We start from the raw sequence: 144,179 nt of genomic DNA on the forward strand, positions 1-144,179 counted from the left end.
AAAATAAAAATGGCGACAAAATTTTTTGGCTACAAAGAACTTCCAGCAATAACCTTAAACATAAATGGATTAAATATTCTAATCAAAAGACATAGGGTAGCTGAATGGATAAGAAAACATGACCCATATATTTGCTGTCTATAAGAGACCCACCTCAGAACAAAGGACTCATTCAGATTGACAGTGAAGGGATGGGAAAAAATTTTTTTCAGGCAAATGGTAATGAGAAAAAAGCTGGGGTAACAATACTTACATCTGACAAAATAGACCTCAAAGTGAAGGCCATAACAAGAGATAAGGGGGTCTATTTAATAATACTAAAGGGAGCAATTCAATAAGATATAACTCTGGTAAACATATATGCACCCAATAGAGCAGCACCCATATACATAAACCCCCCCCCCCAAAAAAAACCCACCAAACTTCTGCAAGATATCAAGGGGGAGATCAACAGCAATACAATCTTAGTAGGGGACTTTAATACCCCATTGACACCAATGTATAAATCCTCTAAACAAAAAAATCAGCAAAGAAACATCAATCCTAAATGACTCACTAGATCAGATGAAATTAATTGACATCTTCAGAACATTTCACCCCAAAGCCACAGACTATACATTATTCTCAAGTGCACAAAGGATATTTTCAAAGATAGACCACATATTAGGAAACAGGAAAATCTCTTCAAATTCAAGATGATATAAATCATACCAAGCATCTTCTCAGATCACAATGGCATAAAACTATAAATCAACTACAATAAAAACAATGAAAAAAATCAAACCCTTGGAGGCTAAATAGCATGCTATTAAACAATGATTGGGTTACCAAATAGATCAAAGAAGAAATAAAAAGCATTCTGGAAACAATTAACAATGAAAACACAACAATCCAAAATCAATGGGACACAGTGAAAGCAGTCTTGAAAGGGAAGTTCATAGCTCTCCAGGCCTGCCTCAAAAAACCCCAGAAAAAGTATAATAAATTATCTAACCCTACAACTTAAAGAATTAGAAAGAGAGCACCAAGAAAAGCCCAGAGTAATAGAAGGAAGGAAATAAAAAATATTAGAGCGTAAATAACTGACATAGAGACAAAAAACAAACAAAAAACAAACAAAACAAACAAATAAACAAAAAACCCAATACAAAAGATCAATAAAACCAAGAGCTGGTTCTTTGAAAGGATAAACAAGATTGATGAACCTCTAGCCAGGCTCACCAAAAAACTAAGAGAGAGGACCCAAATAAACAAAAATCAGAAATGAGAGAGGTAAAGTAACAATTGACCTCACAGACATACAAAGGATTATAAAAAAATACTACCAATAACTCCAGTCCAACAAACTGGACAACCTAGATAAAATGGATATATTCCTAGAAAAATACAAGCTTCCAAAACTCAATCAAGAAGAATTAAAAAATCTGAATAGGATGACTACTACTAATGATATTGAAACAATAATCAAAAAACTTCCAGCAAACAAAAGCCTTGGACCAAACTGCTTCACAGGGGAGTTTTACCAATCATTCAAAGAAGTAGTAAAACCTATCCTCGCCAGACTATTCTAAAAAATCCAAGAGGAAAAAACACTTTCTAGCTCTTTCTATGAAGCCAGCATTACCTTAATCCTAAAACGAGGTAAAGACACAACAAAAAAAGATAATTACAGGCCAGTATCCCTCATGAACATAGACGCTAAAATCCTCAACAAAATTCTAGTAAATCTGATCCAGCAATACATTAGAAAGATCATATACCATGACCAAGTGGGATGCAAGGCTGGTACAATATCCCCAAATCAATAAGTGTGATATATCACATAAACAAATTGAGATACAAAAATCACATAATTGTATCATTTGATGTAGAAAAAGCATTAGACAAAATTCAACACTCTTTCCTCATAAAAACTCTCAGCAAAGTGAGAATAGATGAATAACACCTCAACCTAATAAAAACCTAATATGACAAACCTACAGCCAGTATCATACTCAATGTGCAAAAAATAAAAGCTTTCCCCCTAAGAACAGGAATAAGAAAGGGATGCCCACTTTCACACTCCTGTTTGACATGGTACTGGAAGTGCTAACCATAGTGATCCGACAAGACAATGAAATAAAAGGCATTCAAATTGGAAAAGAAGAGTAAAACTGTCTTTATTTGCAGATGACATGATATTGTACATAGAAAACCCTAAACTCCATCAGAAACTACTGGACCTAATAAATTAATTCAGTAATGTAGCAGGACGAAATTAACACCCAGAAATCTACGGCTTTTTTATACACCATTAATGAACTTACAGAAAAAGAAACTAAAAAAAAAAATCCCATTTACCATTGCACCAAAAAAATTAAGATACGTAGGAATAAACTTAACTAAGGAGGTAAAATACCTGTACTCAGAAACTATAGGACGTTGAAAAATGAGATAGAGGAAGGCATGAACAAATGGAAGAATATACCCTGTTTATGGATTGGTAGAATTAACATCATTAAAATGTCCAAAGCAATTTATAGATTCAATGCAATCCTCATTAAAATACCAATGGCATATTTCACAGACCTAGAACAAACTCTCCAAAAATTCATATGGGAAAACAAACAAACAAACAAACAAAAAAAAAACACCCGAATAGCCACAGCAATCCTGCGAAAGAAAAACAAAGTTGGAGGGATCACAATACCAGATATGAAGCTATATTACAAAGCCACTGTTCTCAAAACTGTCTGGTACTGGCACAAGAACAAATATATAGACCAATGGAACAGAATAGAGAATCCAGAAATTGACCCAATCCATTATGCTCAATTAATATTTGTTAAGGCAACAAGAGCATGCAATGGAGTCAAGACAGTCTCTTCAATAAATGGTGCTGGGAAAATTGAACAGATACATGCAAAAAAATGAAACTAGATTGCCAACTTACACCATACACAAAAACAAACTCAAAATGGATAAAGGATTTACATGTAAGATGGGAAACAATAAAAATCTTAGAAGAATCCACAGACAGCAAAATATCAGACATATGTCATAGATATATCTTACTGATACAGCTCCTAGGACAATAGAAACTAAGGAGAAAATAAACAAATGGGACTACACCAAAATATAAAGCTTCTGCACAGCAAAATAAACCATCAACAAAACAACAAGAAAGTCCACTGCATATGAGAACATAATTACCAATGTTATCTCTGATAAGAGTTTAATTTCCAACATTTTCAGGGAACTCATACAACTTAACAAAAGGAAAATAAACAATCCAATAAAAAAAATGGGCAAAACACCTAAATAAAGATTTTTTGAAAGTGGACATATAGAAGGCCAAGAGACATATGAAAAAGTGCTCCAAGTCACTAGTCATCTAAGAGATGCAAATAAAAATGACAATGAGGTACCACCTCACACCTGTCAGAATGGCTATCATCAACACATCAACAAATGACAAGTGCTGGTGAGGATGTGGAGAAAAAGGAACCCTCGTATACTGCTGATGGGAATGTAGACAGGTGCAGCCACTGTGTAAAACAGCATGGAGTGTCTTCAGAAAATTAAAAATGGAACTCCCATTTGGCCTAGTAATCCCCATTCTTGGAGTATATCCCAAGAAATCAGAAACACTGATCAGAAAGGATATATGCACCCCTATGTTCATAGCAGCACAATTCACCATAGCTAAGATTTGTAAACAGCCTAAGTGCCCATCAACAGATGAGTGGATTAAAAAGCTGTGGTACATCTACACAATGGAATACTATGCTGCTGTAAAAAAGAAAGAACTGTTACCATTTGCAATAGCCTGGATGGGCGTGGAGAGCATGATGTTAAGTGAAGTAAGTCAGTAGAAGAATGATAACTATCACCAGGATCTCATTCATTTTTGGAATATAATGAACAACATAAACTGATGAACAAGAATAGAACCAGATTCATAGAAGCATTGAACAGACTGTCCAACCTTAGAGGGAAGGCAGGGGAGAGGATGGTAAGAGATCAATTAAAGGACTTGTATACATGCATATGAACATAACCAATGTACACAGACAGTACTGGGATGAGGGCATGCATTGATGGTGGGAATGCCTGGGGAGAGGTCAATGGAGGAAAAAGGAGACGTATGTAATACTTTAAATAATAAAGAATTTAAAAAAAAATGAAATCCAGAAAAAAATACACAACTATTACATTTTCTGAATATCTCAGCACATTTTTCCCCCCCACAGATCTTGACATATTCCCTCACACTACTAGGCACTCTTATTACTGCATGGTTCTAAATCAGCAGATTTCTATCAGGTACACAAAACTCAGATGTCCCCTTGCAATATTCTACACAACCACATAGATATTTAATCTTCCTACATACATGCCCTTTTTTAGTCATCTGTGAGATGATGAACAACACATTTTTTAAAGTAATAAATCAAATATGTAAGAAAAATCAAATAGAAGCATTGCATTTGTAACTATCATTTTCATTATTAATATATACTTAGCTACTTAAGTTATGAATTTACCTAAAAGCTCTAATGAAATAAATTGAAAATAACTCAAATGTCCATCAGTGGATAGAAAGACAAATTATGATATAAACATGCACTGGAGTATTTTCAAACACATATAGGAATGGAGAATTGATAAATGTTACAAGCTAGATGAACCTTGAAATCACTGTATTAAGTGAAGAAAATCAGATATAAAAGGTTATATATCATATGGTTCTACTTACATGAAATATCCAGAATAAGTAAATTCATAGACAGGATGAAGATCTGTGGTTGCTAGAGGCTGACAGGAAGGGGAAAGGAGATCAGGTGCTTAATGGATCAGGGTTTTTCTGTTTGGATCATGAACATATTTTCAAACTAGATGGAGGTGGTGGTTGCACAACATTGTGAGTATACTAGATGTCACTAAATTGTTCACCTGAAAATGATTAATTATATGCTATGTGATTGTCACCTGAATTTTTAAAAATGGCTCTAGTGAAATCTCTCAGAGTTATAATGTGGATATCTTGAATATTTAGTTCACGATCAATGGGAAATCTCTATATAGAAAAGGCTAATATGCAAAGCGTTCCCTCAGGAGTTAGACTGGGAGACTGGGAGCTGGATCACTTGTTATGATGGGGCAGCGTGGAATGAAGGAAGGCCCTGGTGGGCAGCCAGCAGCCAACAGCCAGAAGAAAGACCCAGCTGGCAGCTCGAAGGCCTTGATAGGCCCTGATCACTGGCCAGGCCTAAGGACCCTACTGGTGCGTGCCCTCTAGTAACTTATATAAAGCTCTCCATATTTGTTTTTCAACTTTTGATTCTTGGGGACTAATTGCACTCCTGAAATGCTGGGCTAATTCAGATGCTAGTCTTTACCATATTTCTAAAACGTTGCTTAATGGGCATTTTTTTCATTTCAAGTAATTTTTCTTGCAGGACCTACTCCACCTCTACCATGAGGGTGTTATAAATCATGAATCTGCTTCTGACTCAGGATGATAATCAGAACACTTCTCCCTAGACACAGGGAATGGAACGGTGGTGGAAATTTAACTTAGCAGGATCAGTCATGGTTTCCTCCATTACCAAGCATCGAGGCAGATGTAGGGAAAGAAAGGATCTCCTACTCTTCTGAAATATTGTACTATGGACTAGAAAAGCCCAAAGGTGCAATGAGCTATCTCTTGTTTGAGACCAGCCAACAAAAATGTAAGGATATTCAATAGATGTATAGAATGAGAATTTTATTGTTCTGTTTTGATATCCTCACCTGACCATGAAGTTAGACTCAGCTTTTATGTAAGCTTTATAAGTATTTGTGTTTTCCTTTGCTTGGCCATTTATCAAGATGCAACTGGCCAATCGGTATTATACAGTATGGGGTGGGGGTGGGAGGGAGGGGTGGTGGTGGTGGTGAGAGAAACAACAATGTGAAACAGGCACATCGATTGGTTACCTCTAGCACATGGCCATACCAAGGCCAGGGATCAAACCTGCATCCCAGTTATGTGCCCTTGACCGGTAATCAAATCTGCAACCCTTCAGTGCCTGGGGCAATGCTCTAACCACTGAGAACACTGGCCAGGGCCCAATTATAATTTTTTAAAATATATTTTTATTGATTTCAGAGAGAAAGGGAGAGGGAGAGAGAGATAGAAACATCAATAATGAGAATCATTGATCAGCTGCCTCCTACATGCCCCACACTGGGGATCAAACCCATAATCCAGGCATGTGCCCTAATCAGGAATCAAACCATGACCACCTGGTTCATAGTTCGACATGCAACCACTGATCCACAGTGGCTGGGGAACAATTACAATTTTTTAAAGTACATATAGACATATCTGAGTACTGGTTAGGAACACATTATTTACTGTTTTGTTTTCACAAAACAGCTCTTTTAACTATTGTCCTCTATATCTTTGCAATTGGATTTGTGTCTATCTAAATTGAAATTTTATTTTTAAAATGGTATCAATTCACCTAATTTCAGAAAAGGACTGGTGGGAACTAGCCTACCTTAAAGTAGATGAAGAAGAAAATAGTATTTTATGCATATGGCCAAATTGAAAGAGAACAGAGTATAAGACACTTGTGAGCATTTAGATCACAGCAAAAGCCAAAGTCTATGCTACAACACATAATAAAATTAATGTAAACTAACATAGTACACTTAGTTGCTTCCCTTAAGCCCTCTTAGCAATATGTACTGTGAAATTTCACTCAACCAAATGTAGTGATTATCTGCATTTTAAAGAACTCTCTTTTGGGATGTAGGTAAAGGGAAATGGACTATTCAGAAAAACCTGTTGCTTAAGTCTACTAATTTGGAGACCAAGGTCAAGAGAATATAGACATTTCTCTGTAGAGGACATACAGAGGGTCAACAGACACATTAAAAGATGCTATAGATACTTTTTACCAGATTAAGGATGTTTTCCTTCACTCCTAGAGTGAATGTATATTGACTTTTGTCAAATGTTTTTCCTCCATCTATTTAGTTGATCACTATATTGTTGTTGTACAATAGTCTTCTAATATGGTAAACTATATTGATGTATTTCTAAGATTGAGTCAACTTTGTGTTTCCTGAAAAACAAAATACATACTTGGTCATGATGTTTACTATTTTTATATATTATGGTTGCTAAAATTGATTTTGATTGGTTGAATTTGATTTGTTAAAATGCTGTTTACGTTTGTTTTGCATCTATGCTCATGAAGCATATGGATCTGTAATTTTCTTGTCTTATTTATTAGCCTGGTTTTGTTAATAGGTAAATGCTGGCCTCATAGAATGAGTGTTGAAGTGTTCCATTTCCTCCAATTATGTTGAAGATTTTGAGTGGAATTGTATTGTTTCTTTTTGTAATGTTTAGTGGAATTCACCAGTGTAGCTATGTGGACTTCAAGATATCTTTCTAGAACAGATTTTTACTAAAATTTTAGTTTCCTTAATATATATAGGGTAACTGAAGTTCTTCTTGAATAAGCTTTAATAATTTCTGTTTTTCAAAGAATTTGACAATTTCATGTGAGTTTTCAATTTTATTGGCATGAATTTCTGTCAGCATCCTTTTATTGTATGAAGTCACAGTAATTATGGATGTTCTCTTATTCCCAATACTGGCAGTTTATGTCTTTTTTTTTTGTCCTCAACAACCTGCATATATATATATATATATATATATATATATATATATATTTCCTTAAAAAAATGCTTTTTGTTTCACTTATTTTATATCCAGGGGTGGGAAAAAGTAGATTTACAGTTGGTTGTATAGAAAAAGACATGCAGGTTATGATTATTACAATAGCTTTATTAACTCTTTGTTTTGCATAATTACAACTGTTAACCTACTTTAGGTCACGCCTGTATATTGTTTCTCTGTTTTCTATTTTGTCATTGTTGTTTTACAATAGACTTTTCTTCAGAGCAGTTTTAGGTTCACAGAAAAATTGAACACAAGTACTAAAGTTCCCATACCCATTTCAATCTTCTACATGCACAAACTCCCCTACTACTATCAATAATCTCCAGTGGTCGGCAAACAGCGGCTCGTGAGCCACATGCAGCTCTTTGGCCCCTTGAAAGTGGCTCTTCCACAAAATACCCGTTCTTCCACAAAATACTGACTTCTGTGCATGGGCCACGAAGTTTCAATCACACTGTACGTGCGCACCCGCACGTGGTATTTTGTGGAAGACCCACACTCAAGGGGCCAAAGAGCCACATGTGGCTTCTGAGCCGCGCTTTGCCAACCACGGGTTGATACCATAGTGACACCTTTATTATAATTGGTGAACCTACATTAACATATCATTATCACTAAAAGTCTATAGTTTACAAGAAGGTTCACTCTTGGTGTTGTACATTTATTTGATTTTGACAACTGAATACTGGTTTTGTACCCACTGTTATATTATCAGACATAATAGTTTTACTTCCCTAAAAGTAATTTGTACTCTGCCTATTTATTCCTCCCTCCCTGTGACCCTGGAAATGACTAACATTTTTCTTGTCTAGATAGTTTTGCATTTTTAGGATTTCATATAGTTGAAATCATATGGTATATAACCTTCCACATAAACTTTTTTTCACTAAGTAATATAATATACATTTAAATTTTTTCTATGACTTTTCATGGCTTTATGGCTCATTTCTTTTTTTAACACTGAATAATATTCTATTATCTGGATGCAACACTCACCTACTAGGTTGCTTTTATACATATTTAAAATGTATATTTTTCAGTTGTTGAATACAGTGTTTTCTATATCAAGTAGGTCATATATGGTTTTTAAATCACTCACTATGTTTGATGATTTTTTTTTTTTATAAATTTTATTGAGTTTTTACAGAGAGGAAAGGAGAGAGATAGAGAGTTAGAAACATCGATGAGAGAGAAACATCGACCAGCTGCCTCCTGCACACTCCCCACTGAGGATGTGCCCGCAACCCAGGTACATGCCCTTGACCGGAATCGAACCCGGGACCTTTCAGTCCGCAGGCCGACGCTCTATCCGCTGAGCCAAACCGGTTTCGGCTGTTTGATGATTTTTAAAATTCTTTTTTTTTCTGACAATATCTATTTCATATATGTTGAAGCTATATTAAAAGATATAAAAATATTTTTGTGTCATGGTTAATATTTTGTGTCAATTCGACTGTGCTAAGGGATGCCCAGGTAGTTGGTAAAACATTATTTCTGGGTGTGTCTATGGGGGTGTCTCTGGAAGATATTACATTCAAATTTGGAGACTGAATAAAGATCACTCTCTCCAATGCTCAGAACATCATCTAATCTTTCAAGACTTTGAAGAAACCAAAAAGGCAGGGTAAGGGTGAATTCACACTATGCGGAGACTTCCAGACAATGGCACTTCTGGTTCACAGACTGGGACTTATATAAGTTCCACCCTCATCCCCATTATTAGACTTTTGGACTTGAACTGGATTATACCACTGACTTTCATGGTTCTCTAGTTGGCAGATGGAAGATTTGGAGACTTCTTGGCTTCCATAACCACATAAGTCAATTCCTATAATAAAACCCATATAACCCTTGCTAATACAGATTTGGTAATTTTAAGGATGAGTTTTATGAATTGGTTCTGGGATTTCTGGAACTATTTCTTTAATCCTGTTAAATGTAAAGATGCTAATGACTATTTTCAGTAGTAGAGAGAGCACTGATAGTCAATAGCATTAACTCTTTACATAGATATACAAAAATAACTGCATTGAATACTCCTAATCAAACACTTATCAGCAAGAAAACAGTTGCCTCTGTTTGATACTTTTGAACATTTTTGCAAAACTAAGGAATATTAACAACACTGGTTGGTTGCTCCTAAAGATGAGCTGAAGGATTTGAATTCCCAGGTAAGGCATTTCATAAAAAATCTAAGAACTTCTAGGTATGCCATAAGGAAATATTTATCTCCTGTAGCTGGAGTCTCAAATTGCTTAAAATTAAATGAAGAAACTCATCCTGTGATTGGCTGAAGTACAGGGCAAGTTGAACTCCCAGCATCACAGAGTATTTACTCTTAAAGTGGGAGCATTAATTGGGAAACAATGGGATCATTTAAGTTCATATGGGGATGTTTGGGAAGACTCAGATGAAGTTGGGGAAACTGAGCCACTAAATTCTGATGAATCTTCCTTGTGGAAGAGGCTTCTCCACCTGCAGTGGAATTGGCCTCCTCATCTTTAGCAACAGTATCCCCCCAAACCCCAGTGGAAGTGACCTTCCCACCCAGTGTGGTATCATCTTTTCTACCTCCATATAAGGAGATTGACCCTGAAATGGTAATGATCTCCCTTCAGGCATTTGCCTGAAAGATACTATTGATTATTTTCAAGAACCACCCCTACCAACATTCTTTACTTCTAGGCCTATAACTAGACTTAAGTCCAAGCAGATCCTTAAAGGGAAAGTACAAAGTGTGACCTATGAAGAGGTTAACTACAATTAAAAGGATTAATTAAATTTTCTAATTTATACAACCAGAAATCTAGGGAACCTCTGTGGAAACAGATACTAAGAGTGTGAAATAATAATGGAAGCAACACCTAATCCAACTTTTCTTTTTTTTTATATGGGCCCACAAAGCAGGATCATTTAAGGTTGCATCTCAGGGAAATACAAGTGCTCTAACTGTTTGTTTGGTTGAATGAAGCATGGATTAAAACATGGTCCACTATGAACAAATTTGAAATGTCCAACCTCCCTAGGTTTGATGTTAAAGAACATCCCCAGAAGCTGGTTTTACCATCAAGAACTTTAAAGATGCAGAGGTGGTGATTCCTACTACATACACATTCAACTCTTCCATGGTCTGTGCAGAAAACAGATGGATTATGGAGAATAACCATGGATTACATTAAGCTTAGTCAGGTGGTGACTCCAATTGTATCTATTGTACTCCAGATGAGGTTTCATTGCTTGAGCAAATTAACACATCCTCTGGTTCCTGGTATGCAGTGATTAATCTGGCAAATTTCTTTGTCTCCATCCTTGTCTTTAGCATCCAGCAGAAAGTTTACTTTCAGCTGGCAAAGCCAGCAATACGCTTTCTTTGCCCTACTAGTACTTCAGGGGTCTATCAACTCACCAGCCCCAAATAGATTTAATCTTTCCCTTCTATAAGATATCATACTTGTCCATTACATTCACAACATTATGCTCATTGAACCAAGTGAACAAAAAGTAGCAACTAATTTAAACTTATTGATTAGACATTTGTTGTCAGAAGGTAGCCTATCTCCATTTCTAGTAAAATTTCTAGGGGCTCACTGGTGTGGGGCATGTTGAGATATTCTTTTTTAGGTGAAAGATAATTTGCTGCCATAGACTATCCTACAATGAAAACCAAAAAGGCATAATGCATAGTGGGGCTCTTTGGATTTGAGAGACAACATATTTCTCATTTGGTGTGTTACTCCAATTCATTTACCAAGTGAGTCATGAAGCTGCTAGTTTTGTGTGGTGCCCAGAACAAAAGAAATCTCTGCAGGAATCCAAGATGGCTGCTCATGGGATGGCAAGCTGCAAGATAGTTTGTGAGTGAGAGAACGAAAAGAAAGTGTGTGGATGTGTGGGGAGTGTCTATTTCTGAGTGAGGGACAGCTATATTCCACATGACTGTTGGGGATGGGCAGACCAGGTTACCCTGGCTGGGAAGCCTCTACTGCTGCTGAAATCTCTCCCAGAGTGGCTGACTCTGCCATGGAGACTGTGCTATATTGACGGGGAGACAGCTGTGATTGGAATCCCAGCCTTACCTTCAACCGGGGAGACCTTGGATATCTCCTGGGACCCTACAACCACAATGCTCAGGGACCAAGTGCCTCAGCTGTGAACACATAAACACTGAGACTCCAGCCTCCCCGACTGTGGGTGCCTGAAAAATCTGTCCAGGGGGAGACAAAGCGGCGCCAAATATGTGCCTTCTCACAGAGCAGATAGAAGGAACAGCTGAATTGGTTAACATCCACACAGAATTGGTGAATTAAACACAGCTGGTGAGGCAATCCGTGGACAGAAAGGTCAGATATCACGCAGTGGTTCTCAACCTTGGCTTCACATTAGAATCACCTGGGAATCTTTTTAAAATCCTGATTTCTGGGCCTCATCCTCCGGAAATTCTGTTTCTTTGTTACTAATGTTGTGGCCCCACCCCATAACAAAGAAACAGAATTTCTGGAGGATGAGGCCCAGAAATCAGGATTTTAAAAAGATTCCCAGGTGATTCTAATGTGCAGCCAAGGTTGAGAACCACTGACCTAGAGAAAGGTGAGACCTGGGATCCAGGCTGGAGGAAGAAACATGCGCAGCAGGGACTAGAGTCTCAGAGGGAGACAGCACCCCACAAAATCCGCAACGTCAGTGTAGCCCTTGAATGTGGAAGGGGGTCCACATGCCTGCTGGAAGAAGGGGATTCTAGCTATTAGCCCACAGATGGCCTGGGCCCAGAAAGGCAGCCTGAAGTTCTATACCGGCTGTGTAGTGCCAGGGGAAAAAGACGCGAGTTGGTGTGGTTCCATTGTCTTTTTTATATTTTCCTCCTTGCTTTTGCTTGCTAAGTTCAGTACATAGGACCTTCCAATTAAAAACACTCACCGAGACTGCAGGGGAAAGTTGTTTATACGTGGACACTGGGGATCAGAATAAGGAAAGACGAGCAGGAAACCAGCTCTGGGGCAGTCCGCACCTCCAACGTAGTATTAAGAGTGTCAGGGAAAGAAGAATGTAAACACTGGGTAGAGGGGCCATTTAGTCCAGGATATTAATACAGAAACACTGCCACCCAGAGGTTGTGTCATAAATTGACTCTTGTGTAAATACAACTGAAGGCAGGCTGAGAAACAAAGTGATTGAAAACAAAGTTGTGGCTTATGACACAGAGGAGTGGTGGATCACTGGGAACTTCAATACTGTGCTTACTACCTCATAGGAAACTGACATGACAAGCAAACAGTAGAGGAAGTGAACAACATTCACTACCTCACTTTTTTATTTTTTATCTTTTACTTGAGAAACTAACTTGTTTTCTCACTTGATTTTACTTTTTTATTATTATACTAGAGGCCCGGTGCACAAAAATTTGTGCATTTGGGGGGTCCCTCAGCCCAGCCTATGCCTCCTTGCAGTCTGGGACACCTTGGAGGATGTCCACCTCCTGGCTTAGGCCCTCTCCCTGGGATATCGAGCCCAAGCTGGCAGTCAGACATCCCTCTGGCAGCCCAGGAGCCCTCGGGGGATGTCCACTTGATAGCGGGGAGCAGGCCTAAGCTGCAGTTGGACATCCTTAGCACTGCTGAGGAGGCGGGAGAGGCTCCCACCACCATTGCTGTACTGGCAGCTGTCAGCCTGGCTTTTGGCTGAGCAGAGCTCCCCCTGTAGGAGCACACTAACCACCAGGGGGCAGCTCCTGCATTGAGCGTCTGCCTCCTGGTGGTCAGTGTGTGTCATAGTTACCAGTGATTCCCAGTCGTTCTGCTGTTAGGGTCAGTTTGCATATTACCCTTTTATTATATAGGATAGAGGCCTGGTGCATGGGTGGGGGCCTGCTGGTTTACCCTGAAGAGTGTCCCGTATCAGGGTGGGGGTCCCACTGAGGTGCCTGGCTAGCCTGGGTGAGGGGCTTATGGATGTTCGCAGGCTGGTCACACCCACTTCAGGATGGGGGTCCCCACTGGGGTGCCTGGACAGCCTGGGTGAGGGGCTGATGGCTGTTTGCAGGCTGGTCACACCCCCCCACACCAGTGGGGACCCTCACCCTATGGAGGTTTGGCCAGCCTGGGTGAGGGGATGATGGCTGTTTTCAGGCTGGCCACACCCCCTTTAGGGTGGGGGTCCCCACTGGGGTGCCTGGCCAGTCTGGGTGAGCAGCTGAGGGCCATTTTCAGGCTGGCCAAGCCCCCCGGTGACAGAAGCTCCCACCCTCTCCTTTTTTAAATTTTTTTTTTTATTCTTGGATTTATTTACCTTCTATAATTGAAACTTTGTAGCCTTGAGAGGAGCTCAGAGCAAACCAGGGTGGGTGGGAGGGAAGCCTCCTGCTCATTCCAGCTCATGGCCATGGCCAGCTGAAAGCAGGTATCTGGGTTTATTTACCTTCTATAATTGAAAAGTTGTTGTTTTGAGTCGAGCTCAGAGCCGCCCACGGCAGGCAGGAGGGAAGACTCCTTCTCGCTCCAGCTTTGTGGCCACGGCTGGCTGAAAGCAGGTATCTGGGGATTATTTAGCTTCTATAATTGAAACTTTGTTGCTTTGAGTGGAGCTCAGAGCTGGCCACGGCAGCTGGGAAGCTTGGCTTCCTCCATCATTGGGGCAACCAAACCTCCTGCTTGCTCCATCTCCATGGCTGCCGGCCGCCATCTTGGTTGGGTTAATTTGCATATAGTTGCTCTGACTGGCTGGTGGGCATGGCTTAAGCCATAGTGAAGGTACAGTCAATTTGCATTTTTGCCTTTTGTTAGTGTAGATTTTATTTTGGGATTAGTGTTCTACATTCTATTTTTACTTTTGTTTAGCATTATTTTACCCTATTGTAATTTTTCCTTTATGCCAACACTCTTCCTTACTTTTCCCCTTTTTTGTCTGTTTATCTTACCTGTTCCTGCTTTAATTTTTCTCTATTCTGTCTTTTACTCCCTGTTAAAAATTGATCTTACTCATATATCTAATTTTCTCTCCCCTGCTCTAAGTCCGTGCACTCTCTTCTCTTCTCTTCACTATCCAAATTTTTTTCTTCCTTTCTTTTCCTTTTTCTTTTCCTTTTCTGTCTTGTTGTTTGATAATTTTTCTTTTCTTTTTTTTTGCTTCTGTTTTTCCTCTCCTCACTTGCTCTTCTTCTTCTACTAATAGCTTAATTAAATCCAATCACCAATGCAGACCTATCTACTCACTATTCTCCTTTCCCAATAATATATGAATACATAGGTATATAGGTTAAAGAAAGGGGAAATTTATATATATATGTTTTAATTATATATTTTTTTCTTGATTTGTATTTTGTTTTTTACTTTTCTTCTTATACACTCATTCTCTTCCTACCTCCTCTATACTAAATTGTGGCTATTTCATTCAATTCCTTGATGTTACCTTTTGGAAATAAACTCTGCCTCCTCAGATTCATGTGGGTGTTTGTTGTTTGGGTGTTTGTTGCTTGCATTTTTTGGATTAGTTGTGGGTTGGTTTTTTTTAGTTTTCTCCCCATATACATATATTTTCCTCTTCTTTTTTCTTCTCTTCTTTTTCTCTCTTACATTTTTACCTACTCTCAATATAATTTTTGCACTCTTTTCTATCCCCTAATTCTCTTTTCTCTGGTGGTCACCGTTATTTGGGGTTATTTTTATCATGAATACATTTGTGTTTGGTACGCTGTGCATTGTGTCTTGTTGTGTTGTATTTTGTGCCTTCAGGTCAACACAGGAGAGAGAGCTACATAACCAGGCACCCTGAGAGAAACGATCATGGGGAGACAAAGAAACAACCCGCATATGAAAGAAAAGGCGGAATCACTGGAAAAGGAGGAATCACTGGAAAAGGAAGTAAATGAAATGAGGTAAGCAATATATCAGAGAAAGAATTCAGAGCAATGGTCATAAGGACACTGAAAAGGATGGAAGACACATTCAACAATATGTGTAACAACCAAGAGGAAATAAAGAAGAACCAAGAAGAAATGAAAAATGACATTGCTGCAATAAAGAACTCAATAGAAAGCATCAATAGTAGACTAGAAGAAGTGGAGGACTGCACCAGTGAGCTTAGAAGACAAAGTAGGAAAAAATACACAAGCAGAGCAGCATCTAGAAAAAAGAATACTAATAAAAAAACAAAACAGGAGGGGAGCCTAAGGGAACTTTGGCCAACACAACACAAAACAACATCTGCATAATAGGGGAGCCAAAAGGAGAGGAAACTGAGCAAGGAATAGAAGACGTGTTTGAAGAAATAATGATGGAAAACTTCCCTGATACTGGGAAGAAAAAATTCACACAAGTCTAAGAAGCTCACTGAGTCCCAAATAAGATAACCGTAAAAGACCAACACTAAGACACATTATAATTAAACTGGAAAACACCAATGACAAAATAAGAATGTTAAAGGCTTCCAGAGAGAGACAGAAAGTTACTATAAGGGATCTCCCATCAGACTATCAGCTGATTTCTCAACAGAAGTACATCAGGCAAGAAGGGAATGGAATGAAATCCACAAAGTAATGCAAATCAGCAGATGTGTGGATTCAAAAATTGATACATCTACACAACGGAATACTATGCTGCTATAAAAAAGAAGGCTAGTACCATTTGCAGCAGCATGGATGGAACTGGAGAACATTATGCTAAGTGAAATAAGCCAGTCAGAGAAGGATAAATATCACATGATCTCACTCATGTGTGGGATATAATGATCAGCATAATTTGATGAACAAGAATAGATCCAGAGACAAATGGCAGAGGAGGGAGGGTTAGAGAGCAACCAAAGGACTTGTGTGCATGCGTATTAGCATAACCGATGGGGTGGTGGGGGCTTGCCCAAGGTGGAAATGGGTAGGTGTGTGTGGGGGGGGTCAATTGTGAAAAAAGGAGACATGTGTAAAACTTTAGAGACTAAAACAAAAAATCTCTGCAAAAGGTCCAGGCTTGATTGCAAGCGATTCTGCCACTTGGGCCACATGATCCAGTAGATACAATCGTCTTTAAGTATCAGTGGCAGATAGGGATGATGTTTGAAGATTTTGGTAGATCCTATAGGTATATCAGAGTAGGCCTTTAAATTTAGGAGAAAAGTCCTGCAATAAATTGCAGATAACTGCTTTTCTTTACAGAAACAGTTCATTGGCTGTTACTGAACCATAGTAGAAACTGAACATTTAACCATGAACCACAAAGTTATCATGCAATCTCAACTGCTCATCATGAACTGGATGTTTTCAGGTCCACAAAGCCATTAAATTAGAAATAGAAATGGTAAATATGCAATCAGAACCAAGTGGTACCTAAAGGCACAGGTAAGTTATATGAAGAAGTGGTCCAAATACCATGGTCTCTATTCCTGCTACACCGCCTTCTCTATCCCAGTTTGCATTTATGGCTTCATAGGGGGTTTCATACCATTAGTTGGCAAAGGCAGAGACGATTTGGGCCTAGTTTACAGATGATTCTGTATTTTATATAGGCACCACCTAAAATCTAGACAGCTACAGCACTATAGCTCCTCTCTTAGACATTCTTGAAGGACAGTGGTGAAGTGAAATCCTCCCAAGAAGGAAGAAATTCAGGCATTGTACCTCATTGTGCACTTTGCTTGATAAGAGAAATAGCCAGATATGTGATTATGTAACAGTGTGGTTTGGCTGAATGGTCAGGAACATGGGAAAAAAACATCAATGGAAGTGTCAAATTTGGAATGAAAGTATGTGGCTAGATCTCTACGAGTTGGCAAAAAATGTGAAGCTATTTGGGTCACATGTGGATGCTCACTAAAGGGTGAGACCTCAGTAGGGGAAGATTTTAATAGGTGGAAAAGAAGACTCATTCTATGGATACTAGTCAGTCTCTATCCATAACAACACCTACTGTCTCCCAATGAGCTCACGTGGTTATGATGGCAAGGGTGGAGGTTATAGATGGGCTCAGCAACATGAAATTTTATACTCCAAGCCTGACCTGGCCATAGTCACTGATGATTTCCTAATCTGTCACCATTGAACTCTAGATATGACACCATTCCCCAGGATAGTCAGTGAGCTAAACTGGTGGCATGCTGATTATGTTGGACAACTTTCATAGTGGGAGGGGCAGTGTTTTATCACTCATTTGTGGAATATAATGAACAACATACTAGTAAACTGAGGAACAAAAATAGATCCAGAGACATTTAGAAGCATCGAACAGACCCTCAAACCACAGAGAGACGGAGGGTGGGTAAGAGATCAACCAAAGGACTTGTATGCATGAATATAAGCATCACCAATGGACACAGACAGTAGGGGAATGGGGGCTTTTGCTGGGGGGTGGGAATGAACGGGAAGAGGTTAATGGGGGGAAAAGGAGACATATGTAATACTTTCAATAATAAATCATTTTAAATAAATAAATAAATAAATAAATAAATAAATAAATAAAGCTAATAGTCACCTAATAGCCAACAGAAGCTACTAGACAACTAAATTCTTTGAATTATCTTGAAGAAATTTTATGTACCCAAATCCAGAAGTATGTAGCTTAAATAGGGTTCTGTTACCATTATGTTTATTTTTTAAAAAGGTAGTTATAAATATCAACTACAACATGACCAGTTACAGAAAGGAGGACTGTAGTGTCATGAGAATTTTCTCCTTATTTTGTTATGAATACACTGGAGTGTATATCTACATATATTAAGGAAATATCTTTGTTTTAGTTCCCTTCTCATTCCCTTACCATGTAACATAAGATGTATTTATTTTACGTTTTAAATATTGTTAATATTACATCATAGTATTTAAGTTATGCCATATCTGGAGAAGAGTAAACATCATTCAAGGATTTTATCTCCTCTTCTGGGGAAGAAATTAGTGCAATTTTGGTTGCATGTAAGAGAGTTATATCATGTTAGGCAGAATTATGTTATGTACTTTATTTGGAGATTAAGTATGGTTTAAGGAGGAGCATATGAGTGCCAAGTTGACAAGGGGTGTACTTGTGATGATTAATTTTGTGTGTCAACTTGTGGATGCCCAGTTATCTGATAAAACAGTATTTCTGGGTGTGTCTTTGAGTGTCTTTGGGAGAGATTAGTATTTGAATTAATAGAATGAGTGAAGATTATCCTCATCAATGCAAGTGGGAATCATTTAATCCCTTGAGAGCCTGAGTATAGCAAAAGTGGAAGAAAGGTAAATTTGCTCTCTGCTTGAGTTGAGGCATCCATCTTTTCCTGCCTTTGGACATCCATTGGCACTCTGTTCTTGTTTTTTTGGACTCAGACTGAGACTTATAGCAGAGGTTCCCCAATTGTCAGGACTTCAGACTTGTACTGAATTACATCACCAGCTTCCCTTGATCTCCAGCTTATAGATGACAGATCATAGGACTTCTTGGTCTCCATAACCATGTGGATCAATTCTTATAATAGATATCCTCAACTATATATCACTTATCTATCATCTACCTATCTAATCTATCTATCTATCTATCTATCTATCTATCTATCTATCATCTATCATCATCTATCTGTAATTATCTATTGGTTCTATTTCTCTGGAGAACACTAACTAATGCATATATATTATTGTAGCTTTCTCTTAGGTTGATGATTTGATTTACATTATAATATATTCTTCTTCATGTCTACTAAATCTTTCAATGTTAAATTATATCAAGTTTTCTTTTGACTGGCTATGGACCATCATAACAACATAACAACATAACTACATAACTCTGCAATAAAAAATGTAGCAGGGGCCTTTAATTATGGCATTGCATTTATTATATTGTAACCTTTCCTCATTTCATGCCTGTTGATTAAGTTAGTTTCTACTGATTAACAGAATTAGCATTAGATAACTTTTAAAATGCGTATTCTAAAAACTCATCTGTAGAATTAAATATATAAATGCTATATGATATATAAACAATACAATATAACATAAATTATATATGAGAATTCTATTTTTTCTTGTCAGGTCAAAACAGTAGTATGCAGGTTTTGAATCTGAGGCAATCAGAAAATACATGTACTTTTTCTTTTCCATTTTTCTTGTTCATCAAAGATAATTGCTCTGAAAAAATAAAGGGGAAAAGTCACCTGTATGCCCAATAAAATTAAAAATTGTGGTTAATTCAACAAATAGCATAAGGGTAACCTCATTATAGAGTTCTATAATGTAATTTATTTTAACCAATATTTGAATACATAAATGCTAAAGCATTAAATCATTTAAAAATGTTAAAAGATAACACTGCAAGAAATTTTAAATGATGAATTGAATACCATTTATGCTTACTAATCGTGATGCAGCCTACACCATTGAAAAATATTCTCCAATTTGTCATTATACCCATCTATATGACTACCGCCATTTAATATATATTTGTATTATTTACATTTATCTAATACATTAAATTTTCTCTGTCTCTTCATCTTATCCTTAAAATATTTTATACTCACTATGATATTATGGAGTCTCTGTTTTCCAGGCTACTCTGGGGTTCACTCTCACTTTCAAGTTCCCTATACATTTAAAAACAAATATAATCACTTAAAATTATATTTTCTTTGAAAATTACAGTACAAAACTCTGCACTATCTGTCTGTACTGAAACAGTTTTGAATTCCTTTCTGAGATCTGGGAGCAGCCACTACTTGAGACTACTTTATCACTGAAATAATCTCTCACTGGTAATTAAGAGTAACATGAGAAAGAAAGCACAGTAATATAAGTTTACCTGAAAATGAACTTAGATATTTTTACATTTATAACGCTATTAGCTAAATAACTTTAAACTTTTTTGACATTTATCTTCTGCCCTGTTTCTTTTATTTATTTATTTATTTAATTTTTTTCAATTGCAGTTTACTTTCAATATTATTTTGTATTAGTTTCAGGTATACAGCCTAGCAGTTAGACAATCATATCTTTTACAGTGCTCCCACAATATTCCCAGTACCCACCTGGCACCATACATACATAGTTATTACAATATTATTGGCTATTTTCCCCATGCTATACTTTACATTCCCATGACTATTTTGTATCTACCAATTGTACTTCTTAATCTTTTCACCTTTTTCACCTAGCTCCCAACCTCTATCCCTCTGGCAACCATCAGTCTATTCTCTTTATGAGTCTCTTTCAATTTTGATTATTTACTTATTTTGTTCTTTAGGTATCACATATTGGTGAAATTTATATGGTACTCATCTTTCTCTGACTGACGTATTTCACTAACTACTCTCCTGGATTTCTTTGCTACCTTTTAATAAAATAGTGTATGCAAAATTCCTTGAAATATATAAATATCAAAAATAAAGTGGTAATGTTCAACACATAGTTAATAATTAAGATGAAATAATAAAAAGAGGTAAACAAACATTAACTAGAAGTAATTTTGACTTAATTTTACCTCTAACAGAGTCCAAGTTGTTATAAAATTAAAATTTTGGACATTTAAAAAAATTATGTTCATTATTCATTATATTAATCCTTAATATATTAGGAAGTATTAAATTTCCATATAAAGATAAAATTAAATATGAATTATTACTTGTAACATTTTCATAATGTTATTTATTAATAAGTTACTATGAATATTAACAAGTTATAAAAATAATAAATCTTAGATATAAAATCAATATACTCATCGCTTGTATAGTCCTCAGTTTTCCATTTCTTTCTTTGTAAATAAACTTTTACCAGGGTTATTATCATAATACTGAGAATAACACAAAAAGGAATGAGTAGGAAAAATGGCCATCTCGTAGGTTTGGAAGGATAAACATTCTCAACATAGAATCTTTCTAGGAAAGAAAACAATGATTTAAAAGTAATTATGAGGAATATAGCAAAGACATGTTTGTTTTTCAATATAACTATTAGAATAAACTTTTAGCTATTTAATAATTTTATAATTAATATTTTAATGAAGTAGATAAGTTGACAGTTTTAGTGCCCAAGGAGATTTCTAATTCTGACAATAGTAGTTCTATCCCTTGCTTTTGATTGAGCATCTTCTATCCATGTACTCTGTTTAGAACTGTTTGGTAATATAGATGAAAAGAATGAAAGTGTGATCTTTGTATAAGTGAGTTTTTCTCAATTTCTATTTTTAGTAAGAAATAATGTATATTTAAGAATATTTTAGTAAAGTCCAAATTTTCTATTATTGCATTGATATATATTTTTATATTTTATCTATGAAATTATTTTATATCCCAAGATCATATAAATTTTTTTCTGTTTCTTTCAAGAAGATTTATACTTTCTGCTTCTTTCTTTAGATTTATTCCATATCAATAGTTAATTAACTTGAGATTTTTTAGGTTGTTTTGGCTTATGTTGGTATCCAGTTGTAATAGTACAATGTTTTGAAATGTCTTTCCTTACACATTAAACTATCTTTGTACTTTTTTTGAAAAAATAACTAACCTTATATTAATGGATAAATTTATAGCCTCCTTATCTATCTATCTATCTATCTATCTATCATCTATCTATCTATCTATCATCTATCTAAAACCATAATATGCAAATTGACTGGATAGCAGAATGACTGGCCAACTATGATGTCCACTGACCACCAGGGGGCAAACGCTCAATGCAGGAGCTGCCCCCAGCCCACAGGCCCAGACCGCTCGATGGAGAACCGGGAACCAGGGGTGGGTGGTGGCAGACACAGGAGGCACCGGGGCCCTGATTGCCCTGCCAGTTGCCCCACACACAGAGGTGGTGGGGGGAGGGGTTAGCTAACAAGCAGGAACAGCCAACCTCTCAGTCCTTCCTCCCAGCCAGTAGGATCCAATCGCCAATGGGGAACTGGGAACCAGGGGTGTGTGGCGGCAGATGTGGGCTGATTGCCCTGCCGGTTGTCCCACACACAGAGGGTGACCAGCAGCAGCAGCAGCAGCAGTGGGGGGTGGGGGAGGGTGGGGGAGGTGCGCCTGGCAGCTGGAGAAGATTGGCCCTGATCACAGGCCAGACCTAGGGACCCTACCTGTGCATGAATTTCATGCGCCAAGCCTCTAGTTTCATTATATTGATCTACTTGCATATTTATCCTATACAAATGCCACACTGTCTTGATTAATTTAACTCTAAACTAAATTTATACTATACTAAATTCAATATAAGGCAATGAGACAAATAGACTAAATAGTCCTTCATTTTCATTCTTTTTCAGAGTTGTTTGATTATTCTAAGTGCTCTTTTGTTTATTATAGAATCAAACTATTAACATATAAAAACAAAAACAATCTACAGATTCAATGCAATCCCCATTAAATACCAACAGCATATTTCAAAGATCTAGAACAAACTCTCCAAAAATTCATATGGAATAAAAAAAGACCCCGAATAGCCACAGCAATCCTGAGAAAGAAGAACAAAGTAGGAAGGATCACAATACCAGATATCAAGCTATATTACAAAGCCACGGTTCTCAAAACTGCCTGGTACTGGCACAAGAACAGACATATAGACCAGTGGAACAGAACAGAGAACCCAGAAATCGACACAAGCCATTATGCTCAATTAATATTTGACAAAGGAGGCAAGAGCATACAATGGAGTCAAGATAGCCTCTTCAGTAAATAGTGCTGGGAAATTTGGTCAGATAAATGCAAATAAATGAAAGTAGATCACCAACCTACACCATACACAAAAGCAAACTCAAAATAGATAAAGGACTTAAATGTAAGACTGGAAACCATAAAAATCCTACAAGACTCCATAGGCAGAAAAATAGCAGACATATGTCATAGCAATATCTTTACTGACACAGCTCCTAGGGCAATGGAGATTAAGAAGAAAATAAACAAATGGAGCTACATCCAAGTAAAAAGCTTCTGCACAGTAAAAGAAACGGTCAACAAAACAAGAAAGCCCACTGCATGAGAGAACATATTTGCCAACGTTATTTCCGATAAGGGTTTGATCTCCAAAATTTACCGAGAACTTATGCAACTTAACCAAAGGAAGATAAACGATCCAATCAAAAAATGGGCAAAGGTTCTAAATAGACACTTTTCAATAGAAGACATAGAGAAGGCCCAGAGGCATATGAAAACATGCTCAAAGTCACTAATTATCAGAGAGATGCAAATCAAAACAACAATGAGGTACCATCTCACACCCGTCAGAATGGCTATCATCGAGAATCAACAAATGACAAGTGCTGGCAAGGATGTGGAGAAAAAGGAATGCTCCTGCACTGCTGGTGGGAATGCAGACTGGTGCAGCCACTGTGGAAGACAGTATGGAGTTTCCTCAGAAAGTTAAAAATGGAACTCCCATTTGACCCAGTAATTCCACTTCTAGGACTATACGCCAAGAAGCCAGAAACACCATTCAGAAAGGATATATGCACCCCTATGTTCATAGCAGCACAATTTACAATAGCTAAGATTTGGAAACAGCCCAAGTGCCCATCAGCAGATGAGTAGGTTAAAAAACTGTGATACATCTGCTGGGGTCCTGCCCCAGCAGGTCCAGGGATCCCCAAAGGTGTGGACGGAGTTGGTGAAGAAGGAATGACATGGAGACAGCGTTCAGTTGATCAGCAGCCTAGCCAGGATCTCCAGCCAAGTTCTGGTCTGGATCTCCAGAGAGGTTCTGCTTAAGATCTCCAGCCAGGTTTTTTGTCCATGTTCTCTTGCTAGGTTCTCCAGGTTCTCCAGCCAGGTTCTGTGTCCATGTTGTCTTGCTAGGTTCTCCAGCCAGGTTCTGTAGCCATGTTCCCTCACTAGGTTCTCCGGCCAGGTTCTCTCCAGGTTCTCCAGCCAGGTTCAGTCACCAGGTTCTAGTCAGGTTCTCTTGCCAATTTCTGTAGTCAGGTTCAGTCCAGGATCTTTTGCTATGTTCTCTCACTAGGTTCTGTCTCTAGGTTCTGAGGCCAGTTTCTGTCCAGGATCTTTTGCCATGTTCTCTCCAGTGAAGTTCTTCTGTCTCTAGTGAACGTTCTGTGTAGGTTCTGTGCCAATTTCTGTCTCTCTCTCTGTCTTCTAAGTTCTGTCTGTTGTTGTCTTGTTTCAACTGTATTTATACCAGTTGATTCCAATCCTATCAATCTCTATTTCAAAGGTTAGGGCGTTTCTTATCTCCATTCCAGGGAGTAAAGATTATGTAGCTTAAGCATGATTATTCGTAGTTAAAGTGATTAATTACCCGCCTGGCACTTAGTTAAGGGATTTTATTCCCTCCCTAACTTCAGGGGAAAATCCCTACTTGGGGAAACAACCTTTCTCAGAGAGGCATCCCCTCCCTGACTTCAGGGAAAAATTCCTACCTGGGGAAACAACCTTTCTCGGAGAGGTGACCTTGGTTAAAACACACAGCGCTAAGGGGAGCAAACATATTAAGAACAGTATGCTATATACGCCAGGTCCCTTGAAACATATGCTGTGCAGATGTTTCTTTCCTGCAGCGACTGTGTCAAGCAGCAAGGATGCACCGGCTTCCGGCATACATCTACACAATGGAATACAATGCTGCTATAAAAAAGAAGGAACTTTTACTACTACCATTTGCAACAGCATGGATGGAACTGGAGAGCGTTATGCTAAGTGAAATAAGCCAGTAAGAGAAAGATAAATATCACGTGATCTCACTCATGTGTGGGATATAATGATCAACATAATTTGATGAACAAGAATAGATCCAGAGACAAATGGTAGGGGAGTAGGGGGTTAGAGAGCAACCCAAGGACTTGTATGCATGCATATTAGCATAACCAATAACACAGGAACTGTGGCGGTGGAGGCTTGCCCAAGGTGGGAATGGCTGGGGGGAGGGGTTAATTTGGGGAAAAGAAGACATATATAAAACTTTAGACAATAAAAATCTACACTAATAAAAGACAAAGATACTAATTGACTGTACCTCTGCTAAGCCCAAGCCATGCCCACCAGCCAATCAGAGCAACTATATGCAAATTAACCTAACCAAGATGGCAGCCGGCAGCCACGGAGCTGGAGCAAGCCGAGGCTTGGTTGCTCCCGCGATAGACGCAGCCAAGCTTCCTGCGTGCCCTGGCCGGCTGTGGCCTCCATACAAGGCGACAAAGTTTCAATTATAGAAGCTAAATAAATCCCAGATACATGCTTCCAGCTAGCCTCCACTGGGAACTTGGGTGCCTGGGGGCCGTGGCCAGCAAACATCCATCAGCCCCTCACCTAGGCTGGCCACACCCTCATGGGGTGAGGGTCCCTGCTGGGGGGCTTGACCAGCCTGCAAACAGCCATTGGCCACTCACCCAGGCTGGCCAGGCACCCCAGCGGGACCCCCACCCTGATCCGGGACACCCTTCAGGGTAAACCAGCTGGCCCCCTCCCATGCACCAGGCCTCTATCCTATATAATAAAAGGGTAATATGCAAATTGACCCTAACAGCAGAACGACTGGGAATCACTGGTCACTATGACACACACTGACCACCAGGGGGCAGATGCTCAATGCAGGAGCTGCCCCCTGGTGGTCAGTGCACTCCCACAGGGGGAGCTCTGCTCAGCCACAAGCAAGGCTGATGGCTGCTAGCACAGCGGTGGTGTGGGAGCCTCTCCTGCCTCCTCAGCAGTGCTAAGGATGTGTGACTGCAGCTTAGGCCTGCTCCCGCTGGCAAGTGGACATTCCCTGAGGGCTCCCAGGCTGCCAGAGGGATGTCTGACTGCCAGCTTAGGCCCAATCCCCGGGGAGTGGGCCTAAGACAGCAGGTGGTCATCAACCGAGGGGTCCCAGACTGAGAGAGGGAATAGGCCGGGCTGAGGGACCCTCCCGAGTGCACAAATTTTTGTGCACCGAGCCTCTAGTAATAATAATAAAAATATAAACAGTAAACTTATTTAAAAACCAAAAAACATAAAATGCTGCATGCTTTTATGCTTTTTTAAATCTATAGATTTAATTTGCTGAGAATTTAAATTTTAATAATAATAAGCCTTGCAATTGATTAATATGGCATGTTTCTTCATTTATTCATGTGTTTAATATTTATCTACATTTTGTTTTAGTTCAGTGCTAAGGTTTTGCGTATTATTTGTTAAATTCATACCTAATATTTTTTATTTTTATGGTATTGTAAATCGTTGGTTTTCATTTACTACTACTATTATATAATAATAGTAATGATTTCTGAACATTGTTTTTGAACTTTCAGAAAATATTATTTCTGGAAGAGTTTTTGTAGACTCTTCAGGACTTTCTATGTAATTACCCATATCATCTGCAGTCTTATTTAATTCTTTCCAATCTTCATGTTCCTAATTTCTTGTTATTTTGCAATGTATTTCACTGGCTAGAGCTTATTGTGAAATGTTGAATAGACATAGTAATAGCAGACTTTATTCTCTTGTTAATATTTTGGGAAAAATAATATATATGTTTCATTATAAAATATATTAACTATGTAGTTTTGCTGCTGCTTTTTTATCAGATTGATGAAGTTTACTTATATTAGTAGTTTACTGTTTTTTTAAAATAATCATGACTAGGTGATGAATTTTTGTCAAATGAATTTTCTGCATGAAATAAAAAAATAATATACTTTAAAAATTTTTGTTGATTTAGAGAACTGTACTGATTGACTTTCAAATGATAAAACAGTCCTGTGTCCCTAAAATAAACCCCAGATAGTCTGGATGGTTATCTTTTCAATATAGATAACTATATATCACAAGGAAATGTTTTCTTGAGAATGTTTATATCTATGTTCATGAAATAAATTATTCTGTAATTTTTTAAACTTCGTCTGGATTTGGCACCAGGGTTATGTTTACCTCATGCAATGACATACTAGGATTTCTCCAACCTAGCTATTTTAAATAGTATTTCTTCCTTGAAAATACTTAGTGGAATTAATCTGTATGTTTTCCATTTAGACTTGTATTTTTTAAATTTGTGTTGGTGGTGATTTTTAAAAATCATAAACCTACAGATCTAAAAAGTTTGTATTTCTGGTTTCTTGGTACTACCCTTTATTTATAACTATTTCCATTAGAAATAGCCCCTTTCATATCTGAGTAGCTTCTTTCCTGTAATTGATTGGACTCAAAGAGCATACATGCTATTCAGATCACTTTCAGTCTGAACTGATATAATTTCTCTTAAAATGTGTGAATATTTTGTGTATCAAATAAAAATACACCCTGGGAAGCAGTTGAGTATTTGCTCCCCAGCATATGTTGTCAATTTGGCTCTAATAAACACATATAAAAAAAAAACTTATATAAGAATGCAAGACAATAATAATAATAATAATAATGCCCTATTAAATAAATGCCACACCCACAAATCTTTTTGAGATAAGCATTTTTCTATATTGGGCTGGTGAGGCTGCCATGGAATAACATATTTAAGTAGCCTTTTTATTTGAGAGTTTTGTAAGGCATTCCAATGCAATACTTAGAAGGATTTTTTTTAGATAAAGATATCTAAGAGGCATCACTTCAAGTTTTACTGAGATTGTCACAGAAGGGTTTTTACATTCATGTGCTTGAGTTAATTTTATTTGAGAACAAATTTTATTGCTTAATATCTCAAATTTGGCTGTTAGACATTTTTTACTTTAAGAAAATTTTTCTAGAACATATAGGAATAGTTATTTTCTTTTGCAAACCCAAAAAATAAATAAATAACTGCTTTACCTTTGCTCTACATTTTCCTTAAAAATTGATTATTACCATCTTCTTATATTTAATCATAGGTAATGTAAGTTACCTACCTGCAAATCTTTACAATCTACCGAGTAATCTTGAAAATCAGAAATATGAATTATATTTTCCACCTTACCACAGGCAGTAATGATGCCAAGTAACTTATTAATTCATAATAAAACTAAATTTTCCAACTTATAATAATATTATTTTGAATTGCTCACCAACTGTCTTCTGAGGACAGTTTTATCATATACTGATAGCTTTCAATAGTTTCCTACAGTTCTTTCTACCACACATCATCCAATGCCAAAGCTAATGCCACACATATTTAGATACTTGTTATATAAGTACACCTTCTGGTGTCAAATTATTTTCATTTATATATCAGAAAGATATATAGATGTGATAGATATATGATGATAGATAGCTAGATACTAGATAGATAGATAGATAGATAGATAGATAGATAGATAGAGGGAGCTGTGTAAGCAACTACAAATTTAATAACTTAAAACATTCATTTAAAATTGATCATTGTGTGGGTCATCAATTTGGGAAGGGCTTAGTTGTGTAGTTGTGGTTTTGTGCCTCAATGTAATCAAATTTCATACAGAGCAAATGAGTTTCAACAGAATAAGTGGTCCAAGAAAGAGAACCCAGAATTTATATTCTAAAAGACCCAGTCAGAATCTGTAGTAAGACTATGGCAGTCCCAGAATCTCACTTCTGAACATTTTATTGATTAATCATATCACTAAGGTCAACCTAGATTCTAGCAAAAGAGTGGTCTCCTCTGCTCATTGGGGAAATGGCATGTGTGTGGATGAACAGAAGCAATTAATTTCAATTGATTTCAACATAAGCTACTGCCGGTTAATTGTTACTACTAAAATGGAAACAGTTTGATAATGCTTAAATATTATATTGTTATAATTTAGTAATCTATTACACATGGTCTTAAACAATGAAATGAATGTGGAAATGTTACGAACTACCTTTGGCACAAAATCTGGTAAAACCTGCTTTAATTATATGCAAATTTAGATTTTTATATCAAGTCTGGCCCTATGCATCATTGGATATGCTGGCTTGCTCCAAGGTCCATTCCTGCAGTGAACAAAAACAATTATAGGATACTACATTCCCCCAGTTCATTGACTTTTTGTCTTCTCGTTAGATTTAGCCAATGGAAGTCACTGGATAAAATTTAGAGTATCAGAAGAGTAAAATATCCATGGTTTTTATCCCCTTTCCTCTCCTACATCACTAATAATGGCTGTGAATGCTCCATATCTCTACCTCATGCCAGACAGCACCTCTCCTTGTAATTTACATACTAATATATAGATTTGACTAAAGTTCTATGTCATTCCACATGGCTCAGATTCTGGTTCCAGAAATGCCACCTCCTTTTATTGTCCCAGTAGGCCCAAGAAGTAATGAATTTCTGCTCTTGCTAATCTCTCGTTTGCTTCACCATTCTCTGATTGGTTTTTATCTCTGCTATTACATTACTCTCTGTAAGTAAAACATAAGTTGAATAGACTGTCAAACCTCAGAGGGAAGGTAGGGGAAGGTAGGGGCAAGGGGGAGAGATCAACCAAAGGACGTGTATGCATGCATATAAGCCTAACCAATGGACACAGACACCAGGGGGGTGAGGTCATGAGTAGGCGGATGGAGGGGCAATGGGGGGATAAGGGCACATATGTGATACCTTAATCAATAAAGAAAAAACATAACTATATATGATTTATTATTTGATGTTCAGACATAATCTAAATATAAATCTATAGACAAAGCAGCATGTATTTCTTTAATTTAATAAGTTAAAATAAGTTAAGATGTGTTTTAATTGTGTTTTCAATTAGCTTTTATTACTTACCAAGATTACGGGCCTGGGCTGGTGTTGTTGCAACAGCTAGAAAATTGCCACTGTCAACACTCCCGCCAGGAAATGAATCTTTTTCACTTTGGCAATCTGGTGGTAAATATTTGGGATTACAGTGGCAGTGTTTTTTATTATTGCATACCTGAAAACAGGAAAAAATATAAATAGTTCAAATTATTTGTGTACAACTAGAATTTTAAAATAATACTTAAGTCAGATAAGACCGATTTTCTTATGTGGCTTATGAATACATGAGTGCGTGCATGCGTGCGTGCGTGTGTGTGTGTGTGTGTGTGTGTGTGTGTGTGTGTGTTCAGCTGTGTGTGTGCTTTCCGAGGATCACTCTCAGTGATACCTATTCTTGTGTGTCATAAGACTGGTACTTACACCTTGATTGTGGCATTTTTGTGGAGTACAGTCATAGCCCAAGTCATTATTTATACACTTCTGTTTCCTGCACAACTAAAAAGGAAATAAGCCAAAATAAGTCAACTGAAATGGCATCTATATTTGTCATCTAATTAAGAGATATTGGTTTAAGAATAAATATTAATATACTAAGAATCAGTAATTTATAGTGCTACTATGTTTTTAGCACTAGATGAGACTCTGATTATCTGAGAGTAAACAAAACATTAAAAACATCTTCCCTGCTTTTGCTGGGATGGACGGTACAGACCTGAAATAAATAAAATCAAAGATTAACATGTGATAACTAGTGTAATGAAAAAAATAGTTATACTAAAAATACAGGGAAATAGTATGGAGCACTAACATTGAACAGAATTTAATCAAGCATAGAAATGAAAGGTACTTGTAGAAAAAGAAATAATATTTAAAATGACCCTACATTGGAAATAGTATGGGACCTTTGAAAAATATTAAGGGCAATGTAGCTGTTACACAGAAAACAGCCATTGAATGATTGATTAATATTTGAGTTCTTCAATGTGCTTGGCCCTGAACACACACACAGAGACACACACACACACACACAATTCTATTGTTCATATTACAGTAAAAAATATAGAAACACAAACACAGACCCCCCAAAAATATCCCTAAGCGTGATGAGACTGAAATTGTTATGGTAGGTTTGTGTAGGACCTTCTGATCTCAGTCAGAAAGTTGGCCTATTACCTATAAGCAATTGGTTTTTTTTAGAGATTTAATTGAAAATGGGAAGCCAATAAAAGTAGGTTTTGGAAAAGAAGATGGAAAGGCAGAAGAAAATGTAGAGAGATAAATTAGAATGTCATTACAATAGTCCAGGAAAATAACCATAGAGTGAAATTGAGTGGTATTAAACTTTAGATGAAAACCAGTAGTTGTATTTGAGATATAGTTAAAAAGTTTAATCCACCCAAGTTTAGTGATATATATGATGGAAAGACAGATGGGTCAATGACAACAAGGTTTCTAGCTTGTCTAACTCTTTTGGTTGCGGCACAATTAATTGAGATAGGGAAAGCTGGGCATAAAGTTCAAAAGTTTAAAATATTTACAATATTTTTTAAGACTTTTTTCAACTTGTAATATTACGTAAGACTATGCTTTAAAAATGAAAAATAATGTTTACTGCATTCATAGAAAGCCTTAGGGTAACTGATAATAAACCAAATAACACATAATTGGAAATACTATTTTTACAAAAGTTTTCTAAGTAACATTGGCAATATTTCTTTGGGATTCTTTTCTCTTGAAATATGTATGACCATAATGTACTAATTTTTAAGGCCGAAGAGTGAATAGAATCTGCTCACATAGATTTTGCTAAACATTACTGAGCATGGGGAATACATTATTGATAGTGTCTGATAATTATAGCAACACATAACTCTAAGACTTAGAAAGAAATATACTGATGACAAGTATAGTCAGGTTATTTTGAGTGGATGTGGAAATAGTCTAAACGTTCTAGCTCTGGATAGAGATTAGTGTTCCTGCAGTTAAAAACATATCTGTTCTGTTAGAATGATCCCTTAACAACTAACTAGAACTTAGGCAGAGAAGTTAGATATATAATTATCATAGCTGTTGTCCAGAAGAAGATAAACCTAATTCTCAGAATTGTTAAATAAATTCTTTGAGTCACACTAGAAAGTTGAGAAGGAATTATTGATATTGTTTCTGTGCAATGAAATTATTTTTTTCTGATTTAGCCTGTTTACTTCTGTTATACCATGGAGGAAGGCTAGGGAGAAACACCATCCAAAGGAAGAATCCATAAAACTGCAAAAATTATTTATCTCCACGTAAGAATAATGAAAATAATTGTTCTTCATCAAACTCTCTTAAACATATATATTTTTTAATTTTTATGAGACAAGAAATATAATGCATCTTCTTATTCTTGTCACTTAGGCATAGTAGGTTTCTGTAGAAACATTCTTGTATGGAGTGCCTAAAATGATGAGTAACACAAACAATATATATATATTCTTTTAAAATAAACACATCGTTGTTACCGAAAATAATGTAAAAGTTATTTTTAAGCTCAGAAAATGCAAGACAATGTGATTTCTCAAAGAATCAAATACTGAAGCCAGCATTATTCCAGTGGCCATCAGTGACCAGACATATAGGATTTAAATGATCATGTGCACCCTACACCAGTGACACTTATGAGCAGGTTTTACCTAATCTTGAAAAAAAAAATCTGAAGAGTAAAATAGTGCACTAGGAAGTCCCAAATTGTTTTCCCTTGGAGATATTTTTTTAAAAAGAAGGAAGAAAGAGAGGGAGGAAGGGAGATAGGAAGGAAGGAAACCTATAGGAACTAGGGAAGCAGTCTAAGATCTAAAGCAACCAAGCAAATCCCAATCAAGAGAAAGCCAAAAAGGTAGAAACCTTTGTGGCTTTTTTGTTCAACCTTGTGTCGCTCCTTTGGCACAGTCTTGGTTTGAAGAAGCTGAGTTCCCAATTCCCTCCCTACACTGAAGGGAGCAGAAAAAACCATATTTTCAATATTACATCTGAGAAGTTCCTGAGGACTTGTCTCGTTTACCTAATTTAAATCTCAAATGGAGAGATGCAATGGACACTGCTCAGGAAGATAGACTTTGCAGACACCTGGGGCAAGAGATTATTGGTGGAGACATACAATAGATCCCTTAAAGCCCCAAAGAAATGCTTGCATGGGACTATTTGGAATAATAAGACATTTAAAGCATTCATAAATGTGGGAAATCAAAAAAGTCATACAGAGGCCCTGGAAAGATGCATATTACAAAAGTTATCAGGCCACAGCTTTCTCCACAGGCTGATGCCAAGGGTCAGAGCTACCCAACAAATTAGTACAGGACTGTCCCTGCCCAGAGCCAGCCTGAAAACAATGGGGGAAGTGATTGTTTTATTTAAAAGATCACAAGAAATAAAAAGAAACAGAAAAGCATATCTCATTTAAGTGAAGTGGCATGTTATTTTTAAATAACTATACTACATCTGCTGAAGAAGATAAATGAAACTGGATAATGAAAGGAAATTAGCCCCAGCCAGTTTTTCTCAGTGGATAGAGCATTGGCCTGTGGATTGAAGGGTCCTGGGTTCCATACCGGTCAAATCAGGTACCTTGATTGCAGGCTCCTTTCTGGCCGGACCCTGGTAAGGGCGCCTGCAGGAGGCAACCAATCAATGTGTTTCTCTCACATCGATATTTCTCTCTGTCTTTTCCTCTTTCTTCTACTCTCTAAAAAATCAATGGAAAAAATATCCTTAGGTGAGGATTGAAAAAAAAGAAAAAGAATAGAAGGAAATTAGAAAACTGACATGAACAAAATGAGAATATCAACAAAGATATAGCAATTTTAAAAAGCAATAAAAAATGATGAAAAATACAATACAGGCATACCTCATTTTCTTGTGCTTCACTTTATTGCACTTTACAGAATATATATACATATATATATATATATATATATATATATATATATATATATATATACTGAAGTTTTGTGGTAAACCTGCGTTAAGCCAGACTATTGGCACTATTTTTCCAATAGCATTTGCTCACTTTTTGTCTCTGTGTCACTTTTTGGTGACTTTCACAATATTTCATACCTTTCCATTATTATTTTTGTTATAGTGATCTGTGATCAGTGCCTACGATGTTCCATTGCAATTGTTTTGAGGTACCATGAACCATGACCATGTAAGATGGCACATGTAATCAATAAATGTTGTGTGTGTTCTGACCACTCCACCAGACTGGCTGTTTCCTTATCTCACTCCCTCTCCTCAAGTCTCCCTGAGACACACAATTTTTGAATTTGACAAATTAATCACCCTACAATGGCCTCTATTGGAGGCCCCAAGATTTTTGGGACAAAAATCTTGGGGCCCTTAAGAGCCATGTTAACTATACTCTTCCTTTGCTCTATAAATGGAACAATGAAGCCTGATGACAGCACATCTATTTATAACATGGTTTACTGAATCTTTTAAGGCCCCTGTTGTGACTTACTGCTCAGAAGAAAATATTTCTTTTATTTATTTATTTTTTGTCAATTGAGCCTGCAACTGAGACATGTGCCCTTGACTGGACTTGAACCAGGGACCCTTCAGTCCTTGCAGGCTGAGGCTCTATCCACTTAGCCAAACTGGCTAGGACAGAAAAGATTTTAAAATATTACTGCACACCCAAGACCTCTGATGAAGATGAACAATGAGATGTGTGTGTGTGTGTGTGTGTGTGTGTGTGTTTCATGCTTGCTAATACAACATCCATTTTGTAGCCCACAGATCATCTTATTATTTAAGGAATACATTTTGAAAGACTATCGCTGTTATAATAGTGATTCCCCTGATGGGTTTCAGCAAAGTACATTGAAAACATTTTGGAAATGATTCACCATTCTAAATGTCATTAAGAACATTTGTGATTCATGGAAAGAGGTCAAAATATCAACATTATCAGGAGTTTAAAAGAAGTTGATTCCAAAGGCCATGGATGACTGAGAGGTTCAATACCTCAGTGGAGGAGGCACCTGCAAGTGTGGTGGAAATAGCAGGAGAACTAGAATTAGAAGTGGAGCCTGAAGATATGACTGAGTTCCTACCATCTCATGATAAAACTTTAATGGATCAGGAGTTGCTTCTTATGAATGAACAAAGAAGTTGGTCTGTTGGAATGAAATCTATTCCTGGTGAAGATGTGAAGACTGTTGAAATGACAACAAAGAATTTAGAATATTATGTAAACTTAGCAGATAAAGCAGTGCAGTGCTTTGGAAGATTGACTCCAATTTTAAAAGAAGTTTTGTTGGTAAAATGCTATCAAGTAACGCAGAAAAATTGTTCATGAAAGGAAAAGTCAATTGGTGAAGCAATCTTTATTGTCTTATTTTAAGAAATTGTCACAGCCACCGGAACATTCAAAAATGATCATCCTTATCAGTCAGCAGCCATCAACACCAAGACAAGACCCTTTACTATAAAAAAGATTATGACTTGTTAAAGACTCAAATGATGGCTAGCATTTTTTAGCAATGAAGTATTTTTAAGGTGTGTGCATTGTTTTTTAATTATTATGTAACATAATAACCAGTTGCATTTCTGTATATCAATGCTGCACAATTTAAAAAGGAAATTAAGTAAACAGTCCCTTTTTCAATAGCATCAAAAAGAATAAAATACTAAGGAATAAACTTAATCAAGGAGTTGAAAGACTTATTGCTGAAAATTATGAAACATTCTTGAAACATATTAAATAAGACACATACAAATAGAAATATATCTTATGTTCATGCATATTTTACATCAAAAATAGTATGTTATATCCAGTTCTTTATAAACTAGGGTAAAAGGTAATAACACTAAGCTCATATTATAAGAACAATATAGTTGATCCTTGAACAACTCAGGGGTAATGGTGCTGATTCACTTGCAGTTGAAAATTAGAGTATAACTTTTGACACCCCCAAAACTTAACTACAGTCAGTTCTTGGTATCCATGGAAAAATTAGTTCTAAAATCCTTGGATTCTCAAGTTCCTTATGCAAAATGGCATAGAACAATACATACCTTCAGCCCTCCACATCTGTGGTTTCTCACCCGTGGATCAAAAATATTTTCAATCCACTGTTAATTGAATCCACAGATAAGAAACTGTGGATATGGAGAGTTGGCTGTATTTATTGAAAAAAAATTCACATATAGCTTTATAATGTCCGAGAATAAAAATAATATGTATAGGATTCAATACTTCTTGCTATTTTTTTGGTTGATAAAAGGAATTTTGAAATTTCTTGTGACAAAGTGTTCATTCAAATCCAAATGAACATTTACATATTAGTATGTAAAAAATGATATTCTAATTTTCAGAATACATAAAAGTTTTTGAGCACTAATATGCAGCTAGCTTGATCATCTTTTGCTAAAAGCAAGATATAATATACATGAAGCCAACATTTTGCGGCCACCGCTTGGCTAAGACCTTCCAAAATTTCTACCCAGCCTCTCTATCTCTCTACCTTGAAACAGAAACTTCTTCAACATCATCATGTATTTTTTTTTTAATGATAAACAGTAGCATGATTTCAAACTGCTGAAGTAAATGTCTATTTGATAAAGTATCACCTTGGTGCACCCTTTCCTCCCATTCCCTCTTTACAATAATCCTTCTTGAAATGTGAAGATAGTTGGAGTTCCATTAATCATCTTGAAAACATAAGGAAGAGTATCACTTTACCAGAAAAGGATCTATAGCTGAAAAACTAGACTGAGTCTGGATCATTGATGATATGATGAAACCCCATGACATCTCTAATGGACAATTTTTTACATGACAAAAGAATGGCTTAATCCATATCCTGTTTAAGCCATTCTTGGTGGATAAAACCATTCTCGGTGGTTCTTGTTCCCTGTGCAATTCCTCACTTATACAGTCTGTGGTAGATTATTTAGAAATAATAGAGAGTTAAAAATTAAAGACAGTTTATGCAATAATTTGGGAAATTTTTGCAAAGTGAATTTTATAAAAGCAAACTTATTACAAAGTTTTTTTTTGTTTTATTTTTTAATATATTTTTTATTGAATTTTTACAGAGAGGAAGGGGGAGGGATAGAGAGCTAGAAACATCAATGAGAGAGAAACATCGATCCGCTGCCTCCTGCACACCCCCCACTGGGGATGTGCCCGAAACCAAGGCACATGCCCTTGACCGGAATCGAACCCGGGACCCTTCAGTCCGCAGGCCGACGCTCTATCCACTGAGTCAAACAGGTTAGGGCTACAAAGTTTTTTAAATGTCTGAATTTTATGTGAGAATTTGGGATAACAATTCTTCATTTATAATTTTATTCCTAATTTTTAAAATTAATATTAGTAATGTAATAAGATTTTATTATGTATGACAAATCTATATATATAAAAGCCCAGCAACCATTACTGTGGAACCAGAACAACCAGAACAACTGGTGGCTATGCCACACACTGTGGCAGCCAACCAGCCTGATCCAGGCCCCAATTGCCTCCCTCCCCTGCCAACCCAGCCCCCGATTGGCCCCCATCACCCTGATAGGGGGCGGGGACAGCTGCCAACCACCTGAGGCCCCTCCCCCTGGGTGGCCCCTCCCATGGTCAGCCTCCAACACCTCTATATTACTGCCTGGCTCCCTGGTGCGTGTACATTTAGTGTAAGCACAAGAAAATAATTATCAGTCCCTCTGTCCCTGACCAGAGTCTCCAGAGGGCTCTGCTAATACTGCAGCCAAGGTGTGGGATTCTCCCTCCATGTCCCACAGCCCCAGGAGACCTTCCAAGTTAGCCAAAAAGGCAACCTAAGCATTAACGGGATGGCGGCCCTTTGCTGAGGAGTATAGAGAGGCTGGATGGGGATTTTGTGAAATTGCAGTGCCTTGCAAATTAGATGAGCTTTCAATCTCTCTTTAAATGGGGCAGCTAAGAGGACCCACAGGCTACCAGGAGCAACAGCGAAGGGTAGGCAAATTCAAAAACAGAAAAACTTTTAAACAAACAGACATGAAGATCATATTGGAAAACTAAGGGTAGTGCTCCAGGAAGAACATAAAAATCATTAAAGGGTCATCATCCATCTTGATATACATTTGCAAACAACGCATAACCATCTCATGGCTTGTGAAATGCAAAACAGTTCTGTTGTGGGTTTTCTTTTGACCATCCTTAAAGTGTAATTAGATCCAGCTGGAGGAAAGCTATAGCTACCAGCATTAGACACCCCGTCTGGCCCCATCCCTGATTGGTCCCCATTGGGGTGGACCGAATGTACCCCACCCATGCACGAATTTGTGCACTGGGCTTCTAGTATTTCCACAAGATCAGGTGAAAAGAATATATTATACACATGTATACATTCATAATGATTTACAATTAAAATGTGAAAAATTTTAAGATTTCATTTATTCCTGGTTACAACCAAAACGTAAATTTTCACTCATCATTTCCAAAATAACTATTCTGCTCCCAAATCAATTATGTTTTGCCTTTCCCTATATTCTTCATCAAGTAATTTAATGCATTATACTTCTTATTAGATGAGAGAAAATTTGTAACTTAAAATTTAGATTTAAGAATAATTTAAACCAGCTTTGTTGTGTACTTATGTATATATATATACCTTAGTGACATATATTTCACAGAGCAAAAATGTAGGAAGACAGAAATTCTGATACATATACATCTGTACAATCTTATATAATAAAGAGGTAGTATGCAAATTAACCCTCACATCCTCACTAGATGGCTGCCTATGACAAGGCTGGCAGGGGGGTTAGTGAGGGACGACCAAACAACTGGACAGCAGGCTGCATGGGGCAACCAGGCCGGCAGGGGAAGGCAGTTGGGGTCAACCAGGCCAGCAGGGTGGGAACAGTGAGGGGCAACTAGGCTGGTGGGGGTGGGCAGTTGGGGGCAAACAGGCCAGCAGAGTTGGGCAGTTGAGGGTGACCAGGATGGCAGGGGTACAGTAAGAAGAGATCAGGCTAGCAGGGGGTGGGGGGAGCTAAGAGCTACCAGGCTGGCATGCAGAGATAGTGAGGAGCAATCAGGGAGGCAGGGGGGCATTTAGGGGTGACCAGGAAGGCAGGCAGGTGAGTGATTAGGAGCCAGCATCCAGGATTGTGAGACGGATGTCCGACTGCTGGTTTAGGCCCAATATCCAGGGTCCCCAGGGGTCCTGAATTGAAGATGGTATAGGCTGCTCCCCCTTCCCATGCATGAATTTCATGCCCTGGATCTCTAGTGGATAATAAAATTAGATAATAGAATGGGATGTTCTTGTAAAAAACATGCAGTTAGTATAGCTACATAAGTATGTTATATATTGATGTCCTAAAAGAATCTACTTATATTAAAACCATGGGTGGTGTTCATCATGTCCAGAAGAACCGCTGCGACCAAGCGGAAGGAAGTCAGTCCTTCAGGTTGTCTTGGCAATGGCTGCGCCCACCCCCAAGCTGTTTCCTGTAAGGGAGGGGTTTGAGGCAGGAACCCTGCCCTCAGAGCATGGAGGCAGATCTTTCTAAAGTGTGCCGCACGCCAGCATGGCCAGGTTGAACCTGAGTGGGAGCGGCTGAAAGGCTTAGAAAAGACAGACAAGAGAATGAAAGCCGGTTCTCAGTGAGACGCTGCTTCTCTGAGAGACAGCAACCATGCTCACAGCCATGCCTTTATTTTATAGCAGATGCTACTAGGCAAAGTAAGGGTGTGACCAAGATGTTTACAACATTCCCCTGGGCTTCAATCCTACTCAACTACATGCACCTGAACTCTATCAAGCCTACATCACTCAGGCACGTGGGGCCACGTGTTCAGACCATAGGTTCAAGCTTACAACTACAGCTGTTGGCTATAATTGTGCTGGGAGGGCCCTGCCCTCCAAGCTGGGACTTGCACTTGGCAATTAGTCAGTCCAAGGCTTGAACCTGTCCAAAACACTGTAGCGTCTCCCCACAATGAAGTTTAAATTCTGTTTCTTTGTTACTAGTGTTGTGGCCCCACCCCATAACACAGAAGCCATTTCTGGAGGATGAGGCCCAGGAATCAGGATTTTAAAGAGATTCCCAGGTGATTCTAACGTGCAGCCAAGGTTGAGAACCACTGTTATAGATAATATTAAACATATATCTAAATGTACAATTCTTTGTCCAAAAAATGAGCATGTTCAAAAATTAAATGAAGAAATTTTGGATATATTCGATGGAGATTTTCATACATATTTGAGTGATGATTCCATTGATTCCACAGATGATGCTGACAAGGAAAATTTTCTCATCAAATTTCTTAATAGTATTACTCCTTCAGGAATGCCATGTCATAAATTAAAATGGAAAGTGGGTGCAATCATCATGCTATTGAGAAATATCAATAATAAATGGGGTCTTTGTAATGGTACCAGATTTATTATCAAAAGATTACAACCTAACGTTATCAAAGCTGAAGTATTAACAGGATCTTCAGAGGGAGAGGCTGTTCTGATTCCTAGAATTGATTTGTCCCCATCTGACACTGGCCTCCCATTTAAATTGATTAAACGACAGTTTCCCATGATGCCAGCATTTGTGATGACTATTTATAAATCACAAGGACAAACGCTAGACAAGTGATGGTGAACCTATGACACACGTGTCAGAGGTGACATGCGAACTCATTTTTTTGGTTGATTTTTCTTTGTTAAATGGCATTTAAATATATAAAACAAATATCAAAAATATAAATCTTTGTTTTACTATGGTTGCAAATATAAAAAAAATTCTATATGTGACATGGCACCAGAATTAAGTTAGGGTTTTTCAAAATGCTGACATGCCGAGCTCAAAAAGTTCACCATCACTGCTCTAGACAATTAGACATATCCTTACCTGAACCCGTTTTTGCACATGGTCAGTTATATGTTGCTTTCTCTCGAGTTTGAAGAGCATGTGATGTTACAGTTAAAGTTCTAAGTACTTCATCACAAGGGAAATTAGTCAAGCACTCTGAAAGTGTTTTCAATCAATGTGGTGTACAGGGAGATATTAGAATAAGTTTAATCACTTCATCAGTCATTGTTTGCATCACTGTTGTTTTCATATCATGTTGTTGTAGTTTTCATATCATGTTCTTGTTGTTTTCATATCATGCCTCTGTTGCTGTTATATCCTTCTGTTACTGTTTATTTATTAATACATTTATATATTATTTTCATATACATTTTACTAATTTCCTTTCATCTCTCACACTTCTATTATAGAGAAAGGGCAAATAACAATATTAAAATATCTCTGCTAATTAATTACCTTTTTAAAAAAATATATTTTATTGATTTTTTACAGAGAGGAAGGGAGAGGGATAGAGAGTGAGAAACATCAATGAGAGAGAAACATTGATCAGCTGCCTCCTGCACACTCCCCACTGGGATGTGCCTGCAACCAAGGTACATGACCTTGACCAGAATCAAACCTGGGACCCTTGAGTCCGCAGGCCGACACTCTATCCACTGAGCCAAACCGGTTAGGGCAATTAATTCCTTTTTAATGTGCATGAATTTCATATACCGGGCTACTAGTGTATATACAATGTCTGTAGATTCTATTACATTCTCAGAGAGAGAGAGAGAGAGAGAGAGAGAGAGAGATTGGATAGAATGTTCATAAAAATAGAAAGAGTAGTTACTCATCGTATATGTGCCTTCTATTAATTTTTGCTTTACTCTATTCATTCTATACTAGAGGCCTGATGCACAAAATTTTTGCAAGAGTAGGCCTTTAGTCCCCCGGCTGCTGACACCAGCTTCTCTCAGGCCGCCGGCAGGCACCAGGAACCCAGTCTTTCCTTACAGCCCTGGCTTCTTCCGGAAGGTTATCCAGAAGGACATCCAGAAGAACATTTCGTCTAATTAACCTATTGTGCTTTTCTTATTATAGATTATTATAGACTAGAGGCCTGGTGCATAAAAATTCATGCACTGGAGGGGGGGCCCTCAGCCTGGCCTGCCCCCTCTCACAGTCCAGGAACCCTCAGGGGTGGGAGGCAACCTGGAAATCAGGGGAAGGCGACACCCGCATCATACCTCTGCTGCTGCCACTGCCAACAGCACAAGCCTTGGCCAGCCCTGGTTACCTGAGTCTTGGGCTGGCCCTGGGAGGCTGGGCAGATGCCATCCTAGGCTTGCCTACACTTCAGCAGGCCCTGCTTGCATGAGCCTCAGTCAGTGGGGGGTACAGGACGAGCCAAAGCCCCCGGAGGGGCTGAGGGGACTGGGCACCGCCATTTTGTGAGGGTGTGATGGTCAATTAGCATATTCCCTCTTTACTATATAGGATTATTGTTATCACTTAAGTGGTAACATATTATTTAACAGCTATTTTAAAGTAATTATATCATAAGATAGGTCATAACATTAGAAATATTCTGTGTATTATAATTTAACAAAATAAATACAGTGAATGAACGATATGATTCTCAGATCAGTGAATGTAAAAAAAATTAAGAAAAAAGGTAATAAAATATTCATGGTGATATCATATATGCATGAAAACAGATTATATATATATATATATATATATATATATATTTAGTTTTTTCTCATTTAAAATTTTTCTATTTTTTATGAAATTGAATGTGTACTTAAATTATGAGGAAAATACTAATCATGCATTTAAAAATAGAGTATAAATTAGAAAGTCATTTGAGACTAAAAGCATACATACCTTATTTTTACCACAAACAGTTCCATCTTTTACCCACATCTTTTCGCTGTCAGCATGATCATATTTATATTCCAATGCGACACAGATATTTCCATTTACATTAGTATAAATAATAATGGCGCTGTTACTTTCAAGTATATTTTCACCTTCATGTTTACATATTAATTTTCCACACATCACATCACTATAATTTACAAATAAATGAAAATCATTAGTTTTAAATACAAATAAATATTAGAATATCATTTCTAAAGCAAAAAGATTTAAATAAAACACTGAAGTTTTGAAAAAAATTATATGCAATTAATTGTGAAACACAAAAAAATGAGTGTCTTATCTACATTGATAATAATGGAACATTTTAGTAATGATGAGCTACTTCCTAGATAACCTGATATTTTTGTAATGATTCTTTTACTTTTTTCTTAGACATAATCAATTTCCAGTTTATTCTATACTAAAAAATTAACGAAGTTTATCCTTTTCATTTTTTAAACATAATACCTACTTCTCACCATTATGGGTAAAGACTTTGAAATATTTTACTTAATAAATATTAACATATAACCACTAAAATACATCATAATGATAGCACTGTGAAGCACAAAAATTATGAAAGTAACCAGAAAATGAGAAAAAACATTAATAATCTCCAAAATTAATAGGGGACTCATATAACTTAACAAAAGGAAAATACACAATCAAAAAAAAAATGGGAAAAAGAACTAAATAGACACTTTTCGAAAGAGGACATACAGAAGGCCAAGAGACATATAAAAACAATCTCAGAGTCACTAATGATCCCAGAGATGCAAATTAAAATGACAATGAGGTACCATCTCACACCTGTCAGAATGGCTATCATCAACAAATCAACAAATGACAAGTGTTGGCAAGAATGTGGAAAAAGGGAAACCCTCATGCATTGTTGGTGGGAATGCAGACTGGTGCAGCCTCTGTGGAAAACAGTATGGCATTTCCTCAAAAAATTAAAAATAGTAATCCCATTTGACCCAGTAATCCCACTTCTAGAAATATAACCCAAGAAATCAGAAACACCAATCACAAATAATATATGCACCCCTATGTTCATAGCAGCACAATTCATAATAACTAAGATTTGGAAACAGCCTAAGGGCCCATCAGCAGATGAGTGGTTTAGAAAATTGTGGTACATCTACACAATGGAATTCTACACTGCTATATAAAAGAAAGAACTCTTACCATTTGCAACAGCATGGACGGACACGAAGAGAATTATACTAAGTGAAATAAGCCAGTCAGAGAAAGATAATATCACATGATCTCACTCATTTGTGGAATATAATGAACAACATAAACTGATGAACAAAAATGGATCCAGAGATGGAGAAGCACCAAACAGACTGTCAAACCTCAGAGGGAAGGCAGGGGAGGGAAGGGGAGTCGGGGCTTAAGAGATCAACCAAAGGACTTGTATGCATGCATATAAGCATAACCAATGGACACAGTCAGTTAGGTGGTGAGGGTATGTGCTGGGAGGTGGGAGTGGCCAGGGAGAGGTCAATGGGGAAAAAGGAGATATATGTAATATTTTCAACAATAAAAAATTTAAATTAAAAAAAGGTAATTCCACCTTTGGCCTTGGCTTTTGTTGTTGCTGGAACACTGTCACCCAAATCTGCTTTACTGCTGAGCAGTGGTGACTGCAGATGCCCTTTGAGCCCCGGCGCTGCCCCAGGTGCAGCCAGCCAGGGAGGGACTATGGGAGGTTGGCTCCAGGGCCTGTCTGGCCCGTCTCACCCAGTCCCTCCCCACCAGCCATCTTCTAAATAATTTCCTTTCAATGTGCACAAATCCGTTCATTGGGCCACTAGTTTTATATAATGAAAAACAAGAATAAACTGTTTACATTTAAACTCCTAAATAATTTTTATCTAAATTCCTAAATATTTATCTAAACTCCTAAATATTTGCTAAGCTAAATTTAACATCTATTTACCTTTTAATTGAGTACTTTCAAAAGTAAGAGTTCAAGGGTCAAAGTGACATTAATAAACAAAGTAAACAAATTATATACTGTGGGGCTATTGCTATGTCCATTATTTAAAGTATATGCACTATTTTAACAAAATGGATATACTAAAAATCATGTCTAATGGATTATTGTCCATATCTGTTTGTGGCACATGTTATACCATAACATTTTTATTTGGTCCATGAATTCTGTTTGAGGTCATAAGTCAACCACACATCCATTGCTACTTCAGAGGAGTCAACAAATTCTCCTGCACTAGATAGACTAATCCCAGCCCAACTACATACCATATTCTCTAAATAACCTTCTACTCAGCATAAAATCTTAGCAATATTGAAAATATAGATATGTTAGAACAATTTTAGGGGTGGGAGGATCAATTTTCTATTTCTGATTTTTTGCCTTTTTTGCAAAAGAGGAAAATTTAAGAGAGAAAACTAGCCCCTGGCATTCATTGAAGGTCTGATATTACAGCAAGGCCTTGAAGTTGATACAAGCTAAGTTGCCCTCATTGCTAGACCATGGTATTTACCTGTTAAATACAGGCCAGTATAAGAATATCAACTTTAGGTAAAGCCATTCAGTGACTATGCAGATCAAGAAAAAAAAAAAGTCCACAGCATAAATCATCTCTGAACATAGGAAGACAAGAAATAAACATTGTCCAAGCAACAAAATTACCAAACATCCCTCTCATCCAGCCAATATGAGTTACTGTTGTTTTATTACCAACTAGAGGCCCAGTGCATGGTTCTGTACACCAGTGAGGTACCTCAGCCTGGCCTGCGGGGATCGGGCCAAAACCAGCTCTCCAACATTTCCCAAGGGGGTCCCAGATTGCGAGAGGGTGGTTCTCAGGTGACACACCCTGGAATCTGGCTCCCTCCTCTCTGGTTTCAGGTGTATCACCCAAGAACCACTGCTGCCAAGTCACCGCAGCTCAGCAGCTCCAGTGTTGAGCGTATGCCCCCTGGTGGTCATTGCACATCCTAGCTCCAGTTAGACGGTCAGATGGTCGCTTAGCCTTTTAAATATATAGAGTACAGCTTTAGCTTCACTCTCTAGTTTTCCTTCTTCACATATGATTTATTAATATATCCGATCACAGAATTACTTTCACTTCCTGAAAACATCCAATTCAGAGCAATGATCCACTTCCTGAAACCCTACTGAAAATCACTTTAACACAAGCTCAAGTCCTATAATTAGTCTCTAAAACCCTGGAGCTAAGATGTTTCACAGTTTCCCATAGTGTAAAATCCCACTGACTAGAAGCTGTAAGAAACCAAACTTGTTCAATTGCAGGTGGGTTCCTTGTGGTTTTTAGCTGGAAGGTATTAACACAGAACTTGACTTAAGAATCATTTATACAGTTAAGAAGTAGGTTAAAGTTGGTTGGAGTTAGAGTAGAATTCTAATCTAACACACACACACACACTGAAAGCTTTGAAATGTAAACAGAGAGGGAAGAATTGAATGATAATTGAGCCATAAGACTAGAAATTCCATATGAGGCATTTTGGACTGTGGCTTTAAAAATAATCTATGAGAAAAAAAACACAAGATAGTGGCATAGGTAAACACCGGGAAATTGCTACCTCCCACAACAACTTCAAAAATACAACGAAAAGACAAAACGGACATCATCCAGAACTACAGGCAGGCTGGCTGAGTGGAAATTCTACAACTAGAAGGAAAGAAAAGCACACTGAGAGCCAGAGGAGCTGAGGAAGTAAAGTGCAGAGGTAAGGAGGCTCGCGCGCACGATAAGAGGCTGGCACCTGAGGACGCGGCTGTCTTTTTTAATCAGGAGGGAGTCACAAGCTCCAGACTGCTCTGAATTCAAGTTCCAGGAAGTCTCTGGGGACCCAGGACTCATACGGGGAGAAACTGGACTGTCTGGCAGCAGGCAGAACTCTGAACTTGAGGGCAGCTTTCCCTAAGAGGTGCTTGCAGCAATTATCGGGACACTGAGACGCACGGCCCCTTAGGGCAGGGCTGAGAATCCGCCATAGCTGCTTGCTCCGCCCTTTGATTCCCTGAGACCCTGCCCCACCCAGGCTGCAGCAGAGGCTTTTGCATATGAATGCCCCGGCCCTTTGCAACCTGAAAATTACCTAACAAATTGCAGCTGGGCCAGACAAATCCAGAACTTCCAAGAGAAGGCCCAAGGCCCCACAGCAGCTTGCATTGCTTCAGAGCTGGGCCTCATCAGGGCACCTCCAAACTCCAAAAAAGGAAGGGAAATCTGCAGTTCTCTTCGTAGCTCCTGCCGGGTAACCTCAGGCAGAGGCTAAATTAGCACCTCCTTAGATCCAAGAGCCACTGTACCCAGTGGTCAGAGGGGGACCATCTGGATTACAACTCCTCAGATCCATAAAGGACACACTCAGGGGGCAGACTCAGTGAGCACCAAAGCCCCACTGAAGCAAGTCTTGCCCCAGAAGGGTGTCTTCAGCACAGAAGTTCTCCCACTGCAGACACAGCTGATTCTCACTGCCAATTGGCCTGGAGGTCAATTCCTCTCAGTGATCCTACAACAATCAAGGCACAACTACAACAAGACTGTGCACAAAGCCCACAAGGGGGTGCACCAAGAGTGTCCACCTCAGGTAACTGGGGAGGCTGAGCCACTGGGCCCTACAGGACACCTGGCGTGCAGGGCCACTCTATCAACACAGGGAAGCAGCCAAAATGCGGAGACAAAGAAACAGGTCACAAATGACAGAAATGGAGGAAAGCAAATGACTGAATATAGAGTTCAAAACCATGTTTATAAGGTTTTTCAAGAATTTTATGGAAACCACCGATAAATTTAGTGAGACCCTGGAGGATATGAAAAAGACCAACTAGAAATTAAGCATACACTGACTGAAATAAAGAATAATATACAGAGATCCAACAGCAGACAAGAGGATCCCAAGAATCAAGTCAAAGATTTGAAATACAAAGAAACAAAAAATACCCAACTGAAAAAGAAAAAAGAAAAAAGATTCCAAAAATATGAAGATAATGTAAGGAGCCTCTGGGACAACTTCAAGCTTACCAACATCAGAATTATGGGGTACCAGAAGAAGAGAGAGGGCAAGATATTGAAAACCTATTTGAAGAAATAATGACAGAAAACTTCCCCTACCTGGTCAAAGAAATAGACTTCCAAGTCCAGGAAGCTCAGAGAACCCCAAACAAAAGGAATCCAAAGAGGACCACACCAAGACACATCATAATTAAAGTGCCAAGAGCAAAAGACAAAGAGAGAATCTTAAAAGCAGCAAGAGAAAGACAGTCAGTTACCTACAAGGGAATACCCATACGACTGTCAGCTGATTTCTCAACAGAAACCATGCAGGCCAGAAGAGAGTGGCAAGAAATATTCAAAGTGATGAATAGCAAGAACCTACAACCAAGATTACTTTTTCCAGCAAAGTTATCATTCAGAATAGAAGGTCAGATAAAGAGCTTCACAGATAAGAAAAAGCTAAAGGAGTTCATCACCACCAAACCAGCATTATATGAAATGCTGAAAGGTATTCTTTAAGAAGAGGAAGAAGAAAAAGGAACTCTTACCATTTGCCACAGCATGGATGGAACTGGAGAGCAGATAAATACCACATGATCTCACTCATTTGTGGAATATAATGAACAACATAAACTGATGAACAAGGACTGATCCAGAGACGGAGAGGCATTGATTGGACTGTCGGGTCTTGGAGGGAAGGTAGGGGAGGGTGGGGGTAAGGGGCAAAGATCAACCAAAGGACTTATATGCAAGCATATAGGCCTAACCAATGGACACGAACAATGGGGGGGTGAGGGCATGAGCGGGGAGGGGGGTAGGGGGTAATGGGGGGATAAGGACACATATGTAATATTTTAATCAATAAAAAATATATTGAAAATATATAAATAAATAAGAAAGAAAAATAAAAAAATAAAATAAAATGGTATAAAATTGGAAACAATCCAAATGTCCACCGAAAGGGACTGAATATAGAAACTGTAGGAGAATAGCACAATGGAAGAAAAGGCAACCAAAGAAATTGATGTGGAACAAGATTCAATACCATGGGAACATTTTCATGAAAAATTAGATTGTAAGATGTTTTGTCCAGTATGATACAGTTTTTCTTGAAAAAATATGCGCATGGAAAAAAGATTAGAAAAGTATTCACCCAATTATTAATAATTGTTCTCATTGGATTATGGATTTAGAAGTAATTTTATTCTCTTCTTTGTACTTCTCAGATTCCCCCCAGAATTTCTACATTAAAAGTTTCTAATTTTTGATAGCAAAAAAAGTAATTAATTTATTAAATGTTTTAAAAAGCCATTTGTGGAGGTGGTAATGAGAATTAACTGTAAATGGGTATTATACCGGGGTGATGAAATGTTTTAAAACTGGATTATGTGATGGTTGTACAACTTGGTAAATTTAATAAAAAATGTTGACTTGTTCATTCAAAATAAAAATAAAAATAAAAATAATCCATGAGAACATTTTAAATATCCTTAGCTTGAAAAATCAAAAGGCAGAATTAGAATATGAGCCTAATATCAATTTGGCGACTGAAAATTAAAAGGGACTGAGCACTAAGATGTGCATATGAACTTCACCCTAAACCCTTTCTGACTACTAAACTAAGCATGTACAATGAACACTATAGGGAATTATTAAAGTGTATCTTAAAGATAAAGAACACTATTTTCAGCTGCTGCTCATAGAGAGATGCTATTTATGAGTCCAACTATGTTCAATCCCTTCCATATCAAAATTCATTAGCCTTCTGAAATGCATAAAAAGAACACAAAATTTCCATTGTATATTATTCTTAGTATTCATTATAAAATAAAAAAGTGCTAGGCATATAAAAAATTAAAATGTGACATAGTCAGGATGCAAATAAATCACTGGATACCAGTATCAAAATGACCTAGATATGGCAATTAGCAGAGAAGTACTTTGTAGCAACTACTATAAAAATTACCAGGGATTTAAAGGAAAACATAGTCATATTAGTTAGAAGGTTTTCTTTGGTCAGTATGTGCTTTAGCAATTATAAAACACACTTCTGTGTATTCTGGATTTGAGTATATGGAAAAGCAATTTGTAAATGTACTGAGATGTACTTTGTGGTGTGCATACCATATGTCAGTCCCATTTTAAGTGCTTTTCCTAGACCACTGAAACTCCCCACTGGCATCAGACCAATGATGTTAGTGAAATTAATATTTATATTTTATATATGTGAAACATATGTCCAAGGTCACTCAAGTAGATAAATGGTATGGTTAGCATTTGAAACCATGGTGTCTAGCTGTACAGCACATGTTCTTGAGCACATGTTCTTAAACACTGCTTTACTACTTCCTGGGTAGTAAAAATGCATGTGTTGTTTTCGTTTCATTACTATAAGAATGCTCATCCTTTGTAAAATTAAAGTGATGGAATGAAAAATAAAAATAATCAGTCAATCTAACTAATGGGCAGTTAATTAATCTATGTGTAAATTAAACAGTGTATGGGAAGATACAAAGGGTAATTTGGATATATGAGAAACAGAAGCACAGACATTCTGTATTTCAAGTAATTCTAATTTGATTAAATGAAGTCTTTGTGGCCAGGTGAAATTTTTATTACACATAACCTTATGTGGTGGTATTTTCAAATTTAAGGCAAAAATAAAGTTTCTTAGGTTTTGTAAAGCATACTCAGGATCACACTTCTTGTATCCTGAAGCATCTGCACCACAGCTGCCAGATCTATCAGTCATAGAATTAAGGTATTTAAAACACTCTGGAGGAGCTGCACCTAAAGCTGAAAAAGAAAAGTATGGTTAGTCACATTGAACTTATATTAATCTTAAAATAATTACCAAATGAATTTGGAATTTTAAAATAGTTTACAATATATATTGCACAAAATAATGTGATACTATAAATTGAAAATAAAAACTAGGTTTAAGATCACACAAAACCACTTCAATGAAATATTTAGAAGTTAAAATATTCTTACTATCCAAATACCTTAGATATAAACATTGCATTCAGTTTATTTTTAAATTTTTAGTAAGTTTAGAAACACATGTCTGTAAGAAATTTAAAGAATACCTTATTAGTCAATAATTTGTGTTTGCATAAATATCTTTTCAAGTCAAGCCAGTCAATTTATATCTTTGGTTTTTATCATAAGTACTTCAGACCAAAAAGTATTGGAGTCACAATTGATTCATTTTCACATTTGCTATCCAATCCATAGACAGAATGTATTTAATTCTCTTAAGATACAACCTACTTAAAGGGCAGTTTACTTAACATAACCCTCCATCATCAGTTCTATTCTAAGATGAAGTCAAAACTCCTTGATAGAAAGATTTAACCACTCCATTATGACACACCAAAAGAGAAGCCCCAGTAGACACAGTAGGATATCTGCTGGCACTCCTAACAGCAGCAGTGAACAGAAAATAAGCAGTTGATTTTGTCCAGAGGTCATTTGCAAACCTGGCCTGGGTGAGAAGTCAAAAGTGTCAGCTAAGCAAGAGAAGCTGGCAATTGCTGGTGGACACAAAATATGACAAAGTTGGAGACGTTTCATAACTATAGTGACAAAACTAGAGTCTCAAGGGGCATTAACATATAGTTTAGTCTCCTTTCAAGGCTTATTCCTGATTCTAAAAATGTAAAAAGCAGGGGATTAAAATATAAAGAGATAACTTCTATAAACCAGTGCAGATTCTTATGCACTTTCTGTGCTCTGGTAGCAGGGCTAGGAGTTTTAGTAAATATATCACTCTTAAAAGAGAAAGACACATTTAGACTTAAAACAGGGCTTCTCAAAGGCAAAAAAGTTAAAGTTAAGAATATAAAATAAAAGAATCTTTTAAAAATAATTAGGAGAACCATGCTACATATATACTGAAACACACATCTAAAGGCTTACTGTAATCCTTTAGAAACCTCAGAGGACGGGTGCACTCTGCCCTGCTCCAAAGTACCAGTATTTTCCAGAGGGGAGCTTTTACACAGGTCTAGTGCCTCTTGGCTGTACCTGGAGCTTTGGTCTGAGGTAAAGGCATTTGGTTTGGCATACATTTAGGGATTTACTGATGTTCTCTGAGGGGATGGAGGATAGTGGACATCATCTTTGCACTTTCCATCTGCTTTGTTTCAGCTCTCCAGTATCTCTCATAAAACAAACAAACATTTTATCCTCAGAATTACATAAGCTAATTCCTTAATTTTGATAGGTAGTTGGATTGCAGTTATACATATAGAAAAAATAATTTAATTTTTTCAGATTTTGTTTCTCTTGTGGAATCCTGGGTAAAACAGTTTATAGGATAAAGGGAACTGTGACGTTTTACTTTGGAAATATTCTTATATCTCCTCTATGGTAGCCCAACGCCAACAGCTTTTCAGTTAATGAAATGGCCTGACCTATTTTGAACTTTTGTAAAAGTGCCATACTTAGAGTACATGGTTGATGTCTGCCAACTTTTCAATAATGAATAGAACAAATAAACAGAAGATCAGCAATAAAATTCAAAATTAGAACAATACTACCAATAAACTAGACATAACAAATATCTATCCAACAACAGCAGAATGCCTATTCTTCTCCATGCATTTGGATATTCTTCAAGATAGACCATACATACAACTAAAAAGTCTTGAAATTGTACATATTATGTCCTCTGAATATAATAAAATTGAATTTAAAAATCAATAATAATAGTACATAAGAAAAATGCAATAATGTGGAAATTAAACACACCTAAATAAAAGAAATAAAAATGAAAACTTATCGGAAATTTGAAGATACTTTGAGTTGAATGGAAATAAAAGCATGGCATACAAAAATGTATAAGAACCATTGAAAACAGTGCTTAGAAATTTATAGCTGCAAATAACTAAATTAGGAAAGAAAAATTATTTAAAATCAATAATCTAGCATTCCATTTTAAGATACTGAAAAAAATCTAAGCATAAAGCAAAGAGAAGGAAAGAAATAATAAATATTATAGCAGAAATAATAAAACAGAGAAGAGACAAATGATAGAGAAAATCAATAAAACAATTTGTTTATTTGAAAAGATCGACCACATTGATAAATTTTAATTATTAACAGAAAATTTTCCACAAAAAATGTCTGAGTGCAAATATCTTCACTAGTGAATTCCATAAAAATTTCAAACAACTAATACAGTGCATCACAGACTCTTCCAAAAAATATGAATAGGAAATACTTCAATAAATTATTCAATGAGACTTGATAGTAAAACAACCCAAAGACATTTCAAGAAAGAAAAATTTGAGAATATTCCTCATGAATGTAAACATAAAAATCCTCAAGAAATCTATAGATTAATGATCACCATGAATATGAATTTTTAAAAAGACAACAAAATACTTATAAACAGAATTATAGAGCATATTAAGAGCACTATAAATACCAAGTAGGATTTATTTCTGAAATGCCAGGATGGTTCAAAATACAAAAATAAATCAGTCAATTAGTCATATACCAAAATAGAAGAATGAAAGAGAAAAAAAACCCACCACATAATCATGTTAATTGATGCAAAAAAAACATTTGACAAAATTCAACACCCTTTAATTACAAAAAAAACCACTCAACTAACTGGAAGTAGAAGGAAAGTACTTAGTATAATGAAGGCCATTTATTTAAAAAAAGCCACCATACAGCTGAAATAATACTTAATGGTGAATGACTGAAAGCTTTTCCTCTATATAAGGAATAAGACAAGGATATAAGCTTTCATCCTTCTATTCATCACAGTAATAGAAGGCCTGATTGTTAGAGCAATGGGCAACTAAAAGAAACAATATACATCTAAATTGGAGTAAAATAAGTAAAAAAGTATGTGTTCATAAATGTGATAATTATATATTATCAGAGCTGAGTAATATTCCATTGTGTGAACAGACCACAGCCTTTTCATCCACTCATCTACGGAAGTGCACGTAGGCTATTTTCAGATCTTGGCTATTGTAAATACCAATACAATGAAAACAGGGGTTCATATAGTCTTTTGAATCAGTGTTTCGGGTGTCTTAAGGTATGTTTTCAGAAGTGAGATCACTGGGTCAAAAAGCAGTTCCTTTTTAAAAATTTTTTGAAGAAACTCCATACTTTTTTCCACAATGGCTTCATCAGTTTGCATTCTCATCCATAGTGCACAAGGGTTCCCTTTTCTCCACATCCTCTAAAGTTACACACAGACAAACACACACACACACACCTGTTAGAATTAATAACTTCAGCTCAGTTTTAAGATACAAAATTAACACATAAATAACAGTTGCACTTCACTTCTATATATTAGCAATGAAAAATCCTAAAAGGAAATTAAACAATTCCAATTTTCATAATATCAAAAGGAAAAAATTAAGATTAAAACTGTATGGGAGAATATATTTGGCAATAATACATCTGACAAAGGGGTAATATCCAAAGTATATAAAGAACTCATACAACTTAACCAAAGGAAGATAAACAATTCAATTAAAAAACAGGCAAAGGATCTAAATAGACACTTCTCCAAAGAGGACATATAGATGGCCAAGAGAAATAGGAAAAAAATGCTCAAGATCACTAATCATCAGAGAGATGTAAATTAAAATCACCTCATGCCTGTCAGAATGGCTATCTTTAATAAATCATTAAACAAAAAGTGTTGGGGAGGATGTGGAGAAAAGGGAACCCTTGTGCACTATGGATGAGAATGCAAACTGATGAAGCCATTGTGGAAAAAAGTATGGAGTTTCTTCAAAATTTTTTTAAAAAGGAACTGCTTTTTGACCCAGTGATCTCACTTTTGAAAACATACCTTAAGTAAGACACCCGAAACACTGATTCAAAAGACTATATGAACCCCTGTTTTCATTGTATTGGTATTTACAATAGCCAAGATCTGAAAATAGCCTACGTGCACTTCCGCAGATGAGTGGATGAAAAGGCTGTGGTCTGTTTACACAATGGAATACTACTCAGCTGTAAAAGAATTAAAAATAGGAAATCTTACCTTTTGCCACAGCATGAATGGACCTAGAGATTATTATGCTAAGTGAAAAAAGCCAGTCAGAAAATGACAAATACCATATGATCTCTTTATATGTGGAACCTAAGGAGCACAATAAATTAACAAACAAAATAGAAACAGACTCATGGATACCAAGAATGGACTGACAACTGTCAGAAGGAAGGGGGGCGGTTAGGGGACTGGATGAAAGAAGGTGAAGGTATTAAGCAAAAAAATAACAAACACATATAGTATAGGGAAGGCCTAGGAGCGGAGGGTGCAGGGAGGATGGAGTCAATGTGGAAAAAGAGGGAAACAATTGCAATACTTTCAAAAATAAAGATAAACAAATAATAATATCTGGTGATGGCCAGAGGGAAAGGGGTAGGTAGAAGTGGACAGAGGGAGGATAGAGATGGAAAGAGAATTTTCTGTGGATAGTGGGTGCATAATGCAGTGTGTTGAGTTGTACTCTTGAAACCTGTATAGTTTTGTGAATCAATGTCACCCTAATAAATTCAATTAAAAGTCTACTTAAAATATTTTTTAAAAAATTGTGACAATAAATGTAGTTATAATGATTTGACATTGGTTGGTGAGCACACAATGCAATATACAAATCACATATCATGAAAATGTACACTTAAATCCTTATTAACCAATTGTACCCTAATAAATTTCATTAAAAATAAAATAAAAATTTAAAAATATGTTATAAATGTTAAATTGTATATATGTTAAACAACATACAAACACATTCCTTCCCCTCATACTCCTCTAGTCTTAGGCAACAATTAATCTACTTTCTGTCTTTATACATTGCCTATATGCATATTAATGGAAATGAAATCATTTTTTGTGGTCCTTTGTGACTAGCTTCTTTAGCTTGCCATATGTTTTCAAAATGTATTTACATATAACAAATATCAGCATTTTGTTAAATTAATATTTTATTGCATAGTAATATTTTGTACTTGCTTTACTTATTCATCAGCTGACGGACATTTGGGTTATTCCTACATTTTGATTAGTATGAATAATGGTGCAATGACTATTTGTATACAAGGTTTTATGGGAACATGTATGTTCAATTCTTTTAGGTATATACCAGAAATGAAATAGCTCTGCTTAACGTTTTAAGGAAATTCCAAACTGTTTTCTAATGCTGCTACACAATTTTTCTATTCCCACCAGCAATGCATAAAAGTTCTGATTTTGCCACATTCTTACTAACACTTTACACTGCCTGTCATTTTAAATGACAACCATCCTCAAAGGACCTGAACAGATACCTCTCCCAAGAAAATATACAAATGGCCATCAGATATGTGAAAAGATGTTCAACTTCACTAGCTAATAGGAAAATGCAAATCAAAACTACAATGAGCTATCACCTCACATCTGTTAGAATGGCTATTATCAACAAGACAGATAAAGTGTTGGAGGGATTGTGGGAGAAAAAGAAACCCTCATTCACTGCTGGCGTGTATGTAAACTGGTACAACTATTACAGAAAACAGTATGGTGGTTTCTGAAAACACTAAAAATAGAGTTACCATATGACCCAACAATCCCTCTTCTGGGTACATACCAAAAAAATAAAAACATTCGTTCACTAAGCTATATGCACCTCTATGTTCATTATGGCATTATTCACAGTTGCCAAGACATGGAGACATTCGAGGTGTCCTTTGATAGGGGGTTGGATAAAGAAAATGTGGTACATATGTACTATTATTACTCAGCCATAAGAAGAGACAAAATACTACTGTCATTTGTGACAACGTGGATGGACCGTGAGAATATTATGCTAAGTGCAATAAGTCAGTCAGAAAAAGCTAAGAACCATATGATTTTACTCATATGAGTGATATAAAACTGAAACTCATGGACATAAACAGCAGTATGGTGGTTGCCAGAGGGAAGGGGATGAGGGTGAAAGGGGTCCTAATATATAGTGACAGGAGGAGATTTGACTTTGGGTGCTGGTCACACAGATCAATATATAAATTTTGTAATATAAAAATCCACACCTGAAACCTTATAACCATATTAACTAATTTCATCCCAATAAATTTAATAAGAAATTACATTTAAAAAAATCACAATTATATATCAACACCTATTTCATTTCAGTTTCCAGAAAAATGTATATACAGGAAATAAAATTATAACAAATACCTTCACCAAATGCTTCTGCACATTGTGATTCCATACTCTTACAGTGTCCCTGTACGCAGAGCCATTTATTCTGTTCACATGGATGACCATCCTGAACATAAAAGTCCTCTTGACATTCCCCAGATGATCCATTGCAATATTCAGCGAGATCACATTCATGTATGGAACTCCTGCATGGAGTTCCTTTTGGTGAAAACTGACGGTGTGAGGTAAATTATATTGAATAGAGCAGAATGTAAACATATAGATATTATAAAGAATGATAACTTTACTTATATAGGTAATACCAAAATTTTAAGAAAACTCTTACTTGACACTTGGTACAGCATGGTCCCATTAAACAAGCTGAACCAGCTTTTAGTGCACATGTGGTAGAGTCACAGCAATTGTCTTGGATTTTATCACACTCCTGAAAGGCAAAACAAATACTCTTAAATATCTTCCAACTTTCATTTACATTGGATATATATTTTAATGATATAAACATTATATAATACTAATATATATTATAGACAGATGCTTCACATACATGTTGGCAAACAAAAAATAAATATTTAATCATGCTTTTTAATAGAAATTGATTAGTTATCTACAATGTGCTAGACTGTGTGTTTTTTCTATCCCTAGAGTAGGTTTGACTATATTGGTAATAGGGTTTTCTGAAATGTTGGAGGCTACCAAAGCCAGACTCCAGGAGCTCTCTGGCTCTTCTAGACAGAAATAGTTAAATGCAGGACATGAAATGAAAGTTACAACTTAACAATTTCATTATTATTAGTTCTTACTTATCTTTTATGAATCTGCTGTATGTTAATAAGTCAGTAACTTTTATGAGATATTCAAAATTTATTTTACTTTGAATTCTCTAAATATGAAGAATTAGAAAATGATATTTCTTAACATGACAAATTATCAACTTTATATCACTCATCCATATTTCATGATGTCTTCTGTTTTATGCTATAATTCATCTATGCCCAGTGATTCTGTTTTTTTTTAACCCTTCAAACTTATTGTGACATTTATTATTTTTGTTGTTGTTGAAATTATTGTAGATGTCCCCCGTTTACCTCTCCTTCTACGCCCTCCACTCAAATCCTCCCTCCCTTCCTCCTGGCCCTAACCATGTTGTTGTCTGTGTCCATGGACTATACTTACATGTTCTTTAGGGAGTTTATTACCATGATTCTGTGTTTTTATTTATTTACTAGTGGCCTGGTGCATGAAATTCATGCACATTAAAAGGGAATTAATTAGAGGAAATTTTAATATTGCTATTTGCCCTTTCTCTATAATAGAAGTGTCAGAGATGAAAGGAAATTAGTAAAATGTATATGAAAATAATATATAAATTTATTAATAAATAAATAACAAAATGATATAACAACAACAAAGACATGATATAAAAACAACAGTGATGCAAACAATGACTGATAAAGTGATTAAACTTATTCTAATATCTCCCTGTACACCACATTAAGAGTGAAAACAATATGAGAGTGCTTGACTAATTTCCCTTGTGATGAAGTATTCACAACTTTAACTTTAACGTACACACTCTTCGAACTCGAGAGAAAGCAACATATAACTGACCATGTCCGAAAACAGGTTCAGGTAGAAATATTCCTACTTTTTCTACAGTTTGTCCTTGTGATTTATTAATAGTCATTGCAAATGCTGGCATCATGGGACACTGTTGTAGAATTAATGTAAATGGGAAGCTAGTGTCAGATGGGGACAAATCAATTCTTGGAATCAGAACAACCTTTCCCTCTGCAGATCCTATCACTGTTTCAGCTTCGATAATGTTAGGTCGTAATCTTTTGATAATAAATCTAGTACCATTACAAAGACCCCATTTACTATTAAGATTTATCAATAGCATGATGATTGCATCCACTTTCAATTTTAATTTATGACATGGCATTCCCAAAGGAGTACTACTTAAGAAATTCGATGGGAAAAATTTCCTTTTCAGCATCATCTATTGAGTCAATGGAATCATCACTCAAATATGTGTGAAAATCTCCCTCGAGTATATCCAAAATTTCTTCATTTAATTTTTGAACATGCTCATATTTTGGGCAAAGGATTGCATGTTTAGATATATTTGTAATATTATCCACAGATATAGTATTTCTAAAGGTAGTTTCAATAATAGGTCCATTACAAATCATTTCATAGGGGATTAAAATAATATCCATTCCTAAATGAAAACTGCTATCAAGTTTGCCATCTCCAAGTTTTACTAACCATCCACTATAAGCAGAATCCTCTGATCTCATATTTGTAGTAAGAGACAACTTTCTGAAGCATCCCCAAACATTACAGTACTTTAAATCCATTTGTACTATGGCCGATTGCATAGCATGCGGTACAATACTAAGACATTGTCAAAAATCACCTCCTAAAAGGAGAACTTTCCCGCCAAATGCAACATTCAAATTTGTAATTTCTCTTAGTAATCTGTCTATGGTGTTTATAGCATGACTGGATGCCATGGTGTATTCATCAATAATGAGAAGTTTGGCCTTTTTATTGGTTTTAACAACTTCACTCTTCATATCAAGTCTAGAAATTGAAGTTTCATTTAATGGAAATGGTAATTTATATTGGGAATGAAAGGTTCTTCCACCGAGAAGTAAATTTGCAGCAATTCCTGTAGATGCTGTACAGTACCACCATGACCTCTAATATAATGTATTAAAACTTTATATAGATATGTTTTTCCACTACCATCTGGACCATCCAAGAGAAAGCATTTAGGGTGTAAAGTTTGATCTTCGATGGCTGAAGTTATAGTCTGAAAGGCTGCCAACTTCATCATTCAGAGAATTTATCAAAACCTCTGCCTATTGTCACTTGTATGATTCATCACATGTATTTGTATTCATTAATAAAGGATAGTATGGAAGTCTGAGATGTGAACATTTCATTCTATGCAATGTGAATGCCTCTTGAATTTTGTTAAGGGCATGCATTTCACAGTTCACACAGGCACCTTCTCTTTGGTGTAATTTCCAACAGAAATCTTCAATAAAATGAGATTTATTCTCATCCCATAATTTGTTTGCAGCAGAACATCCAAACACACATATGTATGCAAAAGTTGCCATAGTTGTTTGGGCATATTAAGGATGATTGCATTGTCAATCATATCTTTCCAGATAGTGTCATCAATTAATAGTCCTCGATGTTTTAGCAGCTTCATAAAATGTATCATAAATACACATCCTACAGTTCTCAGATCATCAAAACTTATTGCACCTTTTACATGCAGAAGCAAAAGTCTAAGGTAATATCATTCTGGTTTTCTAAAGCTCACAGTGAACAGTCTACCTAATACTATATTCCCACCCTTTTGGTGTTTTGTCCATAAAGAATTAGTAAACACATAATGCTGTGGAATCTCCCAATAATAATAATTATGTGTGTCAGAATCTTCTCTATTCAATAAGAACCAAGCCATCAAAGTTGAGTTATGCCTTTTAGCCCTATCTAAAACTTCAACAAAATCATCAATATGAAAATACAAATTTTGTTTATTTGGCAAATGAATAGCTAATCTTGTGATTGTATGAGATTGGTCATGCATTCATGTATTGCAAAAGGTCTCCAAACAGCCTCAGGAGCGCTCATATACCTGGAGTCAATGAAGACCTGTACTTCGTCATGATTGATAAATTTTTTCTCAGAAATTTGAATATTTGCACAATCGTGCTTTTTATAGATGTATTTTAATAAATATTTGACACTTTTAATCAATTCAAAGACTTTGTTTATATGACAGTTATATTTAAAGCACAAATATGGGTTTTTAAGGGACATTCCAAGTGTTATCGACAACTTTATTTCCAATAGACATGGTGCTACCAGACCTTCGTTTGTATTTGGGATATCCATCAATATTTCCAATGGTTGCATTTTGAAATTCTTTTGGATATCCCTTTGAGCATTTTCCATTTTCCCTACATTGACTCTTTGGATTTTGTCTTCCACATGGTCCATATACCATATTTGATTTTACAATTTGAAAAGTTGAGGACGCTGGTCTTCATCCAGAATTTCTGCCTTAACTATACTGTCAATGTCATCATCTATTTGTAATTTCGATTCACTACCTAATATCAATATGTGAGTGTGAGGCAGTCCGTGTTTCTGAAATTCAATGACTTGAATTTTAGCTATTATTTTGCCAAATAAATGGAATTTACATATATCATTTAAAAGAGCATTCAGCTTAATATTAAAAACTCTGGTTACCAAGTCAGATCTGTTTTCAACTTTTTGCCAGTGTTGTAAATTGTTTGTAATATCTGCCCATTTGGGGTTGCATGCCATGGTTATGAATAAATTGGGCTTGCCATATTTTATTACAATTTCCATAGCATCCTGTTATTGCTGCTGCATATTTCTGGGACTACCCTCAAAAGATGATGGAAATATTATCATTTTAACAATCAGCACATTGTCATTTTCAGATCTAGATGTGAGATAATCCATCAAACCACGATATTTTTCAACTCTCAAATTAGATTGGTTTGTTTTAGTGAAATTTATTCGATTGGCCTCCATTTTTTAATATGAATCCACAATAAACTGTTGAGTTAATTTTCCTGCATTTAAAATAGGATTGAGGAGGAGAAACCAAGATGGCAGCATAAGTAAACACTAGAGATTGCTGCCTCGCACAACCACTTCAAAAATACAACTAAAAGATGGAACGGACATCATCCAGAACCACAGGAAGGCTGACTGAGTGGAAATTCTACAACTAGAAGGAAAAAGAAAAGCATACTGAGACTCAGAGGAGGCGCAGTGCGTAAGTAAAATACAAAGGTGCGGAGGTGCATGAGGAGAGGGCTGGCGGCTGAGGACACAATTGTCTTTTTCAGTCGGGAGGGAGTCTCAGGCTCTGAGCTCCAGTTCTGGGCTAGTCTCTGGGGGCCTAGACTCATATGGGAGAAACGGGACTGTCTGGCATTGGTCAGAACTTGAGGGCAGCTGTCTCTTGGAGGTGTTCGCAGCTATAGACGGGGCCTCTGAGGTCAGGACTGAGAGCAGCCATACTGCTTTCTCCGCCCACCCTGTTGATCCCTTGGGACCCCGCCCCGCCTAAACTGTGCACAGAGGCTTTTGCATATGAAAGGCCCGGCCCTTTGTAATCTGAAAAATTATTTAACAAATGGCAGCTGCCCCAAGGCCCCAGGGCAACTTGCATTGCTTTACAGCTGGCTTCTGCTGGGTAGCCTCAGGCAGAGGCTAGATTAGCACCTCTTTAGATCCAAGAGCCAGTGTACCCAGTGGTCAGAGTGGGACCATCCAATTACAACTCAGATCCATAAGGGACACACTCAGGGGGCAGACTCAGTGAGTACCAAAGCCCCACTGAAGCAAGTCTTGCCCCGGAAGGGTGTCTTCAGCACAGAAGTTCTCCCACCCTAGACACAGCTGATTCTCACAGCCAATTGGCCTGGAGGTCAAATCCTCCCAGTGTTACCTAAAACAATCAAGACTTAACTACAACAAGACTGTGCACAAAGACCACAAGGGGGTGCACCAAGAGTGTCCACCTCAGGTAATTGGGGAGGCTGAGCCACTGGTCCCTATAGGACACTTAGCACCAAAAGCCACTCTATCAACACAGCGAAGCATAAAAAATGCTGAGACAAAGAAACAGGACACAAATGACAGAAATGGAGGAAAGCAAATTACTGGATATAGAGTTCAAAACCACACTTTTAAGGTTTTTCAAGAATTTTCTAGAAACCGCCTATAAACTCAATGAGACACTCACGAAATCTAGTGAGACCCTCGATGTTGTGATAAAGGACCAACTAGAAACTAAGCATACACTGACTGAAATAAAGAATATTATACAGACTCCCAACAGCAGACCAGTGGATCGCAAGAACCAAGTCAAAGATTTGAAATACGAAGAAGCAAAAAACACCCAACCGGAAAAGCAAAATGAAAAAAGAATCCAAAAATGCAAGGATAGTGTAAGGAGCCTCTGGGACAGCTGATTTCTCAACAGAAACTATTCAGGCCAGAGGGAGTGGCAAGAAATATTCAAAGTGATGAATACCAAGAACCTACAACTAAGATTACTTTATCCAGCAAAGCTATCATTCAGAATTGAAGGTCAGATAAAGAGCTTCACAGATAAGAAAAAGCTAAAGGAGTTCATCACCACCAAACCAGTATTATATGAAATGCTGAAAGGTATCCTTTAAGAAGAGGAAGAAGAAGAAAAAGGTAAAGATACAAATTATGAACAGCAAATACACATCTATCAACAAGTGAATCTAAAAATCAAGTGAATAGATAATCTGATGAACAGAATGAACTGGTGATTATAATAGAATCAGGGACATAGAAAGGGAATGGACTATTCTTGGGGGGCAGAGAAAGGGGTGTGGGGGATGCAGGAAGAGACTGGACAAATTCGTACACCTATGGATGAGGACAGTGGGTGGGGAGTTGCCGGGAGCCGGTCCATCCTTGCTGTTTCAAGGGACCTGGCATATATAGCATACTGTTCTTAATATGTTTGCTCCCCTTAGCGCTGTGTGTTTTAACCAAGGTCACCTCTCCGAGAAAGGTTGTTTCCCCAGGTAGGAATTTTTCCCTGAAGTCAGGGAGGGGATGCCTCTCCTAGAAAGGTTGTTTCCCCAAGTAGGGATTTTCCCCTGAAGTTAGGGAGGGAATAAAATCCCTTAACTAAGTGCCAGGCGGGTAATTAATCACTTTAACTACGAATAATCATGCTTAAGCTACATAATCTTTACTCCCTGGAATGGAGATAAGAAACGCCCTAACCTTTGTAATAGAGATTGATAGGATTGGAATCAACTGGTATAAATACAGTTGAAACAAGACAACAGCAGACAGAACTTAAGAGACAGAGAGAGAGAGACAGAACCTAGGCACAGAACCTACACAGAACGTTCTCTAGGGACAGAAGAACTTCGCTGGAGAGAACATGGCAAAAGATCCAGGACAGAAACTGGCCTCAGAACCTAGTGACAGAACCTAGCGAGAGAACATGGCAAAAGATCCTGGACTGAACCTGACTACAGAAATTGGCAAGAGAACCTGACTAGAACCTGGTGACTGAACCTGGCTGGAGAACCTGGACAGAACCTGGCTGGAGAACCTAGCGAGGGAACTTGGCTACAGAACCTGGCTGGAGAACCTGGAGAACCTAGCAAGAGAACATGGACACAGAACCTGGCTGGAGATCCTAAGCAGAACCTCTCTGAAGATCGAGACCAGAACTTGGCTGGAGATCCTGGCTAGGCTGCTGATCAACTGAACACTGCCTCCGTGTTATTCCTTCTTCGCCGACTCCGTCCACACCTTTGGGGACCCCTGGACCCGCTGGGGTTGGACCCCGGCAGGGAGTGAGGGCGGAGGGTGGGGTGGGAACTGGGTGGAGGGGAGTTATGGGGGGAAAAAGAGGAACAAATGTAATAATCTGAACAATAAAGATTTAATTAAAAAAATAAAATAAAATAGGATTGAATGTGTCCCTCAAAGACAGATGAAATCCATACTACTTCATTTGTGTGACTCGTGTCTTTACATTTTGTCTAGTATCATTGTCGATTACACTGTCATCTCTGAGTCTTAATGCAATATCTGTTCCCCAGGCTTTTTCACCATGTGGAAAAAGAACAGGATATGCCATTGCATCTAATATAGGAAAGAGGATATTGATTTGTTTCATTTTAGTGGCATTCAGATTATTGGGATCTGGTTTACAATGAATAAGCAAGTCCCTTTCAAAAGGAGGTTCTCCATCTTTGTTTCTGAATATGAGAGCAACCTTGGTTACACTGGGAGAATTACACCTACCTGGGTCACTACTATGATCATTTTTAATTGCCATTATTACTTCCATGGGGGCAATACCTTTTGCTGCTGCTTTAGATTGGATTTCCTTTTCTACCTCATGTAGCATTTTGTACGATTTTGTTAATAATTCATACATGAGGCTGTTGATATTGATCGTGAGTCTTTCTGAGCAGCCCTGGTTTTCTGGCATTGCTAATCTTTTACTTGTCACTTTGGCCATATCTACAATATAGAGTTGAGCAAACTTCCAAGAAACACCATCCGAAGGATGTAAAGTTCCAGTACGGTGATAAACTTGTCCATGTATTCTAAAACAGTATGGACCATATCCTGATGGCGATGCAATATTTGCACCCATGGAAGCAAAAGCAAAAGAACTATTTGTGGAATGAATATTTTCCCTGAAATTTTCCCTGTCAGAATCTTTGTCATTAATTTTTTTTAAATATGCCAGGTATTCTGGAAAATGTATATCATTTGGACAAACCTTACCTTTGCTATAACATTGAGTAAATTTTCCATCAGATGGTTTTTATCAAAGAAATTTAGTGATAGTCAAAATTGACATCTAATAGTCATTCCACCACAACTATGTTCAAGAATTGTATCCTCATGTACTCCATTTTTGCTGAGAAGGAAGTTCTTACCAGTATAGGTAGTACTTGTTGATGACTGTTCTTTAGACATATTCTGTTGTCCCTGCAGTCTTCTATCAACTTCAGAGGCACATTGGTCTTCAGACATTTTCTGTTGATGACGCTGGCTTCTTTTGGCTTCAGAGCTACATTGTGTCAATAGTTGTTCTTTAGACATATTCCCACCTCCCTGCTGTCAGGGTCTGGGATGCAGATGAATGAGTTTTTGCTGTCATGCTGCTGAGAGCTGTCTGACCAAAGGCTGATTCTGGCTGATTCTATGAGGGATGAGACTCCCTCCTTCTTGCTGTCAGAGTCTGGGCCGGCGCCCAGGGGGTACAGCGGCAAGTCCGCCTGCACCAGGAGACCCAGAGTCAAGTCCCTACCCACTTGCGTGTGTGCCTCAGAATCCCGTGAGATCTAGACTTGCCTGCGCCCATGCAGACAGATGCAGCATTATCTGCATGGAGACACGGGATCCCCCACAAAGCCATCCCATGGTGCACGGGGCTGAGGAAACCCTGGTGGAAGCTGTGCAGAGCAGCAGCTGGGACCCACCCCCCAGCAGGGCTGGAGGAACTCCGTTGGCAGGTGCGGAGTGGCCGCCAGGCCTCCCTCTGCTGGGCCATGGGAGCTGCCAGTGGCAGGTGCACCGAACAGCCAGCCCCACCCCCACTGAGCACGTGCCCTCTTGTGATGGCATTATGGTGTGAAGGTCAATTTGCATATTACCTCTTTATTATATAAGATTATTAGGCTTAATAAAAGCAGTATATAAGAAAGTAGAAAGCTAGAGAGATGATACATTCACATGCACGCGCGCGCACACACACACACACAATTTTTCAAATTCCCAAGGATTTTAATAATGATAAAATGATTGATTGGGCCAAAAATTTCAATAAGTTACAAAAATAAATCATGGATTTCAGTAATCTTAACATGATTCACAGTATGATACTTAGTAGGGCACATTAATTTGTAGTGCTTTCCAGAACTATTCTGCCTAATCTATATCATTGCTATTACTATCTACATGGGATTCTTGTGAGTTAAGCTATATAATATGGATTTGGGACATAATTATATGATCCTATAAAAGAGTAATATATATGCCGAAACCGGTTTGGCTCAGTGGATAGAGCGTCGGCCTGTGGACTGAAAGGTCCCAGGTTCGATTCCGGTCAGGGGCATGTACCTGGGTTGCGGGCATATCCCCAGTGGGAGATGTGCAGGAGGCAGCTGATCGATGTTTCTCTCTCATCGATGTTTCTAACTCTCTATCTCTCTCTCTTCCTCTCTGTAAAAAAATCAATAATAATATATTTTTTTAAAAAAAGAGTAATATATAAATTAACCATCACTCCATCCCAAAGATGGCAGTGGCCACAGAGCTGGAGTGAACAGGAGGCTTAGGTTGCCCCCGGCGATGGAGGAAGCCAAGCTTCCCACCTGCCCTGCTGGTCCTGAGCTCTGCTCAAGGCTACAAAGTTTCAATTATAGAAGATAAATAAATCCCAGATACTTGCTTCCAGGCCACGTGGCCTCCGCTCAAGGAGGGGCTGGGAACATGCGTTGCCAGTGGGCAACTCAGGCTTCGAGCGGGACCAAGGCAACAAAGTTTCAATTATAGAAGTTAAATAAATCCCAGATACCTGCTTCCAGCCAGGCCATGACCAGCTGGAAAATGGCCATCAGCCCCTCACCCAGGCTGGCCAGGCACCATAGCGGAACCCCCACCCTGATCCGGGACACCCTTCAGGGCAAACCAGCAGGCCACCACCCATGCAACAGGTCTCTATCCTATATAAAAAAAGGTAATATGCAAACTGACCTTAACAGCAGAAAGACTGGGAATGACTGGTCACTATGACACACACTGACCACCAGGGGGCAGACGCTCAATGCAGGAGCTGCCCTCTGGTGGTCAGTGCGCTCCCACAGGGGGAGCTCTGCCCATCCACAAGCCAGGCTGATGGTTGCCAGTAGAGAGGTGGTGGCGGAAACCTCTCCCATCTCCTCAGCAGTGCTAAGGATGTCTGACTGAAGCTAAGGCCCGATCCCATGGGGAGCAGGCCTAAGCCAGCAGATGGACATCCCCTGAGGTGTCCCAGACTGCGAGAGGGCACAGGCCAGGCTGAGGAGCCACCTCCACTGCCCTGAGTGCACAAATTTTTGTGCACCGGGCCTCTAGTATGTAATAAAGCCAAAAGATACTGCTGTTAATATTTATTTAAAAATGTCAAGGTGTTTCCATTTAGATCCAAACAAAGAAAAACAGGTGGGTGCTCTGGAATAATTTCTTAAAAACATATCACCCAACTATTTACCTAAAAACACACTTTTTCATACTGAGGTGAGTACACATGAATGACCCTAAATATTACAGTAGGGAGCATTGAATTCCATTCATATTTTCTTGATTCTCTCATGACCATACTACTCAACTGTGAGTCTCACAATTTTTCTCTCCCTCGTTGCACTCCCTTTTTGTATTTTCTTACCACCTCCATCTATACAGCAGCTTTTTGTAAGATTTCTGTGAGTATGAAAACCAGCTTTTATGGATATACATATGTATGGTCCAAATCTTTTTGAGTTGAATATTGACCTGGATTAAAATACTCAAAGGCAGAAATGTGCCTCCTATATTTTCTTTCTCAAACCTTTATATCTTCCTGAATGGTGGAGGATTTTAGATTCAGAATAAATACAAGAAAAAAACACAAGAAGGGCAGTTTAACGCAGCTATAGGATTAATGATGTTGAAAATCACTTGTACAGATACTATACAAACCACTAAATCTGTACCTCAATATATAAGTGCCTTCATTAGTTTATTAAAATCCCTAAATGCTTTCTTAACATTTTTGCAGAAAGGTAATTGTGATAAATTATGAAAAGTAACAGTGTAACATTATAAAATTAAATATTTTTATGCAATTCTGATATGTATGCCATCAAATGAGTACCTACATCTGCAGTCCCACAGTCACATGTTTCTCCATCTTCCACTTTTTTATTACCACAAACTCCAGCTTTATATGATGGATCTAAACGTGGATGATTTCGAAGACATTGGGATTTTGGCTTTGAAATAAAATGTGCAAAATCTTCCATGCTGCAGTTACTAAAGATCTTCACACCACTGGAATGGCTAAAAATACATTAAACTTCAAATTTTTATATGCGCATTGTATCAATCAACTGCCTACCCTGGGAATAAAGCTATTTAACATTCCACCACAAAAAAAAATACTCAATTTTGTTAGTGTCAACTGTGCAAAAACGTACAGCAAATATTTTTAGTCGGAATAAATAATAAAATTTTGTTGGATCTTATATTAGTTATTTGTGACACTGTTTTCTCTTGCAGCTTCTACCTAACAGAGTGGTCCATCTCTATTTCATTTTTGCTTCCTTTTCTTTTCATGAATTCTAAATATTGTAATACCCTTTTATTGACAAAGGAGATTGGGCTTCTCCACTTCTTTATATTTACTCATAGACAATCTTTTCAGTTCTAGGTTTTAAATAACACCAGAACCAAACAACTCATTAATTTTTTTTCCTAACTCCAACTAATCACCTAAACTCCAGAGTCCCATACCCAATTCTTTATTCAGTATTTACATAGAGATACCTTTTCTAAGCACACATCTAGTATACCACTCCCTTACTACTCTTTGTTCCCTTAGTGACATTGATTTTTCTTAAAAATATTTATTAAAAAAATGGGAATATTAATTATTTATTGATTGGTTATCTTGTCCTGCTCTTTTCTTTTAACTCTAGACAAAAGGCATTTTCTTTCTTAAAAAATATATATTTTTATTGATTTTAGAGAGAGGAAGGCAGAGGATAGAGAGGTAGAAACCTCTATGAGAGAGAAACATAATCAATAGGCTGCTTCCTGCATGCCCCGTACTGGGGATCCAGTCCGCAAACTGGGCTTGTGCCCTAACCAGGAATCAAACCATGACCTGGTTCATGGGCTGATGCTCAAGTACTCAGTTATGCTGGCTGGGCGGGAGAATGCATTTTCGATTTTTTTGTTTACTAGCTCAAAGCTAAGAGCTCAATAGTCACTAAAATAAATAAATAAATGAATGAATGAATGAGTACATGGTTAAAACTGTTGTATAGTAGATTTTTGGTTGCAGTTTCACTATAATTTTAATTATTCTGAAAATATTAACAAGAGATTGCAATCATCGAGGTCTGTAATTTGATGACAGATATAGTTATTGGTTTTTGAAGCTATAGACTCAAACCCTAGTCATTCAGATTATTTCAGGAACATGTTATTTCCATAAGGATGACAAATTAGGGAGTTTTGAACAAACTACCAGTTTTGATATTTTTTGTTATTGTCTCATCCTGGTTGAACATACCCTTCAGTTATATTAACCATTATGAATGAAGTTATTATTACATTGCCAACAATTCAGATGAATTTTATCTAAGTACCAGAAACCAAAAGGAGAGAAAGCAATAGAAATTTAATATTACTGAGAACCGGGCAAGGCAAGGTGTGTTTGCTATGTGTGAACTGGTCCATAGGGTATATATTTTTTGGCGATTTAATTTTTCATTAGAAAGAAAATATCAATAATAATTATATCAAATTGGAGAATTTCTTTTCAGCTTGAATCTTTGAACAGATTTTCTGGATATTCTTATTCCCCATTCTCTCATATTTTCTTGATAACAGAACCTCTGATATTCAGTTCAGTACATAATTCCTTTGCATGCATGACTACATCTTTTAGCTTCTCGCAAAGTTAGGAATGGGCTGCTTAAAGGTTAAGTAACTGGTTTAAAAGGAAGCTATAAGTCTAAATTCTAGGAAGTAATGATGACAACCATGTTTCTAAGTGACCCTTTATTCTATTGGTGACTATAAACTTGGTTAACTTATGTTGTAGTTAAAGCGTCCATTATGAGTATGGCATCATCTTGGAAATGAAAGCCACTATGCAGAAATCAATGTGAAATGTCACACATTTAAGCATGTTTTTATTCCAACTAACATACTGAGAGGACATGTTCTTAAAACAAGACAGCTTTTTTTTTTTCTTGCTCTAGCAGCCAGTTTTAGGGCACCCCCCATTTGAGTGTTGGTGTGAATTGACAGAAATATTGATGCAATAGATGGACATGCCATGGGGATTTACCTAGAATCCCTGTTTGTGTTATTGACTTGCACTATCTGGATTTTTTTAGCTTGTTCCAAAATAGACTCTTTTGGTCATCAGGTAGATTAATATTCCCACTTGATATTATAATTCTGTGGATCTGAATATACCCAAATTATGATGAAAATATTCAACTTCAGTAACATAGTTAACTTAGTGTTTCCTACATGCATGCTAATCTCTACAAGGGTTCAGTGGCCTACCAGGAGCGGAAACAGTACTCTGGGGGTCTGCACTACAAATATTTGATACTTGTCAGAGATTCCACATAAAACCTAATGTACCAGGAATACCTTTAGTTTTTATTGTACCTTAATGGACATACATACCAAAGAACAAGACAATGCCCTGTCTGTACATCATCCCCCGCCAAAAGTATCCGTGTTGCCGTAAGATCACTTACTAATCCAGTTCAACAATCATTTCATAGTAGTTTACTATAGCCACTTCTGGGATAACTATTTTTATATGGGTTCCTCCCAAATCAGAGCCTGAGATAAAAAGTTCAATGCAAGTACCTCTAGGAAATGATTGTGGAAGCAGGAGTGAGGGAATGGAGAAAGTGAGATGTTACCAAGTTTGTTACTGAAAGACATCTGAAAAGCAGAAAATGCCTCCAAAATTGCCCATCAGAAAAATAAGAGGCTGGCTCTTGTCACTGACTGAATAATGGAGTCCCTAATCCCTGACTGTTTGGTCCTAAGTTTATAAAATCTCAGAGTATACTTTAAGAATAATGATGGTAATAGCAACTTCTCTATGTTTTAAGGCATAAAAATGGTACTGCAAAAGGCCTCCTTTGATAACAAAGAAAAAACTGAATAACAGCATCTATGAAAGCAATAGATGCCAAGACATCAGTCTGAGCCAGGGCAGAATGAAGGAGATTTATGCAGACAAGACCATATTAATCAATCATTCTTGTACAGTGATCACAAGCCGGTATTTGGCTTATCTGCTCAGGCTTAAATGATAAAATAATGCAAGTAAACATAGTGATAAATGTAGGGGTTAGATCATATATGGCAAAGCAAGTGTGACATTAGATTGGGAAATTTTGAGATAGATATTTGGGACTTAGATTATGCATTTTGATTTGGATATCATGGGTCACAGGTTATATTCAACTATTTTAATTTATTTCAACAGTTTAGACTTTAAATACACCAAACTTATTTTCATATAAACTATAGGTGTAAGGCATATAAAAGTAAAGCATCTTACATTGCTTCTGGGTTCATTATGCAGACAGCTCCAGAACACTGGCATTTGTCAATGTCATCATAAGCTATTCCCATACTAAGGCTCAGTAATTGAGCTATAATGACTGCAAGTGATTCCAGACTTAGGGTTTTGGGGTGCTGAAAAAAAGCACACAAGTGCACACTAATATTTTATGAGATAATTCATTTACTGGGAGAATAATGTAATTATTAAAAATAGTGTCATGACAAAATGGAATAGAGGCTTCTAATATGTAACCACAGAAGTGCCATCCATGTTGACTCAACTTGTTACAGGTACCATTATCAATATAAAAAGAATATAGTAGCAAAATCTGAAATTTTACCAAAAATTAAATATATAGTTCATTTGGTGGCACCAAAAGAAGATAAAAATTGCTCCAATAATTATATATAATAATAATTATAATCATATTTATACTAACTAAAAAGATTTAAAGATATACACATATACACAGTGTCAAATTATTAACAAATTGTGCCCATTTATAATTTGATTTTTTAGAGATAATATTTTATATCAATGTTTTTATATTATGTTTCATAAAAAAAATAATAAATTAACCCATTGAATTAATTTATATTATGGTAATAATGACTGATAATGAGAATGCTGACTTTCCTTCTGGGTTCATTATGCAGATAGCTCCTGAGCCCTGGCATTTGTCAGCCATCATAAGCTATTCCCATACTAAGACTATTTTCAAAACCCAAAATGCCTTTGTCATTTTCTTTTTGTAAATGTAAGATGCTTACATAGAACATTTTGACCATACTAGACCATAAGAAGTTTAAGAAAAATCCACACATCACACTAGGTCTTCAAATATATCTAATAACACTTTTGTGAATATACTTCAAGAGAGGTTTCCAGGAATACATTTTGGTATATTCTGTTTGCTTCTCTAAATCAACTTTCCATCATTTTCCACCTTGCTCTCTAGTCAAGATGGCACCAAAGGATAATATCAAAAGGTTCTTTCCCCCCTGCTTTACTTTGGTCTGATGGGGAGGACAGGGTAAGAAAATTTTACTAGCATCATTGTCCAGGTGCTTATGGCTGTCTGAATTCTTGAGTGTAGGTCTCTACTTTCTGTGACCCCAGTAGAATGTCTCTGTCCTTTCCTTCTCGCTTGGGTAACAAATTAAATAACTTTATTACTATCCCTGAGACACTGCAAAGCCCCTACACCTTGCATGCACATTGATAAATGGCCCCTTTATCAAATTACCACAGTTGAATATACCATTCACTTTTAGATAGAAAAAGAATAAGAAGATAAAAGAGGAGGAGGAAGAAGACAAGAAAGAGAGAGGGTAGAAGCTGGGGAAGAATGGAGGTGAAGGGAAGAAGAGGGGGTGTACTTGATTCTATGGAAAAGAAAATGAAGGATTCTGCTAAAGTTCAATAATGTAAATAACAAGATATTATAAATAGTAGCATAATGAATAATAGGGTATATATTATTATTATAGTTATTTAAGATTTTTTTGTTTTGTGTTCAGGATATTATAGAAAAGGTGTGGCCGCCATTCAATCAATGTAGCTTTATAATTGTTTCTCTTTCTCTATGACTCTTGTTCCTTGCTATCTTTTATAGCTCAGTAAGATGAAAACAAAAACATCCAAAAATTTCAATTTAGTCATTTGTATAAAAGTCATCTCCTACACGCCCATGTGCCATTTCTCCTTTATTCTCTCTTCTTACTAGCTCATTTACTCTGGTCTTTCATCTTATTGTGAAATTAAAGGCCCAGTGCATGAAATTCTTGCACGGGGGTAGTGGGTCCCTCAGCCAGGCTTGCACCCTCTCACAATCTGGGACTTCTGGGGAATGTCTGACTGCTGGTTTAGGCCTGATCTCACAGGGATCCCTCAAGGATTGGGCCTAAAGCAGCAGTTGGATATCCCTCTTGCAATCAGGGACTACTGGCTCCTAACTGCCCCTCCTTCCTGCCTGCCTGATTGCCCCTAACCACTCTGCCTGTCTGCCTGGTCACCCCTAACTGCTTGCCTGCCTGCCTGTTTGCCCCTAACTACTCTGCGTGCCTGCCTGATCACCCCTAACTGCTCAACTGTCTGCCTGATGGTTCCTAACCACTTCTGCCTCAGCCCTCAACACAGCAGGTTCACCAGGAAGGTTGTCTGGAAGAAAATCCGGAATGACGTCCAGAAGATCATTTGGCTGTCCGGTCTAATTAGCATATTATGCTTTTATTATTATAGATAGAGTCAAATATATGGTTTGTGTTGGAGATGACATTCCTTTGTGGCAATTTGGCATAGGGTTTCTATTACTCAGATAAGGCTTTCATTACAAAATACCATGGACTGGGTTGGTTTAGATAACAGAAATTTATTTTCTCACATTTCTGGAGATTAGAAGCCCAGGTCAAGTTGCCAAAAGGGTTGCTTTCTGGTAAGGCCTCTCTCCCTAGGTTGTAGAAGCCTGTCTTTTCACAGTGCCCGCACATGGCCTTCTTTAGTATATGTATAGAGATAGATATCTCTGCTGTCTTTTCCTCTTTTATAAGGACACCAGTCCCATTGGATTAGAGGCATTCACTCATAAACTCATTTAATCTTAATTACCTCTGTCAGGCCCAGTCTCCAATATATAGTCATATTGGGGATTGGGGTTTCAATAAATGAATTGTAGGAGTACACAATTTAGTCCAAAACAGACTAGCAGCAAAAACTTGAAAAGGTATAAACTGGAGTATAAGAATTTCCTCTGGGATATTGATATGGCTACTTTTGTTTCTAACATAAAATAATGGAAAACTAAAATTATATTTAGCATTGGCATTTTAAAATATTTTGTATAAAAGCGATAAGTAAGCAGACAAGTTTCTTTTGTTGAATCTGCTTACTATAATAGCTGTTAAATAATAGTAGCAGTAGCTGGGATTTATTAAGGGCTTCTTACGTGCCAACCACTAGTATTCCTATGTTGTACACCATATGGTTACTTTCTATAAATATGCTGGTCTGTTTGCTTTGTAAAAACTTCTAGTCTCTGATATTAGAAATCAGGATTCTAAATATGCCTTTTAAATAAAGTTGAATAATACTGTTCAAACTTTCTAAATTTTTGGTCAGATAAATTATCCAAGTATGATTATTTCTGTTAGTAGCTCTTTCAGTGTTTACTTTGCGCATCTTAGTTTGGTATATATGAGTTCATGTTTATTATATATGCTAGTAAAATTTGATTTCTTTCTAAACAGTAAATCACCTAAAAGTAATATCTGTTTTACCTGAAGAACATTTTGCTGCTTTTTACTATTGATACATCAAATTTTGTTTGGTTATATATTTGTTTCTTTTTCTTACTCTTTAGGGTTAAAATTTCTGTAACATTATGTATGGATGTAAAACATATGCATATACATATATGTGTGTATAGAATATTTACTCAAATATATACATTCTTATATGTAGTTTATTTATAATATTATATGTATGTACATACATACACACATATTTGTGAAGTGTGTGTGTGACAAATATCTGCATAACTACTCCACTGTACAAAATATGGGATATTTTTATCACCTAGGAAGTTCTTTCCAGCAAGTTTCCAGGCATTACCTCACCACAATTTGTAACTTCTATTCTCACTTTTAATAAAATGGTTTATCTTTACACATTAAAATGGGATAATAAAGTAAATATTCTTTTGCTTCTGGTTTACTTTATTCAACAGGTTTTGAAATCCATCAATGTTGCATGTTTAATAGTAGTTTATTTTTATTGCTTACATTATGTGAATATACCACACATATTTATCCATTTCATGGATAGGAGAACTCAGTTTTGTTAAAGTGTCAATGTCCCTCAAATTGGCCTAAAGATTCAGTTCAAAATTAATCAAAATCCAAGCAGTTTTCGCTGGAATTGACAAACTGATTTTAAAATGGAAATGCAGAGAATTCAGAATACCTAAATCAGTCCAAAGTAGTAGTAGCAGGGTTTACACTACCGTGTTTGATGGCTTACTATGAAGCTAATAAGACAATGTGTTGTTGGCTGAAGGACAGAAAAACAACCCACCAACAATGATAAAAGAGTCCAGAAAGGAACTAGAAATAAAAAAAGAATACTAGAAAGCTCTTCTCTGAATGCTCCTCTCACAGTAGAGACCACTGCCCTCTGCTCATGAAACACACACTTTCCAATAAATGATGGCATTATTTTACTCTAAATATATGGGGGCTAAACCTTCCTTTAACAGTGGTTCTCAACCTTGGCTGCACATTAGAATCACCTGGGAATCTTTTTAAAATCCTGATTTCTGGGCCTCATCCTCCCGAAATTCTGTTTCTTTGTTACTAATGTTGTGGCCCCACCCCATAACAGAATTTCCAGAGGATGAGGCCCAGAAATCAGGATTTTAAAAAGATTCCCAGGTGATTCTAATGTACAGCCAAGGTTGAGAACCACTGCTTTAGAGAGAATGAGTTCTGTTCTGACTTTGTTATCAATGAAGGCCCTATTTCACATGTGAGTCTTATATTTCAGTGTTTTGACTGCATAAATCAGCCAAATTCCAGTTTTTGAGACTAGGTAATGGCTTGCCAATAAACATAAGTCACATTTTCCAAACTATCATAGGTAAATTTCAAGGTTGACATTTGTGTCTCCATTTGATTGATTCATCTTTTTATATCTTTACTTAGCTTCCCTTGTTCACTGAAATAAGAGTGCTATGCATTGCATCCCTCAAATTCTAGTAGACATTGTACAAACACACACAAAATAAGAAAGTAAATTCCACATGTCAAAATAATCATGGCATTATGAAAGAGGAGCAAAAATATACTAATTTTAAATATACCAAGATTTTCTACTAAAATAAATAATACCAATTAGGGCATTTGATTCTGTTATCCTTCACCTGGGCCCCATAGAGCATTTTAAGGAAATTTATAATTCTCAAAGTTTTATTTTAACCCAGTTTATAATTATGTTTACTACATAATTAAGAAAAATGATCAAAATCTAATCTTGAAATCAAAAGCAATTACTCATTAAATATTGATCACATGCAAATTTATGAAAATTTTCTAAGCCTAAAATAGACCACTATATTAATTTTCTAAAAAGGATATTTTGAACTCATGAGATGAAATGCCAAAAATTGTATGTGTATGAAGTTCAGTGAGTACTTGCTATAGTTCAAACATTTCTCTCAGCAGCAGGGAAAAAGGTTATTATGTTCATTATGCAAATATTAAATACCTAGAAAAATGAATAAAAAATATTGAACTATATATAATCTAAAGAGCATTTCATTTATATATCTTAGCCAAGATTATACCAACCACAGCAATGCCTCCTCCATATTGTCTATCACACATCTTTCCTTGAAAGGTTGCACCAACATAATCTGATTTTTCTCTGTAACTTTAAAAAAACACACACAACACAATCATATAAATTTGTAAAACTAAACACAATTAATATTGTATTTGCCAACTATAAATATATATTTAAATATTTATATAATATATTCATAGATAGTTCCATGTAACATTAAAGTAACAAAGCATAGGAAGTGACTGTGAATGCTTCTTTTGAAAACAATAAAATAGATTTTAAAACAAATATTATAAAGTCTATTATCAGATGGATTTTTTTAACATGAAGATTCAGTTTTATGTAGTATTAACTAAAAATTAAAATATTCCTAAAAGATCATAATAAGATAATTAAGTAAAATTTTTTAAAATTAAGAAAATAAGGCAATGTAGTTGATAAATAAAAAGATTTACCTTATAGAGTCATGCAAAGTTATGGCATACTTGAGGGGCAGAAAGTAACATAAAAGATTATGATTTTAAAATATATAGGGGCCCTGGCCAGTTTGGTTCAGTGGATAGAGCGTCGGCCTGCGGACTCAAGGGTCCCAGGTTCGATTCTGGTCAAGGGCATGTAACCTGGTTGTGGGCACATCCCCAGTAGGGGGTGTGCAGGAGGCAGCTGATTGATGTTTCTCTCTCTTCGATGTTTCTGACTATCTATCCCTCTCCCCTCCTCTCTGTAAAAAATCAATAAAATATATTTTAAAAAAATAAAATATATAGGGTGTCTCCAAAAATGTATACACACACTTTGAATAATTATAAAGGCAGTGTTTATTAAAATACATTTCATTGTAAAAATTGAGCTATCAACTATTTCTGTTTGTATACATTTTTGGAAGGGGCCCCTGTATGTATTATTTTATTTAATATAAATATATATATAGATTCTGGACATTAATAAAAAACAATAAGCTTATTAAATAGAGAGTTTTATACTTTTTTAAAGGAAGCATAGTGTGAATATGGTATATTAGAGATGTTTAAATACACAATTGTGCTTCCATTTCCTTGTTATTTATTATTTCATTTTATGGAAATAAAGCATAAAAAGAAGCCCAAGTTACTATATTCTTAGAATTCAGGTACATTTCTTCAGATAAATATTATTAGTATTTTATGTATAGTTAGGGACATTATACAATAAGGTAAGAAGGCAAGAAGGCATATGGTAACAAGTTTGAAGGAGTAAATTTTAAATACAAACAAATAAATACAGTGATATCAATAATTTTATAAAACCCATGTTTTGAAAAATAATATTCAGATGATGTTGTTTATAAGAAAAATGGCACAAGATGTCTTTCTCTAAAGACCTTTGAACTGTCAGAAATTAGGTCAAATATGTTTTCTTTATATAAGATTTAGTAATGCCAAGATATGCTTACACTAGTAAAAATGCCATGTCATGTGGACGCAAAACAAGATAAGACCTTTTCCATTTTAAAAATTTGTGTAATAATTCATTAACATCTCCTGTTACTGGCATTTTATTTTCATCTATCCAAAGCTCCAGTGAAGACAGAATTATTGTAATATTAAATGAAGTAAAAATCTAAAATAAAACACATAAAGAAAATATATTCAAATATCATGGTCTAAATAGATTTGGAAATTAGGTGTGAAAATAAACACTATCCTGAAGACAAATATTAAACAACTGAACTATAAATCTGTTTTGAATCTTATAATATAAAAAATACATACTACTAATGAAATAAGTTGTAATTAATGTTTGAAAAGCCTGTCCTTAAGCAAGCCCTACCTCAAGTGCTAAATTTAATTTAATCCTTACAGTAACCTAATTAGGTATCTACAATAATTATTATTTCTATGAAATAGTTAGAAAACAAATTTAAAATGGTTATATACTTTTCCTTATTCACACAAGATATGTATTCAGGCAGTGTCATAACAGAAACTATGGGAACTTTTTAAGTATCACAAGCAAATGCAAAAGTTCTAAAAAGCAAACACTTACAGCATTAGTCAATCCAATTAATTGAAAAATTTTTTGAGTGACAATAGCCGTATCAGAACCCATATGAGTATACTGAAAAAGATAATCGTACATTTTAAATCTAAATATATATTGCTTAATATTTAATTATTGTTGTGTTGTTTAAATTTTAATATAATGAGTTTGAAACGTTTTAAGTAATTATTTGTTTTAAAATATAAATTATTATAGAAATAATATGATATTTATGCAGTGTGAGAAATAGGATATATTAAAAAATTAAAAAAAAAACACCTTACAAACTCCCCAAAATAGAAGAGAGGGACACTTCCAAAGTCATTTTACAAGGCTAATGTTACCCTGACACCAAAACCAGACAAGAACACTACAAAAAGAGAAGATTACAGGTCAACATCTCTGATGAACATAGATTCAAAAATCCTTAATAAAACATTGGTGCACTGAGATCAACAGCACATCCCAAGAAACTAAAAACACCAATCAGGAAGGATATATGCACCCCTATGTTCATAGTGGCACAATTCACCATAGCTAAGATTTGGAAGCTGAGTGGATTAAAAAACTGGTACATCTACACAACGGAATATTATGCTACAGTAAAAAGAAGGAATTCTTGCCATTTGCAACAGGATGGATAGAACTGGAGAGCATTATGCTAAGCGAAATAAGCCAGTCAGAGAAAGATAAATATCACATGATCTCACTCATTTATGAAAAATAATGAACAACATAAATTGATAAATAAAAACAGACCCTGAGACAGAAGCATCTTTCAGACCGCCAAACCTCAGAGGGAAGGTAGGGGAGGGTGGGTGTAAGGGGGAGAGATCAACCAAAGGACGTGTATGCGTGCATATAAGCCTAACCAATGGACACAGACACTAGGGGGGTGAGGGCATGAGTGGGGTGTTGGGTGGCAATGGGGAGATAAGGACACATATGTAATACCTTAATCAATAAAATAAAATAAAATATAAAATAAAAATAAAATAAAAGGATCTTACACCAGGTACAAGTGGGATTTATTCCATGGTTGCAAAAATGGTTCAACATTCACAAATCAGTTAATGTGATAGAACACCAAATAAAGGGAAATGTCACATAATTATCTCAATTGATGCATTTTGCAAAATTCAACATCTTTTCAAAATAAAAACTCAACAAAATATGTATAAAAGGAACATGCCTCAACATAATAAAAACCATATGTAATAGGCCCACGGCCAAGATCATAATCAATGGTGAAAAGTTGAAAACTTTCCCCATATAATCAGGAACAATACAAGAATACCCAGTCTCACCACCTTTATATAATATAGATTGAAATCTTACCCAGAGAAAGTAGGAAGAAAAGTAAATAAAATACATCCAAATGGGAAAGGAAGAAGTAAAACTGTCACTATTTGCAGATATCATGTTATAGAAAGCCCCAAAATCATCATAAAAAAAAACCTGTTAGAACTAGTGAACAAGGACAGTAACGTTGCAGAATAAAAAAACAAATATACAAAACTATGTTTTATATACTAATAGAAACTATCAGAAAGGGAAATTAAGAAAATAATCCCATTTACAATTACATCAAAAAGAATAAAATACATAGGTATACATTTAAGCATAGAGGTGAAGGATTTGTACACTGAAAACTATAAGAATTAAAAAAAAAAACACAAATGAATACAAATATAGTTAATGTTCAAGAGTTAATATTGTTAAAATGTTTCTACTTCACAGAACAATCTACAGATTTGAGGCAATCCCTATCAAAATTTCAATGTTAATTAAGAGTCATAGAACATTTAGGATTGGGTGAAGATGATTTGAGAGATTTATAAGTAAAAACTTCAAAGTGCTTGATGTTACTTATATGTAAATTTTTTTAAGAAATTGAAAATCCCAATATGATAAAATTGTATACTCACTGACTAGAAAAATTAAAAAGAAATATAAAACCAATGGTTAGCAGGTATGAGGAAAATAGCATTTTTAGTTTTAACTTAGAGAGGTAAAAAGTTATAACCTTTTCATAAATTTATAAACAGAATAGAAAGTCTACAAAGGTGTGTCACTTTATTAAACACTAAACTTGCATATCTAATAATATACCCTTCTTTCCTTGATGTTACTATGGATGAATTTACATGGTTATGTGTCGATTACATATCAATTAGAGGCCCGATGCACAAAATTTGTGCAAGAGCCGTGGCCCCGGCCCCCGTCTGCCACTGCTGTGTCCGGAAGTAGGGGGGTGGGGGGAGGGAGGCCTCTGCTACCTCTGCCACGGTCTGGCCTGCTGGGGTTTTGTCTGGAAGGAAGGACATCAGGTCTAATTAGCATATTATGCTTTTACTATTATAGATAAATCTGAAGCAAGCAGAAAAAAATATAAAATTATAAAAATAACTAAATGGACACTCAAGTTGAAAAATACAATAGCTAAAATAAAAACTTCATAAAAGGGGTGTTCACCAGCAGAAAAAAGAATAATTGAACATGATGGTATATCAACAGAAATTATCCAACAGAAAAAGAAAGTAAACTGAACAGAATCATGGACATTAATTTGACTTCATTACGTAAGCCAGAATTTATATAATAGGAGCCTTAGAAGGGCACAGAGATTGAAAAAGGCAAAAAACAAAAGAAAGTGGACTAGCTAGTTTGGCTCAGTGGATAGAGTGTTGGCCTGTGGACTGAAGGGGTCCTGGATTCTATTCTGATCAAGGTCACATACCTCAGTTGGGCTGCAAGCTGCTCCAAGCCCCTGACCGGGTTGGGTGCAGGAGGCAACCAATTGATGTATTTTTCTCACAACAATGTTTCTCTCTGTCTTTCCCTCTCTCTTCCTCTTTCTCTAAAAATCAATGGAAAAATATCCTCGGTGAAGATTAAAAATAATAATAATTTTTAAAACGAGCAAGCAGTAGCTTTAAAAAACAAAACAAAACAAAAACCTTTAGTAAATAATGGCCAAAACCTCCACAAATTTAATGGCAATCATTAATCTACACATTATATAGGCTCAATAAACCAAATAAGATGAAATCAGACATTCACACAGACACGTCATAGTTAACTAACTGGACAAAGGTCTTAATAAAATAAATCTTTAAAGTGAGAAGAAAAAATAATGTATCTCACAAAGAAGAAAAATAATGCATAACAAGATTAAGAGATGACTTCTCATCAGAATCAATGGAGAACAGGTAGAGTTATAAATTTTAAGTACCAAAAGAAAACATTCTCAATCAAAAATTCTATATCCAGCAAAATTCTTCTTCAAAAGTAAAGGCAACAGAAGGGCATTCCCAAATTTTAAAAAAAAAATCATTAATAGCAGAGCTGCATTACTAGAAATAAGAAATAATAATTTAAAAATCCCTTGAGGTTGAAAAGAGATGGCAGAAGACTAAAACACTTATATACACAAAGACAGTCAAGAGCTCTGGTAATGAAAATTGCAAAGGTAAGTATAAAACACTATCCTTTCTTCTCTTGATAAAAAACTTGCAAAAAACAATAATTTAAATTTTGACATTATTGTGAAGACATCTAGTTTAGACAGAATGGTGTAGACTGTTGTCTCCCAGTTTCTCCTAGCTGAGCAAAGCTATGAAAAATGGTAAACCCTGAAATAATATACAAAAAAAAAAGATTATAGGAGGTTTCTAAAGAATGGAAATCAAAGGTACCTGTACAGGTATGCTAGGATCAGAGGAATAACATAGCTACACCACATCCACTGGCAACAAGTAGCCCAGGTAGGGATAAAGTGAGAACCCCACTAACATTCTGATGCCTAGAATCTGTGCCCTATAGCATGGAGTCTTCTCATGACCCAACTTGAAACAACAGGTTGCCTGGACCTAGAAAGAGCCATTGTCCCTGCTGGCAGTATCAGTGTAGCTCTGATAATATAAAACAGCTCTACTCCCTGATGTCCAATGTCTCCTACTCCCACATAGAAACACTAGGCAGAATAACCCTAAAAAGGAACTTCCACTCCCACAAACAGCATTGAGAATGTAAATAGGAATCCCACTGGCACTGAGTAGGCTAGGAAAACACTTTGTACTATGCAGGCCCATCATCTACAATCCCCTACGCAGAGGCAGCAGGAGAACAAGGAAGGCTACTATTCCTGCAGGCAACACAGGCAGGTAGCCATGGCATCTACAAAAGCACCAAGTGAACCAAGACTAAAAGAGTATCATGAAGGCTCTGAAAACTTTTGCCATTAAATACCACCACATGACTAGGTCAATACTGATGTGCTAATAAAATTAAAACGAAAAAATTAAGTAGAATCCAGAATCTCATAACATACTAGTCAAAATGTCCAGAAAGCAGTTGAAGATCACTTGTAGCAAAAAGGAGTAAGAACTACTTGTGAAAGTGTCAGGAAGATGACAGATGGTGAGATGCCTGAGGCAAGAGATTGTAGGTGAGGATATACAGCAGGCCATGAAAGGCCCTGAGGAGAAGCTTGGGTGTTTATGACTCTTTGGAAAAGTGAGATATTCAAAAGCAGTTCTGTATATGATGAAATAAGAAAGCTCATCAAGACATATGCTCAGTTAAGACCTGAGAACGTCCTAAACTTCCACCTCAGCTGACCCCTAACTTGAGAGCAAGCTTAACTAATCATTAAAGGACTGCCCTGGCATAAAACCAATCTGCAAAATCTGAAAGAAGTGTTTGTTTTTTTCAAATGCTGAATTTTCAACCCAAATCACAAGATTCCTCAGTCAGGTGTTAAACTAAAAGTATCATAGACTAGGGGCTTAAACAACAAATGAATCTCTCTGTTCTGGAAGCTGTGAGTCTAAGACAGAGGCTCCAGGAGATTTGGTATCTTGTAAAAATCCTCTTCCTGGTTCATAAATGACCATCTTTCCTTCTTGGCAGAAAGGTGAAGGAACTTTCTGGAATCTTTTTTATAAGGGCCAAATCTCCTTGATAAGGGCACCACCTCCATGACTCAAATCACTCTCAAAGGCCCCACCCTCCAAAAATCACCACATTGTATTAGGTTTTGATATGCATTTCAGAGAAACACATGCATTGTTTATATCAGGAGGGAAAGAAAGAAAGGTAAAGAAAGAAAGAAAGAAAGAAAGAAAGAAAGAAAGAAAGAAAGAAAGAAAGAAAGAAAGAAAGACCAAAAATCATGACCCAAAGGAACAATATAAAGTGGGAGAAACAATCCTTGAGGAAATGCAGACGTACCGAAGTCTTTACAACAATTGTCAGAAGTATGCTCAAAGAGCTAAAGAAAAACACAGACTAAGGGAAATCTGGAAAATTACATAGAAACAAAATTACATCTAAACAAAAAAAATATAGAAATTATAAAAAGAAACCAAATAAACTCTGGAGTTATAAAATGCAATCATTGAGGTGAAAATTCACTAGAAAGATTCAACAACAGATTTGAAGAGGCAGGACAAAGAATCAACAAACTTGAGGAGAGGATAATTGAAATTCTAGAGTTTAAGGACCAGAAAGAAAAAAAAAAGAGGGACTTCTGAAATATCATTAAGTAGAAATAATATATAAATTATAGGAGTCACAGAAAAAGAAGAGAGATTATTTGAAGAAACAAATAATTGCTAATTAAATTGACATAAATCAGAATATACTTACCAAATTTTTTTCAACTACAACATGCATTTCTATATAACTAGAGAAATCTGTAGGTGACTGAAAAAAATCGACATGAAAGTTAAAGAATTACTTAAATATATTAGTGTTTATCACTACATCAATTCATTGTTGAAAAATCCAAATTTATATATATTTAAATAATATATATATATATATATATATATATATATATATATATATGTATATATATATATATAACCAAAGCTAGGTGTCAAATAATCATTTTCAGAATATTTCCTTGTCACCTCTTTCACAGTTGATCCACCATTTAATTTACTCAGAAAGTAACTTTCCTTTACTATCAATTCTCTATATTCTCATTGGTTTTGAGCTATCTATATTATTTGCTTTCCTGAAAAAAACACACAAAAAAAACCCCTTCCATTGACTCCCATTATAAAAGATGTGATTTTTTTATTAGCTTACATGATGCTATGATCCATTACTATGTGGTATGGTTTTATATATGATGCTGAAAGTGTAAGGAGCATTTCTGTGTTTAGAGGGATGATATTTTAAATCACTGCAGAAAAAGGTGAGCAACAGCTATTCAAAATGAGCAACTCTCACACTGCACCATAGATGCCTCAAGATGAGTTTCTGGTTATGATATCATACACGTAGATCATAGTGGTTAAGTTAGGCAAAAATGTAAAGCCCGATGGGATTTGAATTCTGCCTTAATATTTATATGACTTAGACTTTGCCAAAATATGAGGACAAAGAAATAATTATCTTCATGATTATTATTACATGAAGATTATTGTTATGTTACCTAGGAGGAATGCACTAGGGAAAACTTGTAAGATAAACTTGTGAACTCTTTAAGATTATAGTGTCAATAATTCAAAATACCTTGTTACTAGAATAGCATAACTACAAACACTGGACAGATCTCTAGAAGCAGAAAAGGAGGATAAAATTACAGAAATTGAGGACACTTTTCTTATATTTATTTTAACGTCTACAGATTTTCCATTTCACATTAAAGTTTAAAACCATCCCATATTAGTAAAACTATTTTCTTTAGCATATTAAGTTGAGCATTGGAGAATAAGAACTATGGGATTTAGTAGAGATCAGAAAAATGATGATAATAGTAATTTAAAGAAAAGGGAAAAGTTGAGAAAGATCGGTAAGACAAAATTAGGGCTGATTGAGCACTCATTTTTGCCCACTATTTCTTGGCCTAACCTTGGAGGTTTCAGGGTTTTGTTTTAAAAAATGCAGATGAAATCCCCTTATGGTCTAACCAGTTTTTTATAATTTGCATTAAAAATTAAGCACCAAATATTTCATGATAGTTTGCTTATGGGACTCAATCCTCTCATTAAAGTCCTTAAACAAGGAAATAACACCACGTTACTGGAGGATAAACATAAACACAAATTAATTGAGATAAACAATGTATTAATGGATTGAAGGATCCAAACCATGTCTTTGTTTTAACCAACATGTGTTGGTTGTCTAACATTGCCTGAAGTAATCCTTGTTCATGTTCTCTTTGAGATTGGGATTGATTATACTTAGTTAATAATATATTCATTCATTTAATGAACAATAAGCCTAAAGGGTGAAGGTACAGTCTATTTTAACCCAATACATTTAAGACAAAGGTACATAAAAAAATGCCAGGAAATGTGTCTGTTGAAGGGTAAGCAGGTCCAAACAACTCAAAAGCCATTTTATAGAGTAAGAGAATGTGGTTATATAAGGGGAAAAAAATTGCTTAGCTAAGTATTATGTAAAGACTAGAGGCCTGGTACATGAATTCATGCACAGGTGGGGTCCCTTGGCCAGGCCAGTGATCAGCCCTTACTCAGTCCCTATTGGGGAGATTTGGGCAGTCAATGAGGGGGGGAGGGATTGCGGGACGTTGGCTGGCCAGCGGGGGTCGAGGGGCAGAGGGACTGTGGGAGGTTGGCCTGCCAAAGGGAGGTTGGATGTGGGAGCGCACTGACCACAAGAAGGCAGCTTCTGCATTGAGCGTCTGTCCCTTAGTGGTCAGTGCGCATCATAGTGACTGGTCGACTGGTCGTTCGGTCCTTTGGTCATAAGGGTCGGCTTAGGCTTTTATATAGAGAGATGGTAATGGGCTGAATCCTTTTTTCCTAAGATTAAGGCAAGACAGAAATATCTCTTCTCACCTATTTATACTGAACATTATACTCAACATTATACTGGAGGTTCTAACCAGAACAATTAGGCTATTAAAAAAATGAAAGTTATCCTAATTAAAAAGGGAGAACATAAACTATCTTTATTCAAATTGACATGACTTTAAAATAGAAAATCAAAATCCAATTAAAAAACTAATAAACAATTTCAACAGATTTGTAGAATACAAAATCAGTACACAAAATAAATAATTTCTTAACACTAACAATGAGAAATACAAATTTGAAATAAAAATTAAATGTGTAATAGCATTCAAATAATAAATTTTTAAAAATAAATTTAACAAAATAAGTTTACTTAAAGACTGAACGATGCAAAACAATGCAGAAAATATTAAATAAAATCTAAACAAAAAAGCTATTCAATGTTAGTAGATAGAAATAATTAATATTGTTCAATGGCAATATTTCTCAGATGAATCTACAGAATCAATACAATTCCAGGTAGCATTTTGAGGAAATTGAAATACATTTTAAAATTTGGAATTTCATAGTAACAAGAATAGCAAGAACAATAGCTAAAAAGAAGAATGCACACTTACTGATTCCAAAAATTGATTCAAAGCTACAATAGTAAAAAAGTTGTGGTTCTGGCATAAGAATAAGCGTAAAGATCAATGGAATGTAATTGCAATTGTGGAAATAGTCCCTAACATTTAGGGTAAACTGATCTTTGAAAAAAGCAAGCCATGAAAATTCAATGGAACAAAAATAGTCTTTTTAACAAATGGTGTTGGGGAAATTAGATATTCATATGAAGAATAATGAATTTAGAATCTTACTCCCTACAAAAATTCAATTGAGTCATATGTCAAAATGTAGCTAAAGATTGAACACTAAAATTTATGAAAGAAATATACAAATAAATTTTGTAGTCCTTGTGAGATGGTTAATTTATTTGTCACTTGACCTTGCCACATGCATGCATATATGCACACATACCTACACACACACACACACACACACACACATATGTTGGTTCTGGAAAATTATCAACCTTAAAAAAAAACAAAAAACCTTACCTACTATAGCTGCATATCAGAGAGGGTTGAAAATCAAACTCAGACTCTCATTTCTATGAGTAGGTTAGTTACAGCACAAATTGAATTTCCAACATCACATGGTGTCTACTGTTAAAGTGAAGGTATTAATTGGGGAAAAAATGAGATCGGGAAAATTTGAATGGGGACATATGGGAAGACTCTGATGAATCTGAGGTTACCGAACTCCTAAATTCTGGAGTCTTCTTTGCCAGGGGAAGCAGCTTTTCTGTCCTTGCATAAGGAAATTAACCCTGCATCTTAAGGAAAATGTGATAGCTGCCCCTGAGGCAGTTCTCTTAGAAGACCCTAGTGATTCTCCTCAGCAAATATCGTCAATATTTATATAAATGTCATATTTGTTATATCAAAATTTTGACATAATGGATATGGAGAAAGGAGTGTACCTGCAGACAATGAAGGTATAGATCATAGGGTGGAAAAGCAGTGTCAATAACAGTTAAAAATAACAGCTTGTAGTTCTGGAAATTTGAATGATTAGTTTTCAGACTTATAATATAAGTCACAAGGTTTCTGGCACATCTAGCACATCTATCTATCATCTATCTATCTATCTATCTATCTATCATATTAACTAATATAAATAATTTGTCAGAAAAATATTGTTTTTATTGATGAATAGTAATAGCCATACAGTTACTTAAATAATCACCTACCTGTACACTTTGTATTTTAAAGGGCAAGTCTCTTGGATCAATATCCTCCTCAGTATATAAAGAAGCACCTGTATTCTTATTATTTACTTGGTAAATCACATGTTCAAAACCAACTGAAGGTTCCAAGGGCTCAATTCCATAACTTACATTTTCAAACTGTAGTAAGCCCCTATGAATTTCAAAACACATTTTTAAAAAAGTACATAAAATGCCATTTAGTCAAGTTTTAGTTGAATAGAATGTAGATAATTTTCAGTCTTAGTCTTAAGTGGTAAAGTGGAAAAAAAATTCCTAAGTATCCACAAACTTACTGAGTGGCACTGAATAGTAATGCAATCGGTATTAGCGTAGCTATTGATATTTCATGGTCTCCAAATCTATCAAAAATCTTAATTCAGAATAAAGGTAGAAAGGATTACAAGAATTTTCATATTATGCTTTTCCTAAAACAGTTTTCCACAATAAGGCATGGCTCACGTTAGAACCCCTGAATATAATTTAACTTTTTTTTAAAGTTATTTCTGAAATAATACTCCATTTTCTCATTATAAAATTATATATCCCAACCTGAGTCCAGTACATGTGCTAAGGATCACCATCGAATTTGGATACCCTTCAATATACCCTTGGTAGTAGCAAAAATTCTGAAAAACAAAAGATAAAATACATATATCTCTATTAGAATAACTCATGTTAAAGGTACTATTTTCAAATATTTAAACCAAATGTTAATTTGTGCATATGAGTCAAATGCTTATTGTTTCTAAAATATATTTAAAGGATTATTAGATGAACATTTAGCTCAATTATCCAAATATGTTCCCACAGATTCCAAAAGTTAGTACATTTTCATATTTTTTCCTATTATAAATTAAATATGACATTCTTGGTCATTAGGAACAAGGTAATAATCTTTCAAAACTTATTTTTTCATATTCTATTGACTTAATTTTGCAAAACCAAATAAAATGAATCCAAGAGAAAAATTGAGTGTAACAGCAGAGTAGCTTGCATTGGGTCAACTCCCTCACCAATTACAAATACAAATTCTGGAAAAATAATTTTAAAATCCAGCTGCAAAGGCTGGCCAAAAAAAAGTGAGAGAAGAGAATCAACATTAGAAAGAAAAACATGGTATTTAGTTTGCATTTATATCACCTGAGGGCACCCCCCAAGGCAAGGCCACACAAGGTAGCTAAAGTTCCAACAAAGAACCCAATCTTACTGACCATGGTTTCAAGTTCCTAGAAGTTGAGGTGCATATCCAGGAAAGGAAGAAGGCACAGAGTGAGGCCCCAAAATGTATGTTATTGATTCAGGTGTAAGTTCTTCATTTACATTTGAACTGAGAATATGTGAAAGAGATCTTAAGTCGCTTAGCAGAAACTAAGGGCAGAAAAGCCAGAACTGAGAAGACATTTCGACTATTTCTGAACACAGGAGAGTAGTTTTGAAAGTGGCACCAGGAAAGCTCATTGTCTGGTGGAATAAGAAAGCTCTTTAGACATAAGAATCACAAACTCAAGAATGTATCATTGGATATGGCCAGTATGATCCTATACAATAAAAGCCTAACATGCAAATTGACCAAATTGTGGATGGACCAGCAGACTGATCAGTCACTATGAGGTGCCCACAGGCCCCAGGCCAGCCAAGGTGGATGCCAGTGGGAGGCGCCCCAGCCACCCCACCAGTCGCCCTGCAGATTGGCCCTGATGGCTGGCCAGGCCTAGGGACCTTACCTGTGCATGTGTTTCTTGCACTGGGCCTCTAGTTTTAAAATATTAGATGTGCCCAGCTGGCATAGTTTGGTGGTTGAGAATCAACCTATGAACCAGGAGGTCATGGTTCGATTTCAGGTCCAGGCATATGACCAGTTTGGGGCAGGCAGGAGGCAGCCGATCAATGGTTCTCTCTAATCATTGATGTTTCTGTCTCTCCACCTCCCTTCCTCTCTGAAATCAAATGTAAAAGAAGTAAATAAAATATTAGATGTGTGAATGTGGCTCATAGTCAAGAGAAAAATCAGAAAAAGAGCTAACCCTAAAATAACCCATGGTTTTGGAATTAATAAGAAAAAAAGAAAAAAAGCAGCCCTAGAGGCAGCAGAAGATAGTAGCTGCTATCTTCTGCTACTTAATAGTCACATGGTCCAGACCTCTGGCAGGCAAAAGATAACATTCAAGTTATGAGTTGGGTTTTTAGAGGCATAAGCTCCCCATCTTCAAACTAGCTAATTCAATATTAAACTACTTTTTTTCTTTCTAAACTGCAAATTCCTGCTCAGTATGCCTTTGGGCCAGTGCACACAGGCTGTCAGACTCAAGAAAAAACATTAGGAATCCAGTAATAACAGTATCAGCAAGAACACAAGTGATGGTGGCTGATTCCCTTGCTATGGCAAGTTCTGAATAAATAGTTTTTGCTTTTTCTCATTTTTTGTTTTTTGTTCATTTCCACAAGATATAAACAACTCAACACATCAAAATAAACTGATGGAAACCAAAAATAAAGAGAAAATTTGAAATAAATCAAATAAAAATAGCACATAACATTCCCAGAAATAATAATGCAAACAATAATATATTTCACTATATATTTCTTTATATGGATATGGATGATATAGAGATAGAGATAGAGATAGAGATAGATAGAGATAGAGATAGAGATAGAGATAGAGGTAGAGGTAGAGGTAGAGGTAGAGGTAGAGATAGAGATAGAGAAATAGAGATAGAGATAGAGATAGAGATAGAGATATAGAGATAGAGATAGATATATAGATATATAGATATATAGATAGATATATAGATATATAGATAGATATATAGATATATAGATATATAGATATGTAGATATGTAGATGTATAGATGTAGATGTGTAGATTTAAATGTATAGATCAGGGGTCCTCAAACTTTTTAAACAGGGGGCCAGTTCACTGTCCCTCAGACCGTTGGAGGGCCGGACTATAGTTTAAAAAAAACTATGAACAAATTCCTATGCACAGTACACATATCTTATTTTGAAGTAAAAAAACAAAACGTAGTTTGAGGACCCCTGGTATAGATATAGGTATATATAGGTAGAGAACCAGATTAAAATGCTTAAATAGAATGAAAGCTCTGGTTCCTAAAATTATGTATTAAGATAAATTATTATTTAAAAATGAAGATGTGGCCGAAACCGGTTTGGCTCAGTGGATAGGGCGTCGGCCTGCGGACTGAAAGGTCCCAGGTTCGATTCCGGTCAAGGGAATGTACCTGGGTTGCGGGCACATCCCCAGTGGGAGATGTGCAGGAGGCAGCTGATCGATGTTTCTCTCTCATCGATGTTTCTAACTCTCTATCTCTCTCCCTTCCTCCCTGTAAAAAATCAATAAAATATATTTTAAAAAAAATAAAAAATAAAATAAAATAAAAATGAAGATGTGGAGAATTGACTTCTAGTATGACAACATGAAGAGCTCCACAAATCTGCTCCCTAGCAAACTAAATGAAAATTATAAGTAAACAACCATATAAATCATCTGGAAATGGTCAAAAGGACAAACTGTCCTAAGAGAAAATGAATAAATAGCTCTTCAATGAAACTTATGAAAATTCAGGAAGAAAAATGGAAGCCTGTGTTAATTGGAGCCAAAACAGATCCCCTTTCCCCACCTCCAAGCTCAGGGAGATGTAGCAGGCTGTTGTGAGGATAACATGTCATCCTCTTTTACTGTTAACTGTTTATTTGTTTGTTTTCTTTTTTAGTAAGTATAAAGAGTACACTCTAAAATAATAATAAAGTGTATAGCAAGTAAGTACATAAACCAGTAATATAGTCGTTTATGATCATTATCAATTATTATATACTGTGCATCATTGTATGTTCTATACTTTTATATGACTAAGTTTTTTTACACAATAGGTTTGTTTATATCAGCATCACCATAAACACATGAGTAATGCATTGTCCTACAACATTATGATGGCTATGGTGTCACTAGGTGTTAGGGATTTCTCAGCTCCATTATAAGCTTATGGGACCACCAGTGTATAGGTAGTCCATTTTTGACAGAAACATCGTTACATGGCACATGACTATACTGGTTACATTTGAGGCCAATATTCAACAACTTACTACATTCAGGACATTAATAAAGCATTCTTTGCTTTGCCTTTTTAATTATACATTTATCTTTCATAGTTACCTCCTGGGAGGTAGGAAGTAGAGTTAGATATTAGGTATAGCAAAAGTATGTAAAATTCAGGCATGGAATATTGTGGTTGTATATCTCTTTGTCTCTCTGATACTAACTCTTTTCTCTCTTAAACACACACACACACACACACACATACATGCCACAAGTGTGCACATGCACACACACACGTGTATGTATATATTTGACTATGTATTATTATATATCTGTATAGATTCTTCCATATGTAACTCACATATATTTGCCTAGTCTGTTCAGTGAAATTTAAAGCAATCATTCACCCTCTCTATTATATTTTTTGTTAAAATCTTCATCTTTATCAAAATGCTTTAATTTCAGAGTATTAGTAGGTTCTCCACATAGAGACCATTAATGCAAATGGGAAAAAAAAAAACACACACAATAGGAATTGCGAGGACAGGGTAGAGGTAAAAAGAAAAATGGCATTTCAGGCATGGGTAATTCATGCAATTCTATGAACACTTCTCTATTATTCTTTCAATAAACTATTGACATGCCCGGCCAGCATGGCTCAGTGGTTGAGCATTGAAATGGTCAGGGTACATGCCTGGGTTGCAGACTGAATCCCCAGTGTGGGGCATGCAGGAGGCAGCAGATCAATGATTCTCTCTCATCATTGATGTTTCTATCTCTCTCTTCTTCTCCCTTCCTCTCTGAAATCAATAAAAATATATTTAAAGAACTACAGACTTTATAAAATGAAGCTCCAAGTGTTCCAAATATATGAAAATTTAATGTATTCTTAAATGTGCTTTCAATTCCATATGTATTCACTAGGTCCCTGAAAATACTTCAGAAAAGTATTTAAATTCTCCTTTTCTTCCCTGATTTAGCTTTCCTAACATAAGTCATGCTTTTTCATTTGAAATGTGTTACAACATAGTCAACCCATTGTCCACATAAGCACATACAGTATATGTACATCATCATTAAATAATAGCTTAAAAACATCAGAATCATTTTTGATTTGGATAATCATCTGTTTAATAAGGCTTAGTTAATACATACATAAAAAAAGAAATGGTTAAATTCATGCCAAAACAAACATAACTTCAACTCTTTGTACTCCAGCAACAAGTGGACCCTAAGTAAGGTGATCACAGAAACTCACCTAATAAAGGTAAAACAGACACTAAAATTCATACCTGAATCTGTTGTTCAAAGGGCTTCATATATCCTGTGCCATTATAACCATAAACTCTAAAACTAGGAGGCAAGAAAGCTCTGCAAAATAGAGAGAGTGTTTAGTGAAAAATTTGTTCCCTAAGCTTTTATTTTTAAAATATATTTATTTTGTTACTAGAGGCCCGGTGCACAAATTCATGCATGGGTGGGGACTCTAGGCCTGGCTGGTAATCAGGGCCAATCAGGGCCAGGCCAAATAGGGCTGGCCATCTGGGCCTGTGGGCTGTGGGGAGGGACAAGGGGAGGGAATGCAGGAGGTTGGTCGCTGGCCCCAAAGAGGAGCTAAACTTTGGCGACCCCTGGGAAAGGGGCTGCATCCACCACCACCCACCCCCAGCTGCCTGTCCCAGCCTGAGGCCCAAAGGCCCTGGCAGGGTCAGGAGAGGAGGCGACGGTTGCTGGGCTGAGTACAGAAGGAAAAGACGCTGGATGCTGACGCTGCTGTTGGCACCCCACCACCGCGCAGTTCCCTGCCTACCCCTCCTCCTTCCCTCACTGCCGTGCCACCATGGTGGCCAGGCAGTGGTTTGATCGGGGCCTAGCAGCTGGGGGAAGGGATGGAGGAGGGGCTGTGGGAGGTTGGCCAGCTGGAGGGAGGGACGGAGGGTGGTTGGCTGGCCTCAAGAGGTTGACTGTGGGAATGCACTGACCACCAGGGGGCAGCTCCTGGGTTGAGCGTCTGCCCCCTGGTGGTCAGTGCGCATCATAGCGACTGGTCTATCGGTCATTCCGGTCATTCCAGTTGTTCTGGTCATTCGCTTAGGCTTTTTATTTTATTTTATCTATCTATCTATCTATCTATCTATCTATCTATCTATCTATCTATCATCTATCTATTATAAACTAGAGGCTCAGTGCACGAAATTCATGCATTGGGGTGGGAGAGGTGTCCCTCAGCCTGTCCTGCACCCTCTCCAATCTGGGTTCCCTCAAACATCCCTCTCACAATCCAGGACTGCTGGCTCCTAGCCGGTCACCTGCCTGCCTGCCTGATTGCCCCCCTAACCACTCTCCTGCTGACCTGATTGAGGTCTAACTGCTACCCTGGCGACCTGATCTCCCCCAACTGCCCTCCCCTGCAGGCCTGGTCATCCCCAACTGCCTTCCCCTGCCAGCCCTGGTCACCCCTAACTGCCCTTCCCTGCAGGACTGGTCACCCCCAACTGCCCTCCCCTGCAGGCCTGATCACCCACAACTGCCCTCCCCTGCCAGTCATGTTGTGGAGGCCATCTTGTGATGATGTCACATAAGGGCATGGCACCACCTAGGCTTTTATTATATAGGATAGGTAGGTTAGAGAGAGAGAGAGAGAGAGAGAGAGAGAGAGAGAGAGAGATTCTCTGATTTTGTTTTCATTTTACTCAAAGATCCTATTTGCCAGTCCTACTCTCACACACTTTATACTTTACTGTCAAACTGTCCTTCTAGCATTTTTGTTTTTGTTTTTAATACAACAGGCAAGCTTTTGCCTCAGGGTATTTATACAAGTATTCCCTGGGATGTTCTTCAGCATGGTTCATTGTCTTATTTACTTCAAGTCTTTCCTTATATATCTTCTCAGGGAGGCTTGTATTAATACGTTTATTTTTTTTAAAAAAATCCAAGTTTCCCAATTATCAAGCATTAGATTTCCAAAAGATATTTTTAATTTTTTCTATAGTTTTGCTTAAACATTTTAAGACTCTTCTTAATCTGCTTATTTATTATGTCATTATTAGAATCATCTACTAACCATATGAACTCAGAGATTCATATCCATTTTGTTTACTAATGCATCTCAAGCACTTAGAAGAATATCTGGAAAGTAGCAAATGGTCAATAAAAACTGAACTAATATGACATCAATTTAACAGATTAGATGGACATCCCATATTAAAATATATTACTTATAAATGATTAGAATATGTCTAAAAGCCTCTATAAAGAGAAAGATAGGTGTAGGTATCCCATTTTCATTTTCCCACACACGTATAACATAAAGACTGTGACTGCCATGGCAGTCTGGATTCATTAAAGAACAGGTCCCAGAACGCAGCCACTGACAAGCAGAGCAAACATTTCTGTCTTCTTGTATACCAAAGGAAACTGACCCATGGTGAGGTGGGACTCCAGGGAAAATAACAATTCTGAGTTGAAAACTGTAAAGAAATTTAGCAGGTGACATGCAGGCACTGTTTTGTGGAGGAAAAAGAAAGAATACATATATCCACGTTAGTCCCAAGGAGGAAGCCACTATTTGGAAACCTGGAAACAAGCAGGACTTTGGGAGTCATGCAGGTATGGGATAAAAACAGTATACATTAAAATGCATCAAAACAATCCTTCCCTGTAAAATCATCACAGAGAGGACAAGGAGCTAAGTAAACTTAAAATTTTAAAATTGACAATACAGTATTACTGAATATACTCTATGTAATTCAAGCATGATAAAAGAAAGAAAAAAATCACACCTAAATATTTTTAAAAGACTAATTAAAACTAAAATGAAACTTTCAAAGTGTCAAGAGAAAAAAAGATGTTACCTTCAAAGAAACAGCAATAAGATTGACAACTACTTGTCAATAGAAATGAAGAAAGCCAGAAGACAATGAAATGATAATTTTAAAGAATTAAGGTCATATTTTTTATACATTTTATTGATTTATTACAGAGAGGAAGGGAGAGAGATAGAGAGTTAGAAACATCGATGAGAGAGAAACATCTATCAGCTGCCTCCTGCAAGATGTGCCCGCAACAAGGTACATGCCCTTGACCGGAATCGAACCTGGGACCTTTCAGTCCGAAGGCTGACGCTTTATCCACTGAGCCAAACCGGTTACGGCATGGGTCATTTTTTAAAACACACCCTAAAATTTGTTCCAGCAAAAGTTTTTAAAAAATAAGATTAAGTAAAGATTTAACAATGACTGCAAACAAATATATATAATTAAAAAGAAGCATACCTGTAATAGGAATACATAGAATTTCTGAGACATGGAAATGAACTGCAGATAAAACCAGAAATGCAAGAAAAAAGGGGAAAAAAGCACCAGAATGAGTACATTTATGATTAAACTAGAGGCCGGGTGCATGCATGGGGGAGGGGTGTTCCTCAGCCCAGCCTGCGCCCTCTTCAAATCTGGGACCCCTTGGGGTATGTCCAACTGCCAGTTTAGGCCTGCCTGTGGGATTGGGCCTAAACCGACAGTCAGACATCCCTCTCACAATCCGGGACTGCTGGCTCCTAACCATTCGCCTGTCAGTTTGCCTGATTGCACCTGATCGCTTCTGCCTGCCATCCTGATCCCCCCCCCACTCCCCCAACCGCTCCCCTGCTGGCCTGATTGACGCCTACCTGCTCCCCTGTTGGCCTGATCACCCCAATTGCCCTCCCCTGCTAGCCATCTTGTGGCAGCCACCGAGGCTTTATTAGGGTTTAAAATAATACTGACTTTATTAAAAATAATAGTAATCTTTCATTGGGGTTTACAAGTAAGCGGGATTATGATACATAAAAAAAGAAATGATAGGCAGAAAAGTTAACTGGAATAAAAAAGTTAAATGATCGCTGTAGCTGGCTTGGCTCAGTGGATAGAGTGTCAGCCTGCAAACCATAGGGCCCTGGGTTCGATTCCAGTCAAGGGCACATACTTTGGTAGCAGCCTCTTCCCCCGCCCAGCCCTGGTCAGGCCTCATGTAGGAGGCAACCACCAGTCGGTATGTGTTTTTCTCACATTAATGTTTCTATCTTTCTCTCTCTTCCACTCTCCCTAAAAATCAATGGAAAAATATCCTCGAATGAGGATTAACAAACAAACAAAAAAAATTTAAATGATTTAAGAATATAGGGTAATTGGTAAATGTGTATATTAGGTACAATAACTCAAGCATTAATATCTTAATCTAGAGAAACTACTAAAAGAAGAGTAAAAGGATGTATAACAAAATATTTAAGAGAGGTGAAATGGTATAATATAAAATAATAGATTCATGAATTAATACATCATCATTAGTTATATTACTATATATTCTATACCTTTTTTTAATATAAGAAAGAGTTTAAGAAATCAACTACTATTACTGCAATATTTTTAATATGCATTTTTATTGATTTCAGAGAGGAAGGGAAAGGGAGGGAGAGAGAGAAACATCAATGATGAGAGAGAATCATTATTCAGCTACCTCCTGCACAACCCCTACTGGGGATAAAGCCCACAACCTGGGCATGTGCCCTAGACCAGATTTGAACCCAGGACCCTTCAGTCCACAGGCTGATGCTCTATCCACTGAACCAAACTGACTAGGGCTGTTACTGCATTTTAATTCAGGTTTTCTTATCTTTCTAAGCAATTATACTTTACATATTTCAAAATATATTAAACATTCAATAAATATTGTTCCTGCGATACTGATAGTTATTCACAGGATGCTTTAGGTCTGACCACTGGCTCACTCTCATGTGCATCACTTGGAATTCCAAAATAGTGACTGACTGTAAGATTCTATCTGGATTGTCCCAATGTATCTCTTGCAAAAATGCAGCATTTTTTTTCTTTAGGAAGAAGTAATTTTGAGTCTTCCTTCAAACTGGTATCATCCATTTTACATAAAACAACATTTTGCAAGCTTTATAATGTATGAAAGGATTGCAATATGAATTCTAGATATGGTACAGATCTCTCTCTCTCTCTCTCTCTCTCTCTCTCTCTCTCTCTCTCTCTTTGATTTGGTAATGTCACTTGCAGACTTCTGTCTCATTATTTTGGAAGAATATTCTTATCATTTTAAAAAGGACCATTACAATTTTGATGTTTCTTTATTACTTAGCTGTGCTTGTTTTCCCCAAATTTATTGGCTTGCATGGAATTGAGTTTGGCTAATTACAATTATATTCTAAATCCCTAAGACATTCTGACATTGTATGTAAACTCTAAAAAAAATTATCACTATTCTTTTCACCTGAAAATCCTAAATATTCTTTCAAATAAAATTGAATGTAAAGAAACTAAAGAGCAAGTCATCAAGTTTTGATAAAGATAGAAAATTATCGAAACTCATCCCCTGTGAAACAGCATGAATAACCAAAAGAAATCTGGTTCTACAGGAAGGAGAAAGGTGGAAGCTTACACTGTGGATTCGGGTTCTTTAGTGTATAAATTCAAGATTTACTATAAACTTTAAAGATTTTTAAAGGATAAAATAAAAAAAAACAACAATGAAAAGCCAGTAACTTGAAACATTTACAAATGCAAAATAATGACATTCTGGATAATTATAAATGACTAGACGCCTGATGTATGAAATTCGTGTAAGAGTAGGTTTTCCTATGCTAAGTGAAATAAGCCAGTCAATGAAGGAAAAATACCACATGATTTCACTCATTCATGGATAATAAAGACCATTATAAACTTATGAACAATAATAGATACAGAGGCAGAGCTGCCTCAAACAGATCGTCAAACTGCAGCGGGAAGGCTGGGGAGGGTTGGGGGGCAGGAGGGAGGTGGGTAAGAGATCAACCGAAGGACTTGTATGCATGCATATAAGCATAACCAATGGACATAAGACACTGGGGGATAGGGGAGGCCAGGGGGTTGTCAAGGGCAGGGAAAAAAAAGAGACATATGTAATACTCTTTGTAATACTTTAAGCAATAAAACAATAATAATAAAAAAAGAGTAGGTTTTCCTTCCCCCAGCTGCCAGCACCAGCTTCCCTCTGGCAGTCGGGACCCAGGCTTCCCTCACAGCCCCGGCTTTGTCTGGAAGGTCATCTGGAAGGATGTCTGGTCTAATTAGCATATTATGTTTTTATTATTATAGATGATTATTAATAGGACACAAACAAGTGGTAAAATAAAGTAGATCACCTACTTTTGCATCAGGTTCACAGTGTATGTTTTCCCATCAATTACAATGTTGTAAGACACCTAGCAGGAGAGTATATTAAAAAAAACAAAACAAAAATACAAAGCAAAGTGAGAAGAATATTAAAAAGGAAAACAATCGTTTTATATTGACAATAATTGCACTCTAAAACACACTACTACAATAAAAAGAAAATATAATTTAATATTGATGTATTTCAATTTCTGCATACTGAAATACATTGTTTTAACCATTTTCTTCTATTAATATCTGAAAATTAATGTGTCCTAATTTATGAAGGATGTTTCATTTGAGTAAATGATTCTATAATGCAAATTTATTTAAAGTCATACAATTAAAGCTTTAATATCACTGTATTCTCATCCCCATTGTTGACTTTGAGAGTCTATCAGTGTACTACTTATTTTTCAACATAGATGATCTTTGATATCTGGCTGCCTTTAAGACACTTTCTTGGCTTTGGTATTCTGATTTCACTGTCAAGGTGTTACTTGATTTTTATATACTCTGTGGTGTGATACTTGATCTAGGGATTCATTTTAAAATCATTTCACAGTTAATATATGTTTTCATACAATCTCTTCAGGGTTTTGGTTTTTTTTTTTTTTTTGCCAGGAATTCCAATTATTCTACACTTGACCCTCTAATTCTATTCTTTTTTTTTTCTCTTAAGCCATTTTTATGTTGAATCTACTTGAGTCTCCTCAGCTGTCTGGTCTACTGTTGATTCTTGATTTATTTATTTTTTTTACTTTCATATTATTTAACATCTAGAAGTTCCATTCAGTTATTTTTAAAAATAAACTAGCCTTTTTAAGTGGAATATTTTCTCCTATGATTTTTTTAAAATATATTTTTATTGATTTCAGAGAGGAAGGGAAAGAGAGAGAGAGAGAGGAGAGAGAGAGAGAGAGAGAGAGAGAGAGAGAGAGAGAGAGAGAAACCTCACTGATGAAAGAGAATCATTGATTGATTGGCTGCCCTCCTGTGTGCTCCACATTGGGGATCCAGCCTGCAACCTGGGCATGTGACCTGACCAAGAATTGAAACATGACCTACTGGTTCATAGGTAAACACTCAACCACTGAGCCATTCCCGCAGGGCTAATCTTTATTTATTAATTACTAGAGGCCCGGTGCACAAAATTCATGCAGGGGTGTGGGGGGGTAGGGCCCCTCAGCCTGCATACCCTCACAATGTAGGACCGCTGGCTCATAACCACTCTCCTTCCTGCCTGCCTGGTCTCCCCTAACCACTCTTCCTGCCTGCCTAATCACCCCTAACTGTTCCCCTGCCTGTCTGATGCCCTTAACTGCTTGCCTGCCTGCCTGATTTCCCCTAACCACTTGCCTGCCTGCCTGGTTGCCCCTAACTGCTCGCCTGCCTGCCTGATTGGCCCTAACCACCTCTACCTGCCTGCCTGATCACCACTAATGGTTGCCTTTCTCCCTGATCATCCCTAACCGCCTCTGCCTAGGTCCCTGTACCCGGGACCGGTGCTTCCCTCCCTCTGGCCAGCCACAGGCACCTGGGCCCCAGCTTTGTCATGAAGGACATTTGGCATGACATCCAGAAGACGTCCAGTCTATCCAGTCTAATTAGCATAGTACCCTTTTATTAATATAGATAATACTTATAAACATACTCTGTTTCATATTATTTGTAGCATTTGTTGGATCAATAAGCCTTATTGGTTCAAAAAATACTACAAATCCCTTACTATGTATTCAGCACTGTTCTAAACATGAGATAGAGACATTAACAAAATAGTTAAATTTTGTTCCTCATGAATTTGACAGTTGCAGAAAAGTGATTTTTTTTCTGCCAATCTAATTTTATTTATATTTAATCTAGTAATGATTGATTTAAGATATCGCCCTCTTAATACATTTGTGTATATTTTCTAATATAACCAAACAATTACATATATATTTTTGTATAAAAATAAAACTTTTAAAATACTGCTAAATGTCTTCACCTCCTTTTCTATGAAAGATAAATTTAATGTCTAATTTAATTAAATTTAAAATTCTCATAAATATAAGTTTTTTAAAATGGTATATTGAATATTTTAAGCTTGTATTATCTCCATTAGGGTGACAAGTGGGTAGTTGCTAAGAAATATTTGCATTCAACTTACCAGAACATTTATGACTCAACTAGAAAGAAAATTAAGATTGGGTATATATACAAAAACACTTCTCACTTCTTTAGAAATGATTCCAGAAATTAGTAAAAGAGATACAAATCTAATTATTTCAAAGAAAAAAGACATTGGACCAAGAACTACTAAGATGGCATAAAATAACAGCCTTAATGATGAACATATTTGCAATAAAAAAATTTTAAAATCATCACATAACCCTTCATTAAATCAAAATATCATCATCCCATGCAAGGGATCCTTAGGCTTACTTAACAACAACAATTTCCTCCAAATTTAGCCTGGTGAGAGAGTGAGGAAAGAACCTCTGGATGGATCAGGTCAATGATTGTTCAAACACTCAAAGAGGAAACAAATTTAGAAGATGGGCCTTGGGGCTTTGATAATAAGCATCACTGCAAAATATGTCTATGAAACATTATTAACTTTGGCTCATTTTCAAAAGGTATTTTTTTTGTCAAGAAAAAATTGGTATACATATAAAATTCAGCAAGTGTGCATGGATAATATATGCCAGATTTACTTCTTAGGAATGAAATAATTGCATTGTTTTTAGATTCTGAAGAAAGAATAGTGCTTGCTTACATTTGTTTCAACTCCATCTCTTGATGTTGACCGTTTTTTCTCCGGAATTATAATTTGCACAGGTAGTAGTAGTTCAGAACCTGTTAAGATGCAAAATGTTTTGTTAGAGCAACACGCATCGCCCCATATCTCCTCCTCTAAAGTCATCATAGTCTGTACACCGCCACTTATTTTTGCTATCTTGTTCAATACCCTCCATCTACAGTCTTTCTGGAATTACAAGACTTTGTAAAGAGGAAGAGGTTTATTGTGTTAGGAGTTGTGGGCGGTTCACAGTAATTCTGAGGCAATAGGAGCAAGCATCTCAGTACATATAAGTTTGGGTCCTTTTGACCTTCCAATGACAATGTCCAGGGGTAAAAAATGCAGAGCAGTTTATAAAACACCAATCGTGAGGCATCCACTCAAGCCATGCATGGCATCTCCCCGCTCCCCGCCCACCCCCCCCCCCCCCCCCGCCCCAGCATGGTCCCAAGATGAGTGGGAAGGCCCCCTGGCGAACAATGTGGCTGTTGTCTGGGGAAGGTGGCAATGCGGGAGTGGACCGGTGCTCACAGAGTTGCAGCCCCCACAACAAAGCATTTTCCCAGAGATAGCCAACCTCTCAGAGGAAAGCTGACATGCCTGGCAAGTCAAAGAGGGGCGGGCTGAGGGGGTAGCGCACGTACCACTACTGTCTGTCTGGAGCCCGATGAGCCCAAAGAGCAGAAACAGAAACCTCAGCATGGCTCGATGTCCGGTATCCCAACCCCAATAATGGCAGTTGCCTTGGCAAAAGGCGGTTGGAAGCACGAGGAGAACCCTGCGGAGCAAAGATGGGTGGGGAGCGAACACGCTGTGAGCTGTGGGCGGTCTTGGCCCTGAATCTATGCAGTAGGAGGCTTTGACTCATTTTGACGCCTCTTTGGGGCAAAAAACAAACAAACAGAAAACCCAGCAGAACACTTCCAGATGGTAGAAACAGCTAATGAACAGGAAGAGTCATACACACTTCTTAAGTGAACTAAAGTTATACATACATGTATTATTTTCCACAAATCACAGGCGCACTGCTCCACTAATATTCAAGTGAATAAATAGGTGTAATTAGCACCTACTTAGATTAAGTAATAAAATGTAGAGCCACCAATGCCCCCAAATTGCCCTCTGACAATCATTACTTCTAACAATAGATTCGTTTTGTCTATTTTGGAATTCCATAAGAAATGGAAGAAATCGCCACGTACTCTTTAATGCTTGAGTTCTTTCATTATAATGATTATAATTTCCAAACATGCTGTAAATACCAATAGTTTTTTTTTCTTTGTTTGTTTTGTTGGCGCTATTACACATTGAATGAATAGACCGTCTGTTTTTCCATTTTATTGTTAAAATATGGTTCACTTATAGTTGTGGCTATTAAAAACCATAGTTGGTTATTTTCTTTCTTATACATGTCATAGGGTGAACATATGAATTTTCATTGAGTACATTACTAAAGTGAAGTTGACTGATCACAGAGGGTGATCTTAGAGGATACTTCCAAAGTGTTTTACATGCTGAGAATTATACTTTACATCAATGCCTGTAGTTTTTTGTTTGTTGTTATTTTTCATTTTATTCATGTTGGTGGACTTATAGATGTCCTGCATTTTGGTTTTAATTTGCATTTCTTCATTGTTAATTAAGTTAATTGTTAATTATTAAGTTAACAATAACACAGTTTTATATGTTTATTGACCATTTATAACGCTTCTTTTGTACATGGCTATTTGAGACGTTGGTCCATTTTTAAATTGAGTGGCCTTGTCTCTTTCTAATTATATGTAAAATAAATGTGTTCTAGATATGATTCCTTTGTTGAACATAATAATTGCAAATGTCTTCTATGCCAGGGCCTATTTTCAATGGGTTTTTATAGATACATATTTATATTCAGAAATTTACCTTTTTATCAATTTGCTGGAATTTTTATATGTATCCTACCATGGATATTGAATTTTATAAATTGAAGTGACTATATAGTTTTCTCTATTTTCTGTTAATATTATAAATTAAAATTAGTGTTTTCCCAGTGTTGAAACACACCTGTATTCCTGGAATATACCTTATTTGGTTATGATGTGTTATCCTTTTTAACTTTTGCTGGATTGATTTAGCAGCATTTTGTTTAGGATTTTTGCATCGATATACATAAGAAATATCTGTCTGTAATTTTCATTCTCATATATTGTCAAATTTTGTATCAACTAGATGATGGCTTCATAAAAGAAATTGGGAAAATTATCCCTTTCTCTATTCTTTGAAAGAGTTACTATGATTTGAATAATTATTTATGTTTCTTATAATTTAGAAATGGAGCAATTTAGACTTAGAATTTTCTTTTTGAGAGAGTTGGATTTTTTCTTATGAATATAATTTTTAAAAATATTCAGATATTCCCTTTTTCTTTGTGATGAAATGTGTACATTTCTCTAATTAGTTAGATGCATTGGCCAGTTATTCATAATATCCTTCCTTCCTTCACTATCCTTTGCCCATTTTTTTGATTGGATTGTTTATCTTCCTTTTGTTAAGTTGTATGAGTTCCCTATAAATGTTGGAGATTAAACCCTTATAGGGGATAACAATGGCAAATATGTTCTTCCATACAGTGGGCTTTCTTGTTGTTTTGTTGATGGTTTCTTTTGCTGTGCAGAAACTTTTTATTTTGATGTAGTCCCATTTGTTTATTTTCTCTTTAGTTTCCAATGCCCTAGGAGCTGTATCAGTGAGGAAATTGCTTCGGCATATGTCTGTGATTTTGTTGCCTTTGGATTCCTCTAGTATTTGTATGGATTCTCGTCTTACATTTAAGTCCTTTATCCATTTGAGTTTATTTTTGTGTATGGTGTAACTTGGTGGTCTAGTTTCATGTTTTTGCATGTATCTGCCCAATTTTCCCAACACCATTTATTGAAGAGACTGTCTTGACTCCATTGAATGTTCTTGCCTCCTTTGTCAAATATTAATTGAGCATATTGGTTTGGGTCGATTTCTGGGTTCTCTGTTCTATTACATTGATCTATATGTCTGTTCTTGTCCCAGTACCAGGCAGTATTGAGAACAGTGGCTTTGTAATACAGCTTGATATCTGGTATTGAGATCCCACCTACTGTGGTCTTCTTTCTCAGGATTGCTGGAGCTATTCGGAGTCTTTTTTATTCCAGATGAATTTTTGGAGAGTTCTTTCTAGGTCTGTGAAATATGCCATTGGTATTTTAATGGGGAGTGCGTTGAATTTATTGATTGCTTTCGGTAGTATAGACATTTTAATGATGTTGATTCTACCAATCCATGAACATGGTATGTTCTTCCATCTGTTTATGTCTTCCTCTGTCTCTTTTTTCAACATCCTGTAGTTTTCTGAGTATAGGTCTTCTACCTCTTTAGTTAAGTTTATTCCTAGGTATCTTAATTTTTTTGGTGTGCCAGTAAATGGGTTTGCTTTTTTAGTCTCTCTTTCTGTAAGCTCACTATTGGTGTATAGAAATGCCATAGATTTCTTGGTGTTAATTTTGTATCCTACTACATTGCTGAATTAATTTAAGTCTCATAGTTTTTTGATGGAGTCTTTAGGGTATTTTATGTACAATATCATGTCATCTGCGAATAAGGACAGTTTCACTTTTTCTTTTCCAATTTGGAAGCCTTTTATTTCTTCTTCTTGTCTAATCACAATGGCTAATACTTCCAGTACTATGTCGAACAGGAGTGGTAAAAGTGGGCATCTCTGTCTTGTTCCTGTTCTTAGGGGAAATGGTTTTAGTTTTTGCCCATTGAGTATGATGTTGGCTGTGGGTCTGTCATATATGGCTTTTATTATGTTAAAGTATGATCCTTCTATTCCCACCTTGCTGAGAATTTTTATCAAAAATAGGTGTTGGATTTTGTCAAATGCTTTTTCTGCATCAATTGACTAATTTTTTTTCCTCTCAATTTGTTTATGTGATGTATCACATTTATTGATTTGCAGATATTGTACCATCCTTGCATCCCTGGGATAAATCCTACTTGGTCATGGTGTATGATCTTTCGGATATACTGCTGGATCCTATTTGCTAGGATTTTGTTGAGGATTTTGGCATCTATGTTCATGAGGGATATTGGCCTATAATTCTCTTTCATTGTGTTGTCTTTATCTGTTTTTGGTATGAAGGTGATGCTGGCTTCATAGAATGAGCTTGGAAGTGTTCCTTCCTCTTGAATTTTTTGTAGTAGTCTGAGGAGGATAGGTTTTAGTTCTTCCTTGAATATTTGGTAAAACTCCCCTGTGAAGCTGTCTGGCCCTGGGCTTTTGTTTGCTGGAAGCTTTTTGATGACTGCTTCCATTTCTTCCATAGTTATTGGCCTATTGAGATTTTTAGATTCTTCCTGATTGAGTTTTGGAAGGCTGTATTTTTATAGGAATATGTCCATTTCCTTCAGGTTGTCTAGTTTGTTGGAGTAGAGTTGTTCATAGTATTTTTAACAATCATTTGTATTTCTGTGGGGTCTGTTGTTATTTTGCCTCTATCATTTCTGATTTTGTTTATTTGGGTCCTCTCTCTTTGCTTCTTGATGAACCTGGCTAGAGGTTCATCAATCTTGTTTATCCTTTCAAGGAACCAGCTCTTGGTTTCATTGTTCTTTTGTATTGTTTTTTTGGGGTTTTTTTTTTGTTTTTGTTTTTTTTTTGTCTCTATGTCATTTATTTCTGCTCTGATCTTTATTATCTCCTTCCTTCTGCTCACTCTGGGCTTTTCTCATTGCTCTCTTTCTAATTGTTTGAGTTGTAGAGTTAGATTATTTATCACTTTTTCTTGGGTTTTATTTTTTATTTTTTTTTTTTTTTTGAGGTATGCCTGTAGAGCTATAAACTTCCCTCTCAGGACTGCTTTCATTGTGCCCCATAGGTTTTGGATTGTTGTGTTTTCATTGTCATTAGTTTCCAGAATGTTTTTAATTTCTTCTTTGATCTCATTGGTAACCAATAATATGCTATTCAACTTCCAAGTGTTTGAGTGTTTTGGATTGTTTTTATTGTAGTTTATTTCTACTATTATGCCATTGTGGTCTGAGAAGAAGCTTGGTATGATTTTATTTTTATTTTTTATTTTTTTAAAATATATTTTATTGATTTTTTACAGAGAGGAAGGGAGAGAGATAGAGAGTTAGAAACATCGATGAAAGAGAATCATCGATCAGCTGCCTCCTGCACATCTCCTACTGGGGATATGCCCGCAACCCAGGTACATGCCCTTGACCGGAATCGAACCTGGGACCTCTCAGTCCGCAGGCCGACGCTCTATCCACTGAGCCAAACCGGTTTCGGCAACTTGGTATGATTTTAATCTTCTTGAATTTGGGGAGACTTTGCTTGTGACCCAATATTTGGTCTATTTTTGAAAATGTCCCATGTGCACTTGAGAAGAATGTATATTCTGTGGCTTTGGGGTGAAATGTTCTGAAAATGTCAATCAAGTCCATCTGATCTAGTGAGTCATTTAGGATTGCTGTTTCTTTGCTGATTGTTTGTCTAGAGGATTTATCCAGTGATGCCAGTGGTGTATTAAAGTCCCCTACTATGATTTTACTGTTATCCATCTGTCCCTTGATATCTTTCAGGAGTTTTTTTTTTATGTATTTGGATGCTCTTACATTGGATGCATATATGTTTATATGGGTTGTATCTTCTTGTTGTATCAATCCCTTTAGTATTATGAAGTGGCCTTCCTTATCTCTTGTTATGGCCTTCACTTTGAGGTCTATTTTGTCAGATAAAAGTATTGCTACCCCAGCTTTTTTTACATTTCCATTTGCCTGGAAGGTATTTTTCCATCCCTTCACTTTCAGTCTGTGTGAGTCCCTTGTTCTGAGGTGGGTTTCTTGCAGAAGCTTATATATGGATCATGTTTTTTTTATCCATTCAGACAGTTGATGTCTTTTGATTGGAGCATTTAGTCCATTTACATTTAAAATTATTATTTAAAAGTACTTGTTTGTAGCCATTTTTATTTTTTGTGCCTGTGTTCCTTCTTGACTTTTTATTTCTTCTTTTTACACCAGTCCCTTTAGCATTTCTTGCATTGCTAGATCAGTAGTGATAAACTCCTTTTTTTTTTTTTCCTGTAAAGCTCCTTTTTTCCCCTTCAATTTTAAATGACAGCCTTGCTGGATAGAGTATTCTTGGTTTCAGTCCCTTGCTTTGCATCCCTTTGTAAATTTCCATCCATTCTTTTCTGGCCTGATGTGTTTCTGTTGAGAAATCATTTGATAATCTAATGGGAGATCCTTTGTACGTAACTTTCTGTCTCTATCTTGCTGCCTTTAAGATTCTCTCTTTGTCCTGAACATTTGCCATAGTAATTATGATGTGCCTTGGTGTGGGTCTTTTTGATTTCATCTTGTTTGGGACTCTGCTTGTGTGACTTTTTTCTTCCCCACCTCAGGGAAGTTTTTGGACAATATTTCTTCAAATTGGTTTTCTAAGCCTTGTTTCTCTTCCTGTTGTTCTGGCACCCCTATAATTCGTATGTTGCTTTTTTTCATGTTGTCCCATAGCTCCCTTAGGCTCTCCTCCTGTATTTTAATTTTTTTCTTCAATTGCAGTTCAGTTTAGGTGTGTTTTGCTTCCCTGTCTTCTAATTCTCTAATTCGGTCCTCTGCTTCTCCTAGTCTACTGTTGAAACTTTCCATGGTGTTTTTTTATTGCAGGTATATCACTCTTCATTACTTCTGGATTCTTACATAAGTTGTTGATTTTTTCCTCCATCGGGTTTATGCACTCTAGGACCCTTATTCTGAATTCTTTTTCTGACATATTGCATGCCTCTCTTTCACTTAGCTGCTTTTCTGGTGAGTCCTTTTCTTTCCTTTGGGGGTTTCTTTGTCTTCCCATGTTTGATCTCACTGACAGGTCTATCTAGATGTTGAGTCATTCAGGGGCTGCTTCTTGGGTGGCAATGGCTCCTCAGGCTGCAGTTGCTCCTCTGTCAGTTGTGGTAGCAGCTGCTCCTTAGTTGACAGCAGCTCCTCTGGTGGGTGCCATTCACAGTCGTGGTGGCTCCTCTGGCTGGTGTGGGGAGGCTTTTCGCACAGCTGCTGTTCCTCAGACAGATGGTGTGCTGATCACGAGGTTGCTGTTCCTTGGATGAGGAATGGCTGCACGCTGCTGTTGTTCCTCTGATGAGGTGGGCTGCTTGTGAGGCTACTGCTCCTTGGACAGGGGCAGTTTGATTGCAAGGCTGTTGTTTCTCGGACGGGGGTGGGTTGCTCATGCAGCTGCTGCTCTTTGGATGGGAGGTGGGCTGCTTGTGTGGCTGCTGCTACTCAAATGGGAGTGAGCTGAATGTGTGGCTACTCCTCCTCGGATGGGGACGGGCCACTCACCCAACTGCTGCTCTTTGGACAGTTGCAGGCTGTGTGTGGCTCTGATCTTCAGACCGATGCGGGCTGCGCAGGTCTGCCACTCCTTGGATATGGGCTGTCTGCTCGTGTGGCTGCTGCTCCTCGGAGAGGGGTGGGCTACTGCTGCTCCTCAAATAGGGATGAGTTGCTCGCAGAACTCCTGCTCCTTGGATGGAGGCGGGCTGCTCACACAGCTGCTGCTCCTCGGATTAGGGCAGGCTGCTCATGGACTGCTGCTTCTTGGATGAGGGCAGGTTTCTTGTGCAGCTGCTGCTCCTCGGACTGGTGCAGGGTTCAGGCTGTGCTCAGCTGCTGCTCCTCAGATGGGGGCGTGCTTCCCGGGGCTGCCACTCCTCAGATGTGGGCAGACTGCTTGTGCAGCTGTTGCTCCTCGGACAGGTCGGGCTGCTCACGTGGTTGCTGCTCCTCGGACAGGGGAGCAGGCTGCTCACATAGCTGTTGCTCCTTGGACAGGGGCAGGTCACATGAGGCTGCCGCTCTTAGGCCTGGGGCGGGCTGCTCATGGGGCTCATGCTCCTTGAACAGGAGTGGGCTGCTCATGTGTCTGCTGCTCAAGTGGTTGCAGTGCCCTAGACTAAAACGTTGGGCTGGTCAGAAGGGACCGTGCTTCAGAACTCACAGGAACCTGTGCCTGGGGTGACTGGATACTCATTGACTGTGGGACCACAGCCGAGGTAGCAGGTCCCTGGTAGGGGTGGCTGTAGAGTCCCAGATGTTACCTGAGGGCACCCTGGGTTTAGGTGAGGCTGGGCTCTCAGTTACATCATCTCTCCCCTCCAAAAAGACGAGGCCTCTGAAGAAGAGCTGTCCTCCTGGTACTGTTTGCAATTGTACCTGGACTGCCTAGTAACAGAGGCTGCCTAGTTAGGCTAGCCCAGTTAGCCTGCCCCCAAAGGTCCTGTGGGGTCTAACTGTGCCACACACACACACACACGCACACACACCCCCTACACACAACCACACACTCCTCTTTTGCTCCCTCACTGCTGCCTTGTTCATGCCTCTGTAGCTGGGTCTAGGGTGTAATTGAACCATTCGTGGATGAAGTTTCCTCTCCAGGTGTTTGGTTATGTGGCTCGCTCTCTAGCACTTTAGCCAGACAGGATAAAATTCACCTTAACAAGACATGACCCAAATGGAACAAACATGAATGTACTCATGACACCAATAACCCCAATATAAGTGACCACCTGAGAAAAGAGAATTAGGGGAGAGAAAAGAGAGCACAAATGATATCTAAGAGAGAAAAAAAGATAAGAGAGAAAAGAAAAAGGAGAATATATATATGGAGAAAACACCACAGAACCAATAGATAAATCAAACAAATAGAAACACCAAACACCCAGTAAAGAGAGTGGGGGCAGAATCTGTAGAGGCTGAGCTGATATACAGAAAATAAGGTTAAGAATTGGATAAATACGGTGAGGACCTCAATTCAGTAGAGAGGAAGTAGAAAAGCGATGAGTGGATAAGAAGAGAAAGAAAGGGAACAAAATAATATATTTACACAAAAATTGATTTAAAAAATGGTATAAAAATAGAAAATAGCAAGTAAAAATAAAATTGAATGATGGAAACATAATGTGAAAAGAAATAGAAAATAAAACAACAAACAAAAAAAGTAAAACAAAGAAAAAAGCAAAAAAAAAAGAGCTAACAAAATAATAATAAAAACATAAAAATGAAAATGAAAAATTGAAATGTCATTCCTTTGGTTGGCTTAAGATCCCAGTTTTCTGGAATGGCTGCGATTTTTTTTTCTGTTACTAGGACTGAAGGCCTCTCTATAGGCCAGACTCTGTTAACTCCCAGGGACTAATCAGATTTTTTTAATCCTTTGTACCATCAGGGTGGAATCTGTGAGTAGCTGTACTCCTTGCCTGGAGACTGGAGGAAGGGGCTATCTATCTTCAGGAGAAAATGGCTGCACAGGTCCTGGGCTCAGGCATGACTCAGCACTCAACTTGCTGCCACCTCTCCTGAACCCCTCCTCTCCCCAGCCTCTCCCCAGATTCCACTCATCCACACCTTCTCCAGCACCTCAGCACGGGTGAGTGTCTGTATTCAAAATGTCCTACAAACAGGGTTCAGTGAAAAAAAAACACTAAAAACGTCAACCACAGAAATTGGAAAGACTGAGTCTCTGTGAGCTCCTCTCTTACCAGCACTGTGTGGTCTGGTCAGCCCTTCAGGCTGCCCCCTCTGGGCTCAGTTTTCCGTAATTATGAACCCAGATCTCAAATCCCTGGGTGCCAACAGTCCTGGGATCTCCTTTCCCCAGTCAAAGGTTGTGCCTGTCCCAAAGGATGCGGCTGGGTTTCCCTCTGACCCTCTGGGCTCAGAGATCTGGCAAACTTTCCTGCCCAGATCCCTGGTTTTTACCTTTCCAGGGGAACTCTGCCCTTCCCGGCTGAAAACTGTCTCACCAGCTGAGTCTCCTTCGCCAATTTGGGGTGGATGTTATTCGTTGCAGCTGCTCATTCTATTTGCTCCGGGACAAGCCTTGGGACACGTCCGCCTATTCCACCGCCATCTTGTCTCTCCTCTTCATCTTTTCTTCATCCAGTGGGTTCCCTTTTAATTTTGATGCTGTTTTGTTTGTTTGATTTTTTTTTTTTTTGTAGAAGCTTTTATTTTGATGTAGTCCCACTTATTTCCTCCTTTGTTTTTCTTGCCCTTGGAGATGTATTAGTGAAAATTCTGTTCCGTGAGATATCTTATATTTTGTGGCCTACTATATATTAGGTCACTTTAACACCCAAGCCCCATCCCCCTTCCCTTTGACAACCACCACACTGCTGTTTGTGCCCATGAGTCTTTTGGTTCCTATAATTCAACAGGTTGAAAATTAGAAACAATATTTTGAATTCCATGAGGTGGCACTATAGCTCAAGTTTGTAGTTTCTCCTACCAGAACTGACTCTCAAGGATGCTCTCAGAAGCATGCACAAGGAGCTGGAATGAGAATGGGAAGAATTTGGATTCAGCACCTGATGTTTTGGGGATGCCCACAGGTCTCATGAAAGAAGCCTCAACTGGGGCATTCCTGAGGTCTGTGAGCAGACTTCCTGCTGAAATCCCAAAGCAGACAACAAGAAAAATATTTCTTCAATGCCCATTGATATTTCTGTATACTGTCCACTATTACTTCTGCATCCCCCAGTCATGGAGATACCTCATCAGAAATCTGGGAGCATTTCGAGAGAAATAGGTCCTTTCAGCTGTAACCTGCACAACGGAGCAGACAGGTGGTCGCTCACCACTTTTCCTTTCACATCCTTTACCAGGAGAGGTTGCCTCTGATGATATGGGAAGACTTGTGCCTTGCAGTGTTGCCCTGAGGAGGGGAACCAGATTAGCAAATTTCTCTATTTCCTCTGCCTCAAAATTCATCTCATTTTTACTCTAATAGCATGCCAAATTCCCCCGTAGACAGGCTAACCCTCCACAAATTCTTTATCGCCTATGGGTATCTGCCCAGTTTTGCACCATCATGGTTCTTCCCACTCCCCCCACTATTGTTGTGATGGGGGAGGCGTGTGGAGCAGACTCACTCCTTTGGGTTCTCAACCACCACTGAGGTCCTATCTGGCCACTTTGGATGCACAGGTGAGCAGAAACCTCATGGCTATGTTAGTGTAATATGCAGAGGCACCTGGATTTCGTTATGATGTCCAATTAGGTGCTGACACCACTCTCAATATTTTTATAAACATAACTGCTTATAAAACATAAAAATAGAATATTACAATCACCCCTACATCCCACTATTATATTTCAGAAGTAAACATTATTTTTATTTCTACCTCTAATGTTTGTTTTATACTGTTATGTTTATAGTGTGATATTAATGTATCTATCTTTTGTATATGGTATCTTTTGATTAACATGTATTTATCAATTTTCCTATATATGGAAAATTGAGTAGTTTCCTATGGAGAATTTCAATAGAGAGAGCACAAACAGTGACACTATGAATAAATTTATGTCTCTTGGTGAATATTTACTTGCATTTCTGTTGGAAACATGCAAAGCAATAAAATTGATGGGGTTTTAGGGTATGTATTAGTTAGTTATCACAAATATAATACTGAAAATAGACACAAAACTTAGCAACAATGAACAATGTTTTATTTCTAGTGTCTGGGACCATGGATTGATTGAGAGGGGTCTAATTCAGGCTACAGACCTGTGGACAAGCCAGGCAGCTTTGTGCCTAATGTCTTGTGTCATTAGGGAGTTCTACATTGGTGACTCAGCAGCTGTCCTAGTTAGATTTTTCTCATGAATGTAGTAAAAGTACAAGAGGCCCCACTATGACAGCATATTTTTAAACTCTGACAAGGTCACAATAGTAACATCCCAGTAGTCAAAGCAAGTTTAACAGCAGTCCCAAACTTAAGAAGCAAGGAAATGCACTCTAATGACCATGAGGCCATAGAAAATGGCAGAGAAGTTTCTGAGATAATTTGATTTAAAGCTACATGCATTTAATAGAGGCATGATGTCAGCTGGATGGCAGAATAGAAGTTTTCTACTATCATCTCCATCAATTTTGGCAATCACTCACAGTTGAGGGTACCTTTGTGGGAGTGCTGGAGTTTAGCAGTAAAGTCCTAGCAAACTATTAGAGCAATAAAATATGAAAATCTATCTATATAATCTATCTATATAATAGAGGAATATGCAAATTAGCTGGGACACTGTAATGTCACAACAGAACAGCAGGGATCTGAGGCTGCAAGGCGCCTGGCTGAGGAGAGGAACCTCAAGCCGTGCCCCCTGCTGGGCGGGGCTTGACAGGGGACCTCAGGCCACGGCCCCCACCCTGGCCCCAGGCCTGGACCTCAGGCCATGCTCCCCACCCATCGGGTCTTGACCGGGACCTCAGGCTGTGCCCCTTTCCTGGCAGGGCTTGATGGGGACTTCAGGCCACACCCCCTGCCCTGGTGCTGGGCCAGGGGACCTGAGGCTGCAACCCCCGCTCAGCCCTGGGCTGGGAGACCTGAGGCTGTGCACCTGCCCAGAGGGGCTTGACAGGGGTGGGGCCGGCTTGGTCTGGATCTCACCCAATGAGGCTGGGGCCGGCTGGGTCTGGGTCTCCTGCGTTTTTGAAGCGCATGTGGGTGGTGGGCATGGACTTGACTCTAGGTCCCGTGAGGGATATTTTTATATACATTTTACTAATTTTCTTTCATCTTTGACACTTCTATTATATAGAAAGGGCAAATAGCAATATTAAAATATTTCCTCTAATTAATTCCCTTTTAATATGCACGAATTTCATGCACTGTGCCACTAGTAGATGTCTTAAGAGGGAAAGAAGAAGTTTCACTTTACGCACATGACCCCTTAAGTTCAGAATGCTCAATGACTGTAATGGTGGTGTGTAAATGGCTTAACTCTAGCATAAAAGTTAAAAGACAATTTGTCAAGATAGCATAGCTCAGTGCCAAGTGAGACCCCCTGGGCCTTTAATTTCTCCCATGAAGGAGAGTGAGTGTGTGAGAACCTGGCCTCCCCAGCAACACTGGATATTGCCTATGAGGCCCACTTCCTTCTCATGCTGTCCAGAGTACTCAGGTTAACTATATGGCAGAAGGGTTGGAAGAAGCTGAGAGCACAGCAACCAGGGTATATAATTCATCAATGGAATGAGGACCCTACTAACCACTTTGTGTACTTCATTAGTAAGCCCACCCACTAGCCACTCGGGACACCTTATATGTGGACTTCCCCAATGAATCCACAGGCACTTCAAAGCTCCATGCACCTCACTCACCCCATTCTCATGGCCAGCTTCTGCTCATGCTCCCATGGATGGAGAATGCTAGTCTTTGCAGATGACTACAGAGAATATGTAAAAAGTTGGTCTGGCTCAGCCAGTGTGGCTCCGTGGATGAGCATTAACCAGAAAGTCATGGTTCAATTTCTCCTACCCCCTGGTCAGGGCACATGCTGGGGTTGTAGGCTCGATCCCCATCAGGGGGCATGCAGGGGGAAGCCAATCAATGATTATCTCTCATCATTGATGTTTCTATCCCTCTCTTTTCCTCTCTGAAGTCAATAAAAAAATATAAATATACTAGAAGCCCGGTGCACAAAATTCGTGCATGTTGGGAGCGGGGTGGTGGTGGGGGGGTCTCTTAGCCCAGCCTGTGCTCTCTCGCAGTCCCAGAGCCCTTAGGGGATGTCCAACTGCCACAGAAACAGGAGAGGCTCCCGCCACCATTGCTGCGCTCACCAGCCATGAGCCTGGTTTCTGGCTGACTGACACTTCCCCTGTAGGAGTGCACTGACCACCAGGGGTCAGCTCTTGTATTGAGTGTCTGTCCCCTGGTGACCAGTGCATATCATAGAGCCCAGTTGTTCTGCCGTTTGATCGATCAACTTGCATATTAGCCTTTTATTATATAGGATTAAAAAGTTGGTCTGGCTATATATTATTGGGAGAAGGCACACAAACTTGAGCATTACAGGGCACCAGTATAGGGAGAACAAACAGGAGGTTCTCAACACTCTGTCTCACTTTACAGTTTTGAGACAAAGCATACAATCTTAAGAATTCCCCTGCACAGAAAACATGGATTGTGGAACAGGCACATTCTTAAAAAAGATCTGAGAACCTCAGAATCCCTAGCCACACTGACAAGTGAAGATATTTCTCCCCTAAAGCCAGTCTGTAAAGACTGAGGAAGGTGACTGCTTCTTCAAAAGGAAGACAGCAAGGCTAGATTTCAAGGAACGTGAAAAACAAACAAACAAAAACAACAAGAGAATATTACACCACTGAAGGAGCAGAATAATTTTCCAATAACTGTCCCCATAGAAATTAGATTTACAAATTTCCTGGCAAAGGATTTAAAATAATAGTTTTAAGAAAGTCAGGGTGCTATAAGAGAACACAAGTAGAAGTAAATGAAGTCTATAAAAAATACATGAATAAATCAGAGATTCAACAGTGAGATAAAAATGATAAAAAAAAATCAAACAAATTCTGAAGCTGAAAGGTCATAAATGAAAAACAAATAAAAAACAGAGAAGTATCAATTTCAGTCTTTATTAAACAGGCAAAAAATCTGTGAACTCAAAGTCAAGCCATTTAACATTGTCCTATCAGAGGAAAGGGGGGGGGGGATAATGTAAAAGGAAATATATAAGAATTATAGAATATCATTATTAAAAAATATATGCATTATAGGAGTCTCAGAATGAGAAGAAACATAGAAAGGGGCAGAAAATTTAGTTTTTAAAAATGGGTGAAAACTTTCCAAATCTAGTGAGAGATATGGACATCCAGGCTCATAAAGCTCATAGAACTCCAAATAGATTCAACACAAAGAGGACTTCATGAAGACACACTGAAATAAAACCTTCAAAATTAAAGACAAAGAATTTGAGACCAGTAAGAGAAAAAATATCACATCACATCAAAGGAATCCCCTATAAGGCTATCAGCAGTTTTCTTAGCAAAAATTTTGCAGGAGCAGATAGAGTGGGATAATATATTCAAAGTGCTGAAAAGAAAAAAAAAAAAGAAGAAGAAGAAGAAGAAAAACCACCTGCCAACTAATACTAGGCAAAGCTGTTCTTCAAAAATAAAAAAAGCAATGTAAATTTTTAAAGAAAAACAAATGCTGAGGGAGTTCGTTATCACTTGATCTGCCTTTCAAATTGATATGAAAAGGCAATATATGCTTTAGTAACATGAAAGTAAAAACTCATTGATAAAGGTAAGTATAGAATCACATTCAGAATACTGAACTACTCTACTAGTGGTGTGTAAATGACTTAACTCTAGGATAAAGGCTAAAAGACAATGTGTTAATAAATGCACAATATGAAAATATGTAAATTGGACATTGGGAACTTAAATTATGGGGTAGATTTTTTTGTATGTAATTGAAATTCAGCTATGAGGTTAAAATAGACCAACTATAATAATAAAAGGGTAATATGCTACTTAGACCGGACATATTCTGGACGTCATTCTGGACGTCCTTCCTGATGAAGCCAGGGTTGGAGGGAAGCCAGCTGGGTCCCAGTAGCCTGCAGGCAGCCCAAGGGAAGCCAGCCTGGTCCTGGGTGCCTGCAGGCAGCCTGAGGGAAGCCAACCCGGGTCCCGGGTACTGGAGGGAAGTTGGTGCCAGCAGCCAGGGGAAGGAGGGCCTACTTTTGCATAAATTTTTGTGCATTGGGCCTCTAGTTATTATTATAAAATGGTTTGTAGAAACCTCATAGTATCCATGAAGCAGAAGTATTTATTATATACAAAATATGAAGAAGAAATCAGTATGTTCTCTTTGAGGAAGTGTCTATTCAGGTTCTTTGTCCATTTTTTTTTTTAATTAAATCTTTATTGTTCAGATTATTACATTTGTTTCTCTTTTTTCCCCCCATAACTCCCCTCCTCCCAGTTCCCGCCCCACCCTCTGCCCTCACTCCCCACCCACTGTCCTCATCCATAGGTGCATGATTTTTGTCCAGTCTCTTCCCTCATCTCCCACACCCCTTCCCCCCCGCAAGAATAGTCAGTCCATTCCCTATCTATGTCCCTGATTCTATTATGATCACCAGATTATTTATTCACTTGATTCTTAGATTCACTTGTTGATAGATGCATGTTTGTTGTTCATAATTTGTATCTTTACCTTTTTCTTCTTCTTCCTCTTCTTAAAGGATACCTTTCAGCATTTCATATAATACTGGTTTGGTGGTGATGAACTCCTTTAGCTTTTCCTTATCTGTGAAGCTCTTTATCTGACCTTCAGTTCTGAATGATAGCTTTTCTGGATAAAGTAATCTTGGTTGTAGGTTCTTGGCATTCATCACTTTGAATATTTCTTGCCACTCCCTTCTGGCCTGCAAAGTTTCTGTTGAGAAATCAGCTGACAGTCGTATGGGTATTCCCTTGTAGGTAACTGAGTTTCTTTCTCTTGTTGCTTTTAAGATTCTCTCTTTGTCTTTTGCTCTTGGCATTTTAATTATGATGTGTCTTGGTGTGGTCCTCTTTGTATTCCTTTTGTTTGGGGTTCTCTGTGCTTCCTGGACCTGTAAGTCTATTTCTTTCACCAGGTGGGGGAAGTTTTCTGTCATTATTTCTTCAAATAGGTTTTCAATATCTTGCTCTCTCTCATCTTCTGGCACCCCTATAATTCTGATGTTGGTACGCTTGAAGCTGTCCCAGAGGCTCCTTACACTATCTTCGTATTTTCGGATTCTTTTTTCATTTTGCTTTTCCAGTTGGGTGTTTTTTGCTTCTTCGCATTTCAAATCTTGGACTTGATTCTTGCGCTTCTCTGGTCTGTTCATGAGTGTCTGTATAATATTCTTTATTTCAGTCAGTGTATGCTTAATTTCTAGTTGGTTCTTTATCACAACATTGAGGGTCTCATTAGATTTCTTGAGGATCTCACTACATTTATCGGCGGCTTCTAGACAGTTCTTGAGAGACCTTAAAAGTGTGGTTTTGAGCTCTATATCTTCCATTTCTGACATTTCCATCCTGTTTCTTTGTCTCCAAATTTTTTTATCTTTTCTTGGTGCACCCCCTAGTGGTCTTTGTGTGCAGTCTTGTTGTAGTTAAGCCTTGATTGTTGTTGGCAATACTGGGGGTGATTTAACCTCCAGGCTAACTGGCTATGAGAGTCCGCTGTGTCTGCAGTGGGAGAGCTTCTGTGCTGGATCTCTAGGGTGGTGCTAATCTAGTGTTTGCCTGAGGCTATCCGGCAAATGGCTCTGTGCAGGGCTTGGATGGGGTGGGTCCCCGGGGATCTACAGGGCGGGCGGAGCAAGCAGTTATGGCTGCTCTCAGTTCTGTCCCTAGGGGCTCTGCCTCACAGAGTCCCAGCAACTGCTGCAAACCTTGGAGAGAAAGCTGCCTTCGAGTTCCGACCAAAGCCAGACAGTCCCGGTTCTCCCGTTTGCTTCTGGGTCCCTAGAGACTCCCCCGGATCTGGAGCTCAGAGTCTGAAACTCCCTCCCGAATGAAAACAACAACCACGCCCTCAGCCGCCAGCCCACTCCGCGTGCACTCCACACCTTAGTATTTCACTTCAGCACTGCGCCTCCTCTGAGTCTGGGTATGATATTCTCTTTCCTCCTAGTTGTAGAATTTCCTCTCAGCCAGCCTTCCTGTGGTTCTGGATGATGTCCTTTCCGTCTTTTAGTTGTTTTTTGTAGTGGTTGTTCGAGGCAGCAATCTCCGGCCTTAACCTATGCCGCCATCTTGGTTTCTCCAACAGCTGACTTCCGGTCCATTTTTTCTTTTTTTTAATCAGATTGTTCTTTTTCTTTTGGGTGTTGAGTTCTATAAGTGCTTTATAAGTTTTAGGTATTAACCCCTTATTAGATGTATCAGCGAATATGCTCTTCCATCCATTGGCTTGTCTTTCCATTTTGTTGATTGTTTTCTTTGCTGTGCAAAAACGTTTTAGTTTGATGTAGTTCCATGTTTGTTTTACTTTTGTTTTCCTTGCCCAAGGAGATATGTCAGAAAAAAATATTGCTATGAGACATGTCCAAGATTTACTGTCCATGTTTTCTTCTAGGATTTTTATGGTTTTGAGTCTAACATCTAAGTCATATATATATATATTTCAGAGAGGAAGGGACAGGGATGGAAAGAATCATTGATAGGCAACCTCCTGCATGTGCCCAAATGGGGATCAGGCCCACAACTGGGCATGTACCCTGACTGAGAAGCAAACTGTGACCTTCTGGTTCATAGGTTGATGCTTAACCACTGAGCAACACCAGCCGGGCTAACATTTTTAAGTCTTTAATTCATTTTGAGTTTATTCTTGTGTGTGGTGTGAGAAGGTGGTCTAATTTCATTTTTTTGTGTGTATCTGTCTAATTTTTCCAACATCATTAATTGAATAGACTATCTTTCACCCATTGCATGTATTTTTATGCACTGTTAGTGAAAATGCAGATTGGTGCAGCCCCTGTGGAAAGCAGTATAGAATTAACATCAAAAGATTAAAATTGAAAATGTTTTATGTTCCAGAAATTCCACTTTTGGGAATTTATCCAAAGAAACTTGAGACATTAATTTGAAAGAATATATGCATCCTTATGCTCATTGCAGTATTTTTTTTTTTTTTACAATAGCCAAGATTTGCAAGAAACCCAAGAAATAGATAGATGAGTGAATAAAACAGCTATGGTATATTTACATAGTAGAATAGTACTCAGCTATAAAAAGGAAGAAAGGTTTGCACTTTGTGACAGCATGGATTGACTAGATTACATTACCATATGCTAAGTGAAATAAGCCAGTCTGAGAAAGACAAGTACCATATGATTTTACTCATGTGGAATTTAATCCACAAACTGAACTAAGAAGCAAAATAGAGACAGACTCATAGATAGAGAGCAGGCAGACAGCTTGCAGGGGTAGGGAGTAGGTGGATGGAGGGATTAATCAAAAAAGAAAAAAAGAGAGAGAACTCTTGGACAACAGTGAGATGATTGCAGGGAGTAGGGTGGATGGGGAAAAGAATATATGAGTATAGAGGGGATAAATTGTGATGGACAAATAATATAAAATAAAGGAAAAAAGAAGGTATCAAACCATACACTACAAGAAATCATCATATGAAAAAGGAAGACCACACAAGGAAAAAAAAAAAAAAAGGAACAAAGGAACTACATAAGAGCCAGAAAGCAATTGACAAGATTCACCAGTGAAGTTTAGTCCTGGAATTTTGATTGTTGAAAGGTTTTTAATTGTGGATTCACTCTCCTTACTAGTAATCAGTCTGTTTAGATTTTCTGTTCTTTCATGGTTTGCCGGGAGCTGGTCCATCCTTGCTGTTTCAAGGGACCTGGCATATTTGGCATACTGTTCTTAATATGTTTGCTCACCTTCTTGGCACTATGTGTTTTAACCAAGGTCACCTCTCTGAGAAAGGTTGTTTCCCGGGGTAGAGATTTTCCTCTGAAGTTAGGGAGGGGATAAAACCTCTTAACTAAGTGCCAGGCGGGTAATTAATCACTTTAACTACGAACAATCATGCTTAAGCTACATAATCTTTACTCCCTGGAATGGAGATAAGAAATGCCCTAACCTTTGGAATAGAGATTGATAGGATTGGAATCAACTGGTATAAATACAGATATAACAAGACAACAGGACACAGAACCTAGACACAGAACCTACACGGAACCTAGACACAGAACCTACACACAGAACCTACACAGAACCTAGAGACAGAAGAACTTCACTGGAGAGAACATGGCAAAAGATCCTGGACAGAAACTGGCCACAGAACCTAGAGATAGAACCTAACGAGAGAACCTGGCTGAAGAACCTAGAGACAGAACCTGGCTACAGAACCTGGATAGAACATGGCAAGAGAACCTGACTAGAACCTGGTGACTGAACCTGGCAAAAGATCCTGGATAGGACCTGGCTACAGAACTTGGTTGGAGAACCTAGCCAGAACCTGGCTACAGAATCTGGTGACCGAACTTGGCTGGGGAACCTGGGGAACCTGGCTGGAGAACCTAGCAAGAGAACATGGACACAGAACCTGGCTGGAGATCCTAACCAGAACTTCGCTGGAGATCCTGGACAGAACCAGTCTGGAGAACCTAGTGACAGAACCTGACGACAGAACCTGACTGGAGATCCTAGATAGAACCAGGAGAGAGAACCCAACCATGCTGGTCAACTGAATGCTGCCTCGGTTTCATCCCTTCTTCGCTGACTCCGTCCACACCTTTGGGGACCCCTGGACCTGCTGGGGCAGGACCCCAGCAATGGTTCAGTCTTGGTAGTTGCATATTTCTAGCATTTTATCTATTTCTTCTAGGTTGTCAAATTCATTGGTGTATATGCTTATTCATGGTATTCTCTTATGATTCTTTGTGGGTTGTTTTTTTGTTTTTGTTTTGTGTGTGTGTGTGGTATCAGTTGTAACAAATCCTTTTTATGTCTGATTTTATTTATTTTGAGTTCTTTTTTTAAAGATTTTAAAATTGAAAGGAAGAAAGAGGAGAGAGAAAAGTCAATCTGATGCTGTCTGCCTGCCTCCTACCAGGGATTGAGCTCACAGTGCAGGCATGTGCCCTGACCAGGAATTAAACTGAGCCACACCAGCCAGAGCCTTTTTGAATTGTTGTTGTTTTTGTTTTGTTGTTGTTGTTGTTGTTCTTCTTCTTCTTCTTTTTCTTCTTCTTCTTCTTCTTCTTCTTCTTCTTCTTCTTCTTCTTCTTCTTCTTCTTCCTCCTCCTCCTCCTCTTTCTCCTCCTCCTCCTCCTCTTCCTCCTCATTCTTTAGTGAAGCTAGATAAATATTTGTCAATTTTATTTATTTTTTCAGAGAACAAGCTCTAACTTTCATTGATTTTTCTATTGTCTTTCTATTCCCTATTTCATTTATCCCTGTTCTGATTTTTCTTACTTCTTTCCTTCTACTACTCTGAGGCTTCATTTGTTCTTCTTTTTCTAGTTTTTAGAGGTGTTTAGTTTTTTTCTCTGAGATTTTTCTTGTTTCTTTATGTAGGCATTTATCACTATAAACTTTCTTCTGATAACTGTTTTGCTGCATCTCATCAATTTTGGTATCTTATGTTTTCTTTTTATTGTCTAATAGTATTTTTTAATTTCTCTCTTATTTCTTTATCCCATTGGTTTTTAAATATTGTATTTTGTTTTTTAATATACATTGTAAATTTGTATCTGATTCACATTTTTAGTTTCTCTACTGAGAAGGTATATATTTCATTAAGTTAATGAATGCTCACATTTACCTCATAGAAGATGGTTATAATATGTATCCTAACAGGATTGGCATCTCTTGGTTTTCTTTTCCACTAACCTTTGGTCAGATTTCCCTGGCTTTTTAATATTATGCGATTTTTGATTATAGTACTGTGATGTGAGGTTCTAGAATCTATTAAAATCCTCTGGAGAATGCTGATTTCTTTGTTTGTTTTAGCATGCAATTATGCTGGTTAGGTTCTGACCACAAGTTCTGCCTCATCTACCATCGTTTCAAAGTCAGCTCAAAGCCTTTTCTAGACTACTTCTGTCTTCTGGGTACATGTGCCACTCAAGGTTTAGTCTGGGATTTGGGCAGGCATTTACATTGTAGTTCAGTATTTGTAGTTTACTATACTTCTTTGGATCTCTTCTGAGTGTGCTCATCTCAGTGTAGAGTCCAGAACTTATGACAGTTCATAGCAGAAGTAGGGAATGTCAATTTTATTTCTCCTTTCTTTGTGATTTCTTTCCCAATCTTGGATGCTTCACACATTTTTTTTTTCCAGTTTCACTGTTCGTAAAGATAGTGTTAACTCAGAGTTTCAACTTTCTGTAGTGTTATGCAACCCTGCATGGTTGAATCTGATTATTGCTGAATAAAAATTAAGATGAATAAAGAATGAGGATCAGTTGAGAAGGTATTTCAGAAATATAAAAGATCTTGAAGTTTGAAGATGTTAAAAACTTGGAGATAAAAAGTAGAATAATGAAGTATTATTTTCCTGCAATCAAATGTAGAATAGATTTAGTTAAGTAGTTGTATAAGTAGAGTTAAGAGAATCTTTTCAAGACATGTTTCTTTTATTTTTTCCCTTTATTGATTAAGATATTACAAATGTGTCCTTACTCCCCCCAATGTCCCCTCATCCCCCCAATCCTGCCCTCACACTCACCCCCTGTTGTCCACATCCATCGCTTATGCTTATATGCATGCATACAAGTCTTTTACATGTTTCTTTTGAATAAATAAATCCTCAGAGATTTTTATCCAGGAAGAATTATCAAAAAGTTCATTACATGCCTCTGTTTAGACTCACCCATAAAAAGATTCAGATACAAAGAATGAACATCATAGAAATAACCACTTATTTTCAAATTCTCAATATTTTGTTGATATTTTTGGCTTTTCTATCAATATAATAGGTCAACATTTTATTTTTTATTTATTTATTCATTCATTTATTTTCTCTTGGAACTGGTTTCAGTAATAGCAGCCCCATGAATGATTCATTTTAAATATATGAGCTCTTGTGCTCTCATTCTTGTTTAATTTCTGTTTTGGTTTCCCTTACCCTTATTATAAAAAGACCATTTTCCTGTAAATCTTCATCCTTAAATGCCTTAATGTAAATAGGGAAGAAGAGTGTGAGAACCACTCCTAGAACATAGTCATACAGTCATGGGTTATTAAAATTTATTACTAGCACAGATAAGCTGGTTGTCAAAACTGCATTGTCTCTCAATGTACTGAACACTAACTCCTCTTCTGCTTTTGATTATCATATGGAATGATATGGCTACTGCTTTTGATTCTGCTTTTTTAGCAAGATTGAAACACTGACTGTAAGTGTCTATAGATCTGCAGATACCCTGAAAACCATCAAATATAGCCTTAATTTACATTTTGAAAAAACAAACACACATTTTCAAGGCAGTTTAGCCCTCCTTTCAACATTTAACATAAAGTATTCAAATGTAAAGGCTGTTGCCTCATCAGTCCCTAGAAGTCTGATATAGTAGAGATGAAGGAAAACCTGCCTTAAAATGACTTATTAGGAATATGGAGAAGAAAAAACTTCATCATCATTGTGAACACAGATCAAAGACTGGGTAAGAAAAATGGATAGGACAAGAGATACTATCTTTTTAAATTTTTCATGTGCTACCATTTTTTTTTCCTGCTTCAGAGTCATTAATAGTTCAGTATATTTCATGGCTGCTGAAAAAAGACACTAATATGTTCAAAGAACCGTGATAGGCTAAAATAAAGCCAATGACAATAATAACTAAATGATAATTTAGGACTTTAGACTTGGTCATATTTATCATTTTAATTCAGAGATTTAAAAGATTCCATAAAATAAAAAAATGTTTTTTTCTGGTCACCAATTTTCATGACTTCTTTTAAAATTTCAATTAGGTGCCTTCTGACTTCCTCTATGGCAGTAAACAGATGATATTCCCAGTGATAAAGGTTTCACATGAAATATAAATGTTTAGTTTCTTTATATTGTGAACAGTGATGCTTTTGTGATCTTATTGTTTATCAAGTTGGAATAAAGAAAATGGAAAATGAAACTATTCCTCCACAAGTGGAAGTTACTTCTGACTGCCTATGTGGGATGCTGTGGTCATGCATGACATGTGGCAACCTTTGTAATAAATAGATGCTCTGAGACTTCGCCACAGACTAAGGGGGGCCAGAGAAGCAGACTGCAAGAATGGCACAGAAAGCATTTCCTATGGAAAGCTCTTGGGGAAATGTTGAAGAATACCATATAGATGAAGATGTGGGCTTTGCCCTACCAAATCCACTGGTAAGAGAGGGTACTTAATTATGGTGAAAACATTTTCTTATTATTATTTACCTGGACAAGCTAATTTCTATTTTAAAAATGTGGGTTAGTAATTGATACTGAAAAAAAAATGGGTAAAGCAGAGTTTTAGCAAATGGTTCTTACTTGACGTTCTTAAAATTTTCAACCTAGAAATTTAGTCTTAGATGTACTACTTATCTTACACAGATACAGAGGGTGATGAGATAAGGACACAGTAGAGGTATTTTGGTTTAATATAATTGTGTTTTCTGACTGCATTTTGAAAAAACACACACAGTAATGACTGATTCATGAGTCAAAGGAATCCCCTTTCTTAGCTGGTATACCTTAAATTCTACAAAGTGTATGTTTACTAGTATACTTTGATTAGGTTTCTGAGATGGAGCATCTAACAAATGTGTTATATTAATATTGTTTATTGTCACTAAGCATAAGAGTCAAAGGAGTCAGAACTACCTTTTAAAAAAAATTTGTTTTGTCTACAAAGACTCATAGATAAAGAGCAGGCAAATAGCTCCGTGTGGGGGTGAGGGGTTTGGGGAGTGAGAATGTTGAGCCAAAAAGGAAAGAGAGAGAGAGAGAGAGAGAGAGAGAGAGAGAGAGAGAGAGAGAGAGAGAGAGAGAGAGAGAACTCATCGACATAGACAACAGTATGGTGATTGAGGGGGTAGAGGGCGATGGGTGGAGGTGAAAGAGGGCATAGAGAGGATAAATGGTGAAGGAAAAACTAAAATAAAAATTTTAAAAAGTTTTGTCTACAAAGTGAAATGCGGGTCATGTTTACCTTTAACAATTACATTTCCCGAATTTGTGTTGCAAAGACTGCCATGAAAACTCTCTTATCATCAATTCAATATTTTTATTGTCAAATATTTATGTAACATTTTAAAGCCAGTTATAAATATTGACTTTTCCATCTTCACAACTATCCTAAAATGTATGTTGTTATTAACCTGATGAGAAATGGAAGCTGTGCATAATTTAAGTAATTATCCAAACTCACAGAGCTAGCAATGGCAGGGATAGGATGTGAGCCTAATCTCTCTGGCTCCAGAGTCCATGATCTGAAAACCATCATACTCTGCTGACTCTCTCTTAAGAGCTAACTAAGCATGCTTCCCTTCCTCAGCCCCACTCTTGGATTTAACAAGACAGTGAGATTCTAGGAGAGTATTTCTAGGAACCAGTTACATGTTGCTACAATAATATATGTCAATATGTCCTGTTTGTGGTGCAAATAGAGTACACGCTCTAGAAAACACCTTTAAATGCAACAAACACATTTTTAGTCAGAGCTTCTAATCTAACTGTACTTGGAAAAAAATATCCCAAAAATTTCTTGTGTAATACAGGCAAATCCAGAGCAAATTCTTTCTCCCAATCCATTCTTTTTTCTTCAGATTATTAAGTTAATTTAAGAATACAAAGTATGGCTTTTAATTTTATTGCTAAAACCATCTAGTTTACTTTATATTTACAAATCGATACTAGTCAGACTTGCTCCCTCCCTTTACAAGCACACACAATTACCAGATTGGCTTATTTCAAGGATGTACTTATCAATGGTACAATTAAAAAGAATCTTTTTCAGAATCTACAAAACCTCATATTTAGTCTCCCTCACCACCCCCACCAACCCCAAAAAGTCCCTCTGTGGGACTTGTGGGACCTAGGCAGGCCTGGCACAAGTGGGTGTCATAGTGTGGTCATCCAGATGGTCGTTCTGCTTTTTGGCCATTCAGTTGATTTGCATATTTTGCTTTATTATTATAAATTTGTCTTCTTGTTTTATATCTCATTTATAATATTAACTTTGTTTTGCAGCTCAAAATTTCAACCATGTTTGTTTGACTTAATTTCTTGATTTGTACTCCATCCCCAGAGGTCAGCATTGGTTACACCAAGGGCATGTCTGGAAGTAGCTTTGAAGAAGAGATAGGATCAAGGCATATGGGGAGTTGTCTGAGGATCTGAAACTCATTTTAGAGTGTTTCCTAGGTCTTTTGTTTCTATGTTTCCCTTAAAATGAGATTATAAATATAAGATTCAAGGAGACACTTCCATTTGGGTTTTATTTGAACTTATTGGGCAAAAAAATAAGCCTATCATGAACCAAAGCAGGATATATATGCCATTTCTTATGTGTCCAGTACTGTGAAAAGTCCTGTAGGAAATATAGAATTAACAGCATGGTAAGACCCTTTCCATCCGGTAGTAAGATGTAAAAAGTGCATGGCTGTTGAAAGAGGGAAACAAACTTTAATCATAATAAGCTATATATACCAAACAAGTTAGTAAACTGCCATGCTTTCCATATTTATGACATTGAGACAACAATGTTTTGGGTCACTACAATAATTAAATGAGAAATTACTGAGTGAAGTGCCTAGTCTACTACTGATCTGATACAATAAAGATCTAATATGCAATGGTCATCACGCCCTCAGACCCTCGTGCCCTTGCACCCTCAGGCCCCCACCCTGGCGCCAGGCCGGGGCACCTGAGGCTGCACGCCCTGCCCTGCTGGGATTGACAGGGGCCGGTTGGGTCTGGGTCTCATGTGATTTCCAGGTGCACATGGGTGGTCGGGGACTTGACTCTGGATCCTGCGGCATCCCAGACTCTGACAGGAGGGAGATTTTCATATAAATTTTACTAATTTTCTTTCATCTCTAGCATTTCTATTATAGAGAAAGGGCAAATAGCAATATTAAAATATTTTCTCTAATTAGTTCCCCTTTAATGTGCACGGATTCCATGCACCAGGCCACTGGTATTGAATAAATCTCATTTTTCTTCTATTTAAAAAAACTTAAAATCTAGCTGAGTAGAAAAAAAATCAGTTATTAAAACATTACTTAAAATGGGAAAAGGTATGTAATACATAGTGTTCATAATTGGGAATATGAGTGTAAACTGCAGTAATCAGGAAGATTTTAGAGGAACTTTGGAGGTGACCTTTGAAAAAGAGGCAAATGAGAGTGCTTGAGAGAAGAGGAGGAATGCAGAGAAGGTGTTGATAAAGCTAAATAGGCAAGTGTCTGTTGGGGCTTCATTGAAAGGAATTGATTTAGAGTCAAGACAGACTATCAATGGAAGAAAAGACTATTTTACAATAATTTCCACTGGTGAAAAAATGTCGTATTTTTTTTTTAAAGGAGGAACTACCTTGCCCTTATGATGCCTGGATTTCCATTGCTAAAAATCTTCCTGTCCTGATTAAGAATGATGAACTACGTGCAGAAGTTGAGAAGGTTTGAGTAGCTATTACATTGGTCATCTTATAATTTAATATTTTTATTTGTTTTTGGAGATATAGTATTATCCATATTGATTTGAGTCAACTTCTTCATTTATTTTCAGTTGCCGATGCTCAGCATCGATGACCTCCAAGGACACAGGTTGCAGCGCCTCGCACATCTGGCCCTGGGGTACATCACCATGGCATATGTGTGGGGCCAAGGTGATCATGTCCGTAAGGTGTGGAGATTTTATATTTCTTTTGCTACATGAAAAATTTACATCCAATTTACATTTTTTCATGATGTAAAAAACATTCAAAAACTATTATAACTGCATTTTGTGAAGCTTGGAAAAATAGAAAAAGAAGTAAAAAATTATTCACTGACTTTGTAATTTCAACTGTGATCATTACTGAATTTTTAGTGTTTTACTAATTATAAAACAGTTGTTCCATTCTGTGCAAATACGTATATTTCTGCTTCTTTCACTTAATTTATATTGTAAGCATTTTTTTTTTTAGTTACTATACTATCGTACTAGCCATCATTTGCAATCACTTTATAATGTTTCATTAAGTTTATGAACTTTATTTATTCAATCTGATATTGAAAAATACTTTCCTTGTTTTTAGTGTTTTACCATTGTAATGTGATTCTATAGTCATTACATTACTTTTGGGAGATATAAAAATTATATAGCTATTCTTAGTTAATGTTAAAATGCTATCTTGCATCTGTCAGCATGGAAGAGAATATTATATATTGGTTTCATTCTACTCTCATCAACTTTGAATTTAAAATAGTATCAGCTTGTATTTTATCTGGCAGCCCTAATTACATGAAACCAATACAGGCTGTAATAATTAACTTTAAATCACAGAAAAAGGGATAAAACAGATTCCAAAAGCACCTTCTTCCATTTAGTTAAAGTTTTTCCTTTTTTGACACATTGCTTATTTTTGCTTTTTCTTTGCATGATTTGTTAAAATATAAAACAATTCATGTACAGTCCACCTAAGCAATGAGACCTCCCCTCATACCTACAAAAGAGGAAAAGTTGCTCGGCATAACCATGGGACACCTTTTACTTCCTGATAATCATGAAACTGCCCTGCCTAGTTTTGTGATGACACAAAAAGTTTAAGATCAGCTCCTTTCCTGCAACCTAGCTTAACATTTAGCTAAGTGCAAGGTCTCACTGGACTTGCTAGAATCTGAGATTAGATAAATACCTAGTCATCCTATCTATTAAAAGACAAACAGGGTAATTAACCATACCTGTGATACGTTTCCCATTGGCTAATCAGGGCGATATGCAAATTAACTGCCAACCAAGATAGCGGCTGGCAGCCACGCAGCTGAAGCGAACAGGAGGCTTGCTTGCTCCAGTGATGGAGGAAGCCAAGGTTCCCTGCCTGCCGTGGTCCGGCTCTGAGCCTGAAAGCAACAGCTCCGAAAGCAACTATGGTTCAATTATAGAAGCTAAACAAACCCCAGATACCTGCTTTCAGCCAGCCGAGGTCTCAGAGCTGAAGCTGCAACAGTGTTTCAATTATAGAAGCCAAACAAACCCCAGATACCTGCTTTCAGCAGCTGAGGCCTCAAGCTGGAGCTGGGCCGCAGAGCTGGAGCTGGCTCTCAGCTCCAGTGACAGCCATAGAAGGTAAATAAATCCCAGAATAAAAAAAAAAAGAAAAAAAGGAGAGGTTGGGAGCTTCAGTCACCCACCAGCCTGAAAACGGCCCTCAGCCCCTCACCCAGACTGGCCAGGCAGCCCAGTGGGGACCCCCACCCTGAAGGGGGTATGACCAGCTTCAAACAGCCATCAGCCCTTCACCCAGGCTGGCCAGGCATCCAAGCAGGACCTCCACCCTGATCCGGGACACCCTTCAGGGCAAACCAGCAGGCCCCCACCCATGCACCAGGCCTCTATCCTATATAGTAAAAGTATAATATGCAAACTGACCCTAACAGCAGAAAGACTGGGAATGACTGGTCACTATGACACACACTGACCACCAGGGGGCAGGCGCTTAATGCAGGAGCTGCCCTCTGGTGGTCAGGGCGCTCTCACATGGGGAGCTCTGCTCAGCTACAAGCCAGGCTGATGGCTGCCAGTACAGTGGTGGTGGTGGGAGCCTCTCCTGCCTCCTCAGCAGCGCTAAGGATATCTGACTGCAGCTTAGTTCTGCTCCCTGCTGGCAAGTGGACATCCCCCGAGGGCTGCCGTGCTGCCAGAGGGATGTCTGATTGCCATCTTAGGCCCAATCCCCCGGGGAGCAGGCCTAAGCCAGCAAGTGGTCATCCCCCGAGGGGTCCCAGACTGCGAGAGGGCACAGGCCAGGCTGAGCCCCCCCACCCCCGCGGCCGAGTGCACAAATTTTTGTGCACCTGGCCTCTAGTTATATATATATATATAAGAAATCTATAATGCAGCATCAATAATACAGCACAACATATTCTAGGTACAGATGTATGAGAGTCCAGAGGAGTTAAACAAGTAGTTGATATTATCATGAAATGCTTCAAGAAAGTGGAATTTGAATTAGTTATTGAAAGATTGGGTAAAGCTTATCCAAAGAGAAGGGGAGCAGAAAAGAAAGCAAGACTAGAAAAAAATGTGTAGACCAAACTGTACATAGCAGAATCAAAAGAAAATAAATTTACTAGGTTGGAGATCAGAATTATAACATAAAACATAGAAATGTATTTTATAATGTATCCAGTTTTGTGTGTCATATTATGTTGACAGAGATATTAGGAGCTGGCAATAAAAAAATACATAAAAAGATTTTAAAAATTTAAGTAAAGAAATTGTAAGAAGGATAAAGTAAATGCACAAAAAATAAGCTACATTAATATAAAGACCATTTTTTGCTGGAGAATTGGCAAGAAATTATCAATTGAGTTTCTTGACAGTTGTCTGAATGTCTACCATAGATTAGGATGTGTTTGAACGTTTCTTTTCTTTTTCCTAAGTCATTTCAAATTACTTATTTGATTAAACGTTTCCCCCTCTGTTCCCTTTTGATCTTTTCTCTAATTCAGAGAGGAACATGATTTATTTCCTTTTGAAATATATGAAAAGCACTTGCCAAACAGAATGTTTCAATTCTCAGTGACACAAGGTCTACAAAGGGAAGCACACATCCAACTGTTCTTTTAATAGTCAATGATTGGATTCTAACATTTTTGTTATTTTGGTTAAATCGTCATTTCCAGATGTGTTAAGCTAATCTGATGCCACTTGAATTACAGCTCCCATGGTTTTTACAGAACTGTGGAGTGGGCTTCATAGTCCTACCATATCTACTACTGAAGTCCCACCGCCCACTGTGCCAGATGGGCCACATATCCCTGTCCTTTAACCTGTTAGATATGCATATTCCAGCCATTGGCTGCTGATGATAGCATGACTGTAATTATTACATGGGGCCATCTCATTATCAACCAAATACAGTGGATAAGAAGTCAGGCAGATGAAAGGTAAAATATCAGCTTATTAACTAATAGTTGGAGAATGTGGCTTGAGTATGTTGCAACCATGGACCTGCTGAGTGTACTTACCCATCAGTCAGGATCACCCCCATGGAGATAGGAGCCTTTTACTGTGTGGCCCAAAACGAGCAGAATTCTGCAAGTAACAGGTTACAGAAAAGAAGAATTGAGGGGGAAAGGAGGCTGAGCTGTAGTTACACTCCCAAACCCAGCACTTACATAAGCTTCTGAGGAAGGGTGTGTGAAAGACCTGAGAAAAGCCAAGAAAATCACTCCAGCTGACATATTTTGCATGGAAACATTAAACAGGTGTAATTCCTCCAACCAACACAGGTAAGCATTCAGGGCCAAGCATTAATGCCACTCTATGGGGAGTTTTTCTAAGAAATCACCCCGTAGAGGGTTTCTGTCGGCCCTGAGCTCTAAGAGCAGCCATCTTCTTACACTTTTAGTATATATCATACCCAAATGCCTTCATTACAAATGACTTTGAACTTCTTTGAGACAATTAATTATCTTTATGTTATGGGTGTATAAAGAGTACCTTGCATAGAGTAGTTGCCAAACTGATATTCATGGGATGGATAAACGAATAACTCACAGGGTCATTAGACAGTCAAGGATACAGCCATTGTTCTCCTTGCTCTCTACCTCTGTTTTTCTCTATGATTAGATTATGACCACACCAGTGCAAATCAAAAACCCAAACTTTTGACAATTAACCAGGACTAAGTTATAAAATGAAGAAGAGAAATTACATTTGTTTGTTTTCAAAGTGCCATTCCATATAATAGCTCATACTTGGCACTCAGGAAGCAGAAGAAAAGGTAAGGCATTTCAAAGTCTACACTAAACATTATGTTTTACTTAGGTGCTGCCACGCAATATTGCTGTCCCTTACTGCAACCTCTCTGAGAAGCTGGGATTGCCTCCCATTCTAGTTTATGCAGACTGTGTCTTGGCAAACTGGAAGAAAAAGGATCCCAGTGGGTATGTAAACAGTGATTATATTAAAAGCGAAAAGAGCACATGCTATTTAGATCAAAAGGGGGTTAGTCATTGGTTTAATTTTTGGCAGTACAGCTTTCTTTTCTGTTTGGGGGTAAGGTTGTTTTGAAGTATCTATAACCACAAATGTATTGCATATATATGAGAGAGAGGTATACAATTAGCATACAATGAAATGCACAAATCCCAAATGTTCAGTTTCATCAGTCTATTATAATCACTTGTGTAACCCTTAAAAAGATACAGAATATTTCTATCACCTCAGGAAATTCCTTCATGGCTATTTCCTTTCAATTCCCTTCTCTAACCCCGGGTAAATATATTCTGATTTGTCATATCAGAAGTTAGTTTTTATTGCATTCTATAGTAATGAGATCATAGAATATGCAGTCTTTGTGTCTAGATTCTCTTGATTAACATGTTTCTGAGATTCTACAAATTTAATTTTTAACCATCAAGTTGAGTTTAAGAGTCAACATCTTCAGCGATAGAAGTGTCAATGTCTGGGTTTCTGTCTGGGTTTCTTAGAGCAGCCTGCTCAGAATTTAGTGTCGGGGTCTGTTACAATAAAGGGATAATGGCTCTGTGTGTATATCTACAAAACAATATTTTACACATGGGAATGGTCCAAAATGAAAGAAATTGATTTAGGAAAGATTTTATTAGTTAAAACTAGTTTGACTATTTATGTGTATTACATATTTAATTTTAATCCTATACAATAAAGAGCTAATATGCTAATGGTTGTGACACCCTCATGCCATAACGACTGTTCAGCAGGAGGCTGCAGTGTTGCTCCAGGAGACAGGCAGAAGCAGGGAGGTGCCCAGAGGAGGCAGGACCATCCTTGTCAGGGAGGGCGGGGGTGAGAGCCCATAGTAACCCCCTCACCAGTCCTTTGCCACCCACCGCTTGCACTCAGAGCGCACTGCCAGGGGATGGAGTGCAGTGTGTGCACTGCCAGGAAGCAACACTCAAAACTCTACAGCAGGTGCGAGGCGTCCATGCTCTCCTCTGGTGCCATGATGGGGCAGTGGGCAGGTGGCGGGGGGCGGGGGGGAGACGTGCACTGGTGGGCAGAGTCTCGCAATTTCACGTGCTGGGTCTCTAGGTTTTTGTTTTCTGTTTTTTAAAAACTATATTTTATTGATTTTTTACAGAGAGGAAGGGAGAAGGATAGAGAGTTAGAAACATCAATGAGAGAGAAACATCAATCAGCTGCCTCTTGCCCCCCACCTACTGGGGATGTGCCCGCAACCAAGGTACATGCCCTTGACCAGAATCGAACCTGGGACCCTTCAGCCTGCAGGCCGACGCTCTATCCACTGAGCCAAACTGGTTAGGGCTAGTTTTTCTTTTTATAAAATCCTAACTTAAGTGTTTTTAATGACTACTTGAAAAATATAAAAATCAGATTTTTTATCTGACTATGTGTTACCTTTAGTAGTACAATTAAATCTAATAACATTGTTTTATAATAGACATTAGTATTAAGTCTAATAGCTATAACTTGAAACCATTTGATTTTTAATTTTTTTTTTCTCTCTTCCAATTGGTCCATTGCTTTATTGCTGCTTTCATAAGGCCCATGACTTATGAGTAAGTATTTGGTTCTTATTTAGTCTTATTTTAGTCTAAGAATTATTTGTTATTTAAAGTGAATATAGGTTTATCAATATATTCCAAATTTATTTTTTAAAGGTCAATTTAATTCAGGCAAAAAGTAATTCAAGTAATTGTTTAAAGAGCAAATAATCCCAGTCCTGAATTGTATCTATGACTGTGGTGTGACTGGCTGTTTGATATTATAGCTATAGATATATATGAAAGTAATACTTGCATATATATAAATGTAATTAATAGGTCTAAATACAAAATGCACATATATCTGTGTACCTATGACTTAATGAACTCAGTGGCCAGAAACATTAAGCTGTTCTTTTTGACCAAATCCTTGCTTTATTTTTATCTATATACTAAGCAAAGGCTAATAGCTTGGGAAATAAGGTAAATGTCATAGGTATAAGCATGCCCTGATGAATGGGGAGGAAAGGAGACATGTGAAAATTATGTAAATTGTTGCATAATGAAGGGAAGAGGTAAGAAGATGAAGTACTGGAAGCTTGAACCAAATAAGAGCGATAAAGGAGGAATCCCTACATTTAGTTATTTAAGCAGAGCCCTCAAAAATAAGTAAGAATTAGCTAAAAGGAAAAAATTAATGAGAGTGTTCATAGTGGAAGATAAAACAAGAGTGAGGATAAAGTAAGTGTATTCCTATATAATAAAAGCCTATATGCTAAGTGTCCAGTCATCCAGTCATCTGTTCAACCAATCAAAGCGTAATATGCTAATGATATGCTAAGTGTTCTACTGCTCACTATAATGTGCACTGACCATCATGGGACAGACAGTCAACCAGTCAACCAGCTGCTATAATGTGGACTGACCACCTGGGGGTAGACTCTCCGACTGGTAGGTTAGCTTGCTGCTGGGGTCAGGCCAATCAGGACTGAACGAGATGGACTGGACATGCCCTGGAGCCCTCCTGCTTCCCTTCCCTGCCCGATTGTGCACCAGTGGAGTCCCTCGGCCTGGCCTGCACCCTCTCGCAATCCGGGACCCTTCGGGGAATTCAGAGAGCTGGTTTCAGCTCAATCCCGCAGGCCAGGCTGAGGGACCACACTGGTGCATGAATTCGTGCACCTTACCTCTAGTAATTTGTATAATTTGTTAACCAGTATCACCCCAATAAATTCAATAAAAATGGAAAAAAACCTTGGGACATTATCAGAACTGAAGGAAAACTGGTGTTAGTGATAGGTGAATGGTGAAAGTAATAGTATGAGAAAGAAATGAAGACAAACTTTTTTAAAAGATTATGTGGATTTTTGGCTATCATAAGAGATTTAAACAGTATCTTAAAGTAAATGGGAAGCTAGATAATGTTTTTAAGTGAGAGGATATTATCAGTCTTATTTTACAGATGAGAATCCTAATGCAGAAACAGAAGGAATATCAATGTTTAAAGTAACAGCTACAGAGTGGTCTGGCTTCAGAGACCATGAATTTAACCACCATGAAACTCATGGATATACAGATTCTGAGACCTGTTTACATCAATTCAAAACTTCAATTAGAAAGAAAATAGGGTCTATTCAGTTATTTGAATTTGTCAGTCAATTCCTTTGTAAGGCATATATAAACCACTGAAAAATTGAATCAGATTCACAGATAAAAGTATGGATATGAATATAGTTATTTAAGCACAAAGACTACTTCTTAAAATTAGACTGCACAGATATCTCTGTAAACCCTGAGGGTGTGTATATGTACATATGAGTATATGTATGTATGTGTGTATGCATATATACATGCATGTGAAAAATTAATGCAATAACATAAATGGTCTTGGAATTTCTAGTTCCAAGTTCTAGAATAGCATTTCAAGTCCCAGCTTAATCTTCAGTTAATGATATGATCTTAGACAATGGACTTAACATTAATATTCCTGACTATATATTGGAGTTAGTAAAACCTGTAATACTTATCTCACATGATTATTTTGAAAATAAAACAAGACAAGTAAGAATGTTTAAAAACTAGAAAGTAGTCAGCAAATTTACCCATATTCTTGCTACATCTTTGACTTTTTGGACTGATTTTTCTTAGGAACATGGACATTCTGTTTTCATTTCCTGGTGGGGATTGCGGTAAAGGATTCTTTCTGATTTCTCTGTTGGTGGAAATAGAAGCTGCTTCTGCAATAAAAGTATGTCAATCACCCTGGAAAATTTGTATCTTAATTCATATAAGCAGCGAAATTACTTAGTAACAACTCTTTTATGTATGCATAAAGTGACTTTATCCTGATTAAACATAATGTTTGATTATTTAATTTGAGATAAAGGATCATCTGGCAGTAACAAATATTTTATTTATTTTTTGTGCACTGTGTAAAATATAAAATGTAGGAGCCTTATCTTTAAAATCAAGTTTGAAATCCCAATAAGAGGAATATTTTCAATGCAATTTACATGGGAACTATACCATTTAGTGACATAAATCTAATGGCTATGACTATTAGAAATAGAAAGATATATGACTCTATAAACTTATCTCTAAATAACAAATTTAGAAAGACAAGACCATGCTTAAGGATATATAAGAAAATTAGTCAACCAATTGGAGAGTAAGTACTCAGCTCAAGAAAGAAGTGCAAAATCCCAAGTTTAATACAGGGATTAAGATTTAGGAGGATTTTATTCCATGCCACTGTTTAATGTTAGAAAATCTTAAGTGTTGTTTTTTTTTTTTTAAAGGTAATTCCAACTATATTCAAGGCAGTACAGAATCAGGACCGAGATACTTTGCAAAAGGCACTGCTTGATATAACTTCTTGCCTGCACAAAGCCCTTGAAGTGTTTCACCAAATTCATGGTAAGTATTTTATGCAATGTGATGTTGTCAGCCTCCTACAAATGTTTCTTACTATAAGATATAGAGTTGTTGACAAAATGGAAACAAAAACACTCTCACTTAGAGAGTGTGCTTTCATTTTATTGTATCTCACTAAATCTTTATATTTTCCAACTAGTAGCTTTCATTATGTTCATAATATAGAGAAGGGAATTTAAATTCAGAGAGATAAGATAAATGACCTAATATTACATAGGTAGTAAATACTGTAGCCAGAATTCCAAGCTGCATCTATTTTTTAAATTTTTTAAAAGTTTTTATTGATTTCAGAGAGAAGAAGGGAGAGGGATAGAGAGATAGAAACATCAATAATGAGAAAGAATCATTGATTGGCTGCCTCCTGTATGCTCCCTACAGGGGGTCGAGCCTGCAACCCGGGCATGTGCCCTGATAGGGAATTGAACAGTGACCTTCTGGTTCATTGGTTGACTCTCAACCACTGAGCCACACTGGCTGGGCTAAACTGCATTTATTTAACTCAAAGAACCATCCTTACCTCTCACTAAAAACCTTGGAGAAAGTTGTCAAGGGTTCAGACTATTTTAAATTCTCAAAGGATTATCTTCTGCTTGATAGGAACTCTATATACAAATTCTGCTTTTTCACAAATTAAGTAAGAAACAACAAAGAAAACCATTGAACTCAAAAGTAATTGCAAAATGACTACAAAACAACAATGACCAAAAAAGTATGTAAGCATACTTTGCAGAAGAAAATCTGTGCTACTGGGAGGCCTTAACAAATATGTGATTGTGTCACTGGGATTTGAGTTACTGCTGAGTGGTCCTTGGTAAGAAGACTGACTCTCAAATCGGAGACATTAACTGCCCTGGCTGGTTTGGCTCAGTGGATAGAGCAGTGATGGCGAACATTTTGAGCTCGAAGTGTCAGCATTTTGAAAAACCTTAACTCTGGTGCCGTGTCACATATAGAAATTTTTTGATATTTGCAACCAAGGTAAAACAAAGACTTATATTTTTGATATTTATTTTATATATTTAAATGCCATTTAACAAAGAAAAATCAAACAAAAAAATGAATTTGTGTGTCACCTCTGACACGCATGTCATAGGTTTGCCATCACTGGGATAGAGTGTCAACCTATGAACTGAAGTGTCCCAGGTTCAATTCCAGTCAAGGGCACATGCCTGGATTGCAGGTTTGATCCCCAGTCTGGGATGTCCAGGAAGCAGCCTATCAATGATTCTTTCTCATCACTGATGTTTCTATCTCTTTCCCTCTTCCTGCCTCTCTGAAATCAATAAAAAAATATTTTTTAAAAAATCAGAGACATTAGCAAGCTTTGTGTATGTGTATGGGAGGGGGGAGGGTAGGGATGTGGTCCATAGGACTGTTGGGATTTTTGTTTCTGTTTTTCTTTTTGCTGAGATCTGTTTGTTTCTTTATGGAAGTAATTTATCTATTGTGTTAGTAAGCACATGAAGTAGCCTTAAAGAAATGCTGACTGTTTAATTGGTCTGAGGGTGAGTGGTAGGTGGATCCAGGCTTTTGTACACAAGCTGTGTGCTAGCCCTGTGGTAGAACCCATTCAGGAGGCACAAGAAAAGAGTGGAGCTCACCTGGGAGAGGGTAAGTGAGTGAGAGGTTGTCCTCAGGGCCTTCCTCTACAAACACTGACATGCCTTTCCTGCAGCCTTTACTGAAATCTTCTGCCAGGTGTTTAAAATATCTTAATTTACCTTTTAGAACTCTGATGCTACTTAACTAAACACACTCTATCTTTTTACAGAATATGTGGACCCAGACCTGTTTTTCAATGTTCTTCGCATCTACTTGTCTGGGTAGGTAGCTTTATGCTTGAATTTTTTTCTTACATAATCAACACAAAGAATACATAAGTCCCCATTGATGGTTACCACTCTCCATTGTGTTTAGAAAACATCTTTTTTAATATCCTAAAATATGTGTTGTAGACAAAGAATAGACTATTCCCTCTGTTAATACTTGGCTAGGTGTATGCTGGAGTATGGGCAGAAAAGCTAGTCATTTTAAAGAGAGAGGAATGATCTTTGCTAGTGCAAAGGTAGGTTCCATTCATAGAATACTCAGGCCAAATTTGTTCAAAGCCATGTTACTTATTGTTCTCACACATGCACATGGGTGGGAAGGGAAATATGAAAGAAGAAGATTGAAATCTATCCGGTGTCACCTTCCATTCTCCTTTATTGAAAGATTTCATATCTGAAAATTTGGCAGTTAATCCTAACAATGATTTTCTTTCCTTCCTGACCTAGCTGGAAAGGCAATGCCAAGATGCCAGAGGGGCTACTGTATGAAGGCTTCTGGGACACCCCAAAAATGTTCGCTGGGGGTAGCGCAGCCCAAAGCAGCATCTTTCAGTGCTTTGATGTTCTGTTGGGCATCCAGCATAGTTCTGATGAAGGTGAGTAGAAAACGATAAATAATAATCATCTGTTATATTAATAAAATAGTTTTTTAATATCTGAAAAATTACCTTCTCAGCAGCGTCTGACCTGAGCTTATCTGGTACTCTTAGGAGAATCAGTAAAGTAGAGCTTGTGTTGCCATCATCCCATTTCACAGAGGAAGAAGCAGAAAGTTAAAGAGGATAAGTAACTGGCTCCCTGTTAACCAGCTAGAAAGTACTGAACCCAAAATTCAAACCCAACTTTATCATCCTCTTGATCTTAACATTTAAATATATGTTTATAAAGCTTGATTGACTATGATAAAACCTATATGACAGGTTCTAAAATGTACAGTCAGATTCAGAAAGAGAAAGTCACCTGCAAATGAGATAGGACTGTGAGTAGAAATTGGGGAGGTGGAGTCTTCAGTGATAAGAAGAGGATTAACACTGCTCTTATTCAGCCATCCTGCTGCCCCAGCAATCCAGGGGCAATGCAACCCACGTTAGAAGATAAGTCACATTCATTATGCTCCTAAGAGCTTAAAAAAAGGACTTCTTTTCTCTTTTCTCCTAATCTTATATTTAATAGGTCTAGGTGAAAATATGTTTTTTTTTCTTAGTTCATTCACTTATTTAAAACTATCCTTTAAACTTTCTTGGACTTGGTTTCATAATCTGTCAAGTACAAATTTTATATGTCATTGACTTCTTCAAGGGATCAAATAGAGTAGGAAAGTGAGAAAGGAAGCACAAACAAAAATCAATATTATGAAAGAATGAGTTTGGCTCATCAGGCTTTCAAAATTAAGCATATTTTATAATAACTGCCATTATTAGTAAGAAGACTAACAGCTTTCTAGCAGGATGGTTATAAACTCATTGTCTTATGCCACACCGTTGGCCTGTCATCTTCCACCCACTGTGACCTCCCTCTGCCCTTCCTCCTTGGATTGTGGAAAGCTTCAGTTTCTCTACTAACTCATCTTTCATTTGTTCCTTCAGCATCATCTACTGAATTCCTCCAGGAAATGCGAACATATATGCCACCAGCTCACCAGAAATTTCTTCACTCATTAGAGTCAAAACCTTCAGTTCGCGAGTTTGTGCTTTCAGAAGGGGATGATAGCCTACAGGCAATTTATAATGAGTGTGTGGATGCTATGGTCTCCCTGAGAAATTACCATTTGCAAATAGTAGCTAAGTATATTGTGATTCCTGCAAGGCAGTCCAAAAATACTCAACCATCTGAAGAGCCATCAGAATCAGAAAATAAAGGAACAGGGGGCACTGATGTCATGAAATTTCTAAAGTCTGTAAGAGATACAACAAAGTCTGCCCTGTTGAAGGAAATTTAATCTAACCCAAGCAAGGGTACGTTTTGTCAAGACAAAGAATGTCTCTATGTATTACTACTACTCATTATATCAGACCCACAGATCAATATGTAGACACTTCTTAATACTACATTATAAATGATTTCAAAATAGTTTTTCTGATGCCTATGAATTCCTTACAAAAAAATAATAAAAAGAAATTATATTAGAAGTGTTATGATCTATATGATTAGAATGTAATAATCAAAAATTATGGATAATAGAATGTGGGAGCGTACCTGTAGATGCCCAGCAAACTGCTGGTTCCGGGTGCGTGGCCCCTGTGACCCCTGAATGTCCCTCTCAGGTATGTTGGCAGTTGCTGGGGAAATGGAACCAACTATGGTCGCGGGTAGTCTGGGAAACGGGGCAAGCTTATAATAGTCTAGGAAACGGGGCAAGTTAATATTAGTAGTCGGGGCAACAGGGCGAGTTGATATTAATAACTAGGGCAACGGGGCAAGTTGATATTAATAGCTAGGGCAACGGGGCAAGTTGATATTAATAGCTAGGGCAACGGGGCAAGTTGATTAATAATACCTTGGTAACGGGGCAAAAATTGATTAATGATGTTTTATGTAATTCACTTGTTTTAGTAACTGCACTTAGCAACAATGATTGATTGTATAACTTTGGAGGAAATAAATAGGTTGGAACGGCGACCAAAAGGTGCCGTTGGCCATTCACCTGCATCTTTGTGTTGGCGTCTTATTTTCCTTTCCACAATAAAATGTCTAAAAGTTGATTTATTCATAACTACAATTAAATATTGCTCCAAATGAGACCTATTCCACACTGCTACCCATCAAACAGGGCAGAGATTCTTGTACTTTCCATTTAGTAATATTTCAACTTTTCATAATTACCTGTTTACTCATCTATAGTCTTATTACAATATAAGCTTCATGATACAAGGGACACTCTTGTTTACAAGATCCATGCATCTCTAGTTCTTAATAGATATGAAACAGATATATTCGATGAATATTTAAAACATTGAGTGAATATGTGAATAAATCAATATGTGCTAACAAGAAGAAACATTTGGAATTTTTCCTAGGAGGTCAGAGTTACCAGGCACTCACACTCTGGCATGGAGTTATTTAATAATGGAATATGAGAAAGTTAGGGCTGGAGAGAGACTCAAAAATCATATGAGCCGAACTTGTTTTATTTTATTATTTTTTTAGGGTTTTTTAAAAAATTAAATCTTTATTGTTCAGATTATTACATTTGTTCCTCTTTTTTCCCCCCATAACTCCCCTCCTCCCAGTTCCCGCCCCACCCTCCGCCCTCACTCCCCACCCACTGTCCTCATCCATAGGTGCACAATTTTTGTCCAGTCTCTTCCCGCATCTCCCACACCCGCCCCCCCCCCC

At 37.3% G+C, this 144,179-nt stretch overlaps 2 protein-coding genes across 2 annotated transcripts; one reads left to right on the forward strand and one right to left on the reverse strand.

Annotated features, from left to right (window-relative positions):
• Window positions 1–20,184: 20,184 nt before the first annotated feature.
• LOC308512651 (disintegrin and metalloproteinase domain-containing protein 2-like) lies at window positions 20,185–103,196 on the reverse strand (the record flags this gene model as incomplete). Its single annotated transcript, XM_081082251.1, is given in 21 exon segments — window positions 20,185–20,248; window positions 21,376–21,535; window positions 30,267–30,414; window positions 30,660–30,734; window positions 42,942–43,125; window positions 50,668–50,773; window positions 57,183–57,378; window positions 57,493–57,591; window positions 68,654–68,834; window positions 72,100–72,236; window positions 77,448–77,529; window positions 78,875–79,041; window positions 79,468–79,539; window positions 85,114–85,170; window positions 89,029–89,197; window positions 89,596–89,672; window positions 94,394–94,472; window positions 100,286–100,341; window positions 100,345–100,365; window positions 100,368–100,454; window positions 103,050–103,196. Coding segments are annotated over 21 exon segments (2,364 nt in total).
• A 23,495-nt stretch (window positions 103,197–126,691) lies between these two features.
• IDO1 (indoleamine 2,3-dioxygenase 1) lies at window positions 126,692–142,941 on the forward strand (the record flags this gene model as incomplete). Its single annotated transcript, XM_081084692.1, has 10 exons — window positions 126,692–126,787; window positions 129,967–130,062; window positions 130,172–130,288; window positions 134,420–134,538; window positions 136,141–136,155; window positions 138,229–138,328; window positions 138,879–138,996; window positions 140,786–140,837; window positions 141,291–141,439; window positions 142,430–142,941. 10 exons carry the CDS (start codon window positions 126,692–126,694, stop codon window positions 142,780–142,782), a joined length of 1,215 nt encoding a protein of 404 aa, XP_080940818.1. The 3' UTR covers window positions 142,783–142,941.
• Between the last annotated feature and the right edge of the window lie 1,238 nt (window positions 142,942–144,179).

The sequence above is a fragment of the Myotis nattereri genome, assembly GCF_964212035.1.
Source record: "Myotis nattereri genome assembly, chromosome: 2".
NCBI lineage: Eukaryota > Metazoa > Chordata > Mammalia > Chiroptera > Vespertilionidae > Myotis > Myotis nattereri.